At 44.3% G+C, this 144179-nt stretch overlaps 1 protein-coding gene across 1 annotated transcript; it reads right to left on the bottom strand.

The window, feature by feature from the left end:
• Positions 1 to 33604: 33604 nt before the first annotated feature.
• On the bottom strand, positions 33605 to 139448 carry FER1L6 (fer-1 like family member 6). The gene is made up of 40 exons (XM_036883108.2): positions 139369 to 139448; positions 137310 to 137430; positions 134732 to 134786; positions 134506 to 134637; positions 132195 to 132257; positions 128771 to 128849; positions 127361 to 127517; positions 126549 to 126735; positions 125366 to 125558; positions 122710 to 123062; positions 117989 to 118097; positions 117087 to 117270; positions 112640 to 112760; positions 111553 to 111653; positions 109851 to 109941; positions 106160 to 106279; positions 104632 to 104784; positions 97485 to 97662; positions 93506 to 93630; positions 88734 to 88868; positions 85556 to 85705; positions 79353 to 79463; positions 78927 to 79088; positions 77593 to 77773; positions 75114 to 75340; positions 73585 to 73707; positions 72319 to 72352; positions 71011 to 71123; positions 69883 to 70014; positions 68539 to 68664; positions 65121 to 65248; positions 61225 to 61395; positions 58824 to 58984; positions 56804 to 56946; positions 54631 to 54719; positions 54041 to 54139; positions 53576 to 53817; positions 52150 to 52313; positions 35540 to 35640; positions 33605 to 34200 (listed from the first exon to the last, which is right to left on the bottom strand). The coding sequence occupies exons 1-40, from the start codon at positions 139442 to 139444 to the stop codon at positions 34020 to 34022; spliced, it is 5571 nt and encodes a 1856-aa protein (XP_036739003.2). The 5' UTR covers positions 139445 to 139448; the 3' UTR covers positions 33605 to 34019.
• Between the last annotated feature and the right edge of the window lie 4731 nt (positions 139449 to 144179).

Raw genomic sequence — 144179 nt, 5'->3', positions numbered from 1 at the left:
GGGGAGGACGAACTGGTACTCTGGTGGTGTAGTGTTATTTGAAGGTGGACTCAGACCAGTTGTAACTATATCTTGCAAACTCTGGGGTTACCACTAAATTATTTTAAATTAAGTAATGGAACTGCACAAAATAAGAGCTAAACACTCCCTCCACTACACTTCACAACACTACTCCTGAAGGGTAGCCACTGCTAGCGATCTGCTGTGCACGCTCCAGGATACAGTGGAGTGGGATCTCCCCATAAGTATTTTTCTGCTCTTTCCTTATTTTTCTTCACTCAGTATTACTACATACATCCTACCATTCACATCTACTTCTAAGTGAGTCCTGATGGAAGGATTTGGGGGCAACTAGTCTAGTCTAGGGGTCCCCTACATGCATGGATGCATGTAGCAAGAGAAAAATTGTTTGTGGGAGAGAGAAACAACCTAAGGGGGAAGCCCTCCTGACTCCCAGAATTCATGAGACACAGAATGAAGAACACTGTGCCCAAGGCAGATGGCTGGGTCCAAGGGCTTTCCCCTGGCAATGTGCTGTGGGGCACATAGATTCACCTCTCTGAGCCTCACTGAGCAGGCATTCATCACTCAGTTCAGAGCTTCTCCAGAATGCGTAAGTGACATCCTTTCTATGTGACCTCCCCTTTAAGTGGTCACCTAGCCTCTGCTTGAACCCTGCAGTGACAGGCAGTGTGATGGGCAGTGGCAGGGGAGTGGTGGGGGCTTCAGCCAGTTGACCCTGATGTTGGTGGTGGAGTGGGGTGGTGCTAGGTGGAGAACAAGCAGAGGTCAAGACCGCTGCCAGCTGTCACAACCAGGAGAGCGAGCACCACTGGCCGTGGGACTGGAGAAAGGAGGCTGGGGAATTGAAGCTGAACTGGGAAGATGGGTTTCAGAACCACAGAACTTCAGGAATCACCTGAGTCTTCACTGGGTACACAAAAGGGTCCCACTCACAGGAGTAAAAAGCATGGCATCGCCGTTCCCTCTGGCTCCCAAAGCTCCCTCCAGCTTTGGAAGAGGTGCTGGTTTCCGTGGGAGTCAGACAAATTACAGTGGGTGGAGAGCAGTCGTGATTTCATGACGTTGCCAGGAGAAAAACAAAACATTCAGCTTTCTCAGCGGGGGACCCTCACGCCCACAGTGTCACAGAGGGCAGGACGCAAACATACCACGTGCACAAGGTCTGTGCGCAAACACAGGGTCTGAGTAATTAGCAGTCTCAGGTTTCCTGGAAGGTTCATGCTTTTTGATTGAGTTGGTTGGCTGGAAAATAGCCCAGCTCTTTCGTTGCCAAGCTCAGAGGGGGCAGAGCCAGAATTAGCCCTCTCTCTGTATTTTCCAAAGAGCTGATGGAAGCAGAGTTTCGGTGGGGCTTCTGAACCATTATTTACGTTTGTATTTTAGACTTTCACATGGATCTGCAGAATAAATATGTTCACTCTAGAGAAAGTGACACTTCTTTTTAAAGGAACCTCAAACCCGCAGTGGAGTCTTTTGTTTAAATTCTGATGCTGGATCATCACCAGCAACCACTGGATGTGCCAATCCCAGGATGTTTTCAAACTGAGTTTTTAATTCGGAAGCATGTGGTTTTACTTGTGGCATATCTGAAAATATTGAATAATTGACAAGAATTTGACTTTGGGAAATCTAAATGTGTTGATGACAGAGCATTTTTAGAAATGGATTCCGATGCATTTAAACAGGTACCTGTTGGGATTTTCCCAGAAGGTCCCTCTCATCTGCCAGATGGAAGAAACATTTATTCACAAGGATTATGCCATGTTGATGATTTATTGAGCACCTACTATAAACCAACCATTTGAGATACGTTTCTAATCTTTACATGACACGATGTTAGGAGGAGACTCTTCTGACCCAGTTTTCACAAAGGCACGATATGCTGGCCATGGCGACAGTCCGTGAGAGAGAGACCTCTCCCAGCACGCAGGATTTACAGTGGAAATGAAGAAGAACCTTTTCTGGATCTATCAACTCAACTCCCGTACCTGGTTTGAAATCACAAAAGACGGAGAGAGGATTGATAAAGAGGCTGGGAGGACACCTTCTGCCTCCAGCCTAGAGCAGTGGGCTTCTAGAGACTCTCAAGCTTTGGAATGTTTTTCCTGACACCTTACCCACCTCCTGCGTCAGACAGTGCAAAGTCAGTTGCTAAGGCAGAACTGTCCCCTTGTCTCACTGGGTCCCCCCTCCCCTTCTGTGATCCTGGCCTGGCAGGTCTGGTAGAAAGCAGGTGGCTAGGAAGCAGGAGAAGCTGAGCTGTGAGAGCAAAGAGCAGAAAGACAGCCTCTCTTTCCCCATTTTTCACCGACACAGGCCTGAGCTTGGAAAGGGGAGATTTGAAGCTAAGTCACATTCATAGTTTTGGATCATTGAAAAGGACTGGACTTTGTCATTGCTGAACTGCAGCTATGTTTGTAGCCTTTAGTCTGTCAACTGACTAAGTGTGAGCAGAACTGGCATGGGCCTGTGGGATTTGCCGCTCACCTGTCCCCTGTACTCTCTCCCGACCCCAACCCTGGGAGTAAAGTTTAAAGTTTAAGAATAACAATTGAAGTGTGTTCTGATCACAGGGCATGGTTGTGGCTTGTTTAGCACACCAGTTATACCACCAACAGCACTGCCAGCTATGTGGCATGATGTTCCCCATTTTATATTTGGGAAAATAAAGCCCACAGAGGTTGGATAGTAGAGCTGCCAATCAGTTTCAGATTCCCCTGTCTTTCAAAGATGCATTATGCCAGAAAGGAAAAAAGGTTAGAAATAAGGAGGAAATAGATTTTTAAGGAGAAAAAGTTAGTTTCCCCTAATAATTGATTTTAGATTTTGTCTACTTTTAAGCCCCCTTGACAAAGTTCACTATTAAAAAGGTAGAAATGACTTAAAAAAAAGCAAGGGGTATTTTATCTGTTTTATTTTAGTCTCTGTGAAACCAGATAAGGGTGTATTTTCTCCTCTGCATCCACAGTTTCCTAGAGGAGCACAGGGTACTGGGTCCCTTTCTACAGTGAGGGTCTATTATTCTTCATGAAATCGAGATTTGAAGAGATTTGCTGCAGCGATGCACAGAACTCAGGCGAAGACTTATGTTTACCAGTTTGTTAGAGGGTGTGAAAAGGACATAGATGGCGTGCCATATGAGGAGGCAGAGGGAGGGATCTGGGGGGGTCCTGAGTGGAGTTGGGGTGTTCACCCTTCTGGAAGCTCCTCAGACCCTGTGCTTTGGGATTTTTATGGAGACTTTGTCTTTACAGGCATGATGGATGGATCATTAACTCCACTTTCAGCCCTTCTCAAGAGAATGGGGAACAGGGCTGAGAATTCCAAGCCTCTAGTTTGGTCTTTCCATGACCAGTCCCCAAAGAGGAGGCATGAGCCCACCACGAGTCGACTCGTTGGAACAAAAGACACTCCTATGGCCCAGGAAATGCCTTCAGGAGTCCTGTGTCAGGAACCAGGGTCAAAGACCAAGTATTAGAACAAAAGGTGCTGCTAGTGCTCCTATCATTTGGGAAACTGCAAGGGCTTCAGGAGCTCTGTGCCAGGAATGGGGGGCAGAGGAAACATGTATTTTCTATTGTCTCATACTACCCTTCTTGAAAGTCAACTTGTGCGAGGTGCTTTGCATACGTGGTTACCTGGAATCCTTACGGGAACCAGAATAGTTCCCATTTCATGGAAAAGAACAGGAAGCAAAGAGGCTGTGACTTCCCACAGCAAGGAATCCATCCTCATTTGTACAGATCGCTGCCTCCTGGGAGCTTCAAGGCAGAAGGGGTAGCGGGCGTGAGGAGGAGGGAGGAATGTCATCTGCCTGCCAGCTGTGTGCCCAAAGCTTACCCATCAAGCCGTCGCGAGCACTCCAGCCCGCCCTAGCGCAGCTCTGTCCTGCCCGCCTTGAGGATGTGTAACTGGGTCAGCCTCTCTCCTCCCCGTCCTGCTCCAAACTGAAGTCACTAATGTACTAGAAATGCAGATTGGGCTAAAATTAGTTTAGCTTTATTCTGCAAAGGCCATCTTTCCCCCTCCTTGCAGAGAATGAATTTACATAATCTTATTCTGAGAGGAAATAATCGCTCAGGCTTTTACAAAACGAGACTCTTTAAATACATATTTTTGTCCTCTTCTGTCACCTTTTGCAAACTGAATAACAGTCCTGCCTTATGATCTTGCTTCTCATTTCAACATTGGTAGGCACAGCAAATCTTAACAAAATGGGGAGGCAGGCAGTGCTGGAAAGGTCGGGGAGCTGGGAGCCTAAGAGCACAAGAAAAGCAGGAGCCCCTTTGTCCACGGCTGCATGGCACTGCTTCCTGACCCACTTGGCACCGGGGTTAGACCAATAGAAATCAAAGCGGGCCCCAAATGATCTTTTAAGTAATAAAATTATAAAGGCAGAAATCCTAGTGTTGTCAGACAATCCTGTCCAGGGAGATCTCTCTGCAGGCTAGGTGAGACCTTAACCCAGGAGAGGGTTCTTGACTTTGATCAAGAAAGAATTCACGGACAGGTTGAGCAGGTGCAAGCAAAGAGCAAAAAACACCCTCAAGGAGGAGCACACCGTCTGGCTCGGGCTGGGTGGTCTCACAGCTGGCGTTTAAGCAGGGGGTGGAATATTCATCAGGATAGGTGGGGGGGTTTTCTGGAATGGGGAGGGCATTTCCAGGAAATAGGATGATACCCTCTTTTGTCCTTAGATGGTCTGCTTGGGAACTGTCATGGTGCCAAGGGATGTGACTTTTAATATGCTAATGAGCATATAATGTACTTTGAGGTGATGTCGTGGTCAGCTTCTCCTCTGTGTTGGAACTAGTCGGTTTGGGCAGGTCTGTTAATCTACACCCTCCCTCCCACCTCCCACGAGAACAGGTTACATGGAATGTTCAGAATACGACAAGCACCTAGCTGAATGCAAACACCAGCCAAAGTTCCCAACCCCACTTTCCCCCTCACGTCTGGCTCTCTACCTACTATAATACAGGTATAAGATACCCTGGATCCTGTAGTCAGATGGGTCAGGCCCCTGGGCCCTGTTCTAACTGTGACATTTCCCATTTGGAAAATAGGAGCTGGAATACAGGACCTGTTGTAGTGATCTCAAAAGGTCATTGTTTTTATCTTTGTTTTTGGGGAGACAGATTGTTTATTTTAGGATTGCGTGAGCTTGGGGACTGGTCAAGAAAACGTGATGGTGGTTCCAAGGACGGGCTCTCTTACCTTGGGTTGTATTCCCTGGACTTGTTCACTAGTTGATCTTCTCAGTGTGTTACTAGAGCAACGTTATCTTTTTTGTTGCACTTTACACCTCACAGTGGCTGGGACTGGTTTTCTGTGTGAGCCAGACAGCAAGACTGTGACGTGAAGGATCTGAATTCTAGTTTTTCTCTCCTAGACTATGGACCTCTAGTTGCAGGAGTGGGATGTTTCCCAGGCTAGTCTCCTAGGGGTTATAGTGCTCTGGGGGTGATTGCCCGGGGCCACCCCCTCTTCTCTAGGCTCATGCTGCGTCCTGTGCTCGGTCCCCATGCCCTGGTCAGTACTGTATGACGACCTATGCTCTACCCCCCTGGACAATGAATGATTTGATTTTTTTGACCTGTGCTGAGTTAATTAAATCTCTTCGCTGGAATTTGGAATTCGGAAGAAAGGGTCCGAGACGGGGATTCACATGTATGCTAGCATCCGCAACGAAGGCCAGGACCTGCTGCTGATTCCTTCAACCATCTGACACCCTCTGCTGTTACCTCTTCCTTAAATGTTTGATGCATTTTGCCAGTGACACCATCCGGGTTTGTGGAGACATTGTTTGTTACAAATTCAATTTTTAAAATGGATATAGCAGGATTTGAGTCATTCATTTCTTCTCTTGTTAGTTTTGGTTAGTGGTTGGTGTCCAAAGAATGTGTCCAGTTGCCAAAGCTGCTGGCATGAAGTTTATAATATTGCCTTATTATCCCCCTAATGTCTGTAGGATATGTAGTTATACCCCCTTTTTATTCCTAATATTAGCAATTTTGTTTTCTGTTTTTTTAATTTATTTTTTCTTTGTTTTTCATTGTTAACTATTTCCCTGATTTCTGATCTTTTCTTTTTCCTTGTACATTGGATCTAATTGTTTTTCTTTTATGAGGTAGAAATTTCTTTTCTGTTTTTGAGGTAGAAATTGGATAATTTATTTTAAACACTTCTCTTTTTTTGAGATATGCTTGTTATATAACATTATGTAAGTTTAAGGTGTACAGCATGTTGATTTAATATGCTTGTGTATTGCAATATGATTACTACCAGAGCATTCCACAACACTTCTCTCACATTACATAATTATTTCTTTTTTTTGGTGTGAACAATTATGATCTAGTCTCTTAGCAACTTTGAAGTTTATAATGCAGTATTGCTGACTATAATCACTATGCTGTGGATTAGATTTCCAGGATTTATTTATCTCTTAGTTGCAAGTTTGTAACAACATCTTCCCAATTCTTTCACCCACAAGCCTCTGACAACCACCCTTCGATGCTCTGGGTTTACAAGATTGGCTTTTTTATATTCCACATATAAGTGACAACATTCAGTATTTGCCTTTCTCTGTCTGATTTATCTCACTTAGCATACATAACTCCCGAAATGTTCATCCATATTGTCACAAATGCTAGGATTTCTTTCTTGCTCAAGGTTGAATAATATCCCATTGTATATACATACTATGTCTTCTTTATCCATTCACCTGTTAACAGACACTTAGGTTGTTGCCACACCTTGATTATTGCTAATAATGCTGCACTAAAAATGGGAGTGAAGGTATTTTTTCAGTATTCTGTTTTCATTTCCATTGGATATATATACTCGGAAGTGGGATTGCTGGACCATATGGTATTCAATTTTAATTTTTTAAGGAACTTCCATTGTTTTCCATAGTGGCTGAACCAATGTATATTCCCACCAATAGTGTACAGGATTCTCTTTTCTCCACATCATGCCAACACTTGTCTCTTGTCTTCTTGCTAATAGCCCTTCTAACAGGTGTGAGGTGATGTCTCATTGTGGTTTTGATTTGCATCTCCTGATGACTCTGAAAAGATGTTGAACAACTTTTCATATATCATTTGGATGTGTTCATTGGAAAAATGTCTGCTGAGTTCATTTAACTATTTTTTAATTGGATTTTTTTGTTATTTTTAAATTAAAATTCATTTTAAGATAACTGCATGGTTGTATTTGTTTGTTATTGAATTATATATCTTTGTTTGTTTGGATATTAACTCTTTACCCTGATACATGTTTTTCAAGTATTTTCTCCCATTCCATAAGTTGTCTTTTCATTTTGTTGATTATTTCTTTTCATGTTTAGCTTTTTAGTCTGATGTAGTTCCACTCACTGATTTTTGCTCTTGTTGCTTCTGCTTTTGATGTCGTATCTTTTTCTGGTGGTTCCAAGGACGGGCTCTCTTACCTTGGGTTGTATTCCCTGGACTTGTTCACTAGTCATTACCAGGATCGATGTCAAGGAGTTTCTTCCCTGTCTTCTTCCAGGAGTTTTATAGTATCAGGTCTTACTGTAAAGTCTTCAATCCATTTTAGTTAATTCCCTTTTCCTTTTTTCTAATATAAGTATTTAAAACTATAAACCTCCCCCTAGATACTGTTTTAGCTACATCTCACATGTTTTGACATGTATTTTTTATCATTCAGTAAAATTTTCCAATTTTTTATTTTACTATTGACATGATTGTTCAGAAGTATGTTCTTATTGCCAAGGACTTTGGTGATTTTCTAGAAGACCTATCATTATTAGTCTCAATTTTATTCCAATTTGACCAACAGTATACTCTGTAAGATCTTAATCTTTTACTATTATTAAGATTTATTGTATGGACATGCATATGGTCTGTCTTGGTGAATGTTCCTTGTCTATTTGAAAAGAATGTGTACATTCTGCTATTGTCAGTTGAATTTAAATTCTATAAATATCAGTTCAAGTTGACTGACAGTGTGGATAGGAGTTGATAATTCTATCACTACTGAATTAAAATCATTAAAATTATGTTAAAATTATAACTATGATTGTGGATCTTTCTTTTTTCTTTTTCTTTTGATCAGTTTTTACTTCAAGTATTTTAAAACTTTGTGATTAGGCACATACTCATTTAGGATGCTCACTTCTTAATGAATTAATGCTTCCATTATTGAGAAATGTCTCCTTTTATCTCTGGCAATACTCATTATCTTGACATCTACTCTAATATTAATATGACTATACCAGCTCTCCCAACTTTAGATTTTTCAGGTTGTGTCTTTTTCTATTCTCTAGCTTTCAACTTATCTGTGCCCTGTGCCTTTATTTAAAATACATCTCTTAAAGACAGCATATAGTTGGATCTTGCTTTTTAATCCCAGTTTGACAACACCTGCCTTTTAGCTGGAGTGTTCTATACATTTTATTTGCTGTAATTATGTATGGGGCTGGGCTTAAGTCTGACATTTTGCTACTCGGTTTCTCTCTGTCATATTTGTTTTTTGTTCTTCTGTTGGAATTTTCCTAAGCTAAGGTAAGCTACTAGCAGATCACTTTATCAAACCGGGGATTAAATTATTAGACGCCGCAGTCCTTGGGGGGATGTTCTATTTCCCATTTACTGTTACTCCTAGGTGGCAGCCCTTCCTATTGTCCAACTAAAAGCCTTACCTGTTTTTCAAAGCCCCTCCTCTTTGGAGGACTGTGAACCTTATTTCATTTCTCTCTAATTCTATGAGAATCCCCAAAGCTCTACTAAGCCTCTTAGGCTCAGCTTTTGTTTTTGAATTAACAGTAGAACTAAGTAGTAAAGGAGCTCCATTTTCTGGCCTCCCTTCCCCTGGCTTTGAAAGACCTTGGTCCTGTAAATTCTCTTTGGCTGGGTAGCTTTCTGGTGCCTTCAAATAAGCATTCTTTACATTTTGTTTGGGTTTTTGTATGGTCCTCATTGGGATTGTTGGTCCGATCATTGTAGTCAGTCATTGCTGAAAGCAAAACTCACCATTAATATTTATAGAAATACCAATTCAGGGATTTCATGGCATTATCTGGAAATCTAGCCTGCATAACCCACTGCTGTGTAATCTGGGTAAGTCATTGCCTTGCCCTGAGATCTGGGTTTCCCTACGGTCCAAACAGAAATGTTCTGTCCTTCATATGTTCTGGGGGGTTTTGCAGGGATTAACCCTGAAAGGGTTATTTTGTTGTTTGATTTTTTTTTTTCAGTTCTGTTGGATAAACCAGCTTTGTCATTATACAATTAAATTTCTGAGACAGTTAACAATTTTTATCATTTGGAAGGGTCAGTTTATTAGGTTTAATCTCAGTGTGTTATCAGCTCGGCAGCAAAATTTAATTCTCTGTGCCCGTATCACTCCACAAATATTTATTTTTATTTTAGCATAATTTTAACATAACATTTAGTCAAGCCTCTAGTGATATTTTTAGGACATAATTTTAAATGTCACCTGTTAACTTTGTCCCATCAGCTTGTTGTATTTATGCTGTTGTTTTCTTAAGGTTGGGAGGAGTGCTGTATCATGATGGACCAACCAACTGATTGATTTATAAGGAATTTGGTTTGGGGAGCTTTGCACTGGAAATATACAAATAATATTTTGGTTTCAATCATCCTAATCTATTTATCACTTTATGGTATGAAATTTTGATTCATTTTTAATTTTACAAAAGCAATGTAATATAAGAAGCAGCCAAAGAACATAGAACCCAAAGGGAAAGGTGGGAGGAGGGCTTTGTCATTATACAATTAAACCAGCTTTGTCATTATACAATTAAATTTCTGAGACAGTTAACAATTTTTATCTGACTGAGCTGAGGAAGAGGTTTGAAGGGTCTCTGGGGTTTTTGCTAAGAGAGGAGATCTTACAAGTTCTCAGCACAAGAAAAAAAAGCTGTGACTGTATGGTGATGAATGTTAACAAGACTTATTGAAGGGATCATTTCAAGATATATACAAATATTGAAGCATTAGTGGTACACCTAAAACTAATGTTATACTCAGTTATACCTAAATAAAGGAAAAGAAGAAGAAGAAGAAGAAGAAGAAGAAGAGAAAAAACAATGAAAAGAGACATTGGAAGACAAAACTTGTCATGGAAAGGGCAATGGTTTGGGAGATAGAGCCCTGAATCCTAGGGTCAGGGCTGCTCCTCACTGCCTGTGACGCTTTGGCCAAGTCACGTCTGCCCATAGGAAGCTCAGGAAGGTGAGAGGAAGGAGCAGAGCAGTTCTGAGCAGGGTCCATGTCCGAGGCCACGGAGCTCGCCCCAGCCGACTCTGACGGGGGGTCCCAAACAGTAGACAGCCCCTGCCTTCTTCACATGCACTCTAGAACCAATCTACCAGCCACTTTCCATCCTCAGTCTCCAGTTTCCTATTTGTGAAATGAAGAAATGGAAATCAGTCATTGTTAAGGTCCCTTCTAAGTCCTAAAATTTCAAAATTTTGAAACAGGTTTTTAAGGCTTAACTTGGCTTCAGGAGTTCTGGGAACCTTTTGAAATTGATGCAAAATTTCACGTATTTGTGTGTGTGTGTGTACAGACGTGCATTTTTCTGGAGGGAGGGTTCTTAGTGCTGTTATTCTAGGATGCTCCATGAGTACAAAAACATCAAGAAACAAATGGAAAATGAATTTAATCATACTAATTCATTTAATCAGAATAAACCAACAAGCATCTTGTTGAATACATTTTATGTGTTCAGATGAGCACATAGATGAATAAGACACATTTTGAAGAAATGCTTAGTCAATAAATCAAAGAACCAACAAAACTGTGTTGTTTCTCCTGGAATGTGTTGAATTTGGTCAATGTCAGAAATTCGGGGTTCTAGTCCTAACTCTGGTACTTGGCTCTTACTCTGATCTTCAGTTTCCTCAACCAAGAAATAGCTTTAATCAAATACATCTTGCTTCCTCCTTAGGGTTGTTTATGCAGTTGATAACAAATCATTCATGGCCTTATATGTTTGGCATTGAGCTCGGTACAAGGGATACAGCCATGAATGGCTCTGACAATGTGCTTCCGTAGAATATACAGAGGAGTCGGTAAGTTATGGATTCAATTTTCCTGGTATAAACATATAGTGGGGTTGAGAAGTGGGAAATGAATACTGTTATTCAGTTCAGATCAGAACCTGAACAAAGTGATTCATTTCCCCTTCTTTTCTTTTTTAGATAGTCTGCTGAACCAAGGGAATAAAGAAGCATTTAGGTAAACTATGTGAATACTATGCTTCCAGAATACAGACAGATGACAAAAATGGTAATTGCAGCATTTCTGAAAAAGAGAACTCTGTGAGTTTTACATATTGATCTCTGGGCTTTTGGAGATGTTCTGAGGCTGGTTCCCTGCAGGCTGCTAGAAATTGAATAGGACTGAGAGCACATGCTCAGACTTCTCATTCAAGATAATAGACTGAGGATGGGGAAAATGCCTTTATTTCAAAAGCACATAGAAATAATAAAAATATTTTTTAAATATTCACATTCACGTAGCATTAATAAAAAAGAAAAGAAAGGAAAAAAAAGTCAAATGATTTAACAGTATGCTAGAGTAAGCTAGAGAAATCTTAGCCACATCAGATGCCAGGACACAATGGAAGAACAGCCTCAGAGTGTTGAGATTAGGTACCTTTCAACCTGAAATTCTTCATCTAGACCAGTGTAAGTGTAGGTGGAGGAGCAATCTATTTTATCAAACTTTCTAGGTGATTCCGAGGCACACTAAGGTTTGAGAACCACAAGACTCGGGCATTTTCTTGATAGACACTCTGGAGAGGGCACCCCCATTCTGAACGGCCCACTGGTAACTCCTTTCCTCCTGCAAATACCCAGAACTTAGCTTTTGCCCAATTTTACCAACACCCAGAGTAGGTTATACAACAGGGACAATATCTTAACCAAAATGAATGAAATTGCGGTGGGGTTGAGTTTCAGATCCTCACAGGGCAGGGTGAGTGGGCAGGAGGGGTGGGGCCGAGACGGTGGGGGGGAGGTGGCTGGGCCCTGGGTGGCTTCCAGCAGCCACCACGTAGCATAGGGCGTTGCCGACTTGTGGGGCACATCTGGTCCACGGGAAAGTCAGTCATCCTTGTCTTCCCTCAGCCTCAGTCCTTTAAGAGCAGACATTTCTCTGTCTGAGTGTGTCTGCCTATGTTGCTTGAATGGAGTTTGCAATCAACTAATAGGAAGACTTCAAGACCCACCTGCTTTGTTTGTCAAAGGGTTCATTTTCAGCCTCTCCAGTGGACGCTCTGCAGAAGCTCTTTAGAGATCTTTTCTCTCTGTTAATTTGAATGGTTACTATCTGGCGTTTCTAGGTCTCAGTCCAGTTTCCTGACTGAAGGGATTTTTGTCATTTTTAAAGTGTTTATTTTTCTCTTTGGGTAAAAGGAAAGAAAAAATATGAGCTTCTCTCTGTGGCCAGCAGAGAAGTGATTGGGACCTTTGCTTTTTTGTCATGGCAGACCTGTCTCATTATGGCCCCATTACGGTCTCAGAGCCCAGAGCTAGGAGGGTGGGTGGGAGGTGGTCTGGGAACCTGTAGTCTCACTGTCCATTCTCTCTCTCAGATGCAATCCCAGGTTAGAAACTACTTGAATCATCTTTGCGTCTCCAGCTCCAAGCATAGAGGTGATGGAGGTAACTAGGAAACGCTTTGGGGATAAATGAATAGATAGTGAATGAATTAATATACTTCCTTATTTTCTAGTTGAATTGGTTTCTATGTTTCCTGGCACCCCAGACGAAGAGGTCAATCCCTTGATACATAGTTGCAAATCTTCGGACAGTATCCTGCAGTGTACAGAGCACTTCCACCCTCACTGTTTTTGATCCAGGCCCCAGGGGCACTCTGAAACTTGGGGGATGTGCCTCCCAGCTTCATTCTTTGGATGAAGAACCTGCGTCTTGGAGACATTTAAAGCCATACATTCAGGAAGTTGGTGAATCGAGACCAGAAATCCATCTTTAGATTTTCCCCACAGTTAAGCAGGTAATAGAACAAATTGTATCTTTAGCCATGCTTGGTCAAAAGGTGGGAGATGCTCCTTAAATGGAGGGCATAACATTAAACAACAGTTTCAATACAGATAAGGTTTTGGGGAAAGAATAAGATAATATAGTCTGTGTTTGGGAGAATCTGGAGAAATGCTCATCATTGATTATGACTGAGAAGGGGAAAGTAATGAAACAGATACTTCTAAAAATGTTCATACTACCACTGGATAGTCTAAAGGTCACCCAGGGTAAATTTGGAACACATTTCTCCTTTCCTTACTCATTGTTCTGTACTAGTTCATAAATACAGCTTTGCCTCTCAAAATATACCCCACCCAGGGCACAGGAGAAAAGGATCAAAGGATCACATTTTAAAAATGGTTTTGTTATTTTAATTATTGGTCTTCTCTTTTCATTCTTATTGTTTAATTATAAGTTAGTTCTTTTACTGATTACCATGTGACAGACGCTTATTGTCGAAGCTTGAGGAAGCTATAGGGTGACTAACGTGTCCGGATGTGCCAGGGACTTTCTGGTTTTCGCATTCAAAGTCCCACATCACGGGAACGCTTCAGTCCCAGGCAAGCCAGGATGGTGGGTTAGCTCTGTGTCTTTCTCCCATCCCATTAGCAGAAGGGAAGAGCACTTTCTTACCCACTGAAAAGCTGGTGAGAGGCTGGCACTCAGCAGCCCCACTGCTCTGTTGGGCAAGGTTGCTGTGCTCGTCACCCCTCCTTCGTGGCAGGACTCTTGCTTCTTTTGGATCTGTGCCCTGGCACAGTGAGTCTCATGATCTCACCCTTCTCCAGATGACTTAGCATCACCTAAAGCAAAAAGGCAAAGCAGTGGATTGGCTATAAGTTTTTCGGCTCTGCTGGCCCATTTACGTTCCATGCAGGCCAGGGAGGGATGGTTTCCTGGAAAACATGACCTTACACAACTTATGAGGACCTCGCTGCTACCAGTAACTCATCCTCTGGTCCCCGTTGGGCTCCTGGTGTCTCTTGTTAGCTGGTTACAGCCTGGAGGGAAGGGGAATGAGGAATCTGAGTCCCAGTCCCCAATGCACCTGGGCAGACCCTTGAAAGTAGTGGGAAGACAAAGGTTTTTGGTGTGGCGCTAGGATGGGCTTTAGCATAATTTGGTTCATTGTGTTATTATACAGCTGGTTCCTGAGCGTGAACTGGGTGCTTGGTACATTGTGAAGTGGGAAGCATGAGAAAGATTTTTCTCTGTAGGGAAAGCCAATTGGAAAAATCAGTGAATTGGGTTAATAACATTATTCTTGCATTCGCCTGGTGAGTTTCTGCGCATGGGGTATGACTCGAGCTCTGGCTCTGGCTCAGTGAAGGCCAAATCAAGACCGAAGGAAGGTGAGATCTCTAGTCCCAGCCTTGGTAATTGTGAAGCAGGTGTGTCAGCCTTATCGTCACCCCCTACTGCCCCTCTTGTGCATCTTCCACCATCTTCCCTGTACCCCATTCTTTATCTAAACACCAAGCACCATCTTTTGAGGAGATTTCATGTCTGAACAACTCTTCCCATCAAAACTGACTTCTCCCTGAAAGTTGCTTACAAAACTGACCGTACTCTTACCACATGATCCAGCAGTCGTGTTCTTTGTATTTACCTAAAGGAGTTGAAAACTTATGTCCACACAGAAACCTACACACAAATGTTTATAGCAGTTTTATTTGTAATTGCCAAAACTTGGAAGCAACCAAGATGTCCTTTAGTAGGTGAACTGATAAATAAACTATGGTTTTAGTCCCAGGCAAACCAGGATGGTGGGTTAGCTCTAAATAAATAAATAGTTTTATAAATAAAACTATGGTTTATTTATACAGATAAGGGAGTATTATTCATTGCTAAACAGATATGAGCTATCAAGCCATGAGAAGACATGGAGGAAACTTAAATGCATGTTACTAAGTGAAAGAAGTCAATCTGTAAAGACTACATAGTAATGCATGATTCCAGCAGTATGACATTCCAGAAAAAGCAAAACTAGGGAAACAGGAAAAAGAGCAGTGGTTTCCTGAGATTAATGGGGAAGAAAGGATGAATAGGCGGAGCACAGAGGATTTTTAGAGCAGTTAAATTATTCTGTATGATACCATAATCATGGATACATGCCATTATATATTTGTCCAAACCCCTAGAATGTACAGCACCAGGAATAAACCTTACGGTGAACAGTGGACTTGGAGTGATAACGACATGCCAACTGAAGGGTCATTGGCTCTAATAAATGTGGTGAGTGGGTGCTGACAGTGGGGAGGCTGTGCATGCGTGGAGTCAGGGGTATATAGGACTCACCTTACTTTCCACTCAATTTTACTTGAATCTAAAACTGCTTTAAAAAATAAAAGTCTGTAACAAACACACAGAAGTGACCCATCCTGAAGTCCCATCCTTCAGGGCTGTGGCACAAAGGCAAGGGTGACAAGAACCCTGGCATCTGGGTCGTCTCAGTGTCCTGACATCTCTTCTGCTGCACCCTCCATCCCCGCCCTCCCCTGAGACCCGCGGCACTGACTCCTGAGTGGGAGTCTCTGGATTCTGACACTCACCCTACACTGGGGCCCTTCGTCCTCTTCCCGGTCTTCCCAGATTCCATCCTCTCGTCTCCTCCCACGTCTGGGGGCCCTTCAGATCCAGGGTCTAGCTGGATGCTCTTCCTGCCTTGGGTTTCAGCGTCTACCGAAATGTCTACGGGTCATTTTTCTCACCCCACACCTTCCGGCTTCTGCCCGAGCAGCAAGTGTCCTGGACGACCAAGTCCAGCCACCCCTGGCTCCAGAGAGTCCGGCAGAAGCCCTTCCTTGGCAGCCTGCTCAGCCTGCCTGTCCTCAGAGCGGGCAGAGGAATTCACGTGGTTCCCAAGGCAACCATCCCCGGGTCCAGAAACGGAAGCTGCCGAGGGACAGAGCAGTAAGTTTGTCAGCTCTTTCCTGCCCCTGGGGGTGGTGCGGGTTGAGACTTGGGCCCCAAAGGGAGGGCAGATAGGGAGCCAGCACGTGAGATCAAGAAGCACCTGGCATTTTCTTTGCCTTTCTCCAGAGCAGAAAGCAGTTTCACACCCAGAGTCTATGCTCACACCCAGTCCCGCAGGAGGGACAGTATGGCCGGTCCCGCGGCAAGACGGCAATGCCAGTGAAAGAGCATCAGTTTGAAAGCCCAGTGGTTCAGGATTCAAATTCTGGCTGAGCTACTCCCTGGCTGAGTAATACCCTTGGTCAGTTACTAAGTGTCTCATCTCTAAATTTGGAAAAATGACTTCCTCACAGGCTTAAGAAGAGTAAATTGTATAATGTATTAATAACCCCTAATAGAGTGTGTGGTCCATTAAATAATAGCTGTTATTCTTATTTTTCAGAGAAAGAAACTGAATCTTTAAGAGGTGAAATAACTTGTCCAAGGTTGCAAAGCTGATTGGTAGCTAAGCTGGAACTCAAATCCTTTTCTACTGATGTCTTACATTGGAAGGAAGGAAGGAAGGAAGGGAGGGAGGGCAATGAAGACATGTGATTTTTAAACGCCTAAAAATAGCTATCCGTTTTCAGAAGATTATCATGCAAGACCTAAGCCATGGATCTAAGCTTTAATATACTTTATTGAACACTCACACTGTGCCAAGAATTTGACCGTATCATATTTATCTTCGTGGCTGACCTACAAGTTTGGGATGATTATTCTGTCTCACATTTCAGAAGGAAGGTAAGTGTTTGAGTCGGGAGTTAGATCAGGTTTCTGGGATGTTAATGCGCAGGCTTGTTCTAACCACCTGCTGCACGGCTTGTGCTCAGGCACAGGATCTAGTCCCCACAGCAATTAGGATACAAAGCAGCAAAATGAGACTAAACCTGGGAGGCAACAGAAACCTGGTCCTGCGGTGGAGCCGGGAGGCCTGGGCAAGAGGGAAGAGCTGCTTTGGAAGGACTTGACCGTATGGAGGACATACTCTTGACCTCCCACCTTCCTGTTTGCTTGTTCTGTACTCATTATTCTTTCTGGAATCCCTGGTCACAAGACCCAGGCCAGGGGAAAGTGCCAAGACATGCCTGCCACGGCTGGGGTCCCACTCTCAGACTCAATCTGACGAAGGGGATTTGAGGTGAAGACCTGCCAGATGGTTTCAAGATGCTATTTGCTCCTTGGTTTAGTTGGGCTGCTCAGATTTCACTGTTGCCACCCTCCCTTATTTTTTCCGAATTTTTTCTGAAAGCAACGTTTCCCTATTGAGAATGATATAGGTAACAAGGGAGGGGTGGCGGCGTAAGCGGGGAATTGAATGGTCAGTTGCCACTTGTTTTGCATATTCATTTGCAGAAGAAAGAACTGTAGAGCTGTGACAAAATAGGGGCATTGAAGCCAGAGGGAACCATGTGGGAACTCTGATTCCACCACACTTACTAGCTGGGTGACTTTGTAGACTTACCTAGCCTCTGTGACCATCTATAAAATAGCCATAATCAGGGAAGGGGGCTGAAGCCAGTGGTTCCACTGTGGTAGGGCAAGGACATGGGACAAGCATCACGATTAATATTTGCTGCCTTGATGAAGAATGCCAAGATATAAACAGTAAAGTAAGAACAGGAGGGACTCCATCTTAAGGCTAATATTCCATTTTAAGAACCAGGGAGTTAGGAGATAAGATTTCTTACATATTCTTTGATAATCAGCCAACAATTGACCCTATCTTAAGGCAGGGAAAGTAGTCCTAACAGATATGTTCCCGGTGCTTGAGGGTAACCACTATCTTGGAGAAGAACAGGATGAATACATTCCTTGTGTTAAGTTTATTTTACAGAATTATCCAGAAGACAGACTGTGGATAATGTTGTAATATCTTTCAGCAGAGAGAGACATCTTGAGACCACAAGTCAATCCTATGCCCAACAGCCCTTTGCCCCATTCTTGAAAGCCTTAAAAAACAGAATCCTAAACCCTTAAGTGTGCCTCCTCTGTGAGGTTGCCTATACTCCCCTTTCTTCGAGTGTGTACTTTTAAATAAAGCCTTCTTACTGCTCAACTTATTACATTTTGTCTCTGCATTCTTCCAAAGGCAACTGTCTTGTTACTTTGCCATGTCATTGTATTTTCTAGACTTGAGCACGTCTTCACTGTGTTCCACTCCAGATAAACAGGGAGGGGCTACTGAGAGCTCTGATTTAGGCTGGCAAATCCCCATTGCCTGGGTGACCCAAGCAGGACTGCAGCTCTACAATCATGCTCTTTAGTAGCCTGCCTGAAAATCTCCTTTCTTTGCCTTTGGGGAGTTCTCAGAACATAATGTCACTCCATCCAGTGCTCTGTGGCTCCCCCCAAATCTTAGAGCGGTAGGGACTTTGTTCCCACACCATGCAAATGCAAGTGGACACTGGATGCCAGGCTTTAGGGTTTGCCAAGGGATCTGCCCTATGCTAAGCAGTAGTTCAAGGAGTTTCCCTTTCCTTCTTCTGCTTTTCCTTGCTCTCTGCTGCCTGCAAGGCAACTGCCGTTCCCTGGTCAGATCTGCTGGAGAAATCTTTCTTGTTCAGAGACAAGAGCCCTCCCCCACCCAGGTTGAGGTTTCTCCTTGTGCTTCACCTAGTGCACAGGGAGATGCTTCCCCAGACGCAGCTGCCCAGCAGCACCACCGTCAACCAGCACATCCCAGAACCTGATTCTTGGTTCTGGATCCCCAGGGATGCAGTTGTCAGTGAAGGGGTAATGCGACCTTGGAGAGACTGACTAAAGGCTCAGTCTGATTAAAGCGCACGCCAGATTACAGCAAACACCAGAATTCTGATTTATTAGTTTGCAATGAAAAATAGGTCTGTCACATGGCATAGAAACCCCTATTAGCATGATGAAGATATCATTTGGGAAATCAAATCACCAAAAGATTACTGTAGTGGGTATAAAGCAGAGAAAGCCAACTTTGGCTCATTTGGGGATAAAGATTGCTGCACTAATTTAATAAATATTTTTGAGAGCTTACTCTATGCTGGTTATGGGCTGAATTGTGTCTCCCCGAAACTTGTATATTGAAGTTCTAACCCCCAAGAATTCTGAGTGTGACTGTATTTGGAGGGATAGGGCCTTTGAAGAGGGGGTTAGGTTAAAATGGGGTTGTTAGGGTGGGCCCTAGTTCAGTGTGACTGGTGTCCTTATGAGAAGGGAAATTTGGACACAGACACTCTTGGAGGAAAGACCCTGTGAGGACATAGGGAGATGACAGTTGTCTACGAGCCCAGGAGAGCAGCCGTAGAAGGAACCAATCCTGCCAGCACTCTGATCTTGGACATCGAGCCTCCAGAGCTGTGAGAGAGTAAATTCTGTTGTTTAGGCCCCGCAGTCTGTGGAACTTTGTGACGGAGCCTGAGCAGCTCACTGCAATGCCAGCCAGTGGTGCAGATGCTGTGGTGGGGGCTGGGTAACACCCTCATGAGCTGCCATTCTCAAGAGGGAGAAATGAGCCCAAAACCAGTAAACCAGAGAACCTCTCTGAGAAGGTGACCCATGGGCTGAGACCAGAAAAATGAGAATGAGCCAGGGGACAAATATTCCAGGAGGAAAGCGTCGCAAGGGCAAAGGCCCTGGAGCTGCAAGGTTCTGGGTTCTGAGCAAGGTCAAGGGGGAGGAAGGAAGCAAGTAGGGCTGAGCAGTGGGTGAGTGGCCTGGGAAGGAGGTCACAGGGGCAGAGGGCCAGGACACACGAAGCTCATGAGGCAGCGGATGGAGTTTGGAATTTCTGTTCAGAATAATGAGAAGTCACCGGAAGGTTTGAAGCAGGTCAGTGACATGATCAGCTCTACACATTTAAAAGACCACCCTGGCTGCCTTGGGGAGACCAGTGGGGAGGTCACTGCAGTAGTCCAGGCCAGCAATGATGGTGGCACAGGAACTAGAGGAGGGTGGAAGGATGTGGGTGTGTTTTAGGTGTCTGCCCAAATGACAGGAATTGCCAAGAGATAGAATTTGCAGGGTCTGTGAAAGAGTAGAGTCAAAGCTCTCAAGATTTTGGCAGATGTGTACATGACGTTTTCATTTATCTAAATAAGGGCTTTGGAGGTAGATAGATTTGAGAATGGAGGACAAGGAAATCAAAGGTTCTGTGTGGTATCTCTTTAGCATAGCAATAACTTTGCCAATGGGACCAGAACACCTGAAATTAGTGATCAAGTCTTCACCCTGAGAACCTCTCTGGGTACTGAGACCAAGTTTTAGATCCTCTCAACTCACACTAGCTTGTACAAAATATATCAGCTAGAGAGACTGGGAAGCTCAGTGGTGTGTGCTTCAGGCATGGCTGGATCCAGTCATACTCTCCACCACCACTGGCTCTGAGATGCTTTTCTCTGAGCTGATTTAATCCTTAGGCAGGCATTTACCATAGATTTTCTTTCTATTAAAAAACAAAAAGTGAGGTTCAGTGATAGTCCCAGGAATGACCCTGATTCACTTGGCCTGGGTCACATGAACAACTCTGAAAGAACCACCGCATCCTTGGGTTTGAATGCTTTGAATGCTCGTTGGCTAAGTTCAGGATGCATGTCTACAGGGAGGGAGGTAAAGTTATCTCCACCTAAACTCACAGAGCCTGAAGGTGGGAAAGAGATGACTCCCCTAAAGAAAGTGATTCAGAGCAGATGAAAACAATAGCAGGTGATTGTGACCACATGACTTGGATAAAGGTGGACTTTGTTTTGTTTCAGTCCAGTGGTCCCACCCATTTCCAAGCAATGACTGACATGGACCTGTTTCTCAGGCTGACCAGTTTCCTCCAGCCGGTTGTCTCACAGCTTAACCTTGAGGGTCAATTTTATTTCCCTTATTCCTATATTCTAGAAGAAGGTCTCACTGAAACTCCAGGGAACTAAGGTATACATAAATGAAGATCTGGCCCAAGGCAAGGCACACAGTAGGCCTTCCATAGAAGGCAGTATTATTATAATCATTTATCTGACAAGTGTCTACTGACTTCCTGTCAATGCAAGATGCTGCCCTGGGTACTTGGAATTTGCATTCTCAGCTTGAGCGTCAGCTGGGAGTCAGCCATATTGAGGAAAGTCTGGCAAATGATGGCTCACACCTGCACGTGTTCTTTCTGTGGGGATCAAGGAGCCTCCTCAGAGAGAACAAAAGCTGGTTGAGGAGAGGCAGGCACCAAGAGCTTGACCAGTACTGAAATACCGTTCCTCAGAAGGGAGGTCTCTGGCGGTTTGTCTCTATGCCCAGGCCCGGGGCTGATGCCCGAATGCTCTGGACAGTGGGAATGTAAACGAGCAGTTCGGCGAGGATCCCTGCAGGGCTCTGGGACAGCACAGTCCTCTGCCAGGGCCTCTCTTGGAGCAAAGAGCAGCCAGCATTGTCCCCTGTTGGCCTGGCCACAGCCCAGCTCTGGCACACAGGAGCTCTCGCCTGTTGTAAGAGGTGTGGCAGCCCTGGGAAATAACAGTGCTTCCAGCTGAGAACACAGGCTTTAAATCCCTTTGCTGAAAACCCATTTGCTGACAGCTGTTTTACTTAAAGCCAGTCACCAAATGACCAAGTTTATGAATTACTGAGGAATTTTTATGAAGTTTTAGTTTCATTCGGCAGCTGCGCCCGCCCTGGTCTCTGCTTACATGTGAGTGGTGCTGATGGTGAGGGCGGGGAAAGGGCATGCTCTAAATGTGGGCTACTGTAACATATTTTTGTGGACTTCCATCCTGCCTCTGCTCCCAAATCTGTCCAGTCCCTGCTTCTTATCCAGTCCTTCCTGCACTATTTTGGCTCAGATGGGTATGTTTTCCCTTAAAAGTAATTTAATATTATCTGTAATTTTGGAGACATGTGCCTTACTCTTCTGCACCAGTTAGGATTGCTGCAGACTGCAAGCCACAAAAAACCTAACTAACAGGTTAGGAATGATTTTTCCCATGTAACAGGAAGTCTGAAGGGACCAGTGCAGAGCTAATGTTCCTTCATACTCCTTAATGCGCTATCATTGGCTTCAGTCCTGATGTGGAGAGATGGCTGCTGCACCCCCAAGCATCACATCTACATTCCAGGAAGGAATCAGGGGATAGGATAAAGGGAAAAAGGATCCTCCTGGTGGGGGAGCAGAGCATCATGTTTCTAATGTCTATTTTTAAAACTGACATCAATGCATTGCAAATTGACATCAGTACAAATTTAATTCTACTTAGCAGCCACTTGTAAGACACTCCAGCTGGGCTGCCTGAATGCCTGAGGAAGAAAAGGGCCACTTGGGTATTTTCTAAGAGCCCCAGGTGGACTCAGGAGCCGTTAGTGGTTCTGGAGAAGGAGCTCAGGAAAGCTGTAAAAATCATTCACCACAATCTGGATTTTGTTGTTTTTTGAAAATCAGTTGGTTTACAGTTTGGAAGCAATTTCATTAAATCATCACAAGCCTCACAAGACTGGTACAGGCAGAAATTTAGATAATTCTTTAGAGAGAAAATGTCTATGTCCAGTATATTATAATATAATAGCTATTATATTAGGAATAGGGAGAAAAGATAGTTTTAAAACTAAACAGAATTTCTTCTTAATTAGCTATGGCACCCTAATTTTTTTAACCTGAAAATTGGGTACATCAGATCCATATGTAGAAAGCATTCCTTTGAGTCATCAATATCTGGTTCTCTTCTACTTCTGAGCACACACGGGGATTGCAGTTCCCTGCTTTCTTGAAGTTGGGCATGGCCACAGGACTTATTTTGATCAATGAAATGTGAGTGGAAGCATCCCATGTTACTTCTAAGTGGCAGTGTTTCATATTGTGTCAGAGTCTCATTGCTCTATTTCCCTGAGCAATTGTGGAATGTGTTGATATGGAGGGTCCATATGATCAAAGCAGCCTAGAAAGCTGGGCTGACAGGTAGAGAGTTGCTCAGACCCAAAGCCAAATCTGTGAGTGAAACAAACTATTAAAATAAACCTCTGAGATATGGGGGGATTGTTTGTTATTACATTATACCCTAGCCTATCCTGACTGTAGCCTCTTCATAGGGCCATCACAGAGATAACAGAAGATTATGGAAATATCTAGCATATTGGCTGCAATAAAGAGCTGCGTCTATTAGTATTGTGTATTAATAAAACACAGAAAAAACATTTAAAATATGAAGTTTTCAACAAATGATATTGGGTAAACTGAATATCTACATGTAAAGAATGAAGTTAGACCCTTACCTAACACCATATACAAAAATTAACTCAAATGTATCAGAGACAGAAATACAACACAGAAGAAAAATCATTGGATTTGGTAGTGATTTCTTGGATAAGACATCAAAGGCAAAGGCAGAAAAGGAAAGAGACAAGTTGAGCTTCATCAAAATAAAAAAATTTGTGTGTCAAAAGTCACTATCAACAGTAAAAAGGCAAGCCACAGGATATTTGCAAATCACGTATCTGATAAGGGGTTAATATCTAGAATATATAGAGCACTTCTAAACCTCAACAAGAATTTTTTTAAAAAGGTGAGATTTAAGAGAAGCCCAGAAAAGAAAAAGAGACCTTTCACTTGGAGATTCTAATTGCTTGATTTGGTCCTCACATGCACAGGTGCCTCTCGACCTGAAATTCTCCATGCATTTCAGCTCTAATTTTAAGAAAGATAATATGCCTTCACAAAGGGACTTCCTGAACCTGGTTCTTCATTTATCTGAGGTGAGATGACTCAGATAAGGTACTGGAAGAAACTAGTACCACTTCTGCAAGGTCAAGGAAAGCTTCTATGTGTCAGGATTTGGTTCAGCTGCATTTAACGGTGAAAATACAACAAACTCCCCAAATAACTGTGGCTTTAGAAAGACAGTTTTGCTTTCATGTAGAAAAATCCAGAGGTAGTCTGCCTAGGAATGGTTTGTTGACCCCACGATGAGCAGGGATTTATGTCCCTTCTGTCTTTCTGTCCCACTATTCTTTGTGTAGCTTCCATAGTTAAAGTTGCCTCATGATCCAAGATAACTAATGGAGCCCCAGCCACCACATCCACAATTCAGGTGGGATGAAGGACAAAGAGGAAAAGGCACAAGGGTCTGCCAGCTGAATGACCCCTCGTTAGTGAGATTTCCTGTAAGCCCTACCCAGTGAGGTCTGTTCACATAGTCTTTTGGCTACCCCCAATAGCAAGAGACTGAAAGACTTGCACTCTTTGAGTTCAGCAAATTGCTGCCCCCTCTACACCTCGTTACCAGAAAGGAGAAAATGTTTATCTGATATGCAGCTAGCAGGTTCTGGGATGACCAGGTGCCTTCCACCTTGTTCATTTCTTCACATAACTAATTTCCAAATCTAAGTCTTATGCCTGATTTATAAAGAGCTCAGTTAAATGCCTGCACTCCAGAGTTGTTTTCTGCACTGGGGATGGTTGGGGGTTGGGAAGTTCTCACTACAAAAGAGGCAAAATGAGAAAAGAATGTCAAAAGGATCTGGGGTGGCAGGAATGAGAGATGCCTCTTACAGTCTGTTGCCATCAAACACAATGGCCCAAGTGGGCATCCATGGCCCTGTGTAAAACACATTTGAAATGATTCAGGGGTTACAGCTGAACCCCTAGGGCATGGATGAACTTTATTAACGTCCCAGAGGAATTCTCAGACTGGAGGCATCCCCACCCATATTAAATCAATCAGTAAGCATCCTTTTGTAAAAGAAAGGGCAGAGGGGCACAGAGAGGGGATCTTAGATCTGTTTTAAAAGAGCCAGGTGATCTTGGGACAGGAGCTGTTTCCTTGTCTACAAAATGGACCAATGGGAGAATTAGTGAGAAAATATATGTTTTTTGTAATCTATAACAGCACTCAGCAAGCATTAGTTGTTTGTTACTTAAATAGTAAGTGATCATTTATTTAGGTACTGTAATATAGAAGACAGTATACTCCAGTGTTCCTCTACCTCTAGTCCCAGTAGAGGACCACCACTTGTAAGCACGCACAGTCTTGTAAGACCGATGTTATCTTCATTTTATGTATCAGAAAGATATAGTTCAGAGTTGTTGAGTATCTTGCTCAAAGTCAAAGAGTTAGTGTCTGTTCCAAGCTTCAAGGCCATTATCTCAGTCTGCAAAGCTCATTTTCTTTCTCCTAGTACAGTGATGTAGAGAAAAATAGAGCGCTCTTTTCTCAGATAGCCTTTACCGACTAGGGAGAGCAGAGGCATGTGTTTTCCCTGGATTTGGAGGGAGCTACTGCTGCACTAAGGTGAAAGCTGAACTTAAGAGGCTTATTTAGAAACTGAGGCAGGAGTGGGAGCGAATGGCTGAGTCCTTTCACAACCAGCTCCGAACATGCCTTATTCACTGTGCTTGAGAGGATTTTAATGAGTCAGGGAAAGATGGAGATGGACCCGTTCTTTTTTCCTAAGACAATTGTCACTGGAGAGGCTGAACAACAAATGGAAACATCTTGTTCCAGGGAGAAAAGTATTCTTTCATCCACCATAATCATCTACCACCTTCCAAAGCTTTACTGAAATGACTTCCAAATGGGGCTGAATTATAATGCTTGTGTGATATTGTCCTGCGGGAGGAAGATTTTGGCTCCAGGCAAGTTCACTCTGGATGTGGTGAGACTCAATAATGACAATGGAACACTGTGGTAAAAGGGTTTCTACCAATCTTTATACTCAGGGTGGCAGGGCGAGTGCTAGAATCACGTCTGCACCCGGCAAGTCTGCAATTCACCTCCCCCTCAGCCTCTGTCTCCACCAGCCAGGGGGAGCACTGGGCGGAGCTCCTTATTTACAATGATGGCTCATTGCCAACAAGTGTGTGAGAATGTGTCTGTGTAGTAGGCCAATTACATCATTGCATGTGTGCAATGGGCAAGTTGATTAGAGTCAGGTGAGCACTATGGCCTGGGAACTTCCATTTTCACTACAGACACTGCAGCAAACAGAATAATGCCTGCCCCTCCCCCCAAAGTCTGAGTCCTAATCCCCCGAACCTGTGAATGTTACTGTACAAGGTAACAGGGTCTTGGCAGGTGTGACTAAGGGTCTTTGAGATGTGACCTTGAGTTGAGGAAATTATCCTATATTATCTGGGTGAGTCCAATGTAATCACGTAGGTCCTTAAAAACAAGAATTTTTTCAGCTTTAGACTTCCTTTCTCTGTGTACTTTTGTGTCTCTGGTATTGATCACAGCACCTGGAACCAGGATGGAGCTCAATAATTATCTTTTGAATGAGTAAACATCAAGCAGCTCCAGCTGTGAAGTCAATCCTGTGATTTCATTTATGTGTCTTTTAAGGGAAAGAGCAAGAAAGGTGTCAAATGTTTCAACTGCTGGACACAGGAAATCCTGTCTTGTGAATTGCTTCATGTTGTTGTTTTCTGGTATTAATTTTGTTTTGTTTTTGTTTTGGGGAAAGGATTCGAATATTGTAAAAAAAAATAAACAAAACCACTCTGAAACATATTTCAGTGGTAAGAAAAACTCTAATCTGTCAAATGAATAAATTTAAACTGATCTTTTTTAAGAACACAAGTAGGGACTCATGGCAAGTTCTTGGGAAATAGGTTTTCTGCATTTAAATTAAAAAAATTTTTAACTGTAATATCTTAAGGGCAGAGCTGCAAAACTGGGCCTAGAATATTTTAATTAATTAATTATTTTAGACACAGGACAGGCTATAAGTGACAGCCTATGTAGAGAGCACTAGACATAGCTGATGCCAACTGAAGGGCCCCCACCCATAAGATGGCGAAATTCCTGCTTCTCTTCCAGGTCCTCGGTTCCCGCCGGCGCCATCTGAACCCCAATCACCCCTCGCTCCCCTAATCCCAGCACCTAGCCAATAGCCACCAGCCCCATAGAAGTGACACCACAATCACCCCATGCCCCTTCCTATATAACCCAGCACCTTTCCCCAATAAAGCGGAATTCTCCGGTGAATTGCTGCTGTGTGTCGCTCCTTTCCTTTCATTGGTGCCGAAACCCGGGAGACGGGTCACCCCAACTGGGCCCCGTCTTCCCCCCGACACCAGCAGCAGCTTGCCCTCGTCCTCTTTTTCCGGCGCTGGCTCCTCACACTCACCACTGCTCTCTGGCCTTTGGGTAAGTTTTCCCCCGGAGTGGGCCACTCTTCCCCGAGCTATCGCAGCGCCATTGACCGTGATCGTCCGTCAAGGCCCTGACGCTCGGGGACGAGGAGGGAACTCCCCCCGCCTCAGGCCTTCACGGCTGCAGCAGACCCTCAGGCCCCCCTTCAACAGCCATAAACGAGGTGACTCCTTTGCGGATGAGAACGCTCCCTTTCTCCCCCCTCCTCCTTCTGTTCCTTCCGCCGAAAATTCCTAGTACTAGGTTCCTCGTGACTCCGGTACTCTGCCTTCTTAGAGAAGTCGGGGTGACGACCCACACTTCCTGAGAAACCGACTCGTATGCGAGTTTCTGCAGACCACCCAGGATCATCGGGGACGCCCTTTGTCTCCTTGCCGTCTGCTCCCAGTCCGAGGATCTCCATTCGTCTTCCCCTGTTTGTCTCCTTCTCTGTCCTTTAGCCATGGGAGCCTCCTCATCCCTCCCTGGAAGTTCACCTCTTGAATGCCTGCTCAAGCATCTAGCCACCCTCTCCCTGACGCCTGATATAAAACCAAAACTTCTCCGTAAATACTGCTCCCGAGATTGGCCGACATACCCCCTAGACAATCACAACCAATGGCCCCCAGGGGGACCTCTTGATCCTGACATCACTCGCGATCTCTTTAACTACTGCCAGTGCCTGAAAAACTGGAAGGAGATTCCCTATACCGAAGCTTTCCACCTCCTCCCCCCGCCTCCCCCCGAGTTCTCCCAGCCTGCAAGCTGTCTCCCCTGCAGAAGCCTCCTGCCCACTCCCTTCCCCCTCCTCTCCTACAACAGCCCCTCCCCTTCCTCCCCCACCATCTCCTCCCCCACCTCACCCCCCTGCACATCAAGCCTGAGCCTTTCAGCCCCCCTCTAAGTCCCAAGAGCCTCCTCCGTCTTTGCCCCCATCACCTGTTTCTCCCCCACAGACTGAGCCAGAACCCTTCAGTCCCCCACCGCCGTGGGTCTCCGCTCTCGAGATATCTTCGCCTGCTGCTTAATAGCAGGTCTGAAAAAGGCAGCTCGTAAAGAGTCAATTTTCAAAAGCTCCAAGATATAATTCAAAGGAGGGAGGAAACCCCCTCCGAGTTCTTAGACAGACTCACTCAAGCCCTATTACAGTTACCAGCCTGGACCCAGAAACGCCTGACGGGAGACATGTCCTTATGACATGCTTCCTAGCTCAAAGCTACCCCGACATTAAAGCTAAACTCAAAAAGTTAGAACAGGGCCCCGCTACCCCACAGACTGAGATCCTAACAGTGGCCTTTAAAGTCTTCCATAACCAGGAGGAGGAGAAAGAACGCCGTAAACAAAAGGCTGATCAGGACAATTTCCAAATGTTGGCCCAGCTGATAAAGCCACAACCTGGATGCTCTTCTACAAACCAGCCCCCCCACCCCAGGAGCTTGTTTCAAGTGCGGACAAGAAGGACATTGGTCAAGGGCGTGCCCCTCCCTCAGATCTCCTACCACCCCATGCCCCTGATGCCACAAAAAGGGCCACTGGGGGTCTGATTGCCCAGCCACCCGAAGGGGAGGCTGGACGAACAACCCCCATCCTAAGCCCGCCGTAGTGGGGCTGGCAGAAGAAGATTGACGGGGCCCGGGGGCTTCTCGCCTGACCATTCCCATCACCAAACAGGAGCCCAGGGTTACTCTAATAGTAGACGGTCGCCCCATCTCCTTCCTCCTAGATACAGGAGCCACCTTCTCAGTCTTGCGAGAACACTGGGGCCCTACCACGCCTGCCATTACTCCTATAGTCGGGGTAGGAGGTAAACAGATTTTCCCATTAAACCCCCCCCTTTTATGCACAATCCAGGACAATCCCATACCTTTCTCCCACTCCTTCCTGGTTACGCCCCAGTGTCCCATCCCCTTACTAGGATGGGATATCCTTTCTCTCCTCCATGTTTACATAACTATATCCACTCCCACAGCCCCCAGTACCCCCTTTCCGATGGCCCTCATAGCCGACGACCCCCCTCTACCCAATGAAAGCTCCAGTTCCGCCCTCATACACCCTGTAAATCCCAAAGTTTGGGACATTACAAGCCCCTCCGAGGCTCTATGTCCTCCTGCCTCTATCAAATTACATGACCCCTCTCAGTATATCTGTCAGGCCCAATACCCCCTAACCACTTCAGCCCTCATAGGCCTCCAACCCATCATTCAAAATCTTTTAAACAAAAATCACCTCAGACCCACTCACTCCCCGTTTAATACCCCCGTATTACCTGTTAAAAAAACCAACGGATCTTTCCGCCTTGTCCAAGACCTTCGCCTCATCAACATGGCCGTTGTCCCTATCCATCCCTTAGTCCCAAATACATACACCCTTTTATCGCAGATCCCTGCCTCGGCCTCCCACTTCTCAGTCCTAGATCTCAAGGACGCATTTTTTTCTATCCCTCTGGACCCCTCCTCCCAAGATTTTTTCGCCTTCACCTTGACAGACCCATACACAAGACATTCTGAACAACTCACTTGGACAGTTTTGCCACAAGGCTTCCGAGATAGTCCCCATATTTTTGGACAGGTCCTGGCTCAGGACCTCAAACAGTTTCATCATGCTCACTCCGAGTCCACCTTATTACAATACGTGGACGATCTTCTACTCTGCAGTCCCTCATGGGAACAGTCTCAACTTGACACTGCCTCCCTACTTAACCTTCTAGCTTCCAGAGGTTACTGGGTATCCCCCGTCAAAGCTCAAATCTCTTCCCCTTCTGTCACTTACCTCGGATTCCTTCTATCTCAACAAAGAAAGTCCATTACCTTAGACAGAAAATGGCTCCTCTCTGACCTGCCCGTTCCCAAAACCAAGACAGAAATCCTTTCCTTTCTAGGCCTGGCTGGGTATTTTAGAGCGTGGATCCCTAACTTTTCCCTGTTGGCAAGACCCCTATACGACCTCAGCAAGGGCCCCCCTGAAGAACCATTATCCTCCTCACCCCGACACTCCTTCATTAAGCTCCGTCGAGCCCTTGTGGACGCCCCAGCTCTCCATCTGCCTGATTTGTCAAAGCCCTTCTCATTATACATTCATGAGAGGTCCAGTCAAGCTCTAGGAGTCCTAGGCCAACATTATGGCCCATCCTTTGCCCCAGTAGCTTATCTTTCCAAGCAATTAGACCCCACAGTTCGGGGATGGGCCCCCTGCCTATGGGTATTAGCCGCTGGACAGCTCTTGCAGAAGGAAGCTCATAAACTGACATTCGGGGTGCCCCTTACCATTCTGTCCCCACATCACCTAAAGGATCTCTTAACCTACAAAAGTTTACAGACTCTCCCTCCCTCCAGACTCCTGACCTTACTGTCCTCTTTCCTCCAAAATCCCGTTCACCCCCTTTGCCATCCATACCCGAATTATGACATTTCCTCCTGTACTGCTCCCTCGCTCTCTCTCGCTTTTTTCCTAATTCCTATTGTCTTCCCCGCCACCCCAGCCTCCTTTGCATGGCGATTCAAAGTCAGACAGACTTACACACAGCATCAAACGAAACTTACTGCCCTCATTGCCACATCAGACTGCCCTCTGAAAGGCTGCTCCGAGCCTTCATACCTCCACTTCCCTCCCTCCACCGAAGTGTTCACTAGCAGCTGCCTTTATTCTCCCTACCTCTGCTTCCTCTATGACCAAAAACAAGCCTGTTGCAGGCGATGGCCAGACACCTACGGGGATGTCCCTACTGGTCTTGCGCCATTCACTACATGGGTAACTCCCGGTACCCACAGTATTACTCCTCCAACCCATTCTCTTCAATACTAACAACCCCCTTCCTTACCTGGCTTTGGCCCATTGCAGGCCCTATAATAATCATTCTCCTCGCCTGTCTCTTCTTGCCTTGTATAGTAAAGTTTATCAAATCTCAAGTCAGTAAAATCTCTAATCAAACTTTCAACCAGCTTTTACTCAGGAACTACCAGCTTTTAGCCACAGAAGATCCCTCACCCTCACGTGACCTCCTCACCACACGCTGAGATGGACCCCTCTCTCCGCTGGAAACTGTTCCTGGAAACAATGGCCGCAGACGCCTGGCTTCTGGCACCCGTATCCTCTTGGCACCATTAGAATCAACAAGTCCTCGACCTATGGTTACAGGGAACCTTCACTGATTTCCAACCTGAAGAAGTCCACATCTACTCGTCCTTACTGTGGGGAGTCCTATCAACCCTTTCCTCCCAGTCCTCAAGCCCTCACTCCCTTCTCCGCCCCCGTTCAGCAGGAAGCAGTCAGAGAGAAAGCAACGTCCACAACCCCACAGAGGAGAAAGGGGGGAATGAAGGGCCCCCACCCATAAGATGGTGAAATTCCTGCTTCTCTTCTGGGTCCTCGGTTCCTGCCGGTGCCACCTGAAGCCCAATCACCCCTCGCCCCCCTAATCCCAGCACCTAGACAATAGCCACCAGTCCCGTAGAAGTAACACCACAATCACCCCATGCCCCTTCCTTTATAACCCAGCACCTTTCCCTAATAAAGCGGAATTCTCCCGTGAATTGCTGCTGTGTGTCGCTCCTTTCCTTTCACCAACACCACCATTGTTCACCACTTCTCACACATTCCTATGACACCATCTGATCTGCAAGTGTTTCAGATACTTCTGCAAAAGGCTTTGCAGCATTCAGACGTCTTTTGATATCAAGAGAATGGTGATGAACTCTAACTTTCAAGGACTTTCAATTTTTAGCTTGCTTTTATTGTGGATTTAAACAATGTGCATTATTTTGTCAAGCTGACCTGTCATTTTACTGTCCAGAATCCAGCAGAAAGTATAATTGCTTTACTTCCAAATCTATCCTAAAATTATGCTATTCTTTTTCTTTTCAACACCACCACAGATGCATGTTGTGCTTTTTCTTAAACCTCGTCTACGCAACACATTCCTTACTCAGTGTTGTTCTTAGATGCCCACAGTTTGAAGATGAAACTATGTCTTGAGGAGCTGCCGGAATGCAAAACCCATGGTGAGAGGGGCTACGTGTGTCTTATCTTTGCTGTATCCCCACTGCCTAGCACATAAAAGACACTCAACAAATATTTTTAAATGAATACATTTAATTTATATTTATTTTTTAAACTTTTTACATTAAGAGAATATATAATTATTTTAGAAGTTTTAGGTGAAATAGAAAAACAAGAAGGAAAAGACACTGTTATTGAAAGGTAATTGCTACTAACATTTTGGTATATTCTTCCCCACACTTTAGCTATGCACACATTATATATTTTTTTCTTTTTACATCATGCTGTACATACAGTTTGCTAACCTATATACTTCTTTTACTTACAATGTACTCAATGTGTATATTCCATGCCATCAAGAATTTTTGGCTACATCATTATTGGTGGCTGTGTTATTCCACAGTGAGAATGAACCTCAGTTCATGTAACTAATCACACTAGGAGACATTGCCAAAGCTATAAATGTTTTATTTTTTTGGACTTGAGGAAAATAGGGCATTATAGTTACTAGAGACTCAGTTTCGAGGTCCAGAGTTCACTGAACAACATTAAGTCTAAAATTACACAGGCATGTTTTGATCTCTCTTTGATGAATTGGGAACATTCTACAGTGATTTTCCATGTGGAACTAAACACCCTTCATTTCAGCAGTTACGTATGTGCCAGTTATGTAAAGAGAACAGTAGCCACGGTACTTCTGGTTTCAAAGAGGGGAAGCCAGTCCAGCCTCCTCAACACTACCAATGGCCCCTTCGTGGTAGAAAGAAGAAATGGTTATCATATTTATTTGTGTACGAGATCAAACATTCCAGTTTCTTTACTTCCTTATTTTAACTGAGAACACTAGCTGCTCACTTCCACTCCCCACTTTAGGTGGGGCGGCAGGTCTAGACTGTGTTACTTTGAAGATCAAAAGTTTACCTTCAAGAAAAACTGATCCTGACAGGTGCATAGAATATTGTTTCTAAGACAACTTTTGAAATTAATCTGTGCTTGAGAGTCCTGACAGAACCTGTCCCATATGGTGGTAGACGAAATGCTGAATAGGGCCAAGGATGTCACCGGTATCGTGGCCTGTGGGAGCACCATATTCAGTGGGGCCTGCCTATATATCTGGCTAATGAGAATCCCTACTGGGACCATGGAACTCCCTCCCCCATACACACATGCATAATATTATATTTCATATTTATAAAACTCCTTCTTGAGAATTGCCATAGAGCATAAATCCAAATGGATTTCTCCAGAACTCACTACTATTACTGAACCCAAGTGTTGACTTTAAGAGAAAACCAGCAACATGTCAGCTCTAGATGAGAACTTCAGCAATGACATATTTTAGGTGATCTATTGACATTTTCTCCTAGTCAGTTTCACAGTCTGAATAAGTGAATGTGTTCTGTAAAGTGTAAGGACTAAACGAGGTCAAAATACATGTGATGTGACAGGTTAGATACCTAGTAATCTGGTAAGATGTTTTCATTTTATTTGCTATAAAAATTTTTTTTTTAATAAAAATTTTTTTAAAAGAAATTACTTCCAATAAAATCTCAGATCCAGAATTAAACCTCTCAGAATACAACCAATTACATAAAGAAAACATTCACCTAAGGAAATGTGAGGTCACCACTGATTACTCTGAGGTGAAGGAGTCAGCATTTTATGCTGCCCAGGGGTGAAGACGCGACCAAAGGCTTATACACTTGAACAGAGGTGACAGGGGTTGGGGTAGGGAGGGGACGCTCCTTTCCCATGTCCTCCGAGAAGAGAAGAGCCCGTCTGTGCTTAGACACAGGGATGGGTCCTTAGGCCCTTTGGGTTTATCCCCTTAGCACCCCCCACAGAGCACCAGCGCATGTATTTACAGATGAGGAAGAGGAGAGGGTTAAGAGAAAGGGAGGGTCTGGCTCCATGATTCTCTACTAACCCACAACGATCCTTTGGCTGATGGCTCCTGGCAACGTATAGATGAAGAGGACCAGGAAGATGATAAGGATGATCAGAATGAAACCAACGATGATATACTTCTTGTAATTCTTCCAGATGAGGTGGTACAGGCACTTGAAGGGGCTCACGAACCAGGAGAAGGAGGTGTCTGGGCGGCTGAGAGGGAAGCAAGAGAAGATCACTGGGAAGGGCCATGTTCTCAGCGTACAGGATTTTCAAGACTCGGAGAGCATTTCTGGCTCCCACAGGAGAGGCCCGAGAATGGGAGAGGAAGCGCACGCTGCCTTGAGGCAGGAGCAATCTGACATTCAGGTGATGATGCCTGCACCCTTTTAAGGAGGAGGGCAAGAATGTAGCTCGAACCTGGACTGCCCTCCGTTTGTCCAGCCCTGACCGGCTCAAGACTCACATCTTCCGTGAAGCCTGCCCTGACCACCCCAGTCCAGAATGACCCCCTCATTCCAAATTCCTACCTCATCTATCGCTTCACTCAGCCCCTTTTTAAGCCTAACATATTTGTTTCCTAAACTCTGTTCACTATTTTTTGAGTCTGTTTGTTCTCCCTAAGCAGATGGGAAGCTCTGGAAGGCAAAACTTGTTACATTTCTTCCACGTTCTTTTAAGTGTCATAATGGGACATAATAGGAGCTATATATAAAAATAATTTTGAATTAATGAATAAGCACCCATTATGTTCCTGACGCTATGAAAGATGAATGGTAGCTACAAAGAAAGGACCACTCACTCGAGATACCTGGGGTCTTGGGAGTGATAGGACAGATACAACTTGAAAGTTTTTTTGTAAACATATTTCATATCCACATCTATTTACTTTTTTTTTTTTTTTTTTTTTTACTTTTTAATTGATATGTAACCATGGACTAAATTGAATAAGATAACCCTTCTAGTAATTCTACTCTGGGAATTTATTTTAAAGTAATAATTTATAAAGAGGGAAGTATTTTCATCATATTACAATAAGGGAAAAAAGGTAGAAGTAAATTAAATTAACAATTTTAAGATAGTGGCCAAGTCAGTTATGGGCATCAGGTCTATGGAACATTCTGCCGGCATTAAAAAATCCTGATTATAATAACTATGATAATGAAGCAAAACTTTTCAGCAAAGGATAAATGAAACATTAGGACAATTTTGCATGCATGATTAGAGAATGAGTAGGAAAAATTTCACAGGGAATATTCACATAAAAAATGAATAGAAAAAATGCATGAAAAATTTCTAGAAATACTCATGTGGCAGTATTACAGAAAGAAGTACTTTATTTGCCAAACACGCTGTAATGTTTTCAGATTGTATAGAAACAGAAAGCTACAGGGATTGGATGGCCCATTACTGGCTGCCTCCTCGCTTCTCAGATCTCGCAGAGGATCCTGTAGAGTCCAGAGGGATCCACTAAAGAAAGGTCCCCATCCTCTGTATGCGGACTGCGAAGGGCCCTCCCTTCTCCAACGCTCCCACCCATGACTCCACTCACTTGGGCTTCGCCAGAGGCTCGGGCTCTTTCCGGGCTTTCCCAACAGGATTTTTCTCAGCTTCTTCTGCAGTAACTAAGTGGAACTCGGCTTCAACCTTGCCCTGCACAACGACAACATTTCAGTTTCTAGTCTCAAAGACCTGCGGGGCACAGCCTTCTAGCCAACGTTCTGAAGAAGTGTTTTCATGTGGAAGACCGCCAGGCAGTATTTTGACTATCCGGCTGCTTTATTTTGAGAAATATGGTTACCTTTTTGGTTCTGAGAGAGGCCATTTATATGATGGACAATGAAAGCCCTGAAATGACGTTACTGTTGAGATTAGAGGAGAGGGTCCCGCATGTACAAAGACTCACCTACATACTCAGGCGCAGGTCCTATTTTCTTCTAATCATTTAGTATCTGAAGAAATAATATTAGCTATAGAAACTTAATAGTAATTAGAAAGGAGACTAATTACTTGAATGGCAAGTCATTTTGAATCTGCTACTGTCTTTCTTCTCTGTTAATGATCTTCAAGAGGAAATTGGTGGGTGGGGCCCTCCATTTGCTGAGTGGCTTTTCTGTCATCCTTCACTGTTTTTGCTTTCCCACTAATTGTTTCAGAATTATCCCTTAATTCGAGCCCTCCTCTCTCTATCTCTGCCTCAAAAAGAAACAGCTCTTCTGGTTTGAAAATTGTGAGCATTTGCTTCTTCAGAACACTGTGCCAGAGTTACTGGGACTGATAAGTCAGCCTTGAGTTACTAAAGGATGAGACAGGACTCGTGAAAAAGGTAAGAGTCATTCGTCTTGTTCATTCATTCATTCATTCATTACTTTTGGGGACCCCCTGTATGTCAGGCAATGTTCCAGGTACTGGGGACTTAACTAGATTAAGAAAAATAGGATCTTTGATCTTCTAGAGCTTCTATTTTCGGTAGAAGAGGCCCTCTTTCCTGCCTCCTTTGGTTTGTGGAGGCTGAAGGGGATAGGAAGGAGACAGAACTGGGAGGGGACTGGAGTGACAAAAGTATTTTCAGTGCCAATGACTGTTGTTGAAGTTTGTCTTTCTGAATTACATGTAGATGAGACATCACCTGACTTCGGAGGCATGCCTGATTTCTCACCCCAGTAAAAAGATGATTCTAATGAGTCAGAGGTCTTGTGTTAGCCTACCTAGTCACCTGAAAGAGCAGTACTTCTTAACAAGCAGGTTTGGCTGCTGGCAACCATGAAAACAAAATCATGGGAGAAATTAGAAAGAAGTAGAGCACTTGGGGTGGGGTTAAAGCTGGAGAAGAGAGGCCATGGCATGACTCCAAGAATTAGTGAAAAAATGCAATGGGCTTTTATTACAGGTGAAGTCATAAGTTCAAATCTAGACAGTCTCATTCATTCTTTGGACTAGAAGCCTGGCCCAACTTGGAAAGCTTTCAATGTCCTATGATCCAGAAATGTTCCTTAAAAGCATGTATATATGTAGTCTCTCATTCCTATTGAGAAATCTTGGCCCCCACATGCAATGACTTGCATTTATAGGCACCCAGGAAATATTTGAAAACCTGGAAAGAAGGAATATAAAGCTCTGTTCATTCTAGTCACTCCCCTACACATCTATCAACAGTAGAGTGACAGTAGTGTAATTCTAACTGTAATTGCAATGCTTTATTGAATGTCCCTAGTTAGTAATATCTATCTATCTCAACAAGCAAGGTAGGTCTCTTTATTAATGGAGAAATGAAGCCATGGAGGTCAAATACATTTCCTAAGGTCACACAGGCAATAGGCCAACCAACTGAAATTTGAACTGAGGTCTGTATGACGCCAATACTTAGAGTAGCCTGCTCAGCTTATTCATCTATTTGCCAGATAATTGGGATAGAATTTTTAGAAGGATCTTCCCAACTTGAATATGAGATGATTCTGGTTGTCTTCGTAATCACCCCCTTGTCTTCTTGGACCCCAGTTTCCTCATCTGTCAAGTGATCAGATGTGCTTTAAAGTAACTTCTGGCTCTAACTTTGAGGTTTCATGAAAGGCAGACATATGGCCCAAGAAGCCCCTGTGAAGAAACCTGAGAAGCCGGCCTACAAACTCCTGGCAGAGGAGCTTTCCATGCACAGCTTTTTTCCAGAGGTCCTTCAGAGGTGACCTCAGCTGCTCTGGGCGTATATTTACGTGCGAACAGCCTTGTCCAACTCCTCTGTACTTGGAGAGCATTAGTTTACATGTTGCTGACCAATTACTGGGTTCCAGAATGTACAGAAGAGAGGACAAGAGTCAACAGAGAACAAGTTAGGACCAGAGTGAAAGGGTCACGCTGCCTCTCTGCTCACTGCTCGGCAGTGAGCTCTGCTCTGTCCTGCAGATCTAGCGTGGTGCTTGACACATGTGCTATTCCATTTACACCTTTTGACAACCCCACAAAGGAGACCCATTATTATTCCCATTTTACAGCTAAGGAAGCCAAATCTTGATGATGGTTCCCAGCTTGTGTTACAAAACCAGGATTTGCACTCAGATCCTATGACACCAAACCCAGTCCTCTGCTATTTTATGTGTCCATGTGGCCCCTTTTTGTGGAAGAAAAGAAGCAAGATATTTATTTAATAATGAATACATGTGCCTTTTCTGAAATGTTCAAGAGGAGCCCCATCGTCATGGCTATGGCCCTGGCATTAGAACATGTTTTTGACTTCCACCTAAGGGCTGACCTTGTATAGCTTAAGGATGATTATTACAGCACAGCACAGCATAGCATAGCATAAGCATTGAGTGAATAGGCTTAGGTCCAGATCTGACTTTGAAGCCAGGCTCTACCATTTACTAGCTGTGTGACTTTAGCTAAGTCACTTTCTGTTTCATTGTTCTGGAGATGTTAATAGCACATACCCCGTACCATTGCTTTGAAAAATAAATAAAATAACACATATGTGGTGTTCAACTTAGTGCCTGGTAAATAGTAAGCTCTTAAAAATTTATACTTGTGACCTTCAACACTATTTCACAGATAGAAACATGTAATTCAGTGGGAAACATCTGTCCATATAGAAAACACCCAGGGAAGGCCCAAGGACCCAGATTCCCACAAGAAAAAAAAATGCAATGAAAAGGAGGCAGAGCATCTGAAATTAGATCTGCCCTAGGCATAGGAGTCATCAGTTATTATCCTGAAGAGCCTTGTCCCCCTTTCACTGCCCTGCCTGAGGGGCCACAGAGCATTTATCTGGTATCACAAAGGCAGCAGAGGAAGGTGTTTACTGCCGTGTTCTGATAAATGCTGCTCCTCATTCCATATCTCTCCACACAGAGGGTCCCTTGTCCTGTTTCAATCATCAGTATTTAACCAAGCACTAAGCAGAAGTCTTAAGCTAATAATATTCCCCAAATGTAATTTTAAATCAGAGCTAGGGAAAAAATGGACAGCTTAAGAGACTGGCAGCGATCAGATGCCAGGGGAGGCTGAAAGTGATCATGCTCAGGGCGGACGTGCCTGCTTCAGCAATAATACTGTTTATGAAAACACAACTCTCAGTGGTGTGAGATGAGGCATTATCATATGTTACTGTGGGAATGGATGCTGGCAAAGTCCTTTAGGAAAAGAAATGCACACACATACATGGATACACACACACATGAAATGCACATATATGTGAATCTTTTGAAAAAGTAGCACTCATATACATTACACATGTGAGTGTGTATGTATTATCTTAGTCATCCTCTGGACACAGGAATCCCACTTCTGGGTTGCTAAATTAAGGACATAATTCAAGACTCAGAAATTGCTTTATGCACCAAGCAGAGTCATTATTCTCTCGGATGTTCAAATTGTCTGATTGGTCACAATGACATGGACCAGGCTCATCTTGTTCTCATCTTGTTCTGTCTGCTCTCGACCTGCAGGAGCCAAAGACGCCTGGTTTCTTTCGGGAGGGACTGGTGTTTAGAAACCAGATCTAGGGGCTGGGGGTCTTCTTGCTGTTGGGTCACTTTACTTCTAGGTTGTGTCAGTGAACAAAGCTAGGGAAAAATAGTTTTAAATCCATGAATCCATAGTGATACCAAGGAAAATAAAACAAGAGGGGAAAATCATGCTGACCACCCTTGAAGGTGCCTCTTATTCCAATTCTTCATTCTAAAGCTTGGTAATTGATGGAGAGAATTAAGCACTTATCCTGTCTTTTTAAAAAAGGAGATAGTGACTGTTATTTATTCCCATTCATTGAGAGAAAGCTCCTCTTAACAAATGAATTCTAACTAATAAATGGAAAGAGAATGATAGAATTAGATATATACAGATAGACTAGATATCTGTAGATAGATATCTGTGATAGATAAGTATATATACATAGATAATAGAGTTAATGTTTAACCTGAAAATTGTACCTAACTTCCAGTTCACAAAAAATGTAGGGTAGAGAGAATAAGATAAGTTTATCATGAGAAAATAACCAGGCAAGTCAGGCCTACATCATCAAATAGTTAATGTCATGAGAAAAAAATGGCAGGGACTGTTCTAAAAGATAATAGACCAAAGAGATACAATAACCAATATCAGAACCAAAAGCAGTACATGAACTATGACTGAATCTTGTTTTGAAAAAAGAAACAGCTATCAAATAAATTTAAAGGGCAACAGGGTATCTTTTTCATAATGGTGAAATGAATATGGTATGTATATCAGATTATATTAAGCAATCATTATTAATTTCTTATATGTAATGATGGCATCATCATTATATAAGAGAAGATCCATATTCTTTGAGGATGCATATCAAAGCATTCAGGGGTAAAGTGGTGAAATGTCTACAGCTTACTCAGCCAATATGTCAGGATAGGGAGGGCATAACTATATATACAGCAAAATAAATACAGTAAAATAATAAACATTGAATCTAGGTGGTGGACTTGTAGCTGATCATTGCCCTATTCTTTCAACTTTTCTGCATGTTTAAAATTTTTAAATGAATAAATGTTGAGAAAAAACACAGTGATAAAACTGTGGCATTTCTATTTTGAGAATACAAAAGGTTAACATTGATAATATAATGTATATAATATGTACATAATTATAATGCACATAACAATATAATTATTATAACACCAAGTAAAGTGAAATGAAGAAGCCATTATTTTTAATATGGAATGGTCACTATTATGTAAAATTAAATAAAATTGGGTGGTATGCATGTGGGTGCTATCGCTTCCTTTCTACATTTGTATGTCTTTCAAATTTCCTGCAAATGCATATTATATACTTTGCCTTAAAAATAATATTCACATGAAAAAGACCTCCCCATTCTCATCCTAGAAAAATCTGAATTTGCCACATACTATTTAGATGACCTGTTTGTCTACCGGCCTCTTCAGCTAAAGGGATGCCAGAAATTTGTCTTATCCATCTTGGACACTTTCCTGCCTACTGTATGTGTGTAACAGTAACCACTGGCAATTGTTTTTACCATTAAACTGGAGGAACAGAAGCCTCCCTTTTAATTTTAGTTGCTGATGTTCTGGGGACTTGCCTGGGCTATCTAACGATCGATTGACAGGATGACTCTGCAGAAGACACTTCCTGATTGCCATCTTCTAAAGAAGTGATTTCTTTAAAGATCGATTTTTGTGGGATAACACATATACAATGCATACAGCAATGGGTCTCATGAAGAACATGTTCCAAATATTCCCTTTCCTTCTCCCAAAGGCACTCATTCTTTGGAAATCCCACTGGAGCTCTTTGCTGTCTTCTACTCTGTCTTTCATTTTTTACTATGAGGACAGCCACATTCCACACTAGAAGCAGTGGGACCCAAATGTCTAGATTGTACTCCTTGGGTGCACAGATAAGCAGTTTTAAAAATAAGCCTGGCAGGTGGCAGTGCCTGTAAACAAATCCCTTCTGGCCTGCTGGTGACTGGAACAAGGGGACAATGACCTTCTGAGCTGGCTTCAAGGAACTGGCAAGGAGTTCACACTGAGTTGGAATTAGAGAAATGTCTGTGTTGGAAACGCACCTTGGAGACACCCAGTCCAGCCTGCTCACTTCACAGACATGGACACTGAGGCTTGGAGATTGAAAGTGTCTCAGGAAGTGGCAGACCCAAGACAGAGGCTTTCCCTTACCCTGCTCTACTCTGGGCTCCTCCAGCTTTCTGCCACCGGGGGGAAGGCTGCCATGGTTTTGCTTCCACCACATGGTTACTTGTTACTAAGGGGTAAAGGAGACAAGGGACAGCTGTGTCCTACCCTTACAGCAGGCCAGCCCAGGGATTTCAGGGCCAGGCTCTGACCACGGGCTGCTGGGGTTGACGGGTTCTCATTTCCCTTTAGGATATGTAAGGATAAAAACTAATTAAAAACAAGAGGCTTCTTATTATTGAAAATAGGGAAAAAAATCCCCCCCCACCCTTTTTCTTAGAGCATTTGCTTGAGAAACCTTATAAGCTTTTTCTTCTCTTTGAAATGTACATAAATCTTTTTGAATACTACATGGGCCTTTGGTCTTATATACTCAGGAATGCCTTCTAGGAGCCAGTTCTTTGAAATGTAAGCAGCCAGAGAGACAGCACCTCTTTCTTTCCATTCTGTGAGTGCCTGGCTCCAAGTTGCCCATTTACAGCTGATTTCCTAGTTTTTGCTCCACACTCCACCCCCCTTCCAAATATGCTCCCTTAATTGGTCAGACAGGACACTGTACTTCTAGTTACTCTGCCACCAGCCTCCCCATGCCAACAACCTCCTATCACAACAACCCTGAAACAGACCCACTTTTTCATTATAAAGCTTCCCTCCTCCATTCCTGTTCACTTTGGGGTCTCTGCCAAACGCAAGTGATGGTGGCTGACTCCTTTGTTATAGCAAGTTCTGAATAAATACTCTCTGTTCTCACTTGGGTAGTCGTACTTCTTTCCACAGTTCTAAATACTTAATGTATATTGTTGCTGGGCAGCTGCATCTGGGGAGGTCTCTACCTGTGCACCAGGTGAAATCTCAACCTGGACAGGGGAGGGTTCTTGACTCTGAATGAGAAAGAATCCTTGAGCAGAAAAGTGTTGGTAAGGAAGGAATTTATTAAAGCGAGAGTAGGAATGAATGGCAGCAGCCTTGCAGGCAGCTGAGAGCAGGAAAATGCAGAGGTGCAGAGGGAGAGAAAGCTCACTGCATAGGGTCACCCAGGTGACAGGAACTTGCAGGCCCAAATCAGAGCTCTCAGCAGCCCTTCCCTACTTATCAGGGGTAAAATAGAGACTTGGAATAAAATGAAATAGCAAAAAGATAAAACACAGTAAGTTGAGCAGTGCAAAAGTTTTATTTAAAGGTACACACTAAAGAGAGAAAAAGTGGAGATTGGCTTAAAGATGGCGGCATGAGAGGTGAGCAGAAACATCCTCTCCAAACCATATACAATATGAAAATAGAGCAAATACATCTAATCCTGAAAGAGAAACAGGAAAGAAGACTGTGGCAAACTGTCTGCACCTCGGGAAAAGAACAGACCTCATGGAAAAGGGTAAAGTACCAAAGCCATGATCCAGTGGGACCTGAGCCCTTCCCCCACCCCAGCTCACTGGTGGGAGGAAGAGAAATGGAGCAGGGGGGCAGTGGAGGCCTAGGACCGCTGAACACCCAGCCCTGGAGATCTGCTCTGGGAGCACAAACCCACATTACATGGTGCTCTGGAGATTAGGGGGGTTCAAAAGCTAAGACAGGCAGAATACTTGGAGAGACTGAGATTCCAGCCGCTTGTGGAGAACAGGTACCCACAACTAGCCACTCTGGGACAAAAGAAAGGCAGATACTCTGAGAGACCTCCTGACAGCAAGAGGGCTGCTAAAGGGGCAAGGATTGTACAGAGCTTACTGCTCAGGAAAAAGGACGCTTGGACAAAATTGTCCCGGTGCACCCCAGCAGGTTGGGAACTTCCAGGAGCTTCAGGCACTCCATCCCCCTGGCTGGCAATGCAGTTACGAGGCTCCCCACCATGATGCGCAACCTGCTGCGCCTTCCTCCCAGCTGGCACCAGCTCACGAACTGGCTGCCTCTGCCACTGCATCAAGCCTGCCACTGTGTCAAGCCGCCTATGGCAGCTACAAGGCAAAGTATAGAGGCTTCTCCCTTGTGCATTCGGCCCACTGGCCCTGGCAGTGGAGGCAGGTACTGGAGCCAGGAAGCAGGAAACAGCTCTTGCCTCTCAAAAGGCACCAGCACCGCTCACCTGTGAGCCCTGCCATCACTCCAGGGGAAGAGAAGCTCCAGGAAGTAGAGCTTCTGGGCACTAGATGGCACCACCTACAAATATGAAACGTCAAAGGAACCTGGTTCAAACCAAAATTCCACAAACACCAGAAAGAGGACCAAGCGAAACTGAACTCACCAATCTTCCTGAAATAGATTTCATTCCTTCCTGAAATGTTTTCAAAATAAAACATGCTCATGGAGCTACAGGGAAATATTCAAGAACTGAGGGAGGAATTCAGAATTTCAGGAATGAGATAGAAACTTTGAAAAATACAGTATCTGAAAGCAAACATACAATGGAGGGATTTAAAAGCAGATTAGATGAGGTAGAGGAGACAGCAAATGAAATAGAAATTAGAGAACAGAAATACAAAGAAGCTGAGGCACCAAGAGAAAAAAGGATCTCTAGGAATATTGAGAGGACTGTGTGACCAATCCAAACAGAACAATATTCGCATTATAGGGGTACCAGAAGAAAAGAGAGAAAAAGGGATAGAAAGTGTCTTTGAGGAGGTAATTGCTGAAAACTTCCCCAATCTCGGGAAGGAGATACTCTCTCAGGCCATGGAGATCCACAGATCTCCCAACACAAGAGACCCAAGGAAGACAACACCAAGACACATAGTAATTACAATGGGAAAGATCAAGGATAAGGACAGACTGTTAAAAGCAGCCAGAGACAGAAATAAGATCCCATACAAAGGAAAGCCCATCAGGCAAACATCAGACTTCTCAACAGAAATATTACAGACCAGAAGGGAGTGGCATGATATATTTAAAGCAATGAAGCAGAGGGGCCTCGAACCAAGAATACTCCATCTGGCAACATTGTCATTTAAATTTGAAGGAGAGATTAAACAATTTCCAGAAAAGCAAAAGCTGATAGAATTTACCTTCCACAAACAATTTCTACAGTGTGTTTTGGAGGGACTGCAATAGATGGAAGTGTTCTTAAGGCGAAATAGCTGTCACCAGAGAAAATAAAACCACAGTAAAGAAAGTAGACCAATTAGTTACTAAGCAAATGCAAAATTAAATCAATTACCCCAAAAGTCAGTCAAGGGAAAGACAAAGAGTACAGAATAGGATCCCTAGTATATAAAGAATGGAGGAGGAAGAAAAGGGAGAAAAAAAGAGAGAACCTTTAGATTGTGTTTGTAATAACATACTAAGTGAGTTAAGTTAGACCATTAGATAGTAAAAAAGTAACCCTTGAACCTTTGTTAACCATGAATCTAAAGCCTACAATGGCAATAAGTATATATCTATCGATAATCACCCTAAATACAAATGGTCTGAATGCACTAATCAAAGGACATAGACTCACTGAATGGATAAAAAAACAAAACCCGTCTATTTGCTGCCTACAAGAGACTCACTTCAAATCGAAAGATATATACAGACTAAAAGTGAAGGGGTGGAAAAAGATATTTCATGCAAACAATAGGGAGAAAAAAGCAGGTGTTGCAATACTAGTATCAGACAAAATAGACTTAAAAACAAAGAAAGTAACAAGAGACAAAGAAAAACATTACATAGGGTCAGTCCAACAAGAGGATATAACCATTATAAATATCTATGCACCCAAAATAGGAGCACCTACATATGTGAAACAAATACTAACAGAATTAAAAGGGGAAATAGAATGCAATGCATTCATTTTAGGACACATCCACACACCACTCACCCCAAAGGACAGATCAACCAGACAGAAAATAAGTAAGGAGACAGAGGCACTAAACAATACATTAGAACAGATGGATCTAACAGACACCTACAGAACACTCCATCCAAAAGCAGCAGGAGACACATTTTTCTCAAGTGCACATGTTATAAACCTAACCAAGGAGGTAAAACACCTATGCCCTGAAAACTACAAGACATTCATGAGAGAAATTAAGGAAGTCACCAATAAATGGAAATACAGCCCATGCTCATGGATAGGAAGAATCAATATTTTCAAAATGGTTATCCTGCCTAAAGCAATCTACAGATTCAATGCAATCCCTATCAAAATACCAACAGCATTCTTCAACAAACTAGAGCAAATAGTTCAATTCATATGGAACTACAAAAGACCCCAAATAGCCAAAGCAATCCTAAGAAGAAAGAATAAAGGTGGGGGGATTATGCTCCCTGACTTCAAGCTCTACTTGCTCTCTATGCCCATTTTGTTGAGAGTTTTTATCATCAATGGATGTTGAAATTTGTTGAATGTTTTTTCAGCATCTATGGAGATGATTGTGTGGTTTTTGTCCTTCTTTTTGTTGATGGATTTTCGAATGTTGTGCCATCCTTGCATCCCTGGAATAAATCCTACTTGATCATGATGGATGATATTTTTGATGTACTTTTGAATTTAGTTTGCAAATATTTTGTTGAGTATTTTTGCATCTATGTTTTATGGTTTCATGACTTAGATCCAGGTCTTCAATCCATTTTGAATTTACTTTTTTGTATGGGGTTAGATAATAATCCAGATCCACAGTAATCAAGACAATTTAGTACTGGCACAAGAACAGACTCATAGACCAATGGAACAGACTAGAGAGCCCAGATATAAACCCAAGCATACATGGTCAATTAATATATGATAAAGGAGCCATGGATATACAATGGGGAAATGACAGCCTCTTCAACAACTGGTGTTGGCAAAACTGGACAGCTACATGCAAGAGAATGAAACTGGATTATTATCTAACCCCATACAAAAAAGTAAATTCAAAATGGATTGAAGACCTGGATCTAAGTCATGAAACCATTAAAGTCTTTGAAGAAAACATAGTCAAAAATCTCTTGAATATAAACATGAGCAACTGTTTCCTGAACATATCTCCTTGGGCAAGGGAAACAAAAGCAAAAATGAACAAATAGGACTACATCAACCTAAAAAGCTTCTGTACAGCAAAGGACACCATCAGTAGAACAAAAAGGCATCCTACAGTATGGGAAAATATATTTGTAAATGACATATCCGACAAGGGGTTCACATGCCTTAACACTCAAAAAGCAAATAACCCAATGAAAAAATGGGCGGGGGACATGAACAGACAATTCTCCAAAGAAGAAATTCAGATGGCCAATAGGCACATGAAAAGATGCTCCACATCGCTAATTATCAGGGAAATGCAAAGTAAACCACAATGAGATATCACACAGTTAAGACGGCCAACATCCAAAAGACAAGGAACAACAAATGCTGGCGAGGATGTGGAGAAAGGAGAACCCTCTGACACTGCTAGTGGGAATGTAAATTAGTTCAACCATTGTGGAAAGAAGTATGGAGGTTCCTCAAAAAACTAAAAATAGAAATACCATTTGACCCAGGCATTCCACTCCTAGGAATTTACCCAAAGAAAATAAGATCTCAGATTAAAAAAGACAGATGCACCCCTATGTTTATCGCAGCACTATTTACAATAGCCAAGAAATGGAAGCAACCTAAGTGTCCATCAGTGGATGAATGGATTAAGAAGATGTACATATACACAATAGAATATTATTCAGCCATCAGAGGAAACAAATCCTTCTATTTGCAACAAAATGGATGGAGCTAGAGGGTATTATGTTCAGTGAAATAAGCCAGTTTTTTTTCACTCATTTGTGAAGTATAACAGCAAAGCAAAACTGAAGGAACAAAACAGCAGCAGACTCCAAGAAGGGGCTAGCAATTACCAAAGGTGAGGAGTGGTGGGGATTGAGGGGTATTATGATAGGTATACATGGTGTGCTGGGGTGGCAGTGTAGCACAGAGAAGACAAGTAGTGACTCTGTAGCGTGTTAGTACACTGATGGACAGTGACTTCATTGGGGTGTGGGGGGGACTTGGTAATATGAGTAAATATATTATCTACCATGTTTTTCATGTGAAACCTTCTTAAGAGTGTATATCAAATGATACCTTAATAAAAATTAATAATAAATAAATAAATAAATATAATAATAAAGAAGAAAAAGTGCAGGTGTACTTTTCTCAGAGAGGCAGTACACAAAAAGGCTGGGGTTCCTCGGTTTTGAGCATTTTTCAGGAATGTGACAAAGGGCCAGGGGGTGTAGACTTGTCAAGTGGTCTCAAGATGCTTATCTCTGGTGAGACACCATGTCTCCTATCCTCTATTATCAGTCCTCCAGCTAATTCTGCAAAATAAACTTAACACAAGAAATTTATTGATCTGGTTCCTCCCCAGGACAGTGGCTTCCCTCTGGAAACATATCAGTCTGCCCACCCTGCTCCCAAAGTGGGTTGAGTTATTGTCCGGTTTGCTAAAGAATATGTTAAGAATCTTACTTCCTTACTTCCTGGTTTTTAAAATAGAATCTTAGCCTTAAGATAGAATCTTGCCTGCTCTTTCTATACTGTTTATGTATTGGCTTTTTTGGAAAATTAATCATGATGCTTGTATCCTGTCTCTGCTCTATCTCAATATTAACTCTTTTATGTGCTAAAACTCCATAAGACATGTATATATTATCAATACCCATTCTGTAGAAATGGAAGCTAAAGCACAGAGAAGTTCACTAACTAGCCTCGTCTCACACAACTAGTCATGCCGGTGCAATACTTACTACAGTCTAGGAAAACAGACTGTCACAGCCTAAACAACACTTCATCCATTGTCACTATGTCCCCAAACAAACCATCTGTATCCTCTGAACCACTGTTAAAATCTACTTGTCCTCTGTCCTATATCTTTAGGACATTACTCTCTGGTTTCTAAGGTGACACTTAGATAATCATATAAGTCAGTGTGTGCTGATGTATTCATTCTCAAAGGATATTTGAACTCTTCCCATGTGCTCAGTACACTGAGTAAAAAGAGAAGGAAATCATATACTTTCTTTGATGCTAGAGTCGATGTCTTAATTGTTCCTGAATTAATCAATTCATTCTATAACTATTTATTAAGCATTTACTATGTACCAGTCACCATGTTAGATAATGAAAATTCAGAAAGGAAAAAAATACCTTTTCTGAACTCAGGTTGCTCACCGCAGAACCATGACACCTCCAGACAATTACAAATCTGCAAGAAGAGCTGTGGAAGCATGACAGGGGAAGCCTATCCCAGCCTAGGGCATCTGGGAAAGCCAGAGGAGGTGACTGCTGAAAAGAGTCTCACAATACTTAAAGAGGAGTTTTTCCCAAGGAGAAGGGGGCCGAGGCATTCCAGGCAGAAGCACCAGTCCAGAGATAAGCAGGGGTATGGGAAGGAGCAGGAAGTGACTGGGGACAGCAATAGTTGAGGACGGTTGGCATGGTTTGAGCAGGGAGGAGTGAAAGATGAAGTTGTGAAGGCTTCTAAAGACTCTACATAGGCTGTCTCCACAGGCTTATTTCCCATTGTAAGGGTGCAATATAATGAGTTATAAGAAATACATATTTTGTCATTCAGATGATCAAATATATTATTTTCCAGGTATATTTGGTCTTCATCCACAGTTTCTGAAAACACTTCAGAGCCTTAAAGGTAAAATGAGTGTCTCATCATGCTAATATGAGACTTTTAGACCCTCACCCAACGGCTGGGGCTGGAGGTTGAATTAGCCAAAAGCTAATGATTTAGTCAATTATGACTATGCACTGAAGCCCTCATAAAAACCCCTGAGAAGAGCTTATTGCTGTCTTGCATCCTGCTTCTCTGTCAGAGAGGTTCTACACTTGGGGAGCCAGAAAGCTTCCACATGCCCCTGAGCCAGGCCCCAAACTCCACAAGGATAGAAGAAACACCTTTATTTGGGACCCTGCCCTGCATATTTCTCCATCTGGCCATTAACTTGTATCCTTTACAGTATCCTTTATTAAGTGGTAAACATAAGTGCTTTCTTGAGTTCTGCGAGCCACTCTAACAAATTAATGGAACCCAAGGGGTAGGTTGTGGGAACCTCCAATCTGTAGCTGGCAGGTCAGAAGCACAGGTAACAGCCTGGGGCTTGTGACTGGAGTCGGGAGTGGGGAGTGGAGGGCAGTCTTATAGGACAGACCCCTTAACCTGCGGAATCTGGTGCTGCTCCAGGCAGATGGCCGCAGAATTGAGTTCTCAGACACCCTACTGGTGTTTGAGAATTGCTTGGTGTTGTACGGGAAGATCGCCTCACCCCCTGACACACACACTGGAATTGGGGTCCAGAAACCCAAAAGGAGTTGTAAGACTATTGCTATATATAAAAAAATACAAGAGGCCAAGGACAGACTGCCCCCAAATGTGCTACTTTGGCATGCAGAGTATATTGAGCTAAAAACAATCAAGGCCCAAAAGACTAAGGAAGAAACTTTGACCTTCTCCCTGTAAAGAGAATTTAGATGGAGGACCTGCCCAGGAAGGCAGCTACCACCAGAGATGACTACAGTGTAAGATGAACTAGGCGTGGAGGGCAGGGAGGAGCCTGTCTGATCAAAGTCCTCTCTGTACCCCACTGTTTCTAGATGGCCCAGCAAACATGTATTTACTAAACGTTTACTCTTTCCATTCTTCGTCTGAATTGTTTTCCTTCCCTTTGAAGTCCAGGACCCCCAGCCCCTTTTCCCTAGTTCAGGATGACATATATACCTCGTTTTATATGTCCTGGGAATCTGACTGCCCTGGGAATCTCATTTCTGTGTGGATTCCATGTACATAATTAAATTTAGTTTTCTCCTGTTAATCTGTCTCATGTCAATTTAATTCCTAGAATAGCTGTAAGTGAGACAGAGCAGGGACATGGGACAAGGGTCATGCCACTGTAAAAATCTAGTTAGCCTGTGAACAAAGGCCTAGTTTATTCTCTAACTTAACCTTTATGCTGTTCTCCCTTCTTCCAATCACCTTAATCAATTAAGTGACATTGTAACCAGGACAGAAGACAGACCTTTGGAGTGAAAACGAACCTATGTGGATAAATAATGCCGAGATTCATATCTACACAGTCACCTAAATAACCCTATTCTTAGGACAAAAACTTCAAAGGAAATATTAACCACCTGTATACATCATGCCTTATACCAACCCCTACCCAAAAGGCCCTATAAAACCCAAAGCTAAACCGGTAAGCACGCCCCCTCTCTGAGGTTGCCCGCACTCCTGTCTGAGTGTGTACTGTCCCTTTAAATAAAACCTGCCTGGTGCCTCTTTTGCTTTGTCTCTGAAATAGTTCTTGAGACTAAGACAAGGGTCTGGACCTTAATCAGTTCCAAGAGATCCTCCACCAGTAATAAATGTCTTTGTGACTTTGCTATTTCATTTAATGCAATCCTTTTCTTCCCGTTTTATTTCCAACAAGCAGGGACGCAGCTGTGCAGACCTCTGAGTGGGGGGGGGGGTGGATCTTGTACTTTTCCTTCGTCTGGGTGACCCAGATAGAACTGTGGCCCTTCAATCATGTTCTTTAGCAGCCTGCCTGAATGTGTCTTTTCCTTTGCTTTGGGAAGTTCCCAGAACATAAAACTCACTCCATCCAGTGTTCCCAGCTCCCAACCCATGGGGTAGTAGGGACACAGTTCCCACGCTGTGCAAAGTCAAGCCAATACTGGACGCCGGGTGGCCCTGGCTTTAGGAGTTGGCCAGGAATTTGCCCTATGCCAAGCTGGAGTTCAGTGGGCCTCCCTTTCTCCCTCTGTTCTCACTTGCTCTCTCCTGCCTAGATGGCTGCAGGAGTAAAGGAGCCACTTCGCCTGGCCCCACAGGACACTGACTCTTGTCTACGACCTTCACTGTGATGACATCCTCTCTTACCTGCCCTCGTTCAACCTCTTCACAAATTGCCAAACAGGGTCAAGAGCCCCCCTCCCCCCTCCGTTGAAGGCGTGCCTAGCACACAGGGAGAGGCCTCCCCAGATGGGACTACCCAGCAACAGAAGGACTTTGAAGGGTGGAGGGAAACTTTCCTCCCCGACACCGCTCTCCAGTCCGAGCTAATCCACTTCTGCCTTCACCATTCCACTAACACTGCTTTTAAAATATTGAACCAAGTTGGCGATGCAAGAAACGGATCATGGCTCTTCCTACTCTCGCCCCCTGGAGGAAGTTTTAAGAGCGTGGATCTCTTTTGAAATTGAATCTCACATTTGAGTGAAAGAATGAGGTAGTTCTGTTAAAATTATATATAAGTCAGGACTTCATGCATAATTTCAAGAAATGTTGAAAAAAAAAATTAATGCCAGAGGCACAAGCTCAAGCCAAGAGGAATCTAAACCACCCTGACATAGATGGCTATTAAATAAAAAACGCTGAAAGGTGAAAGGCTTGATGCATTTATAGTTTTCAAAATTCTTGCTTCTCAGCAGAACCTTTGCCCTACAGGCTGTATGTCATTTCAAGGCACTTGACTTGAAGTTCACAAAATGACTCATTAAAAAAACATTATGTCCGTTGCCTCCCCCCTGCCAACCCTACCTCCTGTAGCTGCCACTTACCGTGAGTTCTTTGCTTTTAGTGAAAGGCCACCAGCCCCGAACACGCTTTTGCTGGAAAATGGAGATCTTGTTCTCCTCACCTGCATTTTCAAACTTGGTGAGATCACAGGCTTTGGCAGTCTTGGCTGCTCGGGGGAAACTATTGAGGTTCATTTCCAGGGAACCTGTGGAGAGATGCCCTTAGAAGTTACAGAAGGATTTAAAAATCCATCACCATCCTCATTCACCCACCCATCCACCCAATTCATTCATTCATTCATTCGTCATTCATTTAGCACCACATTGCATCGCTAGCATGTGCTAGGTATTGTGGATACAAATATGACCAAGACACATTTGGGGTCCCCAAAGCATTAATAATGTGGGGGCAGGTAGAAGACAAGGGCGAAGCTACAATATGTAACTTTCAAACCTCAGTTGTAGATGTCATTACTGCTGGGCACCATGTCAGCTCTCTGAGTGTGACCTGGATTACGTGCATGTTCTCTGAGCTTACCCTGCCCTAGCACAGGTCGGCCTATGGGGACCTCCTCCCCCAACCTCACCTCCTTCTTTGAGGCCACTGAACTCCCCCAGGTCGGGAGAAAGTCTTATTGTCTTTGTAGCTACTCTCCAAGACCTTGGTGGGCTCTCAAGAATGTATTTTCAAGGAATAAATATAAGGCAGGATACGATAATTACGTATTTTACCTGTGAGAGCATTATTTATTTTTCTCTTTAATAACTTTCCCCTATTTCAAAAGCAGTATTCATTGCTAACATTCAGAGCATGCTCATAGGCAAAAAATTGACAGAAAATTTTCCATAATTCCATCCCCACAAAACTGACTGCTGCTCTATCTATTAGTTCTCATCCATATTTCATTTGTTTCTTTGCCTACCTCTGACTATCTCTTCTTTCTATACATATAAACATATATTTTACAGAAAGGAGGGTTTTTTTTATACTCTTTTTTTTCATTTAATGCATCCTGCACAACTATCCAACACATTAAACATTCTATTTTAATGGCTGTAGCGTTGTCACTTATTGAGTGCTTACTATGTGTGAGGCACTGTGCTTAGTTTTCAAATTATATTTTCATGTTTACAGCTCCCAGCACCCTCTAAGGTATGTAATATTGCTATCCCCATTTTGCGATTAGGAAAACTGAAATACAGAGACCAGTAATTAGCTGAAAACTGAACTTCTTAGCGGTAGAGCAAAGATCAACTTAAGTCTGTTTGAATATGTATCTCTCACCTTAGGGATGCACTGTAACTTCTTCAGCTATTCTCTTATTAATGGCTATTTTGAGTGTTTCAATTTTTGGCTCTCACAAATAGACCTGAAATTATTATCCTTGTAGCTAAATTGGACCAAGCTCTCCAGAGGCTGAGACAAAACTCTAACATTAATATGAGCTTGATGAAGCCACGGCCTTACCCAGAAAGTCATCTGAGGACAGCCTTTCAAAATCCCAAACCTGGAGCACCAACACGACTGGTGTCTTACACTCCGTCTTCTCCAAGGAGAGGATGTTCTCCCTCTTGGTAATGACCATTTGCTTCTCAGCTGGGAGATACTGTAACGGAAACAGGAAGCGCCAGTTGAAGTTCCCCTCTCCAGTTAGGGAGTTGTAATGCACATCTGTCTCCTGCTTGTCATCTTCCAAACCCTTTATCCACCTGCATAAAGGTAGAGAAAAAAATTGAATACTCAGAGTTCACTCTTTAGGCATAGGATAATAATTCTTAGCAAAATGACCAGTTAAGACCAGGAAAGTGACCTTATCTAATGAGATGAGAAGGATGGGTTCCCTTCATGGGATGTGAGTGGAATATCTTCCATGAGGCATAGGTTTGGTTGGGGGTTAAAGAGGTGGATGGATGAGTTTGTTGGTGACCTTACCCTTTAACATAAATATCACTTGATTTTTGTCCTGTGAAGATATTCTCATCTTCTAAGATGACATCATCAGTGTTCCAGATGGTTACTCTCAATTCATACCTGGGATAAATAAAGGAAGGCAGCATGAGGCTGAAGACCTCGAGAACTGAGTCAGCTGGTGTCTGTGTGATTCTGGTATTGCTTTGAGTCTATAAGCTTCTTCAACTTTGCAAAGCTCAAAAACAGCAACACTCAAGGTCTTGGTTCCATCAAGACCATGTGTCCCAGCCGGAATCACCCAGTACATGAATTTCTCTGAGCAGATCTGCCTTCCACTAACCCACATTTTTCAGAATACTGAAGAATGTTGAAGCTCAGTAGTCACTACCATAAAACAGGGGCCACCATCTCAAGCACCACCACTGCTACCATCCCCACCACTCACCCCCTGCTGTAATGGCCAAGTGGAAAGTGAGGTATGACTATCAGGTGCCAAGGGATCGATGTAACTTATGTTACAGTGTAACAATCAGTGTGACTGATCAAGTGTCATGATCTTTAATCTGCTACCATGGCCTCTTCCTCTGATAGTGGGACTGCCAGAGACTTACCCTTTGGGTTGTCTTGGTGAAATATCAACAGGAGGTCCAGGCTGAGGCATATCTTTAGGAAACATATCCACCCACATCTGCAGGCGGCCCTTGTTAAGAAAAGAAGGCCTCCTTTAACTTTGGGAAGGAGGTACTACATTGGCAACTGACCATTCACAGTTTTAATAACACCCTTTACTAGAAATGGATATTAGATATCTAACATAATATAATGCAATAATGTTGATATCATCATATTTAGAATATTTGTTGACAAAGAGAACTTACACAATTTTATTAAGAATTAGAGCATATATTAAGAGTAGGGGAAAGGCAAGAAAATCCTTATTAAGCACCTACTATGTGGTGGGGGAAAGGCAAGAAAAATCCTTATTAAGCACCTACTATGTGGTACACACAGTCTATGCACTTAATAAGCATTATCTCATTAATTCTCCCAATATGACCACTGAGTAGATGCTATTATTTCTACTTGGCATATGCTTGGCCATTTTTACACAGACATATATAGCAGAGTCTGGATTCAACACTTTCTGTTGACCCCAGAGACCATGCCTTTTTAAAATAAACTTCTAAGGATTAAAAAGATAATACTATCTGTTAGAAGTATCATGCTTCATGGTTGGTAACTTATCATCCATTATCTCCATTAATGCTCACCCCAGCCATACTTCTGTGGTACACATAAAGGCTAAGGCTTAGAGAAGTCAAAGAAATGATCTGAAGTCCTGTGGCTCATTAAGTGCAGAGTAGAGCCTCCCTCCATTGCTGTGGACTCCACACATCAGAATTTACCCTGTTGCAGGGAGTTGAGAGCCTGCACAGGGATAAGTTCCAGTGGAGTCCATGCTCAGCTGAGCTGCATACATTCTAAGTACTCCATCCGCTCAGATGAGAAGGTGAGTGATCAAAAGGGTTGGGGTGGTCAGGAAAGATTTTGTATGAACTAAGTGGGGCTTCCAATGGAGGGGGAAGGATTTGTAGGGTTTGGATGAAGAAGGGGCTTTGGCTAGAAAAGAAAAAGGCTTTCTAGGGCAAGGAACAACATAAGCAAAGAGTTAGCATTTGGGAAAAGAAGAGCCAATTCAGTGGAGGTTTCCAGCCCTAGGGCCTCTCAAGAGACAGGAACAACCACGTTTAACCAAAAAGCCACATGTGACAGGTAAAATGAAGTATACCAGTAACCTAAAGATTTCAAGCATCTGGTAGTAAATTTCAGGAAACATAAACTTCCACATCTAATAAAAGATTATCCTTCAAGATACTCCCACACACATGCTATCACCAGATTTAACCCCCACACTGCTGGGGTGGCCAGGGGGGTGTTCCTGCCCCATGATAGTCAAGCTCGTGGGCTTTGCCCAAGCTGCACAGTGAGCGCACACAGAGCTGGGGCAGGATCAGGGACCGAAACTGCCTGGGTTAAATACCAGCCTAATGCTTACCAGCTGAGTAACACTGAGCATATTACTTAAACTCTCTGAGTCTCAATTTTCTCATCTTAAAAGTAAGGATCCTACGTAAGTACACCATCGGGTGGTAGTAAGGAATAAGGGTTAGGTAACCCACACACCCCTGTTCGTCTAGCAAAATCTGGATGTATGCTCTGTGGACCAGCTTCATTAGCAAAAGTGTCCTCTTTCACTCTCACAGTGGCCATACCGTTTGGATAAACAGTTCTATGGTCATCCTAATTAGGTGAGACAACTTATGTGAAGTGCTTAGCACCCAGAAGGCTCTTAATAATGCTGATTTTGGACAAGGTCTTGGGCTTTGCAGTTTCTTAGATATCAGGGATCTTCCAAAAGAGTTGGATAAGCACTAAAGGACAAAGCACTAAATCCAACTTTGACTTTAGAGCAGAAATTCTTAACCTCAGCATTCTTGACATTATGGGCTGAATCATTCTCTGTTGCAGAGGCTGTCCTGTGCAGCGCATGTTTAGTAGTGGCTCTGACTTCTACCCACTAGATGTCAGCTGCACTCCCACCCGCTTAAGACAACCAAAAATATTTTCAGACATCACTAAATGTCCAGGGAGGAGGGGGCAGGGGCAAATTGTCCCTGGTTGAGAACCCTTACTATAGGGAACACAAAATGAAATTTTAGGGTAAATGTCACATTCCCTGGGGGTGAACACTGCTGCTGGGGCCAGAACTGTCTTGGCCATTACCTGCTCCATTCCTGGCTTATCCTTGTGGTACAGGGGCCGAGTTTCTATGTGCTCAGGAACCAGCCTACACCCAGCCCCCGGGATATCCTCCCAAGAGTGTAGAACCTTGAGGGCCAAGTGCTCATAGGACTCCACCATCTCATCTGCATGGAAGAGAGAAAAATAAAGAGACTTGTCAGACGTGAGTTCCTGTAAGGAAACAGTGATGGGCTGTCAGATGCATTTTCAAACACTCCCTTAAAGGTTCGTTTAAATATACCAGGGCACAAAGAGAGAAAAGACACCAAATGAGAAGAGGACAAAGATGGGAAACAGTATGGGGTAGAGTGGGGGGAGGCTTTGGAGAGCAGGAAGTGCAATGAGTCAGGAAGCTAGAAGCAGGCACGGGTCTGGGAATACAGGGCTCCCTTCATCCCTTCAGCCAGATTCCTCTAGAATCTAGGGATTACAAGCTTGGTTTCAAGTCACTAGAGGGGGTAGGTTTCCTGGAGATACAAAACTGTTCACGCCACAGTGTGAGAGGGCATGGGGAGACAAGGTGAGGAAATGGGTGCGATACATGTCTATGGCTATCTTCTTGTCTTCTCTCATTATTGCCTGGGATTGCCCTCCTACCCACACCTGCCAGCAGGAAAGGTTCTCTGATCTTTCATTTTAGCAAAAAAGGTAATACACAGTAAAAACTACTAGTAAAAACAATACTCATGAAATAGGACAAAAAGTGTTGGAATAATTAAATCTCGACAAAGCTCAGAATGGCTAAATTGGACACAGGAAAGTTGAACTCAGTTTCAAAAAAAGGCCACAAAAAGAATCTCCCAATAGTAATAATTACAATTAGTAGAAGTTGATGGGGATAAATACATAATCAACGAACTAGATCTTTGTCATATAGCTTAATCATCTAAGATCTAATCTTGATGAACATAATTTCAGATTTTGGGTAGGAAAAAGTTGTTTAATCATGAAAACGTAGGCTATTGACTAAGGAACTGAATTGATTTAATACACTATATTGTGAAAAAAAATCTTTTTCTGAACAGAAATTCATTATTATGTCATTAATACACTATCTAACTGTCAATTACTCTGCATGCAAGAACTTTCAAGGGGTTCTTAATGTCAAAATGACAAGGTAAAAAGAAATTTTGGCATCAAAGTGGTGTGATCAGCATAACAGTGTCAAAACATCCTATAGCACGTCTTGAATTGGGCTCAATGCATCAGAAACACTACCCCATACAGAGGCCATTTTGAAGCATCAAGTAGGGTGATAAATAGAGTTGGGGTGACAGTGCAAGAATTATTCTGTATCACTGAAGTAAAAGTGGCTTTTTTCCTCATCCTAAATTGACGAAAACCTTTCTGGGACCTTCCTAGTATGCCCCATGATGCTCATATAGAAAATCTACTTCCTGGTGTTGAAACTTGTTAGTATAACAACTATATCCCAAACAGGGATAATTTGAGTTGTGTCCAATTATTCATTTTACATAATATTCATTTTAAGGTAATTATCTACCTTCCAACACAATAATCCTACTTATCTGATCTATACTACAGAAATAACAAAAATGTGTAAAAATAGGTGCAAGGATGTTCATGATAGTATTAAGTGTCATTACATAAAAATACACGATTGTAAATGATTGATATGACCATAGACTGGAACATTATCATTGACTGTTCCAAAGAATAAAGGAAAATAGTCATAATCTATTGGAAATACAAAATGCAGGATACAAAACTATGTATGGTACATTTACAATTCTGTAAAAAAGAAATGTGACATAGTACACACACACACACACAAAGACTGTAAGAAATACACCAGTATGCCACATGCTTATCTCTGAATTTGGGGATTATGAGTGATTTTCATTCTACCCCTTACTTTTCCATATTTTTTACCATGCATTACTTTTACAATAAATGACCACTGTCCCTAGTCACAAATACCACCAGAAGTAAGCTTTTCAAAAGAAGAGCAATGTCAGCAGGATACATTGTGGAAGGTTACCAGTGTCCTGCTTGGTGAAGACTGTGTTTCCAGAAAACACCTGGTTCCCTATCTGTATTTTCCCGGGAAAAAAGTAGGGTCCGTCCAACTTGTTGTCTCTGCAGAGCTTGATGAGGATCTCGGTGGGTTTGGATGTGTCCCTCCAGGCATTGTATCCTTCTCTGGAAAGGGGGGGAAGGAGAGAAAGAGTGAGGCCTGGCTTCCCCTGGGAGGACACACTCGAGGTCCCCACTATGAGAGCCACCTAAGTATGATCGGTGGTATCTGTCACATTTTTCTTGCCGTCTTATACACTGGAGGCTAGTGGTTTTGGTTGTTTTGTTTCCTCTTTTCTGGTCAATGTCTCTCAATATATATGCTTGTATGACTTGGCATAAGAATCCTTTACAGGCAGTTTTGATTTTTTTAAGAAATATAACTTTAAAAAATTTTTAAATGAAATTCACATAAAACTGACCATTTTAAAGTTGACCGATTCAGTACCATTTAGTACACTCATAATGTTCTGCAACCACCTTTATCTGGTTCCAGAAATTTTCCATCCTGCACCCATTAAGTAGTTATTCCTTGTCCCACCTCCCCTCAGCCTTTGGCAAACATCAATCTGCTTTCTGTTTCTGTGAATTTCACTGCATGTAGTTTTTGTTTAGTTTTTGTTCTGTTCCTAGCCGACTAGCCACCTTCTACTTATTCTAAGCCTGGTTCAGTCTTCCAATTTCTTTGCTTCTTTCTTCCCCTCTCCACCCCCGTCAAAATCATATTGGAGATTCATGTCACAGGTAAAAAGTCTTGACATGCTGTTTCTCTAATCAGTGATTTTCCTGGTGGTGAGTTTCTAAATCTTTCCAACTCCTTCCTCCCTTAAAAATTAGCTATTAGGTTAAAGATTATTAACTTGCAATGAATGTCCCCCTATGAGCCATGACCAAGATAAGCTTAGATTTTTCTGCCCATTGGGACACCAGATTAATCAGAAGTTAACTTGTTTAAGCATTTAAGTAAATCAAAACATAGCTGTAAAGCAGTTTTCCTACATGCTACTGTAGCAGTATCTCCTACATCCAGAGATACATGGATTCTGAAAAGTTCATCCCAGCCAGGCCCTGAGCCATACATAGGCCTCCCCAGAAATACATGCTTGTGTCTATTTTTAACCTTCAGTGAACAAAGGTTACAACTCCTTTGACTAAACTGTTCTGCTCCCTGGTAGTTCCACCATCAGAAAATTCTTCTGAAGAGAAGACGCATCACATCTGCTGTGGCTTCCTCACTGACTTCGGAGTGAGGACAGCTAAAATCGTTCTCTGAATGGTACCCTCTCAGGTACTTGAGAATGATGCAAATACCCAGGTGGCTCATACAATCACTAGAGCCCCCAAAATGAACTGACTTTCCAGGCTCAGAGAGAAATAGACCAGCAGTAGAGACTCATCTGAAAATTATGCCATGGAGGAAACAGGCAGACTGTGTTAAAGAGAGTCTAAAATGATACAACCCTCTGGAGAGCAATTTAGACATACATGTAACAATCCTTAGAATGTGCATGCCTTATAATGGAATAATCCATGTCTACTGAGGGAATTGGCAGAAAGCTGTGCAAGTAGGCCAGTGTTCATAGCAACAATATTTCTAATAGGATAAAAAAGAAAAGTATAAATGTTCTAAAGTTCACAGAGACAAGCTGGTTATTTCATTTAATAATAAATTCGTATGACGGACCACCACAGAGCTATTAAAATAATGATTTCAGGAAATGTTTAGTGACATTATAGAATGCTTACGATATAAGGGTAAGTGCAACAAGCAGTTTTCAAAATTGCATGGGTAGAATAAGGCCCACCTTAGGGGAAAACAGCAGGAAAAATACTAAAAGGAAATACATAAATTTGTTACATGTTATCTCTGAGCATAATAATTTGAGCATTATTTTGTACTTTTTGTATTTCCCTGATTTTCTAAAATGAATGTATATCATTTTGTATTCAGGAAAAGTATTTCTAAAATTATAACATGGAAAACTAATGTGTTCTCCTGGCTGAAATTTGAGATATTTTTGTTTTTTCTTAAGATATCTGATAAAGCATACTTTTAAAAAGATCAAGAGGTACTCTACATTTTAAAATTAAGCAGAATTCAAAATCTTTGTAAAGAGTGAGAGTGGGGTCCACTCCTCCCTCATTTGTAAGGTAGGGATAACACCTCAATAGGCCCTGAGGGAATTGCTACTCCAAACCCAGCCAACTTCAGGTGCAGTGAACAGGTTCTCCAAGCCAGCCCTGCCGCTTGGAATCATTTTGAGATACTAAAGCTGAGCCTTGGCCGGCCTTCCCCGAGCGTGGCGGCCTGAGGCCACAGTCTCAGAACACCAGTGGTGTCTCCACGGGATTTCGAAAGAACTCACATCTCGTACTGGCTCTGCAGGCCACAGAAGGCTCGGTGTTTGCTGTAGAAGCGATTCTCCAGGTCAATCTTGGTCTCCCCGATGAGGTCATCCGTTCCGATCATGTCATGGTCATAGATCAGGATGGAGAGCAGGGACTCCTTTGGGAACGTGGCCTGGATCTCAAATGACCTGTCGTCCAAACAGAGGCGTCAGGAGTCCATGGCATTTGACAACACAGGGAACTTTTTCCCAGTAGTCCACCGTCCATATGAACTCATTAAACACTCAGCAACTCAGTTAATGCTTAGTGGATATTTATTTGGCCTAATGTTTCATTGAGATATAATCAATTTCTAGTTCCTTTGTCAATTTTTTCTAGCCAATAATCTCCCCTTTTATGGGCTATGTTGCAGTCGTCATCTGGGATGACAGCGGGATGGAGATGGAAAGCCTCGGGTCATTCTCAAACAGGATTTTGTTTTCCCAAATTGATTTCCAATTTTGGTTTTGCACCCGCAGCTTCCTGGTTGTAAAACTTTGGTAAGTCATTTCATCCCCTTCAGCCTCGTTAGGAGTGCAGTTAAATGTGATATTGTTTATATAAAAACACACACGAATCTTCCCAGTTTTCAGCTGGTGCCCAATAAACTAGTATTCCCTTTCCCCTCCATTGTTGCTTCATCAGGAAATACCAGCAGAGTTTGTTTTAAGTGAAAACCCTATTGAAGATGAGAAGTCACAAAGAACAGAACTGCAGAACAGGTATGCCGCCTCCACAAGACCCTGAGCCCCTTGAGAACAGACCCCTGCCGTTTGCATCTCTGCCTTGTTGATGACTTCACTTCGCACAGAGGAAACACTTAAATGTTCCCTTGAACGGTAAGGCATCTCAGGTAATCACCATATCCAACCTCTTCATTTTATAGATAGGGAAATTGAAATCTGGGGAACACAGTGACTTGCCCAGGATCATGAATCAGGCCCAAACTGGGGGAAGTGCCAGTCTCCCAACCCCCAGTTCTCAGCTCTTCCCATGATGCCGCAGCCATGCAAGGCGCTGCAAGGAGGCTGTTGGATTTCCTGCGGCCATGTGTTATCCGTGCTCTGAGCGTTGGAGAAGGCGATTAAGAATCACATCACAGTTCATTTAGGAAAATGCCTTCTTGAAAACGAAGTCAGTGCACATCAGTGTTTCTCCAGCTGTTCCCAACTCAGGCTGCCCTAGGACAGGGTGGGGTGGGCTGGTCTGTGAGCAAGGGACCGAGAGGAGGTGGGGAGGAAGGGAGAACAGAAGGCCATTGTTTCCCTGCATGTCCCCTCTGGCTGCTGTCCCCGTGGTCAGATCCACTTACCCTCCAGCGCGGGGGCTAGGACAGCCATCACAACACAGCCCAGGGCCAATGAACCCTCCCCAGAGAGAAAGCAGCAGAAATTGTCGGACAACTCCAGCAACTGGATCCAAATGAGGCAGCTCTAGCCAGCCAGGGCATGGCCGTGCAAGGGAAGAAATCCTACGTCTTCTGCCTGGAGGCATATGGCATTGCCTCCCTGGGGCTCCAAGATTTAGATTCCAAACTATAATTGATATTCTGGAGGCATCTCAAAAGGAAGCCTCCAGCCACCTGTCCCTGGGCCTGGCCATCACCATGGCTGCTGCCACTGAGGACAGACTTACTAAGTGCTTGACCCCCTGGCAACCATGACCGAGGACTTAGCTGCTCTGGTCCATCTCCCCAAGCTGTGTGCTCACAGACTAGCCTCTGCTGAATTTTCACTGGACTGTCATTTATAAAACTATAAAAAATAGCTCACCATGGTTGGACTTTCAGTCACATAAGGGAAAACTAGGCCTATGCCAACTTGTATGTCAATGAAATACTCTCTCTAGATACAATGGTGGTTAGAGAAAAGAGAATGTATCCAGAAATGGGTAAAAACTAGGCCTTGTGGAAACATTCAGCACCTCTAAGCTTCAGAGCAAAGATGTCCTATTGTTTCTTTCTTCAGTCATCCATTCTCTTATTTATTCATTTGTTCACTCGGCATTTATTATACATCCACTACCTGTCAAGCACTGTGGTTATTAAAAAAATCAGGGACTGCAGACATGTTCCACTTCAGGATGATGAGGAGTGACAGGGTCCCATCCATCTGAAGATTTGTCCCTCATTCTGTTTGTTCATTCATTCATTCATTCACACTTACTGAGCATCTGCTCTGTGCCATGCCCTGTCCTAGGTTCTGGGGACACAGCATTGAACAAACTAGACCAAATCCTGCCCAAATGGAGCTTCCATCCTTGTGGGGAGATGGGAGACAGCTAATGAGCACATAGCCTATCAATTCATGTCAAAGGCTATGAAGGAAACTAAAGCAGGCAAGATGCTCCAGCATCAGGGGGTGGAGCCTGTCACATGCTCACAGGATGAAGTTGCCAAGGGGGATTCCCGGGACCCCAGGTCAGGCACTAGAGCCCTCCACTGTCCTTGCTGGAACACTGCATGATTGGGCCAGCAATTTCTGTCCCTGAGTAGCAATTAAATACAAAGCAACCACACATGGAGGGTTTGGAAGAGGCTCTGCAATGCCAGCGGGGAATATTCCATCACCCTCTCCTTTGTTTACCACAGCTGTAAATGAGGGTAATAAAAGCGGTCTAATTCATGGCACGGTGGTGGGAGTAGCTAATAAAAAGTGACGGCAAAGCACTTGGCAAAATGAAGTGCTGTTACATAAACGGCAGCTAATGATAGAGGTCGTCTCTGGATCAGGGAAATAAGGGTAAGTTTCTCTGGCACCGTCATTTTTGTCATTCTCTTTAATTTGAATAAGCAAGATCATTTATTGCCTCATTTCCTCAGAGCACTACAGAATAAGAGGCTGGTGCTGATCAAATGTCAGAGGCTGGAAAGTGATCCCAAATGTGTAAATGAATTTAAGTGAGACTGATGGAGATTTCATCCCATGTTCCTTGTTATACAAGAAATAAGAATTAAATACCCTTAAGATGTACCCACTGCTAAAATGATTACCAAGTAGGAGTGGAAGGAAACTGATGTGTGTTTGGCATCGACTGTGTGCTAGTGTAGACAATGAGCTTGGTGCTGTACATTCAATTTCTAAAGATGTCTGAGAGTTAAATGTCATTATTGTTGCTTTACATGAGGAAAACTAGGATCAGAGAGGTCAAGCTACCTGCATAAAGTTACACAGCCTTACATGGCAGAATGAAACCCACATCTGCTTGGCTTTAAACTTAACAGCCATTAGGTACACAAGCCAATCAGGGAGCACGAATGTGTGACACACCCTCTTAGGGGACCAGTGGGAGTGGCAGGGCTGATGTGGACTGGAGAATGCCTCCTTCACTGAATGCACACAAATGCAATGTGTTTGAACACACTTTGCAGGAACACAAAACACAAGTGGGGGATATGGTTCAACTTTTTTACTTCAGGAGTCACCTCAAATGTGCTGCAAAATGGTATGATGGGAAAATCCCTTTGATGGGAGATAAAAGACCAAAGATCTGGCCCTTCTCCACTCATGAGCTGTGTGCACTTAAGTAAGTTTCTAAACCTCTCTCTGGGCCTTGGGTGCCTTGTTTTTAAAAGGAAGTCCATGTCCAAAGGCAGGAAGCATTCAAGATGTCTCCCAAATTTAAGATTTAGGAAAATCATTATTGGAAAACCAAGAGCATGAAAATCACTGCGCACCACCCACTCCTGAAGGGCCCAAGGAAAGCATCTGGACCAGAAGGTTAGGTTTGGTTGGCTGTTATCACAGGCAGAAGACAGTTTAACTTCCTGCCACCATTACTCAACACACACACATGCATATGCACGGGCTCCATGCAGAAACAGAACATGCCCAAACGCAGAGGACAGTGCAGTGTGACCCAGATGACCACTGACCTTCCAAACACTGGGTTCAGCTGCTTGGGGATGTATCTGTCCCGGTCTTTGATTTCTGTTTGGCCAAGCTTGACCATAATGTAGGGATCCGCCTTGCCATCTGGATCAGCTGGGCTAAGGTTGAATGCCTGCAGGGGAGAAAGGAAATCCCTTGTGTCCAGTGGTTGCACTCTGAGATCCCCTGGGAGTTTTTAAAAATACTGATGCCTGAGTTCCATATCCAGATATTCTGATTTATTTGGCCTTGGGCTTTGGGATTTTTAGGAGCACACTAGATGATTCTAGTGTGCAGCCAAGGTTAACAACAGTTACTTTAGTATCTCCATTTTGCTATTAAAGAAAAGTCATCAGCTTTGCCCAGGTTCAATTTTCTCTGGAGTCATCTCCCAGCAGAAAGCAGCACTTGCCAAGAGTTATGAGGAATATGCCGGACCAGGAAGCAGAAGGCATGCATTTGAGTTCTAGTTCTATTCCTAAGTTATCGTGAGATCTCGGGCAAGTCATGTCATCTCTCTGAGACCTATCTACAAAATCATGGGATGGATCTGAAGGCTCATCCCAGAACTACTGGGCTCTGAATCCATGACTCCATCGGCCTTGCATTTAGCAGCGGTCAGCTGAGTCATCATCTGTTTCTGAATGAGGTCTGAGTCCAGGCAAGTTGGGCCTTAAACCACCACAAGCAAACACTTTCTAAAAGAAGGCCAGGGTAAGGGGCCAGCGAGGGAGGGGACTGAACAGAAGGAGAAATGCTGCAGAGATAAGAACTGAGTGATAAATCCCATTTTGAGAACTCTATCCTACAGATAGAATGGTATAAGCCCAGAAAGCAATATTTTCAAGGATGTTCATTGTAGCATTGTTTAACAGCCAAATTTGTCAACAATCCAGATGTCAATTACTTAGGAGAAACTCATTCCAAAATAGTCCCTTCCCCATTTCTGATCCTATCACCAAATTTAAATTCCCTACATAGCAGTTATCTCTAATGTTCACCTTATTTATTTGTTCCTTTATTTATTTTCATGCCTTTTTAATGTCACATCATCCCCAGCAAGGATGTAATCTCCACAAGAGCAAGGGTACTGGTTGTCTTGTCCATTACACTGTCTCCCGGATCTGGAATAGGGTCTTCTTAATATTTGTGGAATGAATGTATAAATGGATACTACACTAATTCAAGAAAACACTAGATGGCTACTAAAAAGAATGAGGAGCACCTATATGGACTGATCTGGAAAAATGTCTGAGTTATATGAAGAAAAGAAAATAGAAGATCGATATGTTATGCACGAAGCAGGACTCCGTTAAATAAACACAGGATGTAGCTGTAGCAAGTGTAAATAGATAGACATGTTGAAATATGCTAAGAAAAGTAAGTTATTTATCTGGGGATGGAATTGCAGAGGTGGGGAGATTTGATTTCTCTCTTTATGCAACTTTAAAGTAGTATTATTTTTAACTTTATGACATTTTATTAAATTGAAAGATTTTTAATTTAACTTACTATTCAGTTAATTGATTAAATTTTAGTATGAGAGAGCAAACCACACAATCACTATCACTAGAAAAGTCAGTGAAAAGCACCGATTGTCCATGATTGCAGAGAATTTACCCTTCTCTCTGCCACCCAGGGCCACCACTCCTTGACTCTACCTTTGTTCAAGCCTCACCTGTCCTCAAGTTCCAGCCACGCCCTCCCTCCTCTCTGCTGCTTCCTGGGCAGGAAACTGATCTGTGTCCTTGGCCTTCTTCTAGGAGGCACTGAACACATAAAAGGTGTGCTGTAGGTATTTGCTGAATGAATGGATAAATGATAAAACCTTCTCTAATGTTGATCACCCAAAAACTTTCTCTCTCTCCTTCCTGCCCTCTAATTCTGTTCATGCCCTCTAATTCTGGGTTCCTCAAACTGTAGTTTTGCAGGGTTTTCTGTAGGGGGGAAAAAGTATGGGGCAATAAGTTTAGAAAATGATGTTAAAGATTCAACCATTAAACAGATTTCTTTGCTCCTGGAATTCTCAGAACCTTAAATGTGCTAATGAGCTTTGTGAATCTCAGGGGTTGGTAAAGGGAAAAAATGATTACATACACCATTTCTCCGGTTTATTTGAACACGTGGTCTGTTTCCTAAGGAATGCATGTTAATGATGTCCCCCAAGACATGAGTGACCTCCCGAACAACATTTTGAAAAGATTAGTCTAAGCTATCCTGTAGGTGGGTGTTAAATGTAGACTACCCAGCCTGCCAGTGATTCTTTATAAGTATTTCTAACTTTTCCAACTACATTGTGACTTCTTTGAGGGCAGAAATGTGTTCTTTATCGCAGCACCCTAATGATTAGAACACGCCTGGCACATGGTGGTCATGGTGATGGAAATGCTGCTGCTGCTGATAGAGGAAGCATGAGAACTGTGTGATGGAAAGGATCATTGGTTCTCCTCGGCTGTAAAGAATGACGCATCTTTGTTTTAGTTTCAGTTATGTTTCTAAAAAAGGATGTAGGCAATTTAAGCAAACACTTAACATAAAATAGGACTACTGCAATCAAGAGGATTATGAAAACAACTCCAAGGTCAGGAGATGAAAATAAATACAGGAACTATAAAGGCTCAGCAGGTGCTTGGGTCAATCAAGCCCAAAAATCTCATTATTAACGTTCAGTGCTCTCATTTTCAGAAAGTCTAGGGCAGAAACAATATTTTTCTTAGAAAATACATTCAAAAATGAAATTTCTGGCTGCCACAGTGCAGAGGCATAACTGTGGGGAGGGGAGGATGTCACGGCGGCAGCTGCCCTGTCCGCCCCTGGGTCTGCTCTCCGCCCTGCCTGGGCTCTTCCTGCGTCAGTCCTATTTGGTTTCTTTCCCAGCTACTGGGCAACCACAAGGAGCAAATAAAGCTACACAGAGCAGTCCTGCGCGCTGGGAAGTATTTTCCTAGTGAAAAGCCAGCAAATATCTATGTTACTGACCAAACGACACACCTCCTGATATGGACTGACTCGTGTCTGCTCAAAATACATATGTGGAAGCCCTACCCCCCACTGGGACTGTATTTGGAGATGGGGACTTTAGGGAGCTAATTAAGGTTAAATGAGGTCATGAGGGTGGTCCCAAATGTGACAGGTGGTGGCTTTATAAGAGGAAGGGACAGCCGGTCTGTGTGTGTGTGTTGTGTGCGTGCGCCCACACACAGAAAAGGCCACATGAGGTCAGAGCATGAAGGTGGCCATCTACAAGCCACGAAGAGAAGCCTTACCAGAAACCAACCCTGATGGCACCCTGATGACGGACTTCCAGCTTCCAGAACGGAGAGAAAATAAGCATCTATTGTTTAAGTTACCCGGTCTGTGGTATTTTGATATGGCAGCCCAGGCAGATTAGGACACCCCTCAGAGTAAACAGGGATGGCTCACCGCAACAATGTAGACCCTGATCAGGACTTTGACGGGGTAGCTGGGTGGGATGCCTTGCTGGATTCTCAGCTGCCCACTGTCCTCAATGCTGGACTCCTTGAGGCTTTTGTAGATGCAGAAGGAGCCCTGGAACCACAAAATGTGACTCATTGAAACAAGATGGTCACATGCCCCATCAAAAACCAGAGAAGGCAGAGTGCTGGGAGAATGAGCACAGTGGACCCGCAGGGCCTGGGCTGGGGCCACCCAGCGGTTCACATAACTGCTTGCCTCTGAGCTTTTTCATGAAACATCAGTGAAGCACTGTTCATACAGAAGCACCCTCCTCACAGGGCTGCTGCGTGAGGAACATGAATATGAGCATCAGATGGGACGCTGAGTGCCTTTTATGTTGGGGGTGCCAAGATAGTGCTTTCTCCCATTGTCTCATTCAATCCTGACTGCAGTATTCCTATTTTCATATGTTACAACCAAGGCTCAGAGAGGCCAAGTGCACAGTCATGAAGGTAGTTAGTATTATAACTAGGACTTAAATCCAGATTGGCAAACGGCAATACCCACACTAGTTCCAACATGCCACACTGCATGTGATTGGCCCAGTGTGCATAGGTTCATAGTAGGGCAACAACTGCTTTGTGATGCTGACACCCTAAGTCTGCCAAATGAAGAGCTTGTGTTACTTGATTAGTTTAACCATCCAACTGGTAGTTTGCATAGATCACATATTTGGTAGGTCAGGGGTGGGGACAGCAATGTAAAAGTCAGTGATCCTTTTAGGTAACAACTCTTTGTCTCCTTTTATTCCACCAGACTGAGTCCCAACCCCCATCACTGGCCACAAGCCAAATACAGTTGACCCTTGAACAACATGGGTTTGGATTGTGTGGGTCCACTTATAACACATTTCTTTCAATAAATACATTTGAAATTTTTTTGGAAATTTGTGCCAATTTGGAAAAAAACATTTTATTTTCTCTAGCTTACTTTATTGTAAGAATATAGTATGTAATACATACAACATACAAAGTACGTATTAGTCTGCTATTTATGGTATTGGTAAGGCCTCCAGTCAACAGTAGGCTATTAGTAGTTAAGTTTCTGGGGAGTCAAGAGTCATATGTGAATTTTTGACTGTGCAGGGGTTGGTCCCCCTAACCCTGGTGTTGTTCAAGGGTCAACTGTATCTCAAAAGACTGGAATTATGTTTTGTGGGGTTCTAGAGAGGGTCTTGGGTACTAAGGATTTCCTTATACGCATCCCACACCACAATCCAACTGACAGAACTGAGTCTTACCTGACATTTATGAATAGTAGAGCCAAACAAAAGGGTTATTTTGAACCTGCCTTAAACTTTCCAATGACTCTGTCTCCATCGAGGCCATGGTCATCTTCTGTAGACTTGCCTCTGAAGAGCTCAAATGTTTTCACCCAGTCTTCAAAATTATTGAATTCACTCTCAAGATCACCATCATATATCTTTCCGGAGAAGGGAGAAGAGGGGAAGAGTGTGCTCAGAGGAAGGAAGGTGCAGGATTGATTGGATGAGAAATGTCAAGATTCTCCCACACCAGCCTTGATATATGCCCCTTGGAAAACCCTCAGAGGCCACTATTAATTCATCTTTAGCAAAATAAGCAATATGATTGACTCAGCATTCCTAGAACTAACTACCACACTGAAATTTATAAATCCTTTTAAGCTTTGAAATTCTAAGAAGTAAAGCTAAACCAAAATTTCTAAAACATGTAAGTATAACTATGACAAACCATTTTTAACTAATTGATGTCTTTGGTTATCAGAGATAGACTTGAATATTTTGAGGACATTCAAATCAATAAATACCTTTTAAGCATCTAATTCTTAATACAGATAAGGTGGCAGAATATTTTTTATTATAATACATATAAACATGAATTTTCCAAGCAGGAAATTGTATCTATACTTTAGGAAGCAGAATTGAATTGAGCTTTAGGTTAGGTAATATAATTAAGTCAAATTTCCTATGAAAATTACTTACCTAAATTTATTTTCTAGATACATAATTTTCATACTCCCAATTTTCATGTCCATAAATATGCCTCTAGCAATAGCCTCTGGCTAATGGTAGGATTGGACTGACAGAGATGACTTTAGAGCTAAAACTCCTGCTGTTTTGAGTGTGAACACATGTGCATGCATGGTGGTATCAAGTTCCAGGAGGTGAGCCAAGGAGAACTCATACGCCATAGGCTGGCTCCAGGCTAATCTATGTAAGTATGCCCCTTCTCCCTGTGAGGATGTAGAAAATAGAAAATTTGCAAGCTCATTGTCTTGGCTTGCATGCTTATTAAAGTTTATTTCTCTGTGTTGTAACGAAGACAAAGTAAATTAGTTTGGGCAAAGGCACTACTTTGAAGCACTAACAGAACCCATCGTCTGAAGTTTCCCGCCCTATTTATGCCTGCAATGGCCGTGGCCACTGTGTCCGCACACCTGCAAGACCGCCAGGTTGGGGATTTCCCCTTTGGGTTTCTTCTTGACTATTTTGTCCTTCTTCTTTTTTGGGCCGGCTTCTATATTCACCACCACCTCCTCTGGTTTTGCTTCTGTGGATATTTAGTGGAGACTGTTAGTTTTCTCAAGTCTGTTGAGATGAGAAGAAACAAAGTCAAGCTCCTCTTCCCCTTCCCTCTGGCATGTGTCATGTCCCTTCTTTCTAAAAAGAAACAGTAACATTTCCTTTCAAAAATTCGCTGGAGAATTGCTACAAACAGCCTTGCAGTGTGTGTGCTACAGGACGGGAGGAGATGCTCCTCACAGAGCAATGGTACCAGCAGATGCCCTGCTGGCCTGTTTGGGTATACATGGGAGCTCATTAAACTGGCACAGAGAGGTTAAGTAATTTGCGCACTCATCCAAGTAGCCAAGAACAGACCCGCGATGGACTGACTCCAAAACTTTAATTACATCCCTTCTCAGAGCTGCTTAAGGGCTTGAGGTTCATCTAGTTCAGCAACCTGAGGTTCAGATAGGTTAAGGGTTTTGGACAAAGTCACGAAAGTAGTCAGAGAGATCATGCAGTGAGTTTTAGGAGCAGGCTCTAGGAAAATATGGCTTGAGGCAGCCTTCCAGCTCTGCTGTTTTCTAGCTGCGTAAACTCGGCTAAGTTACTCAGCCTCTTTGTGCCTCCGTTTCATCAGCTACAAAATGAAGATGGTATTGCTTATGCCATGAGGTGGGTCTTAGCATGAAATATGCTAATCAGCAGTGGTCTGTGGAGCTGGGCCTGGCTCTGGTTCTCCCACCTCTATCCCTGCCACCTGCAGCAGCACCGGTCGCTTGCTGTTACTGTGGTTTTCAAGCCAACTGTTGACTGGAACCGAGTTTGTGGTCATTTCTAATCCCAGGATCTTTCATTTCAACTTCTGCTAAACCATATCTGTCCAGTCCTTATAAACTGAGTTTTGGAATCAAAATCTAGGTTATCTCTATTAAAGTTTATTGTGTTGGTTTTGGCCTATCCCCCCAGCTTTCCCCTATTTTTATTCCTCCGTTTCCACATTAAGACAAGAGCCATAGGTTGATTTCAGCAGTGGCCTGGAGGCAGGAGACCTGGGCTCTGGGATTCTGCAGCTCAAATCAGCTCCATGACCTTTCTCAAGTGTTGTCAACCCTCCAAGATGGTCTCCTCACTTGGGAAGTGAGGAGTAGACTCTAACATGCCTCCCCTTGCTTCCATCTATAATTTTCTCATTCAACTGGCCTTATTCTATGTTCAGTGTCCCAAGAACAGCTACTTACCCATATTGCCTGTTTTCTCCTTGCCCTCCTTTTCCTTTGAGAAGAGAGAGACAAGATTACCAACATGGCCATGCCTCATTCATTAATCCTGACCACTACAGCTCTAAGTCAGATCTCTCAGCCCTCTGCATTCTCAGAGATCTATTTTAGAAGCATAGGCAAATGGTCCCCATGGAACCCCCAAGTGAAGCTTCATAGTAAGACCTGGGACCCAAGTGCAGCGAGATGCCCTGGCCTGGACAAGAGGTGCCCACACAGCCAAGAAGACTGCCACCAAACTGTAGGCTTCCTGTCCTCTGCAGAAGCTTCCTCTCAGCCCCTAGAATACCAACCTTTCTCCCCCACTGTGGGTGCACCTCCCTGGAATATCACCTCAAGCTGCATGGTGAGCTTTACCTGCTGGCAGGTGGGCCCCAGGGGCTGGAGAGGTTAGCTGGGAGAGGGAAAAGGGCTGAACATGCTCCGGAAGCGGTAATGTCCATTGTAGCAAAAGGAGGGCATTTACAGGCAGGGATTAACACCTGGTTTGTTTATTCAACTGTGTATCAATATTCATGGACAGTCCTAGATGAAGAAACTATGGTCTTTCCAAACTAAAACATCAGAATATTTCTATTCAATTAAATATGATGATAACATATGACTAATTTTGCTTTCCTTTTTCACTTGGGATTGAGAAGATATGCCAAACTCATCCCTGAGCTTTTGCCTGAATCTCTCCGCATGGTTCTGTATAACTCAGCCGCTTACTTGTCTGTGTGCCAGAGGTCACAGACAACCTGCTCAGGCAACCTGCTGATTAGCCCATTTGCTAAGGCCAAGACCTCTGCCTTTACTTTGGTAGTTTCCCACATGGACTTAGAATCCTGCTGAAGACCTGGAGCCCTTTGCTGGTGTATCTCCACATGTACCCGAAGCTCCCATCATGGGTGCCCGCCTGTCCAGAGCCCCCATTTCTCCTGGCTGGACCTGCCTGAGTCTGACTGGTGGGCAGATTCTCCAGGTGCTATGTTGGATTGAACGTTCTTCCAGCATTTACAACAGAGCATGTGTCCTAAGGTCAGCTCCAGCTCAAGGGCAGGGATTTTGCAATTCCGGATCCCTGATCCTTCCAGGCTTTGAACCTGCCTGCATCTACAGAACCACACCTGAGCAGGGTCTACATATAGTGGAATCTAAAAGGGAACAGTGTGGGATGGGGGAACAGCAGAGGGTACAGAGCCTGCCTATCGAGTCCCTTAACTATCCCAGCAGGGGCGACACTACCTTCTGTGCTTTCTTCAGGGAGGCGTAATATTTGGACCACCAGTCAATGACGTTTTCAGCAGATTCATCCGCTATGGTCCTCTTTCTCCTTTTGGTAGACCTCTGGAAAGACTTCCTGATGTCCTGGCAAGGGAGGGGGGATGGATCATCAGTTAGGCCTCCTGATCTGTGTGCTGGTGGCTGACCAATTTACTTAGGAAGAGAACACACAGGAGCCCTCTGGGAGGTGGATGGAGTAGTTATATGACTTCAGTAACTGACAGTTGAGTAATCTGTTTACCCATTCATTCATTTATTCAGCCAACAATTACTGGGCAGATGTGAGGTAGAGTCCTTGACATTGCAGGTGTAAGGGGAACTAGGCACAGTCCCCACTTTAGGACACTTAGAGTTCAGGAGAGGGTCAGGCAGGCTTCAGGACACTATGCAGCTTCTAAGCAACTAGTATACATTTTGTGCTTCTCAGTTCCTCACCTACTGACAACAATACCTCCTACTTCACTGTTGTGAGGACTAAGTGACATAAAGGAGACGATTTCCCTTTGGCATCATTTCTGATTTGATTGTGTGCGACAATGTAAATGATGAGGGGACAGGAGAGGCAGTGACATGTATGTGGCAGAAAGGAAGCATTTTGGGGGAAGACAGTTGTCTCACGATCGACTCACCATGAATTTGTCATCCATTTTCTCTCTCAGACATCTCCTGAGTACCTACAATGTGCCAGCACTCTATCAAGTGCAGGGGATACAGAGATGTCTAAAAAATCATCTTTGACCTGGTAGGGACCAAGTTTTATGTTGGCAACACACACTTACACTGAGAATTCTAACAAAGTGGCAGGTGAAAAAAAAGTGGTGGATGGAGAGAGCCCTGCAGGTGTCATCGCAGGTCATGATGGGCATGGATGAAATGCGGACAGGAGAGCCTCCATCTATCATACTCTGCTTTTTATTTCAGCCTTTCCCATTAGCTGGACAAACAGTCCCATAGGACTTTCTTATGACTGCCTTCTTCTTTAAGTCAATTGATACACCAAGATTTTGCACTCAAGTGTATGACTGAGATTAATCACATCCTTGTTTTATGGTTCTTTGCATACTTGTCCATTTCCCTTTCTAGAATCTTAGCTAGTGGGATGAGAAGTCTCATTTCTCTTTAGAATCCAGAAGGTATATCTCTTTTGTCCCACATGACCTTGTACAAAGTAGGTTGTAAATATTGGCGGAATAGGCCTAGATGAGGAAACTGTTGTCGTTCTAAGCTAAACAATTGAGAAGAGTTTCTGTTTAAATATTACTGTCCTATTTGACAGGCCCTTTAATCTCACATACATTGACTATCTGATGCTACAACAATGCTGTGAAGTGGGTATCAATATATTCATTTTACAGCTGAGGAAACTGATACTTAGAAACATGAAATTGCTTGCCCGTGGTCACACAGCTGGTGGGCAGGAGGACTAGTACCTAAAGCCTCCACTGCAAACTAACGAGCCTTGGAGACATGAAGAGGGATTACATTCCGACCTTGGCTTTCCCATCCTTTGGTAGCTCCTGGGCTGCAGGTTTGCAGTCAGGCTCCAGCATAGGGGATGAGTCAGGGACGTCAGCCAGGCTGTCTGGCTGAACCTGCATGGAGTCAGGTACCACTGTAGGAGGTGGCTCAACATCCACAAAGATGTGATCTGTTGGGGGCTCCTGGGAGACACTGAGGCTTTCAGAGGGCTCAGCAGCTATTAGCAGATCTGAAACATCTGAAATGAAAGTACTTCAGGTCAGGAAACTGGGCTGCAAACTGGAGGGGTCATTTCAAGGACCCAACAATGGAAATCAGAGAGATTTGTATTCAAATATGGCAAGTTCCTAACATTTCTGAACCTGACTTTCCTTACTTAGAAAACAACAGTGAAAATACCTGTCCCACTGGGGGTAAGTGAGATTACGATGTAAGGCATCTGGTGCATAACAGGTAATCAATAAATGGTTGTCCTTATTCCTGATTCCTGAGAGTAATTTTAAATAACTGTGGTCATAGGGATCCTACTCATCAGGGTTTAGGGCACAGGTCCTCTGCATTGTCTGCTCCCTGTGTGTTAACTCAGGGAACCCTTGGAGGCTGCAGAGGTCTGAGAACTCCCAAGAGTAGGCAGAACTTGGGGCACATGAGTACATGTGTTTGTCCGGGAGCAGGAGTATGTCCCCAGACTTTATGAGAGCTGAACCGGATGGCTGATCCAATAAAAAGGTTATAACACTGTCCTTTCCTGCCAAGAATCCTCTTCTGCCTATTTTGTGCTGAGGAATTCAGTACTTAGGAACACTGCCCACTGGGTAGCCTCCACACTGCCATGGCCTCCAGTTTCCCTCCCCTAGTTGGTGACTTTTCAACAGAAAATTCAATTCAACAAACACTTAATAGGCATCTTCTCTGTGCTGGGCACAGAGATAGATCAGTGGGATAGAATGCAAAGCTCGGAAATAGACTAGGGATATATGGCTACCTGATTTATGAAAAAGATAGCACAAATTAATGGGGAAAGTTAGTAAATTCTTTGGGAGAAAATGGTGTATCAAATGGAGAAAGATGTCTCTGGATCCCCACCTTAAACCATACACAAACACAGATAAATTAAAGATCTAAATGTGAAAGTTAAAACATACCACCAATAGAAGAAAATCTAAAATAAGATCTTTGTGACCAAGGAGTAAGAAAGGGTTTCCTAAGCAAGAACCTAAAGGAATAAACCATAGTTTAAGATTCAGATTAAACTTTAAGATTTACGAAGTTTACGATTACATCAAAATTAAGAATTTCTTGACAAAGATTGGGACCACAGGAAGGTTAGCAGTTACCAGAGTAAGAGAAGATGTGAGAAATATCTATAATCTACAGGATATTAACATCTAGGATTTACAAAAAGAAAACTAAAGGAAATAAAATATGTAAAACATGGGCAAAGGATATGAGCAAACAAACCACAGAAGGGAAATCAAAATGGCAACAAGCATATGAAAAGATGTGAAAAATTCAGTAGTAATCAGATAAATCCAAGCTAAAATAAAAAGGAGAAATTACTTTATATCCAGCAGAATGGCAAAAACCAAACAAAAACAAAAACTCCAAAGAGATAAAAACGGGGAAGAAAATGGTACTACAGAGGCAGTAATGGTAGAAATGTAGAGTGGTGGACTGGCGTAAACCGGAGTGCCCCCTGGTGGCACTTAGTGAAATTACATGTGCACATTCCTTGCGATGCACTAATCTCACTCCTGGGCTGTATGCTCCAAGGAAAATCCCACCCAGGATCCTCCCTTGCGAATACCCACGGGACACTCAACATAGCATTGTTAATGGAAGTGGGGGGTTGGTATCATCCTAGAAGTCCAATACGAGGGGAAAGGAAGGGCAAAGCGAGTGGGACAGACGCAGCAGGTAGTAATAACAAGCTAATGCACACCCAGCAATATGGGTTGATCTTAAAACACAGCTTTGAGTCAAGAGCAGGAAATCAAATGACGATTATAGCATCATATCCTATATGTCAGTTACATGGATTTAAATTTTACAAGACTCAGCAGTGTGGGGCCTACAGTGGGGAGGGGCCTGGGAGGGAGGATGGAAAATAAGACATTGGAGGCACTGGATAAAATGAGACAGAAGCCTTCAACAGACCGGTGATCTACAACAGGAACTGAGAAGCGCAATTATCTATACTCTGTGCACCTGAGATCCAAAACAGAACAAATTAAAGTCACATCAAACAAAGAAAAATGTCAGGGAATTGGGGCAGGAGGGAGCTGGAGCCATATTCAAGGAAAGTTTCATAGAAGCTTCAGTCTTAAAGTCAGAATTTGGTAGCTAAAGAGGTAGAAAGGACTGCAGATGCAAATTCTCCAAAGATCCACTTGACGGGTGGGATTCGTCTTTGTGCGGGTCCCATAGCTGGCACTGCAGACCCCATGACTTTATAGTCTGCAGCTCCAGGATCTAGAAGCAGCTTCCTACCTTGTCTGACTTGGAATCCATCCACCTGTGAGGCGAGAGCAAGGGGCTCCCTGGATTTACACAAAAACTGCTTCAAGCAGTTGATGGTGTAGGTGCCCACCAGGGTGCTCCTCCCGAAAGCTCTCCAGTCCACCACGCAGATGCTCAGGGGCGGGTGCAGAAGCTCATTCTCAGGCAGCTCCTGGGGGGAGAGGCAGGGGTCAAGAGGGGGCATTGCCTGGGCTGCCCCTGGCTGCTGGCACCCTGCAGATCTACCTAGCAGCAGGACCAAAGCAAGCCGGGCACCCTCCTCCCTGCCTTGTCATTCTACCCATCCAGGTCACCCCTGAAGCTTGCTGGAAGTCTAGAGCACTGCCTTCCCAAGCCAGGGAGTAATTACCCAAAATATGAGGGATGGCACCAACAATTCATCCCAGGTGTAAATTGCAAAAATCACATACTTCCAAATTCTTAATGGCAATTGTCTTCAGTGCTCTTATTTGATCATTATTTACCAGCAGAACTCTTTATCTCAAATGAATGTTGATCCAGACCCAAGATATAAGACAGGTGAAAGGAGAGACATTTAAAATGGGGCTGAGGGTGAGGGGCCAACACCCTGGCCACTTATTTCTCCCAGTGGCCCCAGAAACTTAACAAAGTACACCATGTACATCTTTAATTCTAGTCTTTGCTACTTTCAAATAAGTGTCCATTGCAGATAACTGGGTTGGATGAAACAGAGTTTTTTCTCCCAGGTTAATTCCAAATCAGAGCACAAAAATGTATATTGAAATATTGAAATAAACAAAAGCAAAGGTGTCAAAAAATATCACTTTAGGTGTATAAGTTCACATGTAAACTACTGACATGCTAGGAACAATTTTTTAAAAATCTAACCATTAAAAAAAGTGTTTACAGTATCTTTTAGGCCAGTGGTTCTCATACTTCAGTGGATCCCAGAATCTCCCCTAGGACTTGTTAAACCCAAGGTGTCTGGACCCCAGTCCCCAAATAGTTCCTGACTCACTAGTACTGGAGCAGGGCCTGAGAATCTGCATTTTATACAAATTCCAGGCAATGCTGATGCTGATGAACTGGGAGTCACATTTTGGGGGCCACTTGGATTTACTGTATGATCTACACCCAGAAGCTTTAAAAACAACACAACAACAGTAACAAAAGTCTATTTTATCCCATTCAGAAATTCTGGCTTTTCGTTAGATTAGACTATTCTTCCTTGCAGGCAGTGGGCACCCAAACTCTGAAACACCTCCCCAAGGCAGGTAAATGAAGTGGCGGGTCCCATCTGTGGACATGAAAGGAAAGGGCAGGTGGGGGAATGAGGCCCGCACCACTTCGAAAGCGTCTGCCTGGACGCTGAAGTTCGGGTTGTTCTTGTAGCTCTGGATCACACAGGACTTGACTCCTTGTCCCCCGCACTCGATGATGACCTGAGGACGGTCCACAGACAGGAGCTGCACCTTCTTCATTTCTCGGACTCCCCAGAAGAGAACCTGAGGAAAGGACCCACAGAGCTGTCACTCAGAGACCCAGGGAGGAGCCGGCACGCTGCCCGGCTTAGGGTGGGAAAGCCAGACTCGTAGCCTGAGAGCAGTATGCTCTCCCAGGAAAGGACTGTGCAGCCCCCCGAGGGCTCTGACCCATCCGCTTTGTCTCCTTTCCACCCCACGATGCCCCTCACCCAAGGCAGACACGGATTGCCATGCTCCACTGCCTTTTATCCCTGAAGAGCAACTCGGTCCTTCCCAGAGCCATACCTCCACTCGGTATGTACTCAGCACTGGCCGAATGCTGGCAGGAACTGGGTAGATCTGGGTGACATCTGGCAGGTCGATGGGAGGGAGCCCTTGCAGCCCAGATGAAGGGACCTACCACACAGAACAAGCGCTGGTTAGAAGGTCGGGAGAGGCAGGAGGATGCAAGGCACCACAATCACCTCATCCATAGGCTGTCATTGTTTTAGCAGAAGTAATGGGTCCAGCTTAAAATGTAACCAAGACCATGCATCTTATTGTACAATTATTAATTGACAAATAAATGCACGCAATCACAAGGGTAACCAGCATTCAATGAGCACTTAGGATATGCCATGAAGTTAATAGGTAAACAAGCTTTGAGTGAGCTCACAATATAAAAGGGAGGGAAGAAAAGACAAGTAAATAGATCCTTACACCCTAACACGGGAACTAGGGCCATGGAATGGACAATGGGCTCTGATCAGATTCTGAAACGGAGACTTACTACTCCCCCATTATGCACTATTACACACTAGATTCATATGTAATCACATATGGACTCCAGCTCAATCAGCAAAAACAGAAAATGAAGTCTTTTGAAGGCAAACATCCAGGATAGAAAGGCATCATTTCCTAATTGTACTTTATTGAAATCTCACACAAAGGGCTTAGAAAGTCTACTAAGGAAAGGGTCCTTTGCACTGTGTGGGCCACCCTGCACTGCCTTCAAGACCTGGCTCATCACATACATCTTTTAAGAAGCCGTGCCTGACTTTATCCTGGCCACTGTGAACATTCTCCCACCCAGCCTTGGAACGCGGTACAAGCTTAATCACTCTGCTGTGTGACCCTGTGTGAGTCCCTTTTGCTCTCTGGGCATCAGATCTGGGGCCAGATGACCCTCAAGCCCTTGGGAGTCACAGTCTGTGAAACAGTGCTTTGGAGCAGGAGGTGCCCCTCACCGGGCTGTTGGCCTGCCCTGCCCAGAGGAAGTGTGTGTCTACTTCATCTCACTCTCCAAGCCCCTCCAGTGGCGCTCTGTATCCAGTGGGTTCTGAGCAGATGCTTATTGGCTGACTGACACATTAGCTCCATGTACTTGAAAAAGCTTAACTGCTCATCAAAACCCGCAAAGCACAGACATATCACCATTTCCTTTTCACAGACATATTCCAGTTGGCAACGGCAGATATGGTTAAGCTCATTATAAGAAAGCTCAGTAAAAGAAGCCAGCAGATGCTGCAAATGCCCAACAGGCTGTAGACAATGAAGCTGCAGAATGAACCAGACCAGACAAAGGAGCCCAGAAATGCTGAGAACACGTGCTTGATACTGGCAGCAGAGAGGTGAGCGGTTCAGAGACAAAACATCACCTCCCTGAAGAGCGGATCGCTCCTCCAGCTCCAGAGGGGTCAGCATAAAACAGCTGTGGTGGGGGCACAGGACGGTGCCCCTGGATGGGTTTTTTTTTAAACACCATATGTTTCCTCACCCCAGGGCTGCCAAAATGTCAGCCTGGGAAATGCCCTGAAGCAGCTTTGTTCCACACAGGCCTGAAAGATGCCCTTAAGAGTTCAACATGGGCCTCGTAGGATTCCTCAACACAGTTGGGCTTGAGTGACTTTGCTTCCAGCCAAGACTAAACACTTTCACAGTGAAATGGATCAACTGCTGGCTTATAAAACTCATAAAACTGGCTTATACACTCAGCACATGGGTCCATAAAGATAAAGAATTGTCATGAAGGCAAAATATCAGGAAAAGATCTAGGTGCAAAATTCAATTAGTTTAAGCAGCTGCCACTCTCAGGATCATGCATGACCCTTGTCCCAGCCCTGCTCATCTGAAAAGTCACTGACTCTCAGAGCCATTCTCCTTTCGTTGTCTCCCTCAGCCCATCGTCTTATGTATATATACCTCTCATTCAGTGCACTGGGTAGGCACCATTCTTGGGCCCCATTTACTTCCTAGCTGTCTGAACTTGGGAAAGCTGCGCTGTGTCTCTGAGTCTCAGTTTTGTTATCTGTAAAGTGAAGATGATCATATCTAATTCATGAGCTGCTGTGAAGAACTGCTGAGACAGCATGTAAAGAACTTGCCATGCTTCCTGGCACATCGGAAGCTCCCCAGGAGGAAGGGGATGCTGGAAATTGACTAATCCGCTCACAGATAAATGTTGATCTTCAACTGGATTCAGATGGTCTAGGATCACTATTGCCTCAAACTACCTCAGAAGCAAAACTTACATCCTCTCTCAAGGAAAATGGTTTCAGCCTGGGCTCAGATTTTCTCTACATATTTTTTATGAATGAGTGAATGAATGTGTTTGAAAGTATTGTGTTGAGATTTGATTACATGTAAAATGTTATTCTGTGCATGACATGGAAATGAATCTCACACCCTTCTAATCTATGAGCCAATCCTGTGGACTCTACCTTTGATAAATACCCAGATTTCTCTCTTCTACAGCTGCAGTCTACAATCTTCCAAGTCGCCAGGTTGCCGATCTGGATCGCGGAAGAACCTCCCAATCAGCCTCCCTGTTTCTCCTCTTGCCCCTTCTGCATATACTCAATCCAGCACCCATAGTGTTTCAAGTCACACATTATGCAGAATCCTCTCTTGGCTTCTTATCTTTTATGGAGGAAAGGCCAAACTCCCTGCAAGGCTCCAAGTGATCATTTCCCTTTGATCTCATCTCCCCTGTCTCTATCATTCCCTCCACTCTAGTCACATTGGCCTGCTTGCTGGTCCTTGAACATGCCAGGCTTCTTAGGCTTCAGGGGCTGGCATTTGCTGTTCCCTCTGCATCAAATGCCCTTTGCCAAGGTATCTGCATGGCCTATACTCTTCTCCCCCTTCAGGTCTTAACTTAAATACACTTTTGCAGTGAGGATTCTCTGGGTGCTTAAAATGTTAACCCTGCCTCCTCTCCCAACACATACAGGTCCACTCTTATCTCACACTGCATTCCCTTTTCTCCTTAGCATTCACCACACTGTTGTCACATTATCATTTACAGAATGTTGTCTGTTATCTCCCCTCACTAGAATCTAAGTCCCATGAAGGCAAGGAGTTTTTTTCTGTTTTATTCACTGACAAATTCTTTAGAATGTGCTTGGCACATGGTAGACATTCAATAATATTTGCCTGATTGCATGAATGAATGAGTGAAGCAGTCCTTGCCTTCCCAAAATTTGCAGATTAATGAAGATAAGTCTGTAAACAAGTGACCTTACCATACCCTGAATTAAACAGAGAAAGAGGCAATGTGCTATAGGGTGAAAGAAGAGAAACTATTTCACGCAATACAGGTGGAAGTGGGGAGTCTCTTTTTCTGAATTTTGATGATGACCATTTTCCTAAATAAGTAAGTGCAGTGTGGAGGTTTGGGTGGGAGTAGGGAGACACTTCAGAATGGGGTAACAGCAGGACTAAAAGCAGAGGAGCACATTTGTGTCGTGAGGTCAGGGAACTGGGCATAGTCTGGCATAAAGAGGCTATACCGAGTGGAGTGTAATGTGGTGAAATGTGAGCTGACAATGCAATCTGAAGACAAATTTTGGGAGAGTTTAAGTGCCAGTCTAGGGAAATTTGACATCCCCCTATTGGCAAAAATAAAAAAGTTTCATAGTGAAAGATGGGAAATCCTGCATCTTCTCAGTCTTTACCAAAGTGTCGGACACTTTAAATCCCCAAGAGGGATATAATATGAAGCATTTCTTAAGGTTTCTTTTCACTGTATTTGGTGTTCCAAAAAATAAACTTTGGGAAATATTTCTGGAGATAACAAGTAGGGAGGCCTTGATGATTTCTCAAGAGGACAGTGGTATGGTCTGGCTTGTGTTCTGGAAAAACATGGGGAATGAAATACACAGGAAAAAGATAGGGAGCTGGAAGACCAGGAAAGGGGCCGATGAGATGATGCTGATGAGAAACAGAGTCTATGGAAAAGGGAAGGTGGAAGCCGTTCCAGAGGCAGGCTATGGATTTAGGCAGAGTGAGGAATCAAAGCTGAATCTGAATGTTCTAGGTGGGCAGAGAGTCTGAGGAACAGTGGAGCTGCGAACCAGGATGGGAAGAGAGCGGGCTGCTGGCTTGGGCAGCGAAGGAAACAGAGACGGTGCATCCAGCCTGGGGCATCAGAACCAGGGCCTTAAATGCTTCTTCAGAGACTGGGAAGGGTTTTGGTAATGCAGATGGAGAGGATGAAGTAAACCATCCACAGAGGAAAGCACAGCAGCTGGTGACAAATGAAGGCATTTTCCAGCCTGACTTCTCAGCATGTACGAGAGCCTCATGCTAAGACATTCACGCTGATGATCAAATTACTTTTTGAACAAGTAATCAAATGAGAGGAAGTCCTAATGAAACCCTAATGAATTGTATCTTTTAGGCTGCCTGCCCTGACCATGCTTCTCGATGAACTCAGCTGTCAGGAAGGAGAAGCAGCAGGACCCCGCCTGTATGCTCGGGGTGGAGGGTCGCAGGGTGAGTGGTGGGACCCTGGAAGCAAGGGAGGGCTGAGCCGTCAGGGGGCCTGGAGGGACCAGTCGGCCTGCCCCTCCCCCGTGGACGAGGGCGCTCAGGCTCAGGGCACTTGAGGAAGCTTCCTGCAGTGAAGAGAACAGATGACTGTATCCAGTTCAGTTAACCTTGAGCCTTAAACTTCTGACATGTAAAATGGGAGCCTTGCACTAGATCGAGTTTTCCCAAGTCAGCATTCCTCTACCACTGTTATCACCTGTGCTATTACCCAGTGAACATCCTCACTGGATATAGTTTTGTTTTTAAAAAGGAAACTTCAGGCTGCTAAGCATAGGGAGTACCCCTTGCCATAAACGAGGAAATTAACTTTAAAAAGAGAGCCAGTGAAAACAAAACATGTTATTGGAGTATGTAATGTGAAGCAGTTCTTAAACTTTCTCTTTGCTATATTTGGAGGGACTGGTGTTCCAAGAAGAGACTTTGGGAGATATTCCTGTAGGTAACATTGATCTTTTTACAGGAACTGGGCCTGAAGCCTGTGCTCTTTCGTAAAAAGGAAAGTTGGAATGTAAGAGAGGTATTATGGATGGATGGGCATCAAACCAGACTTTCTTCTACAAGTAGTTAGAAGGATCAAAAAAAGGCAAAACCCCATTTGCAACAATGTGGGTGGACCCTGAGGGCATCATGCTAAGAGAGATAAGTCAACAGAGGAAGACCAACAGAGAGAAGTATGATCTCACTTTCATGTGGAGTCTAACAAGGCCAAACTCATGACAGCAGAGCTTAGACTGGCGGTTGCCAGGGGCGGGCTGAGGGATGGGGTGGGGAAGGAGATCCTCTTTCTTCTTCTCTGTTAGGAATGCTTGCCTTCAAGTTACTCTACCAAGCGAGAATTTTTAAAATTGGGTATCTGAAAAATCAGCTTTCCTACCGAAGGCTCGGTCTGACCCGCGGGTGAAGCGCCACCTGCCCGCAGTGAGTGGAATGGCCAGGAGAGGCCCCTCTCTGCTATGAGCCCACCTGGTCACTTCTTTTCCAGGTCCCCTCTGGGTCGAGAGCCAGACCAGCGAGTCTCGGCTTCCCTGCCCGGACAGCCAGGCTGTGCTTTCTGAAAGCGTCTCCTGAGACCCAGGTTCCTAAATCCCCCTATGTCCAAGTGGGGCAGAGTGGGAGCTCTTTGTCCTTGGGAAGCTGTGTGACCCAGTGCAAGGAGAAAGGGCCTTAAAGGTCTGAGTTGGCTCTCAGCTCAACCATCAAGTAGCTGCGTGATGAGGTCAGTCAGTCAATTATATTTACTTTGCTCTGTAAAATGGGACTCATCCTATTTCACTAGGATTAAGGGAGGTTCCATGTGGTGAAATGCATGTGAGCCACAAACATAACACCCAACGTGTAGGGACTGCCCACAGGCATCTGCTGCGTCCTCTGTCCTGTCCTCTTGTGGTCTGCACGGAGCTCAAGGACTCGCACAGGGACTGCTCAAGCACTGTTGGCCAAACCCACAAGGACCTTTCATCTGGGGACCCTGACGGGCAGCATGGGGCTCTGGGAGCAGCCGGTGCCACCTGAGTTCCTAGGCGTGCCTCCCAGATCCCCAGAAGGAAACACCTCCAGACTCAGGGCGGTAGGGAGGCACCAGGCACTTCACTGTCCAGCACTCCCAGCAGGGCTGCTTCTCCGGCCAGGAAGGCCAGACAGATGCCTCCTGTAGATGTCGCCTCCGCTTCACTCACCTGCAGCAGTTCAAACACAGCAAGGAGGTCCCCTCCAGAGAGGTTCCCACAAAAGACAGGGTGATAGCACAGCTTGGGTGGCTCATAGTCCTGGTCAGCTAGCTTCACAACAGGAGCAGCCACGGTGGCACCCAGATACTCCGGCTTCCCCTATGGCAGAAAAGAAATGCATTTTTGTCTCTGATTGTTACCTACCTGGTTCGGACCTGCATCGGTGTGATTTTGTAAATGATCTTCACAAAACTGCCAGCCACAGTATCTCCCTCTTGCTACTGTCTTCCTCTCTTCTCCTGCCAAGCTCCTGTGTCCCTTTCCAAGGCTTGGGGAGTAGTGGGATCCATTCGGGCTCCCAGGGGAAACTCTAAAAGGGTCATCTTTAGGGCTTCCTGGCCCAAGGCTATCTTAGTGGTTACCTCAGCATATGGAGCTCAGTGGAATGAAGTTAAAAATAATCATCTAGGGTGGACTTGAAGGGGAAAAGGAGAAATAAGGTGGCACCAAACATCCCAAAAGCTGTCCAGGGCAGGACATCATTGTGTCAGAAACATGAGCTTTGGGGTCCAAGCTAACTTAAGTTTGCATTCCCAAGTCTGCTACTTTCTAGCTCTATGGCCTTGGGCCATTTGCTCAACATTTTCTGAGCCTCGTGCTTAAAACAGGGTTTAAAATAATAGCTGTTAATGGGGCCATGAGACTGAGGTAAAGATGTATGTGCTCTGCACAGTGATGGTATACAATTAGTGCTCAATACTTGGTAACAAGATGATGACAGTATGTTAAAGCAATAGAGCAGTTCTGCCCTGTTTTCTTGGTAGTAAAAGAGGATATGAAAACATTTTTGTACATATATATATATATATATATATATATATATATATACATATATATATGCGTGTATATGGGCCATAAGTTTCTTTGAAATATCTGATGGCACCATCTCCTGCCTCTTCACACCTGCTCCCAGGAGCAGCATGGGGCTGGAACACGGGGCCTCTTTGCTATTTATCTCAGGAACTGCTGGAATGAGGGCATGGAAAGCTCCATGTGGGCAGGGCTGTGTGTTTTAGTCACTGCAGTATCCCCTGGCACAGGGCAGGTACTCATACATATCTGTTGAGTGAAAGCTGTTGGCTCAAGGACTTCAGAGGACAAGGACAGTGCCCACATTGTCTTCTGGCCAAAGCTGGGTTTTAACAGCTGCCCTGCTTTGTTGCCTCTGGACTCATGGACCAGCACCGGCCTTCCTGGCTACAGAAGAAAGCAAGGCTTAGGTGGAATAGGGTCTAGTTCAGTCCCATTTGTAAGCAAACAAAGCTGCCTGCTGACACCTACTGGCAGGGTCAGACCTGTCCCTACTGTGGGTGGAATTAGGGCAGCAGGATATGAAATGAGTGACCTGCTGCATAGTTATTTTGCCCATGACCTTAGTTGGGAATAATTAAGTAAAATTAACCTTGGAAACTAAAAAGTAAACTGAAATCCAAGCAACCAATTTGCCAAAGATAAACTCATGTCTTAGAGAACCAGCAAACCCTAATGAGGTCACAAGCCACTGCATGGGAGAAACCTAGGGACTAGAATCCCATGTGTGGCAGAGTCAGGATCTCATAATCTGACCTGAGGACTGTGGGCCCAGGATGCGCGGCAGCCTATAGGTGTGAAGAGAAATCTTTTGCATGTCCACATATATACCTCTCCAAGAAAAAAATGAAAAACTTTCATGTATTTTTTTCTCTCCTACATTTCCTTTACCTTTGGATGTGAGAATATAAGCAGATGTGAGGAGATAAGCTTGTTTTTCTGTGAAGTGTTTGGTTTGAGGTGGGGCCCAGGAAGGCAATCCTGGGATGGAGATCTAGGACGGGTCCAAAAAGCAAAGTGACAGCAAGAGGAAACCCATGCAGCCCCGTGGATTGGCTTGTGAGGCACTTACCAGGGTGCCTGACTGCTGGTGCTGGTTTTCACATAGAACTTATTTAGGATTGGAGCCATGTTGCTGGGAACAAAATTGAAGGGTACTTATTTTGTGACCATCTCCCCAGAAAATGTATACTATATACATAACAGTGGAACTTACATTCCACAAATATATACATCTAGCTCCAATTTATGCTGAGGGAACAGGACCCAGAGAGTGAGGGTGAAATGGAGAATCAGAATGTGTATGTCAAAAGCCACACTAGCCACTCCCACGTGTGCAGGAAGAGTGGACACAGGAGGCTAGGGTGAGGTTCTGGCTCTGCCTCCAGCTAGCTGTCACCCTGAAGAAGGCATTTGAACTTTCTGGGTCTTTGTTTCCCTTTCTAGGAAGCAGGAGACTCATACTCTCCAAGGTCCCAGCTCACCCTCTACAATTCTCCCATCCTATTTTCCTCCTGACCTTGGATCAAGGTCAGAACTGCCCCCATGCTGTGAGGAGGTGAAGAGGCTTTAGGAAGGCTTCGTGGAACAACTGCAATGCTTAATGCATTTGTGCTTCTGCAACTTCCCAAAGAGATAAAGACATCAAAGAAAATAAATAAACCTCTGCCTTTCATTTTAGACTTCTTAATTTTAAAAAGGAGAAAAAGATTTGTCTTACTAATCTAAAACAAAATCCTCTTGTGAGCTTTGAATCTATCCAGTGTTTCAGAACACAGACATGTTCTGAGAGGAAGATGTCTGATTGACATCACAGGACAAAGGGACAGAGATGAATATGTTCACATAGGGCTTAGAAGCAACAACCGAGGGAAAAACAACCCAGTTACAAAGGCTGAAATCTTGACAATACTTATCCATTTTCTTCCAGCCAGGCCAGATCAGTAAACACCTCCTATTTTCAGAAAGCATGATATTTTTATTAAATAGCAAAAGGACACAGAACTAGCTGGGGGCTGGGTACAACTGTGGATTGCTTTGTACAAGCATCCTATTCCTGAAGAAGTGTGGGACAACTGAGTTTTGTGAACTAGATCTATTTTAATTGCAATCTAATGGCATGTCTCAGTGAAAAACCTTTCAGTAAAGCAAATGATCGTCACCAGTGTTCTGGTTCTATAAGTCACTGTTTTCCCAGATCAGAATTGTGTCTGGGCATATCAAGAGGCCTGAGCTACCACAGGCTGGTTAAATAAAGTAAGTTAGTTGAACATGGCATTTTCAGCAAGGCACAGTGGGCATGGCCCAGGACACTCACCACCGTGTCGCTGTCGTACAGCTCTACCACCACTAGAGGCGGGGACTCCACCAGCTCCCTCTGGTCTCCATGCAGCACCAAGTTATTGAACAGCAGCATCTGGTTCCAGGTTGGGGAGAGGGTCTGGGAGATGACCTGGAAGGTAGGGCCAAATAAAAGCAAAAGATCATTCTATTGGGTTGTAGGGGGCTCTGATATACATTCATTCAGCATTTACTCATGGACGCAAAGAGAACACATCCTCCTCATTGTTGCTCACTCATTCAATATCCAAGTGACAATGTAAACTAGGTACTATTATGTTCTAGGTGCTTGGGGACACAGAGTTCCTACCCCAGAGAAGCTTCGATAAGTGTCATGAGTAAGTAGAGCCCCTATGATGACTAATACCCTATTTGCATACATAATGTGAACTCAGTCCTCAGGGCAGTACTGTGATAGTAACAGTAGCTACCTTTCATCAAGCACTGACCATGTTCCAGCAGTTGCACTTTACATGAAGTCTCATTCAAACTTCTGGAGTGGATAAAGCTATATACTCACATTTTACAGACCAGGAAACCAAGGCTAATTTATCTAGAGCCAGCAAGTGTCAAGACTGGGATTCAACATGAATTGCCCAGCACTAAAGCCCAGGCTGCTAACCTCATCCACCTCACCAAGTAGATGTTAATATTATCTCCATTTTATGGAAGGGCAAACTGAGGTGGGTGAGATCTAGTGATTCTTCACTTAGAAGCAAATTAAATGATGTCATTAAATACTCTAAAGTGGGCTTTAAATCTAATATTCCTTACACAAAATTCTCCTGGCTTGTGGATATTTATTTGATTGCACTGAACTGATCAGACTTCAAAATCACCTTCACCACTTTGCATGACAATTTTCTTTCTACCATAGCATGCTGTGACATTGGCAGTTGGCCGCACCCATTATATAGATGGAGAAACCAAAGGACAAAGAAGGACAGCAACCTGCATAATTAGTCCAGAAGCATGAGTATCTTTCCTAGAAGTGGCTCAGAGACCCCCCTGGTTCCTTCCAAAAGAAGGGTGTCATTGAACTTGTATCCTCTATTCTATTTAATTGGGTGTTAGGAAACATGCTAGTTTTAAAGACTGGGGTTGCCTGCAGGATAGGCTCCTGAGCAGAAACTGGCCTGTTAATAAGTGAGGCCAGTCCTAGGAAGAGGCCACAGTCAGATTTCCTTCTCTTCCAGGCTGTGCAGGCAAACGGGTGATTTCATAGGTGGACACAGCACAGCGGTGGCTGGGTCCTGAGGAATCTCCGCACACCTTACTTCTCACTGTTTACTCCAGGAAAGATCAGAGAGAGATCTGGCCTGGTCTAACTTTCCAGACTCCAAAGAACAAATAAAGCTGTCATCTCAGAATTTTATATCAAGAGCCATCTCTAGTTACGGCATTAAATCATTGGCACTGCGGTCAGGAAAGAATTTTTTATTGTTCTCCTTTATGGGTCATAAAAATGCATTCTGCAGTTTCATTCCTTTCTTGCTTTTTGCTTTTAGAGTATTTTATGCCTCAGACATAGTGAGGTTTTTGACATAACATTTCAGAGAAAATCTTAACTTTTGGGGCAGGAAAAGAATGGTATCGACCAACCTACAAACAGGAGTTAGAGAGTTGCAATGCAAAGTAACCCTGTGTCGGTGGCAGACATCACAAAGAACGATGGGTTTTGATGCTGCTTTTAAAAACAGAAAGGTGATCTCTCCTGCAGCATGCATCCAAGTGATAGCAAAGAAATTTAGGATCCTCATAGCATCTTTCCTATAGAAATATTTTGATGGTTTCCTTGGCACTTTGGGCTATAAATGTCACCTGATAAGATTCCAGAAGCCAGCATTCATTCATTCATTTATTCATTCATTCATCATTGATTCATTCACCATAAATTAATTCAGGACCCACAATGTGCTAGGCACCAAGAGAGCATGCTGTGCATAGGGAGTGCTCAATAGCTTTCTGCAGGAACAAATGAATGGGTTTTGGACTGTCCTCGTAGTTGTTACCTGAGTAGAAAGACTACATGGACACCTTCAAGAGGTACTGAAAGGCTCACCCAAACGGAAGTACATCCCCCGATTCTCTGTTAAAGTGCCCGTGACTAGGCTCATTATGTCAGGGCTTCCTGAAGGGTGTCACTGGTGGTGGATGACATTATTTGGGAGACCACGGTAGCACTCAGCTAACACTTTGACGGAGGAGTGAGATCCTACGGACGGGGCATGGCTTTAGAGTCAGATACCTTGGAATGTTGCCCTAGTTTCATCAACTGTCTTATGACCAACCTGGGCAGGTGATTTAACTGCTCTGAACCACAGTTTCCCTCATTTAAATGGTGTCAGCACCTACCTTTAAGTATTGTTATGACCACTGTCTGAAGTTAAACATATTAAGGGCCCAGCACACAGTAGGTGATCAATAAGTGCATGTTGCCCACCCAGCTCCACCCCACTCACATGCTTTTATAAATGAATAAACATTTTCTGAGCACCTACCACATGCTGGGCTTGGTATCCTGGGTGGTCATATCTAACAGGAGACCATCCGTGCCGTGCTCTTGGGACTCAGCCTCAGTCTGGCTGTTTGGAATCCCAGGTTCCATGCTCCTCACCCTCTAGGCTCTGCCCCACCCCTCTAAGGCTCCCCCTAAGCCATGAAGCTCCTCTCTCCCCATCTATCTCCAAAGTCTTTTTCTCTGGGAGCTGTCTCCCTTTCCCTTTATCCTTCAGTCAACACAAGATTTCTAAGTCCCACATCCTCAGTGACGCCTGGAATAACGGATCCCTTTCTGAAATATTTCATACCATTAAGTCATTTTATAGAGGACTGGCTGCAGGCCCGGCCCCTCCGAGGCAATTCTCTCTGAGCTCCATCTGGTGAGTTCAGATGAGAACTACCAGCTGCATGGTGGAGGCCTGCTGGCTACAGGGCCCCTGGGCTCAGCTTTCCTGTCCTGAGGAGTGCTGGAGGGGGGCATGTCACACACAGACCAGTTCCTCCAAGGCAGCCTGACACTGAAACAGGAGAGGAAGCTGGAATCCTTCCCAGGGACCTCCCTCAAACGCTCTGCCCCACCCAGGGCCCCTGACACTGCCTCTGACAGCCTGGAACTCCACACACTTGGGGCAGGTGGAGGAGGCAGGTCCACCCTTCGAGAATCGCCCACCCTTCTGGTGGGAAGCCTCAATGACAATAATAACAAGCGGTCACATAGCAGCTGTTATAAGCAAGGTGCTGTCTCGGGTGTTTTACCCTCTGGGAAGTAGGTACGTCATCATCATCCTGATTTTGCAGATGAAGAAATTGAGGTCATGAGGGTTTTGCTCAAGGTCACACAGCCAATTAATGGAATGGCTTGGACATGAACCCAGGCAATGTGGTTCCAGAGTCTACACTCTTCATCACTGCACTATGTACTACCTCTCAAAGCACAGGAAAGAGAAAGGAGTCCCGAGTCTTCACGCTTCATGCATTTTCACGCTCCTTTGCTAAGTGAGGATGGAGCCACCTTCCTTCTCAAGTCTCTCTCGATTTCTCTCCAGACAGATCTAACCTGTCTTCATGTGGCTATTAGAAGACTTTGAATGGCCCCATGCTGTGGGGTTCCTCATGGTATAGCTGACTGTCCAGAGAACTGCCTCCCTCTGCACCGCAGAATCAGGGTCTGGTCCCTGCACCCCCTGAGCCCAGGCATGGGACCCAGGGCAGAGCAAGGGCTCTTACAGGTGCTGGTGACACACAGGAGATGACAGTTCACATTGCGATACTGGTCTGTGTGTCATAGATCCAAATGTAACCTCTCAGTCACAGGCCTCACTTGGGAGAGGGATGTCAGCCCTTGTAGCATCGGCCAACATAGTGGTCACCATCCACCAATCACTTTGTACACTTCACTTTCTGTCTCCTCACAACACACCTCTTTTCAGATGACACACTGAGGCTTAGTGAGTAAATGCAGCTAAGAGTAGATAAGCTGAAATGTGACCTTGGGGCTCTCTCTGGCCTTTGTCTTAACTCCCAGGGATAGACCAGTTCTTGAAGGAGCTTTCCGCTCTCAGAACAGTGAATCCTCAGAGATCAGAGCAGCTCCGTAGAGAATATGACTAAGGAGAAAAGCATCCTATTGGACTTTGCTAACAGGAACATTTCTCACATTTCAGCCCTCAGTGTATAGGAAAGGGAGAAAGCACAGAGCAAACAGGGATAGACCCATCCCCTGATCCCCACCACATCCATTAGGAAGTAGTGTCTCCAGAGGGAGACCCTGAATCGCACAGGTGTTGAACACGCACCAGTTCCCCCGCTGGTGAGTGCAAAGCTCCCTGATCACAAAGCTGGTGCACTTTCTCCCCCGCCGGGACCCTCACTGAAGACCAGACCATAAGCCTGTGTGGGCCCCCTCTGTGCTGTTTTCTCAGTTGTCCATCCCCACCAAACTTGGCAAGTGCCGTGCACCTCAGCAGGCATTGGGGGGCTAGGTTCTGCTTCTCCTTCTCCTCCCTCTTCACCCCATCTCTCCTCCACCTGGGTACTTGACCTCTTGGTTTCAGAACAATGGATCACGTTGGAAAAACACACCTTCCCTACGTGAATCCTTCCTTGCACGTGTGCTTTCAAGTCTGAAACCCCTACATACGCAGAGATCCTGCTATTTGCAACATGTCCCTGCTATTTTCTTTCCTAAGCCCTGTTGTAGATTGGCTGTGGGCTATAGGAAAAAGGAAGGCGGACTTCTCTGGTTACCTTTGTGGTTTGGCAGTGGGAAAGGAATGAGACCCTGGCAAAGGGGTCTGAAAGTCCGTTGCTGTCGGCCGCGATGAGGCCCCGGGCTTGGTACATGTGCGCTCTCAGCTGACAGACATGCTGGGCTGCAGGACAAAGAACGGAAAGGGGCAGCTGTTAGCGGGCCCCACCCACAGTGAGTGCAAATGGTGGCAGTGTATGAGCATCTGTGTGCGTGGCCAGAGATAAAGAAGACCATGAGCATCACCCACTTCCGAGATGGAAGACGAAGCAGAGAAGAAAGGGGACGAGGCCGTATTTGGGGGGCAGTTTGGAGTCAGGCCTTCTCCTGGGTGCTTTCACCACACTGTGGGTTCCAGTCTCTATAACAACTCTGAGAAACATAAATAATTGTCTCCATTTTACAGATGAGGGAGTTGGTTCACAAAATGGCTAAGATAATTCTCCAACTTTGAAGAGCTAACAAACACCAGAGCCTGGATTTCATTTCTGCCAGATTCCAAAATCACCTTCCCTTTCTAAAATAACAAATTGCGCTTCCTAGCAATTCTCCCAGTTCCATTGTGTGTGTGTATAAGAAACGGGCCACAAGTGTTCCAATAAACTCAATATACTAAGTCTTGAGCCATCCATTCACCTGTTCCTCTACTGAGCCAGCCACTGTCATTTTGAGCACCTGCTGTGTACCAGGTACAGTCCTGGTTGCTAAGGATTCTGACGCAGCTAAGACAGCACCTGCCTTGGGAGCTCCAGGCAGGGAGCTGACCACAGTGACGGGAGGCTGGGGTAAGGGTGGTGCAGAAGATACAGGCCAAGGACACTGCAGGGGGTGGGGAGGAGCCATCAAAGGCAGGAGTGAGTGCACCTGTCAGACAGGACCACGGCAGTGCAGACTGGGGTTCGGTGGGGAACCCAGCCTCTCCCAAAGGCAGTATCACACTGTGGTCGAGTTTGTGTCATCATGGGGACTGGGATACAGGAACTCTTGCATGGCAATTTGAACAGCTCAACTTTGTGAAATAAAGGGTCAAATACCCTGTGCCCCACCCCCGTGCCACTCCTAGGCATATACCACGTGGGTCTCACACGAAGTTACTAACTTTCTCTTAGTTATTCACATGAGCCTATTAAACCTCTCTTTGACTCTCTTCCCTCACCTGTAAAATGGGGGCAATAATAGTTTTTCATAGGATTAATGCAGGAGATTGAAGGGCTGAGAATGGTGCCTGCCACAGGGGAAAAACTTTAAAAGTGGGGTCGAGATTCTGGTGTGCTGTTACTATGGCTCCTTGTAATATGACCTGGGATGGTGGGCAGCTGGGGGCAACCCGGGTCTACCAGAGCTCCAACGGCAGCCGCATGGACTGCACATTGCACAACTCCAGGGGGCGCCGTTTACTTAGTCTAGTTTCTATTTATCTGAAACCTTGAGTCTTCCCAGCTTTGTTCCTTAGACTAGCAAAGTCAGCCTCCTCTTTCCTCACATTGGCAGCCCGTCTCCTGTGCTGTGACTTACTTTCCACTTGTGATTACTAGTGACATGTCTGACCGTCCCCACTGGAGGACCAGTACCACCTCTAACTCATCCCTACCTCCCCCACTAGTGTTCCCATTGCAGGTGCAAACTAATTATTGGTTGAATGGATATTTTCTGAAGCACAAGATGACTGAAAAAGCAAAATTTTCCAGTAGGTGTGGAAGGCGGCCAAAGCCATCAATGTCAGTTCACAGCAGAAAAAGTTTATTAGGTCAGCCTTTGAAAACAACATGCTGCAAAGGATCAGGAGGCTTTGGAAAAAGTTTCTCCTCTCCCATGAATTGTTAGTAGCTGGGACTGCAAACATATCCATGTGCCTTGAGTCTCTAGAAATAGTGTCTATAGAAATAAGAAGATAAGTTAATGTGGGTGTTTTTTACCCCAAGATGAAAACTCCCTAAAGACAGGATGGAAAACAGTATAAATAAAGCAGGGTTTGGAGATAGTTTGCTCCATTTAGTAACTGTGTGATCCTGGCCAGTTTCTAAGCATTTCTGACACATCCTCTGTGTAGCAGAAGAAACTGCCTTCTATAAAATGAAGAAATTGCCCAGGATTGATGTGTGAAGTAAGTTAAATGTGCAAAGTATAGGGCACAATGCCTGACACATGGTAGGAGCCATGCATTTTCCAGAAGAATAGGGCCGAGCTATCCTTGCTTTTATGAGTTTACACTGGGCATGGAAAGCACAAAGTGAACCACTGAAGCTTGTCTCTAACTTCTGAGCCACTTAAATTCCACTGGCAGTCAAAGTCAGCCACCATCAGAGGAGCCTTGTGCAAACACAGAAAACCTGGATGTAGAGATAGTTCTCCACTGTTTCAACACTGGCTCAATTCAAAACAACTTCAGTTGACATGAAGGTAAGACTGCAGCCGACTCTCCCCAAATGTAGCAGCAGGGATCCTGCAGACTGAAGAAATTTAGAAGCAGAAAGCAAAATACAACTGTAAGGCATTCGTACTTACAATAAAATGCAAAATTATACGAAGGTGGAAATATGATGGCACTCTGTGATATAATGAGTTATAAGAAATACATGTTTGGTCATTTACATGACCAAACATGTATTTCCCAGGTATTTTTGGCCTTCATCCACAGTTCCTGAAAAGACGACAGTCTTGGAGGTGAAAGGGGTGTTTTGTCATATTAAAGAGAGACTTTTGGGCCCCCACCCAAGGGCGGGGGCTGGAGGTCGGATCAGCCAATGGCCAGTGATTCAGTCAGTCATGACTGTGCAGTGAAGCCCTGCAAAAATGCCTGAGAAGAGCTCCGCTCTGCTTTGCGTGCTCTGCCCTGCTTCTCGGTGGGAGGGAGCTTCTACGCCTGGGGAGCCAGAATGCCCCCACGTGCCCCCGAGCCAGGCCCCAAGCTCCACGAGGACAGAGGCTCCCTTATTTGGGAACTTGTCCCATGTCTCTCTTCATCTGGATGTTAACTTGTATCCTTTATATTAAACTGGTAAATGGTAGTGGTTTCCTGAGTTCCATGAGCCACTGTAGCAAACTAATTGAACCTAAGGGGGAGGTCGTGGGAACCTCTAATCTGTAGCCAGTAGGTCAGAAGCACAGGTAACTGCCTGGGGCTTGCAACCAGCGTCTGGAGTTGGGGTGGAGGACAGTCTTGTAGGATGGAGCCCTTAACCTGGGAATCTGGTGCTGACTCAGGGCAGATAGCACCAGAACCGAGTTGAGTTCTTGGACACCCTGCTGGTATTCGAGAATTGCTTGGTGTAAGTAGGTGTGGGAAGACCCCCTCCCACATATTTATACACATTGGAATCGGGTCCATGTACCCGAATAGAGTTATACTACTATTACTGCTGTGTATAATACTGTAACTGTTATACACATATGCAGGGAAGAAATGTATCATTGCATTTGGTGTTAGAGATATTGCACACTTATAGAAAATATCTGCATGAAAGTAAGGATTATATAAAGCATGTTCAACTTCTAAAAACAGCCAATTCAAGAACGCAGCTAGAGAAGCATAAGTGACCCTAAGGATAGCAGCTTCCAGTGGGTCATTACTGGGACATGTATATACCTGTTGTTAGGTCAAAACCCTAAAGCTGTGTAAAAGGGAAATATGCCTTAATTCCACAGGCCACAATCAGCACAAGAACTTATTGATGTGTCTTTAAGAGACACCTTTGTGTAAAATACAAACTCAGTCTACATGGTGTGCTTACAGAGAAACTTAATTGCATTCTCTCCATTAATGGGAAAATATAAATTTTTATTCCAGATGTGTTTAATGACTTCACTTTATTCTTTTTAGGTGGGACGTTGGAAGGTAAGAAAGAAAATTTAGAAACTTTATAAAAAGGAGGAAATCAATTAATCCTAAAATAAATGTTCAAACAACTCACGCACGTCACCCTCTTCACTTTTCCCAGAGGCCCGCCAGAGACGCCTAATGACTCTCACTGCCCATACCTTGATAAAGCAGGTTGTCTGGGGGTTGACTGGCATCAACTACTTTGGAGGACATTTGTGCTTCATAGCCTGCTGGCAAGTTGTCCAAAATGGCACCAGAGTGCCTGATGGAGCCCAGCCACAGGTACACATCAACTTTTGCTTGTATCGACCAACCAGCCGGCCGTTTTCCAGGAAGCTGGAGAAGGGTTACAAGGAAGACCATCTTGTTAGTAGGAGCCAGTTAGGGACATCACTCCTTGAGAAAAGAGGTCCTGGACCTGGTGGGGGTCAGGGGTCCAGAGAGCAGTTCTCAGGGGATCACCTTACCCCATAATGAGAATAATGACCCCCGTTGCCACGATGCACAATTTCGGGGCAAGACCCAGGTCTAGTGGGGCCTGAAGCTTAAGGAGGCACTAGAGTAAGCACGTCCAAGCCCTGGAGCATTTCAGTGTAACAGGAAGGTATGGTTAGTGCCGCTGTTTTATAGATGAAGAAACTCAGGCTCAGAGAGGTTAACCAAGTTTCCTAAGATCCCTCAGCTTTTTAAGTAACAGAGCCAGAACTCAAACCCAGGAGAGATGATTCCAGGTCTAGACTCCAGACTCTGCATGCCCACCACCTGCCTCTTCCTGAGCTGAAATCTCCCTTCCCAGAACTTCTGAGGGCCTGGAGTTCAACCGGAGCCCCTACCTCTGCCTCGTTCAGAAGAACGCACATGCTGTTTCCGTAGACCAGGCCTCCGTGTGCTGAAGGAACCACCTGCCCGCCAGGCCCTTTCTTCCCAGCTGAACATCTCTGGTTCCTTCTTCATCCCTTCCTCGTGCAGCATGGTCTCAAATCCCTGTACCAGCCTGCCTACTCTCCTTTGAACATGCTTAGGTTTATAGAATTTGGTATTCATGTGTGCATTAGTGTGTGCAGTGTGTATGCATGCACATATGTACACATGGGAGGGTTGCACACATTCTCAAGGTGTGAAGGCTACACCTCAGTGCCACGTGGCTCCTTTTGTTCTCAGACACCACGATTTGAGGACTCCCTGCCCCCATCTGAGGAGTCCCAGGCCCAGACTTGGCTGTGCTCAGGATTGTTGGCAAGGTCTTCATTCTACGAACAGCAGCCTCTCCAGATTTTCTTGTGACTCTTCTAAGTGCCTCTCCTTAGTGTTCCTTAGGCTCTCTGGTCAGTATCTTCCCCATTCTTCTGTACCACTTCTTTCCCAGAGAGAATCACAAAATCCTATGAGGGCCTACAATGTGGTCTGACAATTTCCAAGGCAGCCTTGGAGAGTCCCTGAATCCAAAATTAAGTAGTTTGTCTTTCTGTCTTGTTCGGTGGGTTCTCTAAATGGATTTTGCACAACTCAGTTCGGCAACTACCTGACGTGCCGCCAGGCCTTGCTGAGGGAGCGGGGTCAGGAGGGCATCACAGTGACCAAGACACAGTCCCACCCCCACCCCTGTCCCCCTTAACAACTGACATCTCGATAAGAGGCCAACTTGCAGTCACTTAACTCAAATGCGAAGTGTAAGGGAGAAAATGCTGAGGGAGCAGAGAAGCAGCAGCTGGTATTGCCATTATTTCCCCAAGACTCAAACATTTCGCTGGGCCTTAGTCAGTGCTTCGGGGTTGGACCGGCAGGAAGGCATCCCAGGAAGAGGGACGCGCACGCACAGAGCTACAGGGCAGGAACCAGCAGTGGTAAGTCTGTGCTAGCGTTTAGTGAGCACTCACCCCTGCAGGAATGGATGTGCTAAGAGCTTTGAGGAAAGAAGGAGCTGGGGCAGAGAACGACATGGACACAGGAGGCCGAAGAATCCTGCCGTTCTGTGGAGGAGGTTTGGTTTTATTCTTTAGGAAGTGGGTGTCTGCTATTATTTATTCAGCTTGGAAAAAAAACAAATAATGTCATCGTTGATGGTAATGACAACCACTCAGCAGCTCATAATTTTTAAAATTACAGTAAGGAATTCTCCTCGACTCATCACTTCTTTAATAACGATGATAGCTGCAATGCATTGAGCACTTGTTCAATACAACACACTTTACTGAGAGCCTAAGGCTATTTTGTTGTAATAAAAGCAACCCCCCTGCCATTTGTGGATGCACTGAAACATCAATTCACAAAGGCAGGGATGTTTTCTATGTGTTCAGAGTGATGTCCTCAACACCTAAAAGAGTGCTTGGTGCCCAGGAAGCACTCGGTAAAGATTTAGTGATTACTTTTCTAATAATAATAATATTTTACACTTGTTGAGCACTTATTTGGTCCCAGGCCCTGGTCTAACATTCCTCCCTACTCACAGAATGTCCTATTACTTGTATACTATTAATAAGCCATAGGTTATCACTCAGTTTCATGATAACTATAAAGTGAATACTTGCATTATATGTATTTTTAAAATGAGGAAATGGAGGTTCAGAGATGTTAAGGCAATTGCCCAACATCAACACAGAGCAAGGCTGGGAGAGAGCCAAGATTCAATCCTGCTCTACCCAGCTCAGCGCATCCTCTTAGCCAGGGCCCCTCACACACTGAAAGGAGTGTCAGAGCACAAGCACTGCCCACGCAACTGACTAAAATGTAAATTCTGGTTCACCTGGTCTTGGGTAAGGTTGGAGATTCTGCCTTTCTCCCTCTTGGTGCTGATCCTGCTGGTTTACAGTTAACCGTTTCAAGTATTTGAATAGCAAAACTTAACTTGCTATGCTGGATTGCCCTGAGGAGTTCTGATATCCTTTGCTTTCTTAAAGTAAAACAAAACAAAACAACAACAAAAAACATCATTGATTTCTACTGCTATGAAAACGTGTGTGTGTGAATTCATGGTTAGAACCAAAATCTCAGCTAACGACTTGCAAAAACCACCATTGCATTCCTAAAGTTTGCAGTTTATACATCTTAGTAAAAATACACAAATTGAAATTGCTTGCAAGACAGTGCAGAGTTTCTAGGGACCCAAGTTGGAATTCATGCAACCTTACAGAGCTCCTTCCTAGGCGCTCTCAGAAACAGCGTCCCTTTTTTAACTTCACAGCACCCCAGCCTGGGGTGAGACTTCTCCCCTCCCTACTTCCCCACTCTCCTTTCTCTCTTAGTTGCTCCTAAGGCCTGACCAACCCCAGCAACTTCTTTCTTTTTGAGAACAGCATGGTAAGTCATAGGGGAGGAAAAAAAGAAAAACAGTTAAAGAATGCAGACGTTCATCTAAAAACTATGGTCTCCAATGTATAAAAATTGCATGAGACAGAATGCTGAAGTCTTAGCCTCTCCCAGGTCCCACCCTCTTCCCTCCAGCGTGCTGGTGAATGCTGCTTAAAGGAATAGAAATCTTGGCACAACAGAAAATGGAGAGAAAGATGGTAATTCGCACAAACTGTGCTGAAGTTGGTCAAACCTTAGAAAGAGGAGGTTTATCTCACAGAGGTCTAACTTTGTGGCAGGACCAGAAGTGTACCATTTAGCCACCACTTTCTCCCACATCCTAGAGGAAGCTGGAGGCCCAAGAAGAAGAGGCAAGACTCGGGGGTGTGGAGCAGAAGATAGTACAGAGATGGAGAATAGACTGAGAAGGGGCTCTCAAGGCCACCCAGTGTGGTCTTGGCACAGACGTGACTCAATGAGAAAGGAACAGAAAGGTTGAGCGCCACCCTCTGGCTGGGCTCTGAGTGCATCCGCTCCACCAGCAGAGGAGTTCCCTTCGGGTGACAAATGTCCTTGTTCACTCTTGGGCCACTGGGGGTCCAGTGGGGAAGAGCCTGAACCGGGAGAACTCTGCTGTTTGGGATAGTGGACTGGGCTGAGCTCAGCAAATTCTGTTCAAGCATTTTTAGCAATATTATGAATGTAACTAGAGAAAAAGAAAGACCATGGAGCCAGGGACAATGGAACCTGGGCTGAAGTTACAGATGTACTATTACTTAGCCATGTGATTTCAGATACAATACCTTTGTTTCCCCTAGATTAACATTTCCCAAGGTAGGCCCCTTGGAAGAGTAGTTTCCTAAAACTTAGAAATAGCTGTCCTAGATGAATAAGGTTGACAAACATGGGCTGTAAAAGTTAAAGCTTTTCCCCTGACTGCAGGACCTCCCTGAGCCTTCTACTGGGCTCTGTGACACTCCAAGACAGGGACCCCCATGCAGCCACCCAAGTGTGTGGAACCTGGAATGCTTGTGGGGCCACGCAGAAGGCAGTTGTTGCACAGAATCAACTTTGAGGAAACTCCGGCCTAGAGATTTTAGAGATTTACATTCTATGCTTTGTCTTACTGCACTTCCTGATCCCCAGCTGAGAACTGGATTGAGTGGCAGGTGTGTGAATACTTGGGCTTCCTGGCGCAGCTCCTGCTCTTGGTAGATTTACCAATTCAGTGAAGAGACAGGAGCATAAAGGGGTGGAAGGAGGAAGTTAGAAGCAGGGAAAATACTCAAATCAGGAATTAAAATAGTTTCCCTGAGTCATCAAGATGTTTCTTCACAGTCAGTACAACTGAATTCAACAAAATTTACAAATCTATCACCCAAGCCATCTGATACGAAAAAGAAAATACAGGTAAGCCAACTCCAGAGGGCAAAGGTTCAGAGGTCTCAGTTATGTCTGTCCTCTGGCTTTAGTTAACAGTTGCTCTTTGTTCTGATTTTAAATAATGCCAGGATACATCGAAATATTTAGGAGGGAGTAACTTTACACCGATTTTCTAGTATTTTCAGCACAGGGCCTTCTGAAATGATTTGCTATTTTAAAGACAAATGTTTCCTGTGACCATAGAAGCCCTTCAGTGGAGAAAGTTAAAGAAAATCCTGATATTGATGGTAAATAACTAGAGTTAAAAAATAAAATTCAACCAAGTAGATTTGAAGATCTAAGTGGCCTTATTAAGTGGTTTATGAGTTGGAGAGCATCCCATTTAGCAAGCAGTCAATGCTCCAAAAGGGCAACAGAAAGGGAGAGATTTTTAAAGATAGACAAAGCATTAACAAAAAAAAAGAAAGAAAGAAAAAGAAAAGAATCCATTAGCAAGGAATGCATTATTTAAACAAGATTGCCCACCCAAGAAGGAAGGGTTTCCCAGGGGATCACCTCCAGGAAATTCCAGTTGGGCTGACTAAAGTTTATATTCCTATGAGGGTTGAAACCGCAATTAAGTTAGGTATTAAATCTTAGTTTGGGGGGCCCTAACCTTTAAGTGACCCCATTATGGTCCCGCAATTTTTCTTTTTAGCAGTGGGGTGATTATTTCTCTTTTCAGTTAGAGTTTTACCAGGATGGGTTTAAAAATCATTTTACACACATGACAGAAAATAACATACAGAACCACCACCACCTCACTGGACATGATGGCGGTACACAATTCCAGAAAGTTCCTGTAGATGTTGGATACCCATTTGTTTGAATGCCAACATTTACTGAGTGATTACTCTGGGTGATGTATGCACTGTGCTCTTTACGTGCGGCTATTCACTTAATCCTCAACCCCATCTCCATTTGATGAAGAATAGGAGATACAGACACTAAGAAACTTGCCTAAGGTCACACAGCTCATAAATAGTGGCTCTGGAATTCTGTAATACATAAAATTATATTCCTCTAAAATTCATATGTGGAAGTTCTAACTTTTAGTACCTTAGAATATGACTTATTTGGAAATAGGGTCATTGCAGATAGAGCTAACATGATGTGAAACTGGAGTGGAGTTCTTATAAAAGGACATCATGTGAAGAGAGATGCCCAGACACACAGAAACATGAGGTAAAGACTGGAGTTATGCTCCCACTAGCCAGGGAACTACCAGAAGCTAGAAGAGGTGCTTTCCTAGCACCTTCAGAGAAAACATGGCCCTGCTGATGTTAATCTCAGATTTCCAGCCTTGAAATTGTGAGATAACTTTCTGCTGGTTAAGCCACTCAGAGGTACTTTGCTTAAGCAGCCCTATTAAACTAATACAAATTCCAACTCAAATTTACCTTATTTCAAAGCCCAAGCAGTAAACCGTTACCCCACCCTGCCTCTTCTGTCTGCGACATTAAACAGGCACACCTACAATAGATTCTTGCAACTGCATGGCACTTAGCCAGTCTAGCTGCCCGTTGCCATGTTCATATCAAGGGGGAAAAGACCCACTACCGACCTTCATTTAAGGAAGCATTTTCCTGTAATGGCTATCATGGGGATTGATTCTATCCTCTGGAAACACACACACATACCATTCAGGTGGCAGCCCTACAAACACTAAAAATCTCTACCATACCATCAAATGTCTTCTCAGTTAAACATTGTTACCTCTTCACCCATTCTTTGTATGGCACCACTTCTAGAAGGTTTTGAGCCTTCTCACCTTCCAGAGGCAGTAGAAGAATAGTTATGTTATAGCAAGAAACCAGACCTACAATTGGCAGGACAGTTTAGTTTGAATTGGCAAAAGTTAATCAGTCAAATCATACAATCTTGTTATCAGTCATTGGTGAGTATTAATCCTTTGGGCCAATCTTTCTCCCTCTTTGCTCAAGTCTACTTCTGGGACAGAAAATTATAGTAGGGTTAAAATACCCAGGGTCTCCAAAAAAGGCTCAACTCTTGATTCAGAGACAGTAGAATCCATCCAATGATAGTGACTATGATTGTTCACTCCTGGGGCACCAGGGGACCCCATCTTCATGAAAAGACCATCAGATTTTTATAATTTAAAGCCACCAGGAATCCTGAACTAGAAGTTCTGTGGAATATAAAACTCTCTTCTTGTAATTTTCTTTGAAACCTATTCTTAAAATGCAGATGAACCCATGTAGAAAAGATGCCATGGACAAATTATACATGAGAGAAGGCAGTGAGAAAATTAGTAGAAAAATGTTCATTCTTCCTAATAATCAAAGAAGCAAAGAAAAAGTAACCTTGAGATACATTGCCTAAATTAAAAAACAAAAAACAAAAAACAACTTGTTTGTGTCTGGTGACATAGTAATTGGAAAACTGGAGAATATTCAGCCTCGAGACAGTCCACTAAGTCAATTATAATCAAGAGGGGGCAAGGGGCTCCAGTTGTCCTCAGTCCTTTGAGAGTCTTGGAGAAGAGTCAGAGACATGGACACACACGAGGAGTGCTGAGTGACCCAAGGGGAATAGAGATTTGCCACCTTTGAGTCAAAAACAGTGCAGACTTACTTTGAGGAAATGAGTTTTGATCTTCCCACAGTGTTTACCCATCTTCTCCCTAACGGGGGAGTAGAACAGGTCTTTGGAGGCGATGCGGGCATATGCCACTCTCTTGTTGTTGCTGAGCATCCAGATGAAGACATCGGGGATGGTGTGCTGTGGCTATGGGAACAGAGGAGAATGGATTTGATATGTTGGTGTTTTAAAAAAGCACTTCCAGAGTTCTCCTATCCTGAAACAGTCCCCTTCTGCAAAAGACATCCTGTGACTTAAACCACCTAGGTACTTAAACATCTAAGCAATCAAACAAGTTTAAGTGGAACTCCTTTGAGAAAGCCTTAAATCATGAATTACAAATACATGTGAACCCCATCTGCCCTGCTGCTCATTGTGCTCTGAGAATATGCAAGTTGGACCGTGATTTGTTATGTTAGTGGCCTAATTTTCTCTGTCTGTAGAACAAACATTTTCTATGCCTCTTATGGACTCTTTTTTTCAATCTTATAATGATTTAGCTTCGTGCATTGCACCCCCTAAGAGCCAGGTAACATTTCCAGAATATTCAAATGAAAAAACAAAAACAATAAATCCATGAATGTCTTTGGATGTCTTTCCATTTACTCTTAAGGAAGGAAAAACAATTCTACAAGTGACTTTATCCTGAAAATATGATTGCCAACTACTTTTGCTCCATTTTAGGTGTTTATTCAGGAGGACCTCAACTAAATTGCACAGAAATTTAGACTTTAAAGTAGAGCTAATCAAGATAGGAAGGGCAGAATTCCCTGCCAAGAGGACCATTATGTTGTGAGTGTTTGAAATGCTCATCTCTGAGCCAACAGAGCTACAAAAACAAAAAGGAGGGATATTGTCGTACAGGAGGCTTTGACATTCTTGGGCTGGGCCCAGATGCTCAGCCCATAACCCTCTGGCATAGTTTGAGTCACAGACCTGATGCCTTTTTGAACCTTCAGGGTGCTTACTAAAATTCTTGCATCTACTAAAATGACTTCTCACTGCTTCTTATGCCTCCAGGGAATGATGCACAAGAAATACAGCTTTTGAAAACAACAGAAGCAGTGAATCTGTACCTCTCCCTGAAATCTTCCCACGTAAAACTCAGTAACTGACAGAAGCAAACATGAGGAACTTTTTAGATCATTCTAGAAGTCACTGGAGATACTGTTTACAGACGACTTTAAAATGAGAAGCTATTTTGACTTTTACTGGGCATGAATTTAAATTCTCTTACAGTTGAAAACTTATCAAAGGTTCTATGCTTACTATGAGTTTTCCTGAGTTCACTAAGGAATATGCTTTTTATTTCAGCTGAATACTCAGGTTTCACACAAAAAAAATCAACAAATCTGTACATGTTTGGCTTAATTTTAAAATCTCCCATTTCACCCCTAAACTAACTCAGCAGAGCTTAGGAAAAGACAATGTTCCATCTTTCATTCTTATCAAACATTCAAATCTTACTAGGAAGAGATTTGGCTTCATCTTCCAAAAGAGGTTTGCCTTTAGAGTGGATTACCTCATCAACAAGAAAGCGGATTTTTTCCACAAAGGTTTGGGCTTCATGGATTGTTTCATCAAGAGATAACTTTTTCTTCTGCTGCTGAATCATCCCCTTGGCCTCCTTGGCCATTGCCTCCTAAAAGACAAGAGTCAGTGTAGATCTTCCTAGAGAAGGGACAAGAAGTGCTGTCGTGTTGCTGGAGGAACCTGAAGGGGCTTTGAGTTCCACACTGAGCCATTCACAAGGGGGCTGTTTCAGAGTCTGCCGCAGTGCATGCTGCCTATTTAATAAAAATTTCATAGGCATATGGAGGCAGTGAATATCATCTCACCTTTGACAGATGAGACACTGAGGCACAGAAAGCTCAGAGGTTTGTCAAGGTCCCATAGCTCCATTAGCCAGGACCAAATCCAGGCTTTCTGATGCCTAAACATAACAATAATAAGAGCAACTAAAATATATTGAGCTCTTCCTCCGTGCGAGGCAATGTTCTCATGGCTGTATTAACCCTCATGACTCCTCACAGCAACCTTACAGGGTAGGTACTGCTCTTCCCACTTGGCGGCTGAGGGAGAGAGTGATGCTCTGTTCTACTAACAGGCAGGGCCAGAGTTGACCCCCACTGAGTCCAGAGTCCTTGTCCTCATCACTGCTCTCGCCACCTCTTCCTAGAGGCACGGTGGATGCTTCCAGACCAAGTTGGCAACGTGTGAGAAATACCGCCAAGGGGCTCAGGGTGAGTGTTTGGAACATCCAAAATATTTATTTTGATTCATTCATTCAGCCCACATTTATGTGCTTAGGAAAAACCCCAAACACTTTACAGTGATTTCTAAGGCCCTGCGTGAGCCTGCCCTGCCTGCTCTCAGTTCCATCTCTTGTCCTTCCCTCCCTGAGTTGCAGGCCCCCTGGTCCTCAGGAGGTCCTCAAACATGCCAAGCTCGGTCCACCCTCAAGCTGGTGTGCGTGGGGCTCCTCGGGCTCCGATGTTCTTCCTAGACTCTGCATGGCTGATTTCTTCTCAGGCCTCAATTTGAATGTCACTGCTGCATTACACCTACATTTTCCTGATTATCCTGGCCTTGTAAAATTGCCTTCATAATCATAACCTGTGACCATTTTTATTTTTTTGTTGTTTGCATGTCTGTCTTCTATCTTCTCCACTGAAATGTAAACTTCACTAGAACAAGGGCCTCTCCTGTCTTGTTCTTACCTGGTATTCTCAGTGTCTGGTAGCATTCCTGGCACATAGCAGGTGTTAAATAAATGTTTGCGGAATGAATAAACCAGTCGATTAATAAATTCCTTAAGGACAAGCGCAAGTACTTACAGTGCTGTGTTCCTAGCACCTGGCATAGGGCCTGACATACAGAAAGCCTTCTGCACATGTCGACTGGAAGAACGGAATACCAGCTATGCACTGGGCACTATCCTAGGTGCCAAGGTCAAAGACGAGGGAGGATACCCTGAAACTTGGACAGTTTGATTAGTTGAAAGCAATATATGTGCAAAATATCATGGGACCAGAGACATCCAAATGTCATGGATAATATGACATTTGAGCTGAGTCTTAAAAAGTGGGCAGAATTTCACATTATTTACACTAGCCAGTATGTGGAAGCAACCTAAGTGTTGATCAGTAGATGAGGTACATATACACATGGAGTATTATTCAGCCATAAAAAAAATCCTGCTATTTACAACACTATGAATGGATCTAGAGGGTATTGTGCTCAGTGAAATAAGCCAGGCAGAGAAAGACAAATACTGTATGATTTCACTTATTTGTAGAGAATAAAAACAAAACAAAACAGAATGAACAAGACAGCAGTAGACTCACAGCCAGAGAAGTGACTAGAGGTTACCACGGGGGAGGGGCTGGGATGGGTGAAGAGGGTGAGGGGGATAAAGGGACACAAAAATTCTCAGTCATAATCTAAGTTGGGATGGTAGTACAGCATGGAGAGTACAGCCAGTGATTCTGTAACATCTTCCCACGTTAACAGTAACCGCACTAGTGCAGGTGAGGATTTAATAATGTGGGTAACTGTTGAACCATTGTGTTGTATATCTGAAACCAACATAAGACTGTGTATCAATGATACTTCAATTTTTTTTTTTTTAAATGGGCAGAATTCATCAATGATAAGAAGGACAGTCCAGACAGAGGGAACAATTACAAATGAAGACACGTAATCAGTGAAGTTTCAAAATTGTTAGAGTATAAATACATGGGGAGGGAGTAATGGGAGATACGGCTGGGGTGCTAGGTTGGAGCCAGGTGGTGAACAGCCCTGTGTATCATGCGAAAAGAATTTGGACTTCATCCTGTGAATGACTGAGAGACTCCAGCAATATTTAAAGCGACAGTGATCTAATCAGGTTTGTGTGTTAGAAAGACCTTTCCGGTTGTGGTATGAAAGATGGATCGGAGGAAGAACACTGCCATGGTCTAGACCAAAAAAGGCTACGGAACTCAGTTTAGGCAGTGAGTCTGGGGAGGAAGAAGTGGAGTAAGGGTCCAGAGTATCTCGGGGCAAATTCAACAAGGTGTGAGGTCAAATTGACACTTAGGGTGAGGGATAAGGACTCAAAGTTAACTCTAGGCTCCAGGTTGGAGCAGTAAATGTAGCTGGTGATGCCAGCACAGGATGGGGAACAGGTTTACATGGGACGATGATGGTTGATTAGGATATATGGGGTTGGGGGTGCTGTGAGACAAGCAGGGGACATGTCCACTAAGTGGTTCAAATTACAGGTTGGAGGTGAGGAGGGAGATCTTGAAATCATGGACTTGCTGGACCCTGAAAAAAACCATTGAGCTCTGTGGGCAATATGCAGTGGGTGGACATTGCAGAGGTGAAGAAGGGCAGTCAGAGGTGCTAACAAAGAAATGGGGCAGGAAAAATATCTTGCCTATGATGGGAATCTGGCCTCCCCTGGAGTAAAAAAGAGGAGTACACAAACCTGCATTTATTGTTCTGGAAAGGATGAACCAGTTTAGAGATGTGGGTTTTGGTCTCCAGACTACGACCAACTAGATCTGACCTTTAAAAGAATCGTTTACTCTCTCTGGGCCCCACTCACATCTTTAGAATGTCCCTGGCCAGTCAAAGACTGAGTGATTTCAAATCACTGAGTGAGCTTTCTTTGCAGTATTTCATGGTGTCATACAAAATGCCTGTTGGTGCCACACTGGAACTGGTTTCAAGGCAAGCAGTCCAGGACCTGAGCTGGTTGGGTGTTTCTGTCATCACTCATTCAACAGGCACTAAGCACCTAGGAGGCACCCTGCACTGTGCAGGGGCTCCAGGGCACAGACGTCATCAGCTACGGCCCACAATTTTTAATGGGAGAAAACCAAGCAGGGGAGGAATGTTTATTTCAGTTTGTGAGGCAGAAGGACAAGTGGAAGAGTCTATAGCCATTGATGAATACAAAGTTCACAGAAATGAGCAAGGGGGAGATCCTTCAGAATAGGACATAGGACTGGTGGGCTTCTAGTTAATTGTAAACACTCAATAAATGCTAGTTTCTTTCCAAATCACCCACACATTCCCCTCTCACTCATGCCTCTATATCATGCAAATGTATAACCTTTAGAAACTTATCCTCATCTGGTCTATGACCTATGCATCACCCATGAGGTTTATTTTTAAAGCACATGTTTTAAATCTGTTCAAAGCATAAATAGATTTTCACATACCAGTTCCTCCCAACAGAGCGTAAGCCGTTTCTTATCTAAAGTGGTTTGGTTCAACATCTTGGGTTTTCTTTCTGCTTCAGAGATAAAGGCACTATAAGAGAAGAATAACAATTTGGGAACCAACTTAATGAAAATATGTTTATATAATTCTAGAGATTTGAAATATACTTTCTGCCATACAATGGGCAAGCTGATGAAGCCACAGAACCAAGACCTTTCACTTAGAATAAGCAATAATGCACTAACTTTACTGAGAGACAAACTGAGAGTTGGAAATGATGATGCCAGACTCCACATTAGTTTTGGGAAATAGATTTGTGTTTTTCCATTTCATTTTTCAGTACATACCTACTATGCTTGCTGTTCAATTTCATTAACAACAAATACAAATTAACGCAGTTTTCTCTCATCTTACAAAGTTAACAAGCACCCAAAGTTTCCTGAAAAGTTATATGTAAGGCAAATATTTTAGACTCAACATTGGCAGAAGTCCTTACATTTTTAAAACCATACAAAGGAATGAGTTGTAACATTTTGATGGATGATGTTAAAGATGTGCTCAGTAGGAAAATGGTAAAGGTCATGAATGCAATTGAAGAAGAAAGATAAATGACTTTAAAAATTGGAAAATAAGATATTGCGCTGAGGAAGTTATTTCCTTATGTGGTAAGCAGCCTCTATAATGCCTCTCAATGATCCCCACCTCCAGCTATTCTTGCCACTAAGTTCCTCCCTTTGAATGTGCAATGGACCTTGTGACTTGCTGCTAATAAAATACATCAAGAGCGAATGCATGTCACTTCCAAGATCAGGTTATAAAAGACTGTGGCTTCCATCTTGCTGTTATTTCCTTCTGACTCATGTCACTTGCTTACCCTGATAAAGTCAGCTGCCACACTGTGAGAGGTAGCTAGGAGAGGCCACATGGTGAGGAACTGAGGCTGACTTCCAACCTATGGCTAGCAGGGAACTGAAGTCCTCGATCCAACAGTCTGTGAAGAACCGAATTCTGCAAATGACCTTGAGAGTGGTCTTGGCAGCGAATCCTTTCCCGTAGAGCCTTGAGATAACTGCCTCCTCAGTCAATGCCTTGACTGAAGCCTGTGAGGGGTTCTGTGCAAGCCACCCAGCTAAGTCACCCCTGGACTCCAGAGGTGTCCAAACCCACAGAAACCCTGAGATAATAAAAAGTGCCACTACATTTGGGAGTTATTTGTCACTCAGTAATAGGTACTAGTTATAGGGAGTTATTTGTCACTCGCCCTCTTTTTAAATCTTTTATTATATTGTCTTCCACTGGGAATAAGAGTCCTTCATCAGTGCATACTAACGTGTTAAATGAAAAATTCCATTAAATAGCATTTGATATAACTCATCCATCTAATTGCCAAATGGTCGTTGGGCATCACCCAAATGCAAGAAGCATGCTGGACACTAACATTGTTGGCATTTTCCTTTTTTCAGAAAGAGTCTCTGCATAGGTCTTTTCTTTCTTTTTCCTTTGCTTTGTGTTTTAGTTGTTCAGGTGGCAGGAAGTGGTAGTGAGCCCACAAATACCAGCTCAACTACTGAACAAAATGAAGATGGAGATCACACTACAAGTGCCCATCTGAATGCATGTCAAAGCGACCATCCTGTAAAGTGAGCCAAGGCCGGTCCCACATGAGCTTGGCTCCCGTAGGCCGGCTGCCTCTCCCAGTACCTGCACTGACTGACGAAGTCTTTGAGGGCTGTCTTCGTTTTCTCGTCCGAGGCTTCCTCTGACACCTTGATCGATTCTGTCACTTCTTCTATACTTTCCTCCTGAAACACACCGCAGAGGTGGAGGGGAGAGGGCAGGGAATGAGACGTCGCATTAGAGATCCTGATTCTAACACTCCAGAGATAATATTTAGCTAATTTTTTGTTTGGGAAATGAAAGATTTCCCTCATTTTCTTGTGCCTAAACTGGGAAACGCTACTGTGTTCTGGGTAAGCATCTGCCTTTTCTTAACTGGAATTGGCCCAGATACAAGTCTTCTCCTGCATTGCTCAAACTCATTGTCTCTGTCCCAGATTCATTCCCTAACTTGGTACCATTTAGGGTCTACACTGCAGGGGAAAACTAATGTCTGGGGAAACACCTGATGAAGTAGAAAAAATTAGATATAATTACTGAAAACTTCACAAGCAATGTTCAAGTCAATTTGTTATATGGGGATATAATAACAGTGAATAATTCCTGAATTTAAAAGGCTATCAGTTCTTCTGATTATATCAGAAGAAGCTCAGGCAGATGGAAGGGCATGGAGGTGGCTATGAGGCATAAAGGTACTTGGTTTCCTCAAGAAATGAAAAGTCCAGTGTCCTTGGAAAAAAGGAGTAAGAGCATGTGAGAGACAGGACTGGTGAGGTGGCAGGGCCTGATCTTGTAAGCAATTATCCACCATGTTAAGGACTTAGGATTTTATATTAGCTGAAGCCAGGATCTGTCAATTTTGTGAGAAAGGTATCAACCTCCTGCCCTTTGAAGATTAGGAATATAGCCTATCTCTCTCTAGGTCCTATGATGGTAAGAAGCAGAGCAGGGATTCAAATTAAGATAGCTTGATTTAAAGTCCAGGGATTTTGCAAATATATTCTCATTACCCTGGGTCTATGTAGTAGGAGCCATGTGTCCTCCAAGTGCAGCAGCTGCAATTCATTTGTATTTAAATTGAAGTCAAGACCCTCTACTGGGTAGATTTTTTAAAAATCCCTTTTGCCGCCAGTTTCCCTATATTCAAACCCATCGCCTGTCAGTCACCTACCAGCAGGTCTGCCATTTTCTCCAGCATGTTGGACCAGTGCAGCCTGAATGTCTGGTCACCCCAAGAGCTGATGAAGTAGACACAGGGCTTCTTGGCCTCAAATGGCAAATAGTTGTAATTCCTGTGAAACATGTCAGGCCTGGAAGTTAGTTGGCAATTGGTGCTTTTCGGGCAATTCCAACCACATGCTCATGTTTTGCATGTTCTGGGTGAGGTGGGGGACAAAACACTCGAACTGTCACCTGTACACTAACTGGGGACCCATGAACAGCACACAACCAACAGAACGGGTATGTGGCTCTAACAGGGAAGTCCCAGCAGCCGGCCTCAGCAGACTAGGCCACAGCTTAGACGTGATTCCCAGAGGGCAGGACTCAGCAGGCAAGCCTTCTTCAAGAAGTTCTCTTTTCAGTTGAGAGATGAGAGAAGGGAGCAAAAAGAACATTTTCCCTTTAACATCTGTGTACTAGGCCCTGAGTAAAGACTGAATGAGACAACAGGTGTCAATGCACTTTGTCAGCTGAAACTGCCAGAGAAATGGAAGAGGCTAAAACATTTTTAATGAGGAAGAAAACATGTGCCTCAAACTAAACTTCAGCATTCCATGGCTTGCCATCCACCCATCTACCCATCCATCCCTCCATCCATCCAATGCCTGTTGCCAGGCACTGGTACTAATAATGTCAGTGACTTGCTTGGCTAGGAATGGACAAGAAGGATGACCAAGTAGCTGGAAGGGGAAATGTGGAGCCCAAGGGGGTGTCTGAGGTTGACAGTTGGATGTGTGAAAATGCTGATGAGAAAAAGACCATTAGCAGACTGAGATTGAAGACAGAGAAGAAACTTACTTGAAAATCTTGGTTCCCAAGGAGGAAAGGGATGGTGTGAAGGCACGGAAGGGGGGAGAGGTGTGGCAAAAAGTTGAAGTCCCGCGCCTAAGGACAGCTATATTCTTAACTAGGTGTTCCCCAAACACCTGTGATTTTCCCACAAACAGCCAGGACTGTGTGAAGAGACATGTGGAAGGAGGCTAAAACATAGTTCCTGGAATGAGCATGGTGAGACCCGTGGCCCTGATAAATGGGGACAGTGTCTGGAGTCACACGCCTATAGAGATGGGGAAGGGAGGGAGGAAAGTTTTGTTTCACTCCAAAAAGCTGAAGAGAACATCAACCTAAAAAAATGAGCTGTCGTTCTTTTTAGCCCTTCAACCCAAATTTCTCCTGGAGACCATAAATTAGTAAAGGTGCCCTGTGGTCTGTTCTGCAGAAAATAAACCAGCAGGTGTCCATTCAGAAGAGAAGCCAAATAGATTCTTGGCAGAAAGTGAGGTTGTTATTACAGCAGGAGAACAAAAAAGTAAAATCAAGAAAAAGATTAGAAATGAAACTGCTCTTTCTTTTATTTCTTTTAAAATCACTGCACTGAGAATCCCACAAGAAAATTAACTGCCACCCTATATTGCTCTTTGTCCCACAGTTTCCCTGGTTTACATTATTTTGGGCTCATCATGTTCAGGGCCTTTGTATCTCTGATTCCCAGAGCCGGCCTAGTGGTACTGGGTCTGCGTGGACCGGGATGTTGTGGTTTCTCAGGCAAAATGCAGTGCAGATGGACGGCAGCAGACGGGAGGGCACCGCGTGGCCAGTGGAAGGGGAAGACTGCCAACTTGAATGGCTGCCCTAACACACTGACACACGACCAGCCTGTGACTTTGGGCAAGGGTGGGCTTGGAATCCTGAAAATCAAATGATGACCTGCCACTGGGCACCTTGTGCTCCAATCTCATTCCTGAGCTCCAGCCTAATACATATATATATATGTGAATGCACATGCTTTGTAAAACTGGGAAGCCCAGAACAAACACAAAGTGGTGATTTAATGGTGGCAATATGCGAATAAATTGTGTGTGCACGCATACATGTGTGTACACATCTGTGTTGGGGTCTACTGCAGACGAGGAATCTTCCGATTCTGCTGCTGACACCCTGGCTTGCTGCTGTGTGTGGACAGGGTACCAATATAGTGACTGAGGAATATACGCAAAGCCCACCAAACACCAGCATGGCTTACTTTGGGCTCCTCAAGCCTGCTGGTTGGCACTGATATGACGTCCTGGTGAGGGTGCCTGAGACATCTTATCTCCTCCCAAATCCTTCCCATATTACATGTCCCAACACCCCCACCAAAAGTCAGCAATGGGCTAGTCCACCGAGGTAAGGGATGCTGTCCCTGCCAGTACCAGTGAAAGGATGCAGAGAACAAGCCTACCCTTACCCAAAGTCACACCTTTTCTCAAATGTCTCAGAAAAATCTCCCAGAGCTACAGACCCAGTCATGGGAGCCACACATTGGTGTCCTCAGATTGAGAAGAGAAAGAGAAGCCATTAAAGCACTGGGGAGTTTGGGGTGCTTTTTGGTGTGTGTAAAGGAAGACAGACAATCAGCCATGGGTACCAAAGAGCCAAAAAAAGACCCCAAAAAAGGTAGTCCACGGGAGGGACAGGATTTCAAAAATGAATGGACAAAGAGCTAAGATTATTTGCACTGACACCACCCTACATATTGCCAAACACACACTCTTTCCATTGCTTCAGCCCATTCTTGCCTATTAGGGTATCACCTTTTCTGTGACCCTTCCCAACTCCTTACCTCCTCCCAGGCACACTAAGTCACCCATCCCCTCTCTCTTCCAATGTACCCTGTGCCCTGACCTAGTCGTGTAAATCCTTAACTCAGTCAAAAACACTTATGAGCGATCACTATGCGCCAGGCACAAAGATAAGCAGATACACAGACAAAGAGATGCAATCCCTGCCCTCAGAGTGCTCACAACCTAATAGGGAGACAGACAAGTAAAAATATCCCAATGCAGTATGATTAGTGCTCAGTGGAAGTGAGCATGAACCTCAAATCAGACTTGGGACTCAGGAAGAGAACTTGGGCTTAGCCTTGAAGAGTACTGGGAGCTGGCAGTTCCAAGCAGGGGCTTGCTGCCTGGCAGAGGGAGGGGCATGATCAAAGGCCCGGCATCAGCAAACAGCAGGATGCACTTGGGAAACTGCCAGGGGCAGGGGGTGGATGGAGGACTGGAGTTGTCTGGGGAGTGACTGGAGATGATGGCAAAGAAGTAGATGGGGATCGGATCAGCAGGCTCCCTCTGCAAATAATCCTGGAAGCTACAGGCAGCCCATGAATGGCATCCATCCGGGGGTGACTCACTCAGATGGTTTGGTGAATTTCTTGAAGAAGATGTAAGCCAGATAGGAGGTTTTTAAAATAATCCAGGATGAAGATACCAATGGCCAGAAAGAAAGAAGTGGCAATAAGATATAAGACATACGTGAGAGCAGAGACATATACTGACTGGACTTTATTGGTGATGGGCTGAGGAAGGAAGGAAGAAGAAAAGTTGGCCTCTTTCCAATTTGTGGCTTGGAAGATCAGAGAATAGCAGGACTAGTCTGTGAGATGGGAAAGTTGAGAAGAGGGGCAGAGTATGTCTGTGAAGACAATGAACCTGGTGCATAATTGTGGGACACCCAAGTGGAAGGGTTTGAATCTGCTGCTCAGGAAAGAGGGCTGTCTGGGGAAGTCCTTGCAACCCTAACAGTGGTCGATAAGCCGTGGGTCTGGGCCCTGAGAGAGCATGCAGATTGAGGAGGAGGAGACTGAAGCATCCTAGCGATGTGGTTCCATTCTCCTCACAGGAAACAGGGAGAGCAATGTTCTCTTATAAGAATCCAATGAGATCATCATGTTTTTGCTCATCACATGAGGCTCAGAACACAGAAGAATCTATGTGTGGCTTACCACTCTTCTTGTAAAAGTCACTTAGTTGGCGCTTGACACTGCTTTCTTAAAACAGAATTCTGTAATTTTCCTTCTCTTTGCAAGTTGATATTTTACATGGACTAAAGATCAGTGAGGTACATGAAGGCACCCCAGCTGTTTTCTGAAATAGTCTTTTCTGCTGACTGACAATCATTTTGACAATGACATTTTCTAGTAGTTGACAATTGTTTGACTGGCAAAAATAATATAATAATGTACTCTAAAATCCCACCAAGTTGAGTTTACAGGGTAACAGAGAGCTCAGATGTATATAATAATTGTTGAATAGATTTAGACTGAAATTTTAAATTCTGACCTTCTTATCTTGTTATGCTTCAGTTATAGAAAAATAGGGTCTTCAGATATGATAATAATAATGCCCATTATCATTGTTCTGCCCTCAAGTGAATTCCTGGACATGTCACTCTGGAGAGTTGCTGACATGTCACAAGGCTTCAGTAGAGTGGGGCTTACCATGTTCCCCTGTGTGTATCTTGCTCCCATAACTGAGAACTTTTTAAATGATGTTTCTGGTTTTAAAGAAGATCTGAATCACACAGTCCCAGAAATTGGTCAGACTCCCAGTGTCAGAACCCTAACTGCTGTCCCCTACCTGTTCCCTTCCATCACAAGTGGCTTCTCCGGATGAGTGGTGGAGGCCATAGGGATGGGGACACTGTGGGTGTCATCCTCTTCTGTTTTATGCAGCAGTGGAAGGATGTCTTCTTCAGCTGATTCAGCTAACTTCTTCTTACTCCCATGATGGGACCCCCCATCAATCAAGTTCCCAAAATTACCTGCAGAGGCAGTAGCAAGGGGACAGCGGCCAAGTGTCAACAGCAGAATTAGGCTCCTTGGTATAAGGAACCCAAGTTCATGTCCTCCCAGGACAAGGAAATAAGATCTCAGTGTGAAGGTGGGAAGAGCAATGTTCAGACCAGAGAAAGATCGATAATGACAATGAACCATACTCTGTATTTATCTTATGTTCTACTTTGTAAAAATGACTTAAATTACAGATTAACTGGATTCCATCTCCATTTCCTTCTGTTCCTTTAAACGAGAGCTTACCAAATGTGAATCAAGACCTTTTTGAATGGAATGCTGTTTCTAGGGATGGCTGGGAGTCATAATAACAGCACTTACATATGCACCACATTTTGCATGCATTAACTCATTATACCCTTGCAACATCTCTATGAGGAGTTATTTCCATTGTATAGATGAAGAAACAGACCCAGAGAAACTAAGTGAGGCAAGGGGTAATGGAACCAGGATTAGCAATCCAAGTCTGTCTGAATCCAAGCTATACTCTGAATCCTTTTTTTTTAAGTATGGAAATAATTCTATCCCTTACATTCTGACACTGAAGTAAACAAAGAATTACTCATTTTTTTCTGAGGTGCAAACCTTCAGAAGAATACTACATCTTTGCGTAAGGCCCTAATTCATTTACTCAAGAAACAGGTATAAAGCCCATGCCAGGTGCCAGGCACTGTGCTTGCCTGCACTTACCAATAGAAACTTCAAAGCTAATAGGTTTATCTCCAATCTTTCGGTCAATCATGGTAGCTTCAAAAAATGCTCCAAAGAGTAAAAATTCCTCATATTTTTCTGGAACAATCTATAGAAAGAAAAAAATATCAGAAACACCTGGCTCTTTTTTTTTTTTTTTATCACTAGGAAGCTGAATTAGTGATGCTAACCTAGTCAGGGTATTTATAAGTATTTGAGTTCCAGTGTCAGCCTGAAGTACCACTTCATTTCCCCGCTAATCGGACAGGCAGGAATAAGGACCTACAAATCCAAATTCAGCCATGTATCTAAAATGCTGCAATCTCAACCTTCTGAGCTTCTACCTTACAAAAAAATCTTATTTTAAAGGCTGAGTCTGGTATGTATATCTTTCTAAGGTACTACTGTGAAACACAGGCTTGAAATCACCTTCTAGTAAGTAGCATTTAGAAAATAGTCACAGTTGATTAAACCCTTGCATTTGAGCAGGGTTTTATGAATCACACAGGGTCATCACATAGATTATGGTTGTTCCTCTTAACAACCTTGAGAGGCCAAAATCTCGATCATTCCCATTTTACAGATGAGTAAACCAAGAAAACTAAACTTGAGATTGAGTTTAGTAACTTTCCCAGGCATTCTGTCCACAGACCTAGTGCTCTTTGAACTCTAACGTGTGTTAAGCCTGTGCCTTGGTGCTCACTCACAAACTTTACTTCCCCAAGTAACACAAACTCAGATCAAAGAAGGCAGAGGGTTAGCCACTTGCATAAGCATCAGTCAATCAAGTGTATCTATGATGGGCTAAACCCCTGTGGTTACTGCTGTGAGGGGAGCACAGGTCCTGGAATCACCATGACTTTTACACTGAAAAGGACCTTAAACTTCATCTGCTTGAACCTCCACCTTCTATCTGAATCAACTAAAGCTCAGAGGACTAAGAGGCTTCCCAAGGTCACACAGCAGTTAAAGTTAGCCAATATTTGAGGCCTGGTATTCAACAAGGCTGCCTTCTTCAGAAGCCTACATTCAGGAAGACAGGGCTGTTACAGGTCACAGGGCAAGAGCCATCTCAAGGTAACACACAACTGTTTACAAATGACTCATACTGACGTGGACCAGCCTGATGGCTCAGGAATCAGATGTAGCTGGGACACCATGACAGAGCATCATGTTTCTGAGCAAAGAGGCTTAATGAGCTGAAGCCATAGTCTGTGCTTCCTGGTTTTACAGCTGGATTTATTAAACTAGGTGGAAAAAGCAATAAGGTTCATCTAAAGATATAAAGCAGTTGTGGCTTCAGAGGTTAAGAGCCCTGAACCCTGCCCCTGAGAGCCCGTGGGTCTTAAAAAGGTGGCCCTTCCTTCAGACAGGAGCCTCCTGTGCTGTTGACAGCAACAGTACAGGAAATGTTTCTATTGACCAGAAAATGCTGGCAGGGTGGGGGCCCAGTGCTGGGTGTCAGTCACAGAGCACACACCCTCCCGCCTGCTGCCACTGTATCCACTGGCTGTAAACAAACCACTTATCTCTCCTTCCCGGACCAAGTTTACTCTCTGGGCAGGGGCTAAAAACTACTCAGAGACCTGCAGGCAGAAGAGTCCACACAGCCAGGAAGAAGGGTGGCAGGCTCCCCAGCCAGACAACTCCTCTTCAAATCCCAGCTCTGCTACTTCCTAGCTGGTCGACTTTGGGCAACTCATGGCTGTTCTTGGGGGGTCATTTTCCTTACCTGTGAAATAAGCACCGTAACAGAGCCTACAGGTCGGGGAGAAATGAGATTCTCCCTGTGGAGTGCCTAGTATAAAGCCTATACATATAAATGCCACAAAGTAGTCATGATAAGTATTTCAAAATATTAGAATTCATGTCTTAATCCTCCCAATCCTTCAAGGCCCAGCTCAAATGCCTCTTCCTTTCAGAAGCATACCGTAACTTCCTGAGCTGGAGAAATGATGATGGTAATGTTTTCTGAGCTCTTATCACCTTATTAGATGAGGTATTAAAAATTTTACCTACATTATCTCATGTAATTCTCATAACTGTCCTAGGAGGGAGGTATTTTTATTACACCCACTTATAGATGAGGACCCATGGAAGATCAAGGTGTCGATCCAAAGCAACTCACATGACTAATATTCACTGAGCATTAATTATGTGCCAGGCTCTGTTCTAAGTACTTTGCAGGTACCAGTTCATTGAATCCTCACTATGAGCCCACGAAGTGGAGGTTATTCCTGGAAGGAGTGGCAGTGACTTGCCCGAAGAGTCAGAGACTGTGTTCCTCCAGAGGCTGGGCAGTAACCACTGCACCACACGGCCACATCTTAAATCCAACTCTCTAGACTGGGAGCCCAACATTTTAATCATTATAGTTTCCTCATCCAGGAAATAAGAGCACTTTATCTGTACTCTATTGCACTTCACTTTCTACTTCTTACACATTCATTTAGCAGGTCTTACCTACCCTTCTACACCATAAATCCCATGGAGTCACACTCTATTTTTATTCCTACCAGTGTTAAAGATGATGCTTAAACAAGAAACTATTCAATACATGTTGACAGGATTTAAAAACGACCCCATCTGTTAGATTAGCTATGCTCTATGAAAGGTTGGCATAGGGGAGATAGGCTTTGATTGTGGTGCTGAGGGTGAGCTGGGAAAACCAACATCAGGGGGTCTCATTTGTCCAGATATGCAATGAGCATGTGGCTGCAGCAAGGGAGACTGGAGCTTGAGGACCCTGGAAAGAGTAAAGAAGAAGAAGAAGCCACAGAGCTGTTGACCCTCTGGGGAAGGTAGGAGCACAATGCGGTGGTTTTAAAAATGTTCCTAAATTCTTGGAAAATCCTTCCCTCAAAGGGTGAAGGCTAAATCCTCTCCCTCTCAGTGTGGGCTGGACTTAGTGATTCATTTCTAACAACAGAATGTGGCACAACTGTCAGTGTCTGACTTCCTGGGTTTGGTCAGTTTCTGCCTTGCTCTCTCTTGCATCACCCAGTCTGGGGGAAGCCAGCTGCCATGAGGACACTCAAGCAGCCTATGAGGACCCATGTGGTAAGAAACTGAGGCCTCCTGCCAGGGCCAACAAGGAGCTGAGTCTCCCTGCCAAGTGTGAAGGCTTCATCTTGAAAGTGGATCCTGCAGTTTCCATCAAGCCTTCAGATGAGACTGCAGCTCCTCCCAGCATCTTGACTGAAACCTCAAGAGAAATTCTGTGCCAGAGCCACCAAGCTAAGGTATTCCCAAATTCCTCACCCACAGAGAAGATAAATGTTTTTTGTTTTAAGGTGCTGAATTAGGGGGAAGGTGTTATACAGCAACAGATAATTAGTAAGCACAGCAAGAACCTGACTGCAAACAAGAAGCCAGGATGAGGAGAGGAGGGAGGAGAAATAAGGGTTTGAAAGATTCCTGAATTATCCCCTTGTCCTACTACTGTCTACATAGTAGCTATGATATGGCGTCCTGGCCTTGTAGAAAAATGCACACTCAAAAGTTGCCAGCCATTCTCGCTTTCTGCTAGAATTTTCAGATGGCCCCAGTGTACCTTGAAGATACTGACTTGGGTTAAGAAAATCTTCGACTAGCCCCTTTCTACTTGGCAATCCCTGTTTAGAAAAGAATGGAAAGTCTCAATGGCAGGAAAGATTGCCACAGGGACAGATATATAGAGGATATCTGCTTAAATAGCTAATAAGCAACCCACAATTTCTGACAAACTCCCAAAAAAACTCAGGTTTCCAAAGTTGGCATGTATGCTGAAGAGCACACATCAACGCAAGCACACCAGAGCACCGTCAAGTCTAACCACAAGCTGACAGTACATATTTCCAGAGACCATTTCCCAATGTGCAAGTTCACAGGGGAGAGCTGGGATGTCTGCAAAACACCCAAAGTCAGTCACAAGCCATAGGGTAGAGGGAGTAACCCATGGAAACGTCGGCGACCACAATGGCAAAGGTGTTGCCCCTGTGTACATGTATGCGCTCCAGGGGGCATGGACCACTCTGGCAGACCAGCAACCACCTCCCTTCCCCATCTGAACAGTTGTCTGGTTGACCTGAGAAACACTCTCCCCAGGCACAATCATCCAGATGAAATCACTTGCCTCTGCTACTAATAAAACATGAAGTTCTTCCATTCGCTCAGCTACAAAACACTGTTGTAAACTACACAGTTGAGAGGACATTCATGGTTTGTATTCAGCTTGACACCCCAGATCTCTTTCCCATAATATAGAACCAGCTGGAAAAATGCTAGTGGGCTTTACATTGAGTAATAAGCAAAAGTAAGCATTCCCTTGAATGATTGCCCTGCAGGCTTAGGGCAGAGGAATAGATGTCTCAGCTTCCTGTAACCCAGCTTGTCACCCACATTACCCACATCTGAAGCACATGCAAAGTTAAGGCCACATACATAGTTTAGCCCATCACCCAGCCACCTGCTCCCAGCAGTTCCCCCAGAGATTGGTTTTTTTCTTGTTTACGTTGGTTTCCATGGGAACCCGTGACTGGGGGACGCTGAAGGAGTTTGTCCTGAGAAGATGGCTGTGATGTGAGCAGCAAGAAGCAGGGCACCAGCCCGGCATACAGGGCTGGGCTGACCCACATTGTGCTGGAGAGTGAGGCCCGGGCAGGCCTTTGGGCACCCGTGGCAGTTGCTGCCTCTGCTCTGGGCACACCTCGCAGGTGCAGCGGGGCAGTGCTCAGACCTACCTCAGGGGGCACATGGAAAGGTTCCACCTCCACGTCAGTTGAGTTGGTTTTGTCTGAAGCCTGCTGGGGTTTTCCATTGTCAGTTCTGTCAACATTGTCCTTGCTCGGGCCTTTGGAAGACTTGGGGCCTTTGTCCTTCGCAGACATCTTGAGCTCCTTAAGTGCCTTGGAAAATTTAGACTCCTGCGCCCCTCCCGAGAGGATTTCCACAGCAATTTCTACCAAGATTCTGCCCCGGAATGACACGCCTTCCCCAAAGCCCTCGTTCAGCTCCTGGTAGTCGTCCATCAGACTGTGGTTCCTGGGTGAGCCATACAGGTTAATCCAGGCAGGCCCGAAGGTAGGTAGAAAGCCTTTGAAAGAGCCCAAGCTTTAGTTGCCTATTTGTGTTTTCAAGGTGATCATTTTTTGCTTTATGAAAGTTGTACACATTCATTTAGAAATTTAAAATATATAGAAAAGACAAGAGAAAATATTTACAGAATATCCCATCACCAAAGAAAGCCTCAAGTGCCATTTTGGTATATTTCTTGCTAATCTTTCTTCCATGGTTATGTGCACATTTGTCCACAACTATATTAATACTATGAATTCGCACGTGCATCCTTATCTATTCTTTTATCCATCAAATGTTTATTGACTCCTAACATGTTTCAGGCACCATGACAGACACTAAACATGGAACCCAGCGGAGAACAAAGCACATACAAACAATAAACAAATAAAAATTGACGTTATAAATGCTATGAAGGTACCTTTTGCCGCAAGAACAAATAACAGGCTGATATGGAATAGAGAGGAATTAGAGGGAGCAGAGAGGAATCTGGGCAGAGGGGACAGCAATGTCAATTGGAAGGCGCATGCAGACAGAAGGATCTAAAAGTGAAAGCAATCGTGGCTGGAGTCCAGGGGGTGAGCAGTGTGAGAGGAATCTGGAGAGGTGAGTCAGTCTGGGGGGCCTTGATAAGGATTTTGGTCTTTATCCTAGAAATCGTGGGAATACTTTAGTGGAATTTAAGATATGACACTATCTGATGTGTGTTTCAAGATCACTCTGGCTGCTCTATGAAGTGTTGTACAAATAGATGTAGGCAAACTGGTACAAGGATCACTTCATTGTTAAAACTGAAGAAATTGGTGGCTTGGAATAGGGTGATGGATAGTGGAGACTGAGAGAAGTAAATGTTCTGAGATATGTCTTAGACATAGAACTGAAAAGACCTGGTGATTTTAACTTATTATTAGCATTAAGTGTTTTCTTTTCTTAACACATAGCATGTGGGAACTACGTAGTGTCTATGTGAGCATCTCTTTGGCAACACTGTTCCATTTTGACAGGCAAGCACAGCATGGTGGTCTCAGAGTCAAGCCTCAGACTTGACTGCCTAGGTTCAAATTTCAACTCTCAGCTCTGCCATTTTCAGGCTGTGTGACATTGGGCATGTTTTTTAACATCACTATGCCTCAGTTTACTCATCTAAAATGGAGATGCTAATAGTACCTATCTCACGGATCAGGACTAAAAAGAGACAGTATCTATTAAGTGCTTCACACAGGCCCTTAGGAAGTGCTAGAGGATAGCAGTCATTACTCTTAATAAGTATATGTATCATTATTTGCTTAACAATTCTCCCATTGTTGACAAGAGGATGTTTCCATATGTTTTACTGTTATCAATAGTTTTATGCCTAAATGTGTCTGCTCCCTAACCCCTATGGACTAGATGTTATCCCTCTTTTGAATAAATTTTAAGAAGCAGAGATATTAAGTTAAAAGAGATAGAAAGACTTTATGGTCCCTGATGTCTACTTTTAAAACCACTGTTACACATCTCCCTTTACATGATAAAGATAGTCCTGAAAAGTTGTGGGTGAAACATGCTTACATCTAGTTGAGAAATGCTGTAGATGGTGGAATGTGCTTTCTACTTAAAGCAATCCTGTGACAAACCTCCCTTCAGTATATATTGTGCAGAGTACTCACACATGCACATACACACAAATAAATGCACCAGTTAACATAAATTTGCAGTGCAGAGAGAGATTACCTTGGGATTTAAAGGATGGAGGGTTAGTTGGGATATTTAGAGAATTATCACCTACTAATTAAGGTTTTGCCAATAAAGAGCCTCTTACTGGTAGTAGTTCTTAGGCGAGGTGGATTGGCTGGGACTCTCCAGTCCCACCCTGGCTGGCTGAGTACACAGCCAGCACCACAGCCCTGCTATGTTCATGCTCTCGTGCTCCCATCTGTGATTTGGGGGCACAATATTTTTTGGACCATTTAAATATGTAATAACCATCCTTAGCTTTAAATCGTACACATATATTTGGCAGGCTGGATGTGGCCCATGGACTGCAGTGTGCCAACTTCTGATCTAATCTAGTCTTATTTTTCATTTTAGAAAACTAAGGCCCAGAGAGAGGAAGCGATGACCTTGGGGACACCCACAGCAGTGTTGGTGGGAGAGCCAGGACTGGGAGAAGCCTCCTGGGTCCCAGAGCCCAGCTCCATCTGTTGCCCTGAACCGGCCCAAACCACAGACCCACAGAGCCTGGAAGGCGTCTGACCCGCTGCCTGCTCCGACCCTCACCTGTTAAAGGTGAGGACTCTAAAGCCATCATTTCAATACCCTATTTCCAATCAAAGTCTTTACCTTTATCTCCGTCTTGCTCGTTGGAGATTTTCTTCAGGTCGATGAAATGAGTTGCCAGTGCTACATCATTCATGCTGCCCTCGTCCCACACCTGGATTTTCACCCTCCGACACAAGGGAGGGAACATTTCCTTGAAGACCACCTGCTCGTGCCACACCGGATCGGCGCAGTTCTTCTGCACCGTGGTTCGCCCCTAAGAACAAAGCCAGGAGGATGTAAGCCACAGAAGCACAAGAGGCCAGTGACTGATGAAAGAAAAACTCTTTTAACCAGCTGGAAACTAAAGTGAATTGCCAAAAATAATGAACCTGCTTCCACCCAACACCCATGAAAATCCGTCACACCCAGAGAACATTACTGATGGCTACTCTGCTCCAACAGTGTGCCAGGCATCGGGAACAAAGGTGACTAAGTCATGGGGCCTGCCCCCAGGGAGTTCTCAATATCACACTAGGTGGGAGGAAGCTAACACACGTGTTATGGACAAAAAGCATCCCATGCACCTCCAGGGGTGTGCAGCAGGTGTAGTCAGGCCCTGAGCTCCTGTTTTATAGAAGTAGGACCTTGGACAAATCAGTTCCCTAGTCTGGACCTCAGTTTCTTCTCGACACAAAATGGAGGTGAGGTCCTTATATAACTGAAAGGGGGTCCAATGCAAAAATACTCCAGCGTTCACCCTGACAAGGGGAGGAGTCAGTGGAGGCAAATATTTTAAGGGCAGAGACAACATGTGTCAGCTGAAGCTTCAAAGACTAGCCATGTGCCCAGGCCTGACCATGTGCCCAGGCCCTGGTATTTCCAATGGGTCCTGAGTAGGGAAAAGCAGGGAACAGAGATGTCCAGGCCTACATGGGACAATGACTACCGTGGAGCAGATTGGGAAGGTGGTGGTAATGCTGGGGGCCTGGGGGCTGGGTAACAGCTCAGAGAGGCAGCCAGAGGTGGGGAAGGAGGCCTGTCTGCCTAGGTCCTCAGCGCTCTTCTCCACGGCCTCCAGTGGACAGGGAGTGGGTGAGCCTTCCCTACGCCCCTGCAATGTGACTCAGTACCTTTTGTGACAAGCTTTCTCTCTCAAGGCACATTCTGGTTTTTATTTTAAATTAATTTCACTTGATTAGCAATGTCCTGGGTAAAAAGTAGAGTTCTGGCCCGGGCTGCCGTTGTGGGTGACAGCAGTTCTCACCGTCTGCCCAGCAAAGGAGACCTCAACGAAGGGGTCCACAAGGTCCTTACTGTCACCCACAAATGCTTTGGTGACATTCGCCATGATGCTGGAGTTCATTTTGGGCAATCCCTCTGCTTTGTAGAGTCTCACATAGAATCTGGCCCAGGGTCTTTCTGATGGAAACCCTCGAGGGATCAAAAGGTTCCTTAAGGGGGAAACACAAACAAAAAATAAAAAAGCTTTCTCACTGGAAAAAAAAAAAAACAGAAAAAAAGTAGAAGCAATTTGGAGACAGAAAGAAGGATCCTGATACAGAAGAAAAATCTGAAAAGACTAGGATTTATTGCTAAAATGAGTTTTCTTCCTGGTATAAATGACAGTGAAGGGTATGAATAAAGTGAAAATAAACCCATTCAGGTTCTGCAATTATAGGATAAACACCATCTCCCACTGCACCTTAAAAGAGGTGCATTAAGCCTTCCCATTTCACAAACCAGTGGCTGAAATTATAATTCTCTCAAAGAGAAATCAGTCAAGTTCAGATAAATAGGATAAGCTCAGGAAGAGCTTATCTCTTACAGGTTATTATAGGAAGACAGGCTGCTCTTGTCCTAGAAGCTGACCTCCCAAAGGATAGCACTTGATTCGCACTAATCAGTCTAACACTTGGTTTGACACCTCCTGGTGCCTTTGATTAGCAGAATCCCAAGGACAAGTCATAAACTTAGCAGTTCTCATGTAGCCATAAAGAAAGGAGGGAGGAGGGAAAAGGGACATGGAAATCAGGACATATTATTTCTCTTGCATGGCCCCAGATGGACCTGTCTCACTTTTCTATTTGCTCCTCGGCATCATAAGTTTTGGGGTTGGTCTTTAAAATGTCACCCTTCCCAGTCACGTTGATGTCACACTTCAGGAAACCCTTCGTGCCAGTCCTGATGTCGCCAGGGTCTGTGAGGAGGGCCCACTTGTCACAGAACTGATGACCTGTAAAAACATCCTGACAGCTCAGTAATCCTGCACAGCAGACCCAGCGGGTCCACCCAGTTCTCCCGCACACCCATGGCCCCCAAGCTCCATTCCCCAGGAGTGGGTAGCTGATCACAGTATTCCCAAGTCTCTCGCTGCCTCCCTCTCCCCCTTCCCTCCTTTCCTTTTGTCTCCCACCTCTTCTCCATCTTTCTTTCCAATGTGCCACAGTTATTTGGGAAGCTTTCAACCTAGTGGAAGTCACCTGGACAGATTCTAGCTTGGACAGTATAGGAGGACTTTAATGGAGTCAAGGAGTCACGTGTTAATTTCACAGGCCATAAACGTAGCTCATGGATCTTTTCATTTGCATCTACACTGTGAATCCAAACTTCAAAATCTCTTACAAGATGTAGATTTCTGGCTTATCTAAAAACAGTTGTTGGATCTGCTGATGCAGAATGCACATTTGCACATGACAACAGGTAGCAAATAGCTGAGAGCTCCTCTCACGGCTTGTGAGACCTCCTGTCCCATGGCCTGCATCACTACTCAGTGTATTAAAGCCAGCCCCCTGCCTCAGTTATGCCCACTGCTGCCCCCTGGGGTCATGTGAGTTGGAATCTCATTTGTTGCTGGCCCTCTTACTTATTGGCTCTTGACCTTGGACAAATGAACTATCTTTTCTGAGTTTCACTTACCTATAAATCCAGAATAATAATTATTATAGCAAACCCTTACATGGCATGCCACATTCATTATTCTGTGCTGTGTTCCATACCAAGCACTTTCTGTACATTTATTAACTTAATCTTCCTATGAAAGAGGTGTTATTTCATCCCCATTTTTACAGATAAGGAAACTGAGCTGCAGAGAAGTCATTTGCCCAAGGTTGCACAGCCAGGAGGGGCGGAGTGGAATTTGAAGCCAGGCAATCTGGCCCCAGAGTCTGGACGATTAACTTCTATATTCTACCATCTTTCCTGCTTGTGCCTCAAGGCACTAAATTAGACAGAATTTGTGAAAAAAAAATTTTTTTAGTGGCTCATAAGTATGAGCCATTAATTTTTTTTAATGACATGTAAGTGAATTTTAACATTAGATTTAAACATTTAGGAAAAGAGCCAGGTCTTGTTCAACTTTGTATAATTGGTGCTCGCTGTTTTTGAAAGAATGGGTAAGTGGATGAGCAAATGAATGAACTGACCTCTGGGTGTGGTAAACAAGAAGAGTAAGAGACAGAGAGAGAGTGGGAAGCGGTGCCTTCTCACCAGGTTGGTTGTACACAGTCCCCAGGTCCACCTTGAAGGAGCCGATCAGTATGCTTCCTATCAGCTTGTGGTGGAAAACCTGGGAAACATGGAGCAGTGAGCCCAGCAACACTAGATTTCTCTTTGAGGATAAATCTGTGAAACAGGCCCATGACACCTTGACCCTCGTCCGGCCTTCACTCTTGTTTGGAACACAGTGACCTTTAGGCATCAAGCCTCAGGACTGTAAAGGGTGCCCAGAAGTTTCTTACCTGTACCTCCTCCTCCTAGCAGGTTTTCAGCTAACCCACTGTTGATGGACATCTCACAAATCTGTGCTTTTAGCCAAAATATACTCTAGTACAGCCTGCTCTTCAACACCCATCTCTGCCTATTGCAACTCTGCTCATCCTTCAATGCCTAGAGCAAATGTTACTGCCTCCAAGCAGCCCTTCCTCATCGCCTGCAGCTTTCCCCTCCCTCCCCTCAACTCCCACAACACTTCGCTCCAACTCTTTCAGTGACTCAGCACATATTGCCTTGAGGAGCTCTGGACATGTACAATAGAACACAGGAGGTGGTCATCCTCAATTCTGTCTGATCGGAAGTCAGCAGAGCACTGGCTCGTTAACAGCAGCGCCTTTCAACACTAATGCTCTCAGGACGAGGAAGTTCTGAGGAAAGCGGCAGAGCCGGTGCCAGGTCCAGAAGCCACACTGGATGAAACGCTGCTGGAGAGCCAGGAGTAGGTCAACCTTTAGCTCAGAAATAGAAAGGCGGAGGTGGAGAAGGGCAACGGTCACTTAAGTTCCTCAAACCTTGGAGATACTCTCTTCGAGAAGAGGGGTAGATGTCCTGTGTGGTTCCCAAGTTATAGACGAGAGATTGCAGCTCACTATAAGGACAACTTTTTTAATGGAATAGCCCAGTAATAGAAGGGGCTTTTCTAGAGAGAGTGACCTCCTGTCACTGGACACAACCAAGCTGTGCCCAAAACCCAGTCATGGAGGTAGTGGAGAGGGAGTCCTGCAGCTGGAAGTTAGATCAGTTCCTTGACTAGTTCCATGACACTTTCCTACCTTCTCTATTCACCATATGCATGGCTTGGTTCATAACAGGTGATTAATAAACATTCAGTGAATTAATGAATGACTGAGTGATGGGTGCTTGGAGACTTCTGTGGGTTCTAAACAGCTCCATTGGGCAGGGACAATAAGAATAAATTCAACTGACTTCAAGGACAAAAGGAATGGCAGCCCTTTGATCTCCCTTTCCACCCTGTCTCCCTTGCCCAAACTTTGCAAGGGAGTTAGAGAACTGAGGGGAAATAAGGACAGCTTGGCTTGGTAGAGGAATTATTTAAGACCACGCACACAGGGCTCACACCATGCTTGCTTTTGCTAACATAGCTTCCCAAAGGCCCGAGCAAGAACACAAGGCTGACTCAAACTCTCTTCTCAGGTCAGATGCATGGGGGTCCCTGCTGGCACAACGGGGTGCAAGAACCCATACAGATCTTTAACACGGGAGGCCACCTCAACTTACCCACCCAGTGTGGCAACCCTGCTATGGTCAAACATTAGATCACAGGAACTCCAGGGCATCTCTCAGAGAGGGCCAGGGCCCTGTGTGCCTGCAGCCACTGCCAAGGGAGGATGGTCTTTGGCACCACCAGGGTCTGCTACAGCCTGGCTGTCCCGATAGCGTCTGCTCACAGCTCTCCTCAGTTCTTCCACACTGAATTTATTCTAGGCATTCTGACCTTTAGTCAATGAAGTAACAGAAAACATGCATTAAATACTCTCCTCTCAAGGGGACTTTTCCCTTTAAAATCTTTGCTCTCTGTCCCTAAAGGTCATTTAGGGAACCCAAACTATTCTCTTCTTCCAAGTTAGAAGAACAGAGGTAGGCAATACCAGCTTTGATCCTCAATCTAAACATCCACTTGCCTCCCAGAAAGTCAAGACCCTTGTCTACACTGCAGCTATTAAATGTTAATCTGCAATCTAGACAGTGGCCATGGGAGCCTGCTACAAGGTTGGTCTCACAAACAGGTGGTTGCCCGAGGTATGCAATGCCACAAAGTCCTGGGCAATGCGCCAGGTCCTGAAATATCTTTTGCACCACAGGTCATCATGGCCAAAATTCAAACATTAAGAATGTTCGGCTCTTGATGACTTTTCATTCTTTAAGATTCACATTCTTCAAGTCTCCCTGAGAAAGATAATATCATAATTCCATTGCTACCTAAGCCCTAACTCAGGATTTATATATATTACATATATATATATATATATAACATATATATATATATTACATATATATATATATATATATGTACATATGTAACATAATATATAAAATAGAGATGAGGGGTGATAAGGACAGGGAGAAAAGTCTCCAAGACAAGTTTTGCCATCTTTACAATCCTGATTACAGTTGGTGTCACTGTTAAGGGAAACATCTCCTCACTCTGGCCCATAAGCAGCAGTTCTCTCCCTTGGGAATTATTTGGAAGCGAGCACTTTATCTTCAGCCCCCCACCCTCCTCTTTAAGGCGTGAACCCTCTCTTCTCTCTCCACTAGAGAAGCAGCAATTTCTCAGACTGGTGAGAGAGGAGCAGTCTGCCTTCCGGTTCTGTGCCTCTACTGAGTGGTGTGAAGCTGGCAACCACCCCACTGGCCTGCCCTCCTCCCTCGTGTGGGCTGGTGCAGCTTCAGCCTGGGCACTTTTCCTGCCCTCCCTGGTGGGCCACCCAGATACGGCACCTGCCTAGACAGGAAGCTCTCCCTGTCTCTCCTGTTCAGATGCGATCTGTGGAGGCAGGAACGCACCCAGCAGGGCTGAGGAAGGGTCTCCTCAGCAGACAGAAGCTCCCTGGGGCAGGCCCTGAGATGTACATGCAGAGGCAACTATGAAGAAGCCAAATGACAGCCATTTTCTTAAAACCACATTCTCTGACCCAGAGCATTACCGATATATAGTTGGTTCCTTCCTGATTCTTTCTCCTACTTCCATATTTATTAGCAACTATGAGGGAAAAAGGATGTGTGGTTAATTATCATCAGTGTGGGTACCACTCCAAGAGAGAAACACTAACATTTCATTTTGTGAAAAGAAAGAAATCAGCTCAAAATGGCAATCCAGTAAGATGTCATTTGAAACATACATTTCACATTCCCACATGAGCAAGCTATACCATCCATTTCACAATGACCTGAGACTAGTTTATAACTTGATTCCAAGAAGCATGGAGTTTCTTAAGAAGGTTTTCTTCCCCAACTTCTCTGCACTGGTTACTTCAAGCTCTGTCCTGTTGGTTTCAAACTCACCAACCCACACTCACCCTCCTGAATCTATGCAGGCCAAGCTGGCCGAGAGAGTTCCCAATGGCTGGACTCTCACCCAGCTACCCACACAACCTACCACCCATGATATACTTACTGAGATTTTGATGATCTTGTCAAAAAGATGCACTTGGGGCCCAGTGAAGTCGAAGACAAAGTACTGCAAAACATAAAGTTCATTCTGACCATAAATTCCAGGCTCACAGTTGAGGACCTTATTCCTGGAATAGATGTAGCTCTATATTATTGTAACCAATTGCTGCGTGGTCCCTCAACGGCATGCATACACCATCAATCAACTGGCCATTCCGTATTTAAGGCCTTTTGAGTTATTTTCAGTTTTTTTGGGGGGGTGGGAAGAGTGCCACCAACTATATCTTTGCACAGGATATGTGTGAATTTTCCTCTAAATGGTATTGTTGGGTCATAACTTAGTGTGTGTCAATTTTTAATAGATAATATGAAATTTCTTTCTAAAGGGGCTAAGCCATTTTCATTCCCACTGGCAGTATATGAAAACAGCCATTCCTCCATACACTTACCAACTCTTAATACTGTCAATTTTTAAAATTTTTTTGCTTATATACAATGATGGGTGGAAATGGTTTCAGTGTGGTTTTAGTTTGGGGTGAACTTGGTTAAAATCTAACTTCCTCAGTATTCTCCAGTTTCAAACATTCCTGTGAAATTCCCAAGATTGACCAGGAAGAAAATGGAATTATGGACAAGGGAGATATTTAATTTTAAGAAAGTGATTGCATTTCAGAGTTGAAGAAATTATCCGGACCTGTCTCTGTACTGTACAGATAAGCAAACGGGAGACGGAAGGGTTTCAGACAGGCCCACATCCACACACCCAGTTATTGCTGTGCCTGGGGCCGAAGCTTAGTTCTCCTGAAGTTACCGCGCAAGGGGGCAAGTACTAGATGTTTCACCATCTGAACTTTATTGGGGTACCTCCCAGATGTGAGGTGGTATGATCCTAAGACTGGTGCTTTGGTGTGAAGTGTCTGTTTTGGGGACTGGTGGGGAGGCAGCAGCAAAGAGTTGTTTCGAGAATGTTTGTTTTTGGAGCTGCAGGGAGGAGGAATGACACAGGGGCATGAGAGACGAACGTCACAGCACCAGCAAGGGAGAGGTGGCCGTTAGCAGCCTCCTCTTAAAGGGCAAAACAGAAAAACCAAAATGTGGCAACTGAAAGATGTCATCATATACTACTACTAAGTGACCTTCCAAATGGCAGTTCTTAGATATCAGTGAACAGTTACATGATGTCCCATCTTTCTGTTTAAGAAAATGGGAAAATAGGTATAACATTTTGGGAAGTTTTTCATATATATCTTCAAACGTTTTAAGAGTTTTATTTTTCAGAATTTCTCTTATGAAGAAAATTCTTGTACATGAAATTCTTCATTCTCTGACATATGACACGCCAGAGATTCCTTTGGACCATTACATTAGTTCCACTGTTTATTGCCTTCTGCTGAGTTGCACATGTTTCAGACTCAACTGTCTCACTCAGGTTCCCGAGACCTCCAAGCTTGCACACACTTCTAGCTGAGAAATATTCCCAAGCTCCTACTAACTGGATCCCCCAACAGCTGATGATCCCTGGGCTTGATATAGACTAATATTTAAAATACATTGTTTTGTGAAAAGATTAAGGTATTTTGTATATAGAATGTGGGTATAGAATGCTACCATTTAGTTATGATATTTACTTGTATTCTTGTACATGTCTAGAATATCTCTGCAAGGATACACAAACTCCTGGTGAGAATGGCTGCCTCCATCTGGTGGGCAACTTGAGGATTAGGGATCAAAGATCAGAGGGACTCATATTTTTCACCATATATCATTTTATACTCTGTATCTTTTATAATTTTTTTACTACTGTGCAATATTTTTATTTTAAAAGATAATTTAGGTATATGATATTTAGAAACTTCATGTCTCTCTTTGATGTTTTACCATTTTTACACTGCTTAGAAAAATACAACTGTCTTAATTTCCAATGTAGCATGCTTATTTCAGAATTAATAGTTATATTTCCAGTGTCTCTTCATGAAAAAGAATGTGTATCTTCTCTGTAACCAACACTCAATACAGTTATTGAATATAAACCCAGAACTTATAATGGAAGAAGATGAGCTTATAAGAAATAAGAAAATGGGTTTTAAGAACATAGCAATGAATCTAAAATCAGAAGGAATTCCTTGCTTCTCCTGTGAATTTTCTTTTTGTCAAACTTTTTGCTGTTAGCAAGGAGGATCAGAGAGTTTTCCACGGGCTCAGGTGAGTGATGGGAAGCAGTCGAGTGGTACAGCTTCTCTATTTGGGTCAAGAACATCACAAGGTGGCTGTGAAGAATGTGGGTGGAGAGGATGCTGGTGGTCTCCATGACTTACTTCATTGTAAAATGGGCTGTTGGTTCCTTCCTTCACTGTACTTTGCTTCTTCTCGTCCCCGATCTCAATGATGACAACTGGATCAATGTTCTCACCCATGAGCTGGCGGGCCTCAGTGATGGTTATGGAAATCTACAAAACAAAGCAGTGTGTATGCACTCTGACCAGGCTATTCATTCATAAAGAAGCACTGGGGGAGGCTGGGCAGAAGGAATCAATCACTTACCTGATAATTTTGGGATCTGACCTCCCCTTCATGGATCTTAGTCAACAGTTTTGATCTATTCAAAGAAAGTTTAACATACTTGTTTCATTAAGTAAGAACATTCTTTAGACACATAAGCCATGATAATATTTTCCCAGGTATTTCTAAGGGCTTTTATTTTTATCATATCACATATTCTCTCTCTATCTCAGGAGGAGATAAGTATAAACAGACAAGTGACTTAATCTCTCCATGACTCAGTGTCTCCATCCTAAAATTGGAGCTAATAATAGCACATGAAGTTATTGATATAATTAATTATATAATACATGTGAAAGTTTAACCTAGTGCCTACGTGGCAAGAATAAATGTCAACTCTTACTGTATGATTACCAGTATCATGTATTTTTTATTTTACAGAATAAGAGACTGAGATGCCATAACAAGTCGGTGGCAGAGCTGGGTCTAAATAAGGATCTCCCTTACGTCCTGTCTGATCCTACCCACAGCATCACCTTGCCATTTCTGGTAGATGTAACAATTCTGAGTTTTGTGATTGCTTTTGAAGGAACTGGTAAAAGAAAAAAATTAGAAGAAGCAGCCAAGATGCCATCTCAGTGAAATTTCACATTGCAGGGGATTTCATTTATCTGGACTGTCGTAAGTAACTGAAAACACGTGCAATACCTGGGCCTTTAGACATTGGATAACAGTGGAAAGAGATGAAGAGTCCCTGTTGTCACAGAAGCAGCAATGGGTGGGAAATGAACTGAGCTTGAGTTCCTATTGTTTATTCCCTTGCCTTCTAATAATACCATCTTACATTTTATTTCATTCCATTTTTGCTGATTATAATTGAGTTGAGTAGAGAGCAAATTAGCAAAAACCTCAAGGCTTTGGAGTCAGACTGAACTGATTCGAATATTTGTTTTCCCCAATTTTGTGCCACTGGCCTTAGTTTCCTCATCTGCAAATGGAAATCATGCCTACCATAAGCGGTGGCTCGGAGGATTAAAGGAGATAATGCATGTAGGAGAGGGAGATAGCAATCTCTCCAAGGAAGAGAGGACCAAAGCATATAAAGAACTATTAAGTATAAGGCATGTCATAGAAAAAAAAAACACAAGAGAAATTCAGAGAAGAGAAACTTCTGAGAACCAGGGCGAGCAAAGCCTACACTGCAGAGGTCAGACGGAACTGAGCATAACACAGTGGACGGGATTTCAACTGATGGAGAATGCACTGACCAGGAGAAAGACAAAGCCTCCCCGCCTCACTTCTCTTTCTTTTGCCTTCCTCCATTCAGTGCTGTTATCCTGGTGAAACAAACGGCAAGGGAAACCTCCAAGGATATTAAAAAACAATTAAAATTCTGATTCGTGGGCTCAGAAGGGGGTTGTCACGGTGCAGTGGAGGGAGAGATATTGCAGTGAGTTTATGCATACACAGTTCACGTCTTCTTTTAAGGGTCAACCTCTGAGCTATCATCCTGATTTCTATCTGTCTCCCACCACATGTCACTCCTTACACACATGCACTGGGTGCCATCCTGTCACAGCCCAGTAATAACGACTCAGGATCTGCCTTCTGGGAAGCACTCGTTTGTTTTATTGGTAGCAACCATTCTAAGTGGGAAAAAAAGGGATGAGCATAAGGAGTTACCATGACTAAGAAATCAACATAAACAAGCAGGGCAGACTGAAAGCACTGAAAGTCCCGATTATCAGCTTCCCTGGATCCATGCTCTTTGCCCTGTAGCATGTAGTCTCCTTTCTCTGTGATGTGGACTGGACTGGTAACTTGCATCGGCCAACAGAATGAAGGACAAGTGGCTTTTGCCAATTCCAAGCCGGGGCTCAAGAGACCTTGTGCACTTTGACTCTTTCTCTTGAAACTCTGCCATCAGCACCACTGGAACAAGCCCACCGGAGGAGCTGAACTATATGGAGGAGACCCAGGGGCTCCAGCTGAAGCAGTCCTAGACCAGCCTACCACCAGCCAACCCTAAACTGAAATCAGCAGAGCGACCAAGTGACCAGACATGTGAGTGATCAGTAAAGCTGTCCAGCTAACTCAGAGACTCATGAGCAATAACAAATGCTTACACTAAGACGTGGAATTTGGGGGTTATTTGTTACACATCAGTAGCTAACAAATACAGCAAATCCATTGCAGAAGTCCAGTTTGTTCTGACTTTGTTGGGTCGTGTAAGTACCACCTTCTCACTTGGGACAAACAAAACTAAGACATTTTGCATCTTGATGAATTAAAGAGCAGGTGAGGGACAGCTCCTGAATCTGTGTCCTGTTGCTGCCTTACTTCCTATACTATGAGGGATATGAAGACCTTAACTCAGGAGACTTAACAGTAGAGGCTGGCAGAACCAGGACCCTGGCCTGCTGAAGGCTGACTGGTATCTAGAGGCCGGCACTGCCGCGGAGAAAGCTGAGGGAACACAGAACTGTCTTCCTGCCATAGACCTTTGGCTGCTTGTAGACAGACTGGGCGTTACTCTCTGTTCTCCCAGAGCCTGCAGAGGCGCCTGGCACATGGGAGGTGCTCAGTAAATGTGTGCTGACTGCCTGCATCAACACTATACCTTCTCTTTGGAGGAGTCAAGGAAACAGAAGTGATAGATGCATCATCATAAATGAAATCTTCTCCCCATTCTTCCTGGTGAGAAGAGCCCTCCTGCGGTGCTTCTGCTTCACCTTGGCCATCTAGAGAAACAGACAAAAGAAGAAAACTCTGTTAAACGTGAAGCAAACAGAGGTGATCTGAGCCTTGATTCTGTGTCCAGGACTAGCTTCCTCGGATCCATGCTCTTCGCAGGACAGTGCTGTTTGCTTTCCAGGAGGGGCCTGACTCCTCTCCACCCTGTTTGTTCTGTGGGCTGAAGGCTCTGATCAGAATGAGCCACGGGGGCCAGCTCCTCTGAAATGCCTGGGTTGACTGCCCCAAATCTCCACTGGCTTGTTCTTCCCCCTATGCAGGGAGAGCTTCTAACTGGAGGCAAATCCATAGTACGGTGAAGCCCAGGCTCTGGTATAAGACTGACCTAGGCTCAGGAGCCACCTTCTCCACTTACTAGCTGCATGACTTTGGACAAGCACTCACCCTCTCTGGACCTCTGTTGTAAAACATGGCCAAAGGAGTCTACATTTCAGAGTCAAGAATGATGTACGTCAAGTGAAAAGCAGCAGGGGCTTATTAAATGTATCATTATTATTTTTCATAAGGCTGTTGAAGTAAGGGAACTTACTCAATCTGCATCCCCAGGCCCTGCTGCAAGGTCATAATCTCAAAGACACCAGGACAGATCCCAGTGCTTTTTCTACCTGCTCCCTCACACCTTCAATTTGACTGAATGCAAGTACTTCTATTAAGCTTTAAGCCTTGTCCCCACTTAGAACATAATGCCACTCCTGTCCCATCCAAGACAATTATTGTTGCCAACACCTTAATATGAATGAGTTTCCATAGTTTTCTGAGAGCAAGGGGTAAAGTTGGGGGGCAGCAGGCATAAGGCCACAGGACCCCTTCAACAGACAAAGGCAGCATAGGGTAAAGGAGCCCCTCCCCAAATGCCAGGGAGATGGGAAAGGTGAAGATAAAGCAGACCCACTGCACCATTTTGGTGTAGAATGGTCCAGAAAGCCAGCTTTGAACTGGCTGCTGTCAGGGACCCCAGCAGAGGTCTCCAGACCACCCCAGAGCTGTCCACTGGAAGCAGCTGATCCCATTTGATTCAACAGACATGAGTATCTACCTGATAGTGGGCCTGGCATCCACTGGCTTGTTCACACTGTGCCTCAGGACTTTGCTCTTTTGGAGAAGGAAACAGCCCATTCTAAGGGCAGAAAGCCATACAGCCCAGATTTACATCCAATACCACTGCTTCCTGGCTCTGGCCTCCCACTCTCAGGGCCACCTTCACACATCTGTGCAGCCACGACGGAGCGCCCTGTGACCCGGAGGACCTCGTGGCCCTTGGCTTAATGCTCTGCTGACGCCATTCAGAAGTTCTTAATAATTTCTTAACAAGGACCTCGGACTTCTGTTTTCCCTGAGCCCTGCAGATTCTGCAGCTGGCCCTCTGCACACTTTACATCCTCTCTCTGCATCTCTGCAACCTCGTTTGTAAAACTGGGGCAGTGGCATCTATTGGTAAGATGACAGAGGTCATGTGAAACAGTGTATGTAAAGCCTCCCATGGCAGCTGCTATCCTCACTCTTATTTTCAAAAATCTCACTTGATCCTCCCCGTGGCCATGCGAGGTCAGCCCAGCAGCCCGTGACATGCCCACTTGGCAGACGGGGCCACTGAGAACCAGAGCTGCCGAGCTACTTGTCCTGGGCCACAGAGCAAATGAGAACAGAAACAGGAGCTTGAACCCTGTCACTGCCTCCTCACAGGGTCTGCTTCCACGGCCCAGCAGGTGTCCACCCCGCCCGTCTGGCCCAGTGACCAGATGGCCAGCGCCGTGGGGCAGTTTGCCCTGGGCCTGCACCTGCGAGACGCGGAGTGTGAAGACCTGGCAGGTAGCCATCTGCCCTCACTCCCCAGGAGAGCGGACCTGCTCTCAGCCAAAGCGGGGTCAACTCTGAGGCGGGCAGGCCCCGGGGTAGGACCCCCTGCCCAGCCCCCAAAGCCTCACCTTGGGCACCCTTGTTGGCTAGGATTAGCCCCTTCTCCGCTTTCTTCTTCTTCTTCTTCAGCTTCAGCCCAAACATCCCCTTTCTGGAAAGAAGAAGAAAAGCTAGACTACACAGTAATAGTAACTTTGAGTCATTCAGACATGTTAGGAGAAAATGCATGAGCACACGCACGCACACACACACACACACACACACACACACACACACACACACACACACACACACACACACACACACACACAGTGAGTTCTAAAAGCCACCCAGTCTCCTCATCCACTCAGGATGAGAATCAAAACACAGTGCCAGGGTGACCCAGTGAGCCCCCAGACATCTCTCCTTCTGCAAAAACCATGACAACAACTCCTGTACTGAAATCCTGAGATCCACCCAGACCTGAGAAGCGAGGCCTGATACAAATACTACTAGCACTGGCTGAGATTTCTCCATTTCTCCTCACTCACTCACACATCAAGCAGTCAAAACAAATGGCATCATTTAATTACCAGCGACCTTTTCCTACTGATTCTACAGATGAAGTGCCAAGGCCCAGAGAAGGAGGCAGTGTTTCCAAGGTCACACAGCTCTGAGCATCCAAGCTACCTACCACTGGAACCTGGGTCTGCTCGATTTCAGAGCCCAGGCTCTACCCCCTGAGCAACTGCAGCCCACCAGTTCCCCTGAAAGAGCGAACACCCTCTCCTAGGGTTTGCCACATGGTGCGTGCCCAGAATGTCAGCTCCTATTATTATTGCTGCTATTAACCGTGACTGGGAAACCATTTGGGGGCCTCCTTCTCATCCCAGGAAAGGGCTGGGATGAGACCAACGTTGCGTCCCCTCCTCCTGAGAACCCCTTCCTGGAGTTGAAGACTGCAGAGTCCCTGGTGCTGGACAGCAGGACGAGTGGTCGGAGCTCAGAGGAAAGTCCTGGCCTTGAGTCGGGCAGGCTGCCGTGGCGATCCTTGGGCGAGGTGGGAGGAAGCCAAGGAAGGACTAGAGGAGCAGGAGGAGAGAGCAGCAGACGCAGGCCCTCCCCGTGAGCGGGCTGCAGTCCTGGGGTGACACGAGGAAAGTGATGGGACCAGCTGAGGTTTCTGTTTGCTATGTGGTTGGGACTTACCAGGGCCTCGAGCGCAGTGGCTAAGATCACAGGCTCTACAGTCGGACTGCCTGGGCTCTCATCCCAGCACTGCCTCTGCTGCCTTGGACAGGTCACTTAACCTCTCTGAATTTCAGGGTCCTCATGAGTAAAATGCGACAGCAAGTACCCAAAACACACTGGTTGTTGAATAAATGCTAGTTAATCTTGTTATTACTGTAAAGGATAAGCTCAGAGTGAGTGAATAGAAGCTACTAGGAGACACATGTCTACTTCATTCATGTATTTATTTACTTGTTTACTTATTCTTTTTAGGTCCTGCCTTGATCCAGATAAGGCAATGGAGCCCTCCACTTTGGCTGCTATCTAAACAATGGAATGGACTGCATTGGGTGGGAGTGAGTTCCCTGTTCCTAGAGGTGTGCAGGCAGAGGCCTAAAGACCACTGGCAAAGGATGTTGTAGAAAGGACGAACATCACAAGGGGGCACTGGCCTAGGGGTCCTTGGCGTTCCTTTGAGGCCCTAAGATACAGTAGAATGGGCTCCAGAACCACCCAGACATGGGTGGATTGGGAAAGTCACAGTACTTCTCTGAGCCTCAGTTTCCCCATGGGTTCAATGGGGATAGATAATAAGGTACTTACTTTACAGCACTATTGAAAGAATACAACGACATAAAGTAAGCAAAGCTCCTAAGACAGTGCCTGATATACAGAAAGTGCTAAAAATGTACCTTCACAGAGGTAGCAATACCCCCTTCGGTTTGCCATCATCTGTGATGAGAACAGCGTCCAAGTCTCCCAGGAATCTTGGGAGAACATGCATAAGGGGGAGTCCCCTTTGCTGAAATTCCTTAAAGGAAACTTCCCATGACAGTTCTTGCTTTCTTGTTTTCAAAGGAGAGTTCGAAAACAAGCAGAGGGCCCAAGGCCAGGACCCTCCAAACCCTGATTACCACGGTGGTCCCCAAGGTCTGGCCGCCATGCTCATTTCACAGCAGCAGAATCTGATGTTCCTGGGAACTTGGCCAATAGGCTCTGCAGACGATTTGGAACGGCTGAGTTACTTGCATCCAATTGGGAAGCTGCTACTAACAATAGCAGTATTTGCCAGAAGGAGACTTAGCCATTCCTTTAGGAAACTGATGTCCTCAGCACCGATGGCCTAGGCATCCTGAATCTCCCACAGGACAGCCGGGACTGAGGCACTGAAGCGTGCCTGAAGGGGCTGTCGTGGGCACGGGACGAGAGAGAGGCATCCTGCCTCTTCAAGACAGGCACCTCTGTCCCTCTAGAGCCAAGAGCTCTGGGGCCTCCTGTCCATCAGAGACACTCAAGGAAGTCTAAAAAGCACCTGTGCCTGGAACCACTTTCAGAGACTCTATCATTGCTTTTGAGAAGAGCCAGTACTGGGAAGCCCTGGTCTAGGCACAGCTCAGACCCTCTAGAAAGCCAGGGAAACCTCTCAGGAATGACCAAAGGAATTACAGCAGCTCAGCTCTCTTGGGTGGGTTGATGCTTGTTTCACAAACTAACAAGGTTGTTTGCCTGGAACCCTGAGTCAGTCACTAGGTGCACTGCCAGCAGGCCTCCCAGCATGAAAAGGCTTCTTGCTGAAAACTGCTTGCTCCCCATTAGCCCTGTGACATCCAGAGCAGAGAGAAGGCGTGGCTCACCAGCCTGGAACATCTGTGCCACTGGCAGATAGGGCAGCAGAATGGGCCGCACGAGACGCAGCTCAGGAGCCGGCTTGAATCCACTCTCTAGCTTTAGAACTTAGGGTCAGATACTTAACCCAGCTGAGCGTGTTTCATTCACATGAAATTCACATGATACAGGGTGTTTCTTACCCAATCCACAGGTTATGTTAAAATAGGAAAACATGCTTGTAAAGGTAAAACATGCTACAAATCACCGTATTACAATGCTGGTGGCCAGGAAAAGTGCTACAATATTCCCCTGAGTAAAATTTGTTAAACATGTATTGACACTCACTATGTGCAGGAACACCACTTTACATACATTATTACCCAGGATCCCTGCAACATACCACAGGGCAGAGGCTTCTAGCCATTTTTACAAATGAGGTTGTCAGGGTTTCCGCCAATATACTGGGATCAGCCAGTGAATCGGGAAGACTCACCTGCTAAGTCTGCAGGGCAGCTCTATCGCACCCCCTCTTCCTCTGGCCAAGGATTCTAGCATGAGAACCCTCCCACGTCACAGAAAGTATGGGGCTCTCGGGTCAGGAGCTGCAGAATCTCCTCCCACAGCCACCCCAAGATAAGTCAAGACACACAGAAACCCCCAAACCAACCTGGTCTCCTCAGGGTGGAAGCTACCGTGACTCCGATACCTGTATCCAAACAGTAAGAGTGTCACACAGTGCACGCGTTAGACTGGCTACAGCACATCTATTCAAAGTGGTGCCGCTCACCCTCCTTGGCTGTATTTTGGCAGAATGACTGGAGTGTGGTGCCACGGGCTGACACTCCCCTCCCGGGTAGGGTTAAGGCTCAAGGTTCCTGCTCCCAGGCAGTTTCCCGTCCCACAGAGCATCTGTGCTCCCCTTCCTGCCCCTTGTCACGTGGAAATCAGTCACCGAGGCAGGGCTTTCCCTCCCTGCAGCTGGGTGGGTGAGCCCAGCTGACCCCACTGTAAAGGATCTGAAAACCAGTCTGGCCTCTGATCCATACACCTTCCTTCAGCCTAGCTTTACTAGCAATAAAGGTGATATATACTGATTCCTGTTCAGTGTGTAGGTCTATTTCTCAATGGGTTTCAAACAAAACAGGAAAAGAGAAAGTGTAGCTACACCCTTAGGAAAACCAATACATTGACATAAAAAGACTCTGTTACAAGTGAAAATCATTAAACTCCATAATGGGTAAAGAGAATTTATGAAATTCCTCTGACCCTCATTCTTTAGTGTCATGGACATGCAGGACAGGAGGATGGGCACTGTGCTAAATAACCACCTTTGCTGTAGGATTCTCAGAGTTTTTAATATGATGATATTCATTTTGACTTTCCAAGAGGGTCACACAGTATTCAGATTTTTCTAAATGAATTTGCTCATACCATTTTCACAAAATATCTAATAATATCTTAATGAACCCTATTTGGGAGACCCCAGAGAAAGAGAACACTGGCAACTTTCAGTGTTCTTTTCTCTTTTGAAACTTTCATGAACTGAGCAGTGATCAAGTAAGAGCCACTGAGGAAACAGAGAACCCAGGACAGCTGTGTCATGCGGGCCTCCTCTGCACCCACGCTGTTTCTGTTCCAGTACAGTACCTAACTGGTCTGCCTGCTTCCATTCTCTCCTTCTTTCTGCAACTTTCTCTACTCTGTGGCCATCTTTACAAACTAGAAGAGCAGAGAAGTTCCTTAATATGATAAAGAATACCTACAAAAGCCCTGGAGTTCATATCAATTCTATAGTAAATACTGAAAGACTTCCCCCTAAGATTTAAAAAACAAAAATGAGACAAAGATGTTCACTAACACCTCTTCTATTCAACAGTGTACTGGAGACCCTTAACTAGTTTAATAAATTTTGACTCTTTGAATTAATAACAGAATTTAGAAGGGCAACAAGTGGCCTTCTTTAGCAGAAATAAGGTAAATACACAAAAATCAAGGGTACCTCTCTGTACCAAAAACAAAGAATTATAAACTAAAATTATAAATAAAACATAATAGCATCAAA

This window comes from Manis pentadactyla, chromosome 3 (assembly GCF_030020395.1).
Source record: "Manis pentadactyla isolate mManPen7 chromosome 3, mManPen7.hap1, whole genome shotgun sequence".
In the NCBI taxonomy this organism is placed as follows: domain Eukaryota; kingdom Metazoa; phylum Chordata; class Mammalia; order Pholidota; family Manidae; genus Manis; species Manis pentadactyla.
The sequence above is the reverse complement of the archived record's forward strand: the minus strand, read 5'-3'. Positions and strand labels throughout refer to the sequence as shown.

Excerpts from the sequence above, each read along its gene's own strand:
- FER1L6 (XM_036883108.2), bottom strand. The coding sequence starts at position 139,444 with ATGTTTGGGCTGAAGCTGAAGAAGAAGAAGAAGAAAGCGGAGAAGGGG. Across the intron at positions 111,654-112,639 it reads AGAAAATGGCAGACCTGCTG|GAGGAAAGTATAGAAGAAGT; the intron begins GTAGGTGACTGA and ends GGTGTGTTTCAG. Across the intron at positions 65,249-68,538 it reads TCAGGGTCTACATTGTTGCG|GCATTCAACCTTAGCCCAGC; the intron begins GTGAGCCATCCC and ends TCTCCCCTGCAG.